This window comes from Adiantum capillus-veneris, chromosome 2 (assembly GCF_014529385.1).
Source record: "Adiantum capillus-veneris isolate H3 chromosome 2, ASM1452938v2, whole genome shotgun sequence".
In the NCBI taxonomy this organism is placed as follows: Eukaryota; Viridiplantae; Streptophyta; class Polypodiopsida; order Polypodiales; family Pteridaceae; genus Adiantum; species Adiantum capillus-veneris.
In genome coordinates, this window is record NC_140932.1 from 170,742,693 (window position 1) to 170,886,871 (window position 144,179).

A 144,179-nucleotide genomic window follows, 5' to 3' on the forward strand; every position below is an offset into this window, starting at 1 on the left:
GATCAGCCCGCTATGTAGGCAAAAGCATTCCAAGACACTCATAAGCTTTTGTGCATCTTCTAAGGTATGTGCCAAGAGCACTACATCATCGGAATAAAGCAAAAGCATGATCACCGCATTTTCGATCTTGATCTCTTCTATGCCTTCTTGCTGCATAAAATCAAGAACCATGCATTTCAATTCATTAACAAAATGAGTAGCCCAAAGAGGGTTGGGGAAAGTGGGCATCCTTGTTTGACACCAATGGTGCTTGCAAAAAATTTTGAAATTCCATCTCCCATACGTAATCGACATATCACTTTTTGGTAGATGCAAAAGACTGTATGCATAAATTCTCTCGGCACTTGAAGGCTTTGCATACGTCTCCAAAGATTTCCTCGCGGTACCATGTCAAAAGCTTTCTTGAAATCCACAAAGCAACAATACAACTTTTTTCCTTTCAATCGAGACGCCTTCCATAAGAACTCGAAGAGTGACAAGGTGATCAATAGTGCTATGATGCTTCCAAAAACTTGCTTGGCCAAGCGCACGTTTTCCATTTTTTTTCAGACCATTCACTTATCTTCATCTCCATGATATATCCAAATAACTTTGTCATCAAAGAACCAACCATTATAGTGCGATAGTTGTTCACATTGTTTACATCTCCTCCTTTGTGCAAAGGTTTGATCCAATTTGCACTCCAATCATGAGGCATGCCATACTGAAGTGCAAGGTTAAACATATCGCATATCCAATATCGTGTTTTCTTGATTGTCCATTTAATCATTTCAGCCTTGACAACTTGAAGGTCACTTGCCTTGCGAGTAGCAAGTTTCTCAAGGGCGCGGCATACATCTTCAATGGTAAAGAAGGGAGACATAAACGGAAGGGAGCTACAACACTCCATCTTATCAACATTGGGTTTCTCATAGAGGTTCTTGCAATGCATATACATATCCTCAAGAGTCAAGTCACCAAAGCTCTCAACGCGCTTGCCTTTTAGATTTTTCCAAAACTTGCCACATGCATGTGCTTTCTCTTGAGCTAAAAGAATTTGTTTTTTGACTTCCCACCTTCTCCTCTTCTTTTGAACAAGTGCTTTGTATGTGTGTGAACATTCCAAGTAAACTTCCTTGTCTTTGATTGCATCTAATCTTAGCAAGTGTTTTCGGGCTTGACTACATTCCATGTCAAACCATTTCTTCTTGGTGCTACCCTTCTTAGACCTTTTGCAAGACATGTGTTTCACCGAAAAACATTCCTTCGCACAAGAGAAAATTACTTCTTTGAAAACTTTCCACTTGCATTCTAATGTTGGGCTCTCTTGAGGCACTATCATGCTTAACATTTGGTCCACCATATCAGCATATATAAGTGCTCGTTTGGTACAAATGATTCGCATCATGATGGGAGGCTACATGCTCCGGCCATTTACCACACTTGAGGTCAATACATAACATCCTATGATCAGATTCCGGATTCCATTCACCAAGTGTAAAGCTTTGTATGCATTCTAGAGTGACTTCCGAGAACAACATATAGTCAATCACGCTATCACCATTGTGCTTTCTACATGTAAAGTCATTGGTGCCTTGCCATAGAGATACACCATTTGCAATGAGCATTCCGGTACTATTGCACATATGTAGAAGTGACTTTCCATAGTGGTCCACTTATTTTGCATCATTAGAACTTCGATTATACATGTATGAGTCATCCATTCTTCTTGAGACATGCGGCATGTCGACTTGTTGTGTGTCGTGTTGTAACATATTTGTGCGATCATTCATGTCTCCGAAAACAATGACTTCACCTTGATCCTTGTAATGAGCAATGTCTTCGTCTAGCTCAACAAAGGGCTGATCTCTATCCATATTCAAGCGAGCATAAAAGTTGGAGTCATAGTGAGGAATGTAGCAACCAGTCACAAATATGACTTGACCATTTGGTGGGCTGATTTTCAGCCATAAGTAGCGTTTATACTTATCTTCTTTGACAATGGAAACATCTTTCAAACCCTTTTTCGTCATACATGCTACGCCTCCTTGGCCTCTTCATTGCTTTGCATTTTTGGCCCACATCAACGAATGCACATCGTATTTGTCAAATCCAAGAATTCGTTGCGCATCATGCTCCCATTTTTTGATAAGAAGTATCACATCGGAGTCATTGGTAAGCTCATCAATGCCAATTCTCGCATTCCATGGATACTCGTTACAATTCCAAAAGCTTATTCGCAAGCATGAGTTGGTCTCATAGATCATGTGTCCCTATTTGTTGGGTGGACTTGCATCCTCGTCAAGTGGCTTTTCTTCTTGAGATGATGCCTTAACCTTCTTGCTTCTTTCCTCATATGCTTTGCAACCTAAATTTTGTTGCATAAGAGTGCGATCCTCATATACATTACAAACCGTTCCTTGAGGTAGATCCAACCATTGTCAAGAATGATCTTTCTCTTTACCTCATTAGCCATGGTACATACAATAGGTCTTTCTCCCGAGCGAGGGACTCCTTGTTTTCCAACTCGATGTGCACCATAAGCCATGATTCCTGACATGCCAAAGTGTGTAACAAAAAACTCTTCAATAGCAACCGCAAGAGATTGGGGTGTTTCCATGCTTTCCTCCTTGATTCCACGAATGACGATGTTCTTTGAGAGATTTTTTTGTTCTTGCAATTCTTGAGTGTCCACATTCTCTACATTCTTTGCTTGGACAATGGCTTGTGTGATAGCAGATGTAGAAACCACATTATCCTTACATATATCAGCCCATGATTTGGATGCATTTCTCATCTCACATACATCATGTCGTATTGTACCTATCGTTTTCTCTTTCAATACATGATCACTCTCAACTTTGCTCAAGCGCTGTTTCAATACATTCATGTCAACAAGAGAGCGTTTACATTCTTGAACTTCATTCTCAAGATACATCAAGCATGTTGTTTGCATTTGAAGAACCTTCTTGAGGTGCTCATCCTCCACAACAAGAACTCTTAAAGTGTCATTCTCCATTGCAAGTGCGCACAACTCTTCACCTTGCTTGTTGATGGTTTCTTGTAACGAGATCAAGTAAGCCATGATCATTGCTTCCGTTGTTGTAGACGATGTGGTTGGATTATCATCCAAATTCCTTTGAGATTTTGCATCATTCTCCATGGCGATTGTGGCTTTTCCACCTTTGCGAGTTTTGTCTGACATTGCCTTCAAGTTGGCAACAAAAATGAAAAGTTTTGACAGTTTTTCAGTTTTGAGATGCTATTACAACAAAGCCTTCCATTACACATAAAAATTCTGTCTTTACATCTATGCGTATAGGGCTTTTTGCTCTTCGATTGAGGCTATAGATCACCTAAATCGGAGTTCGGATGAGAAAGTTATGGTCAAAAGAGTGAACTGTTGTCTACTAGGTCAAAAAATGGCTGTGTGTGAAAGAGAGAGAAATACTAGCTACAAGTATTAATAAGATGTGTTACCACTTATATGAATACCTTGGCACTGTTTGTACAAGCTATCATTGTTAGTCTTTCTGGCATTAATACAATACTACACTCACTATTGTGAGAAAAAAAAGGACTTCTTCTTTATGGAGAATTTATCTAAGTTTTGTCAAATTCACAATAATGAGTGAACCTATTAAAATCACCATAAAATTTACATTGCCTCAAGCTCATGAGTCGAGCCTTGAGGGATTGCTTAAACATAAAGAAACTACTATAGGGTGCTTGGCAAAGAACATTCCTTTAAATATCATTTTAGTAGTCAGATAACAGTAAGGATTACATTATTCCACTCATCCGAGCTCTTCCTTTTCCGATTGGCCACAATCATTTCTCTACTTTCTTGGATAATCTCCAAGAAGCTGGCCTTTGAGAGGTACTTATTAAAAATCTGATAGTTCCTTGCCTTCGAGGCTTGCCTAGAGTAGTAGAACGTAACAACTTGTGTACATACCAGTAGTTCATGGATTTTAAACAGCTTCCCTTTTGAAAACGGATCATTCTTGTAGAACCCAACCTTCCAGGTCCTTTGAACCCATTTCCATACCAACCTCCATATCTGGGACATAATACAGTGCGTGTAAAGTACATGCATCCAGAGGGAGTCATAGATGAGCAAGCACTACATGTTGCACCCTATGCTGAGCCTACTCCATCTACAGTAATGGTAGAAGGAGATTGGTATAATTCATATCCACCACCAATGGAAGAACATGTGAATTATACTCCACCAAAGCTTGCACCAATGTATTATGTGGCTAATCAAGGTGCTAGACCTCCTATGATAAGACCCATGATTAAGCTAAGAATTGGAAATTGTCATAACTGTGGTGTAGATGATCATTGGAAAAATGAATGCCCAGAGCTTGACAAAAACCTCAAGCCATTTGAAGCTTATTGCATACAATGTTGCAAAAAGGGAGGACACTTTCCAAAGGTTTGTCCTAAAAATCCTTTAAACAAGAGTAAAACAATAGTGAACGTAGTCCAAGTGATACCTAGTAGCTCATCTGAGAGCGAATCAATTATTCCAATCAAGGTAATCACCAGAGCCCACGCTAAGAAAAAGAAACATAACTCCTCTGATGATTCGGAGAATACAAAAATTTCCTTTCAAAAGACCAAAAGAAGCAGAAACAAAAGGTATATATGAGATGAGAAAATAGAAACAATGGGCTGAAATACAGGAGAAAGTAGAAAAGCTATTCCAAGAAAAGGTGAAAGAAACTGGAAGTGAAATCAAAGAAACCACCGTGAAATATGGAGGATCAATTTTGGTTGATAAAACTTTTGAGCCTATTAATGTAGCCTTAGAAGCTTACCAGGTAGGACTTAAAGCAAGCCAAAACATGGAAAACACATGGAAAAACTATCCTTCTCCAGACATGGAAGTAGCTAAGCTTGAAGCTTATTAAAATTTGGTAAGAATCACGCAAGAGTTTCTAGAAAAACAAAAACCCAAGCTTGAAAGTATGGCAAAACCTAAAGAGCTTGTGGTAAGAGCCAATAAAGAAAAATCCAAAGTGGTGGTACCCCACCTTGAAACAAAAGATTGAGAACTTATAGTGCTAGACTGTGAAGATGCCTTATATGGAATTCTATTCGTAGAAGAAGACTGACCAGGACACTTATGGAAAAAAGTTAGAGAGATTAATGATGGGAGCTTAACTCTAAAGTCAGCTCCTATAGAGGAAGTTTGGTTAGACAAGTTATCTCCTGATATGGACATGGATGTACAATCCTTGTGTGGGGATTGCAGATCTAAAGCTTCAGGAATGTCTAAACCATTGACCTTGAAAACATTACCCTCTCACTTGGGAGATAACAAAGATGAATCCATAGTGTCTACAACCACTCAAATAAACAGAGCGAAACAGACCCTAAAAGTCAACAATATTCTTTCAATCATGTCTACACCCATCCAATGCACTCTTACCTTAGGAGAACTGTTAAAAATCAAACCATATTTATGGAATGATCTACAAGAAACTCTAGAGAAGGTAGGAATAACAGGGCTAATAACAAAAAAATTGGGAAAATTGAAATACAAATGGATAACAAAGAGATTCGGTATGTTCCAATGAACAAAGTCGGAGAATACTACGAAGGGGAAGAAGGAAACACGACCCTTCTGGTGAGGTATAATGATATAGAAACCATGGAAATACTGGATAGTGAGGAAGGCATAGCCATAGCCATGAAAGCAGTATGGGAATCCTAGGGACAACCAACCATTAGACAAACTCAAATGAAGTTGCAATTGGCTGATAAACACATCGAAAGACCTTTAGGACTACTTGAAAAAGCGATAGTTAATTCTTGTGGGATTGAATATCAACACACTTTTGCCATAGTAGACTTTGGGAAGAAACTCAATTACAAAATCATATTGGGAAGACCTTTCATGCCACAAGTAAAACTCATCCAAGATTGGGGAAACAATTATTTGTACTTGAAGCAAGTGGGATCAATAACAAGGGTTAATCTAAAATATCACACTTATAGATATGTCATGAAAACACCCATACAAGAGTTTGATTCAGTCTCTTCGACTGAAACTAAGCTTCCATCTTGGTTGAACAAAGACACTCCTATTTGGATGTGTGGAGTTTCAGAAAACGAAAGCTTAAAATGAGAAGAATGTATCTTACTAAAAGGGATTACATAGATGAAGCCTATGTACTTGAACCCTTTCCCGAGCATTTGTTTGAGCCATTTGAGTGGACTCAAATTTTAGCAACAATGGATGTATGTGTAAATACGTCTATGCCTACTCAATTTTGCAATGAGGATGGCTATGACATAATTCCCATACAAATGATCTCAACCCTCCACATTGAAGACAAAATTTTGGAATCCAAGGACTTAATGAAAGCTCCACAAGTATTTTCAGACCTCTACTATGATGCAATAGATGAGTTAGAAGAGCATTCAGCTACCTCAGATGATTCGGGGTCAGAAAAAAAACATGTAAGAGATAAACTGCTCATGAAAGGAGGAGAGTAAAAGTTTTTGACTTTCCAAACCAAAAACCAAGAAGAAAAAAATGGTATAGACAAAAAAGGGACACCAGAAACGTGAAAGCGAGACCTATGCCATCAATCTCCAGAAGAACGCAGTTCCTGATGTAAATAGATACACATGATTGTGTCAAAGGACAAAATCACTGGTAGATATCCTTTAAATGAAGAACATGAAATGAAAAAAACATTGGGAAAAATGAGAAAGAAAACTCAAATAAAACCTAAAAACTAGGACAAGGGTTCAACCATGACACAAGTTGAACGGAAAAAGAAGTATCGAGTTGAAAAAAGCTCTAAAGGAGATATATACCACGGAAATGGAAACCACTAAAGAGGATGGTAAAGAGGTAATGAGTGTTCCATCTCATTGCAAGAAATATACTCTCTAGAACCAAAAAATCATAGTCGAACAACGTTGCAGAGAACTACAAAAACAGGGTGAGTCCTACGAGGGGCCTAAAAATGCAAAAAAGATAGATCTAGTGGAGCTAGGAGAAGAGCATAGACCAGCCTACATTGCAAATGAGCTTACAAAAGAAGAAGAAGATATTTTTCTAAGCTTTATTGAGAGAATACCAAGATATCCTTGCTTGGTCATGTAAGGATCTCAAGGGTGTTGATCGAGAAGTCTGTTAGCATACTATACCCATGAGAGAGGATGCAAAACCAATCAGACAAAGTCCATATACATATAATGAAACATTTTCCAAAAAGATCAAAGAAGAGATTGAAAAGTTGAAGGAAGCCAAATTCATTTATGAAATTGAACACACAGATTGGGTGTCTCCAACTCTGGTAGTATCCAAGAAAAATGGAAAACTATGGGTGTGTGTCAATCTTAAGAAAGTAATGCAGCTACCATTAGAGACAACTTTCCTCTTCCAATCATTGATGAGTTGTAGGTAAAGAAGCTTACAGCCTTTTAGATGGATTTTTGAGATACAATCAACTTTTGGTTGATCCCAAAGACTAGCATAAAACTACCTTTGCAACGGAATGGGGTATTTTTGCTTATTGGGTTATGCCTTTTGGGTTAACTAATGCTCCTGCCACCTTTCAAAAATTAATGAGCCATGATTTTAAAGAATATCTTAGGAATTTCTTAGAAGTATATATGGATGATCTATACGTACATTCATCAATCCGGGATGATCATTTTGAACACCTCAAAAAGGTATTCAAAAAGTGTAGACTTTATAGGATTTGCTTAAATCCAAGAAAGTGCACATTCATGGGTAGACACGGAAAAATTCTTGGACATATAGTGTCTAAAAATGGCATAGCTACTGATATAGATAAAATTCATGTTATTGCTGATTTACGTAGACCAACAACAGTCAAGGGGGTTCAAGCCTTCATGGGACATTGTGGATATTACAGACAATTCATTTACATATACGCTATAATTGCAAAACCCGTGTATAGCTTGATTATAGACTTTGAATGACTAATGAGTGTGAAGAATGCTTCATGAAGCTTAATCAAGCTCTCACCTCAACTCCAATATTAAAAGCACCAGATTGAAATAAGATATTCCACATACATGTAGATGCTTTCAATTTTGCCATCGGATGTATACTAGCTCAACCAAGAGACGGGAAAATCGATTTTCCTATTTCTTATGCTAGCCAACAGCTGAACATGGCGGAAAATAATTATACCACCGCCAAAAGGGAAGGATTAGGAATGATCTATGCTAGAAAAAAGCATAGACATTACCTATTAGCAAACAAATTTGTATTCTTTGTGGACCACCAAGCCTTATTGTACTTCATCAACAAGCCATGCAACACAGAAAGAATATTGAGATGGTTCATCATTCTTCTGGAATTTGATTTCACTCTAGTTGTAAAAAAGGGCACTACTCATCAAAGAGAAGATCATTTGTGAAGGATTGTTTCAGGAGAACTACCTAAAGGAGTAGACGATGATCTACCAGATGCATGTCTGTTCTTCGTTGAAATTGATACCTCAATGGTTGGAAAATATGGTATCATTGATGACCATAGCTCAAGTGAATTTGCAAATACCACTTCCTATTACAATCGGATTAATTGAGCAATTGGCTATGTATCAGTTACTAGCAAGAAGATTATACAAAAGAAATCGGGATGGAATATTTCTTTTATGCATTAAGCCTGAGGAGAAAACCCAATCCCTACGTCAAGCACATATTATAGTAGTAGGGCTTCACTTTGTGGAAGACCAAACTATGCAACGAATCTTGAGACTTGGAGTATTTTGGCCAGCTATGAGGAGAGATGTTTATTACTTTGTGAAAGATTGTCCTCAATGTCAAAAACAAACACCCATACCTCATGTAACATTGTTCCAAATGTCACATGTTCCTAAGTGGAGTAACTATCTAGTAACTTACTTATCGAGCCGAACATTTCTTGAGGATATGAGTAAACATCGCCAAAGAGCAATTGAGATAGAAGCAAGAGACTATTATCTTATCGGAAACCAATTATATCAAAGAGGTAAGGATCAACATTTGCATCTTTGTGCAAATGAAGACAAATATATTCCCATTACAGAACAAGAACATGCTGGATTAGCTGGAGTTCACTTTTCTAGTGAGACCACTGCAAGAGCAATCTTAATGGCAGGCATATGGTGGCCATTACTCTTTGCAAATGCCAAGGAATATGTCCAGAAGTGTGATGCAGCTTGTCAACGAGCAAAAATGCCAACCCGGGTAGATAGCATGCCCTTAAGACCAATGATGGGGACTAGAACTTTCGCAAAATGGGGATAGACTTTGTTGGGCCAATACAACCACCTGCTTATAGAACCCAATCTCAATATATCATTGTAGCTATGGACTATTTGACCAAGTGGGTTGAGGCTAAAGCAACTCAAAAGAATGATGCCAAAACCATTGCCGCATTCTTATATGAGTATGTGTTCACAAGATTTGGACTACCAATAGAAATTGTCAGTGATAGGGAACTCATTTCCTCAATGAGATAATCGTGTATCTACTTAACAAATTTATGGTCATCCATAACAAATCGGGTCCCTATCACCCACAAGAAAATGGACAAGTTGAGCATATGAATAAAATTCTTAGCTCAGTATTGACTAACGTGGTTAGTTCAGGAAGATAGACTGGGAGATGAATCTCCATGTTGCTCTATGGGCTTATCAAGTTTCATTCAAAATAGCTTTAAATGCTACACCCTTTAATCTTGTTTATGGTCTTGATGTCATACTGCCAATAGAATTTCTATTGCCATTAAGGGTAGCTAAGGATCTTGACTGGACTAGACATGAATTGTTAGAGAGACTAGAAGATTTGGAAAATCTAGATGAGCAAAGGCTAACTGCTGTAGCTCACATCTATGCACAAAAGCAAAAACAAAAACAAATTTTTGATTCCCATCTAATTACAAAAATATTCAAAAAAGGGAACTTGGTTTTAGTCTATTCCCTTAAGCAACACATTCCCAAGTTTAAGAAAAAGGAAAATGGGTTGTTTTCATTGAAGATGTATCTCCAAGTGGAGCTGTCAAGTTGTCCACCCTAGATGGTGAACCAATGGCTAATTGGATTAGTGGATGTCATTTAAAGAAGTACAATTTGCCACTAACCAATGAATTGCTAGCAAGAATGCATGCAACTAAGCAATGAAAGATAAAACGACAACAGGTTATTGATGATGCCCAAGAGGAAGCTCGGTTTGAGTACTTAAAAGGAAATTTTCTCTCAAGAATTCGCAAATACCTATTCCCATCAATACTCTGGAAATAGATGACCGACAATGGAAATTACAGAAAGATGCAATGTCAACAAATGATGAATGGTTGGATGGAATAGACCTTCGCATCAAAGTACAGCTCAACAATCATAGCCCAAATGTATTAATAGATACATGAGCTCGAGTAAATGCAGTCAATTATTCCACATACAAGAAAGCAACAAGTGAGTCATTGATAGCAGCAATAGTGACTATCAAGGGATGCAACAAGAACCCAGCACCAACATTGGGAGTATTCAACTTGAATGTGATAGTACATGGATGCTCATGTCCTCATCAGTTTGTATGCTTACTAGATGAACACATGAATGAGACAATGATTCTTGGAATCCCCTGGATGTGGACTTCCAAGGCAGTATCAGATTGGGATACCAATCAGCTCTAAGCTATCACCTAGAGGCGGTCAACTCATTGTTCCAATTGCACCAAGCCATGAGGAATGGAAAGGAGGTTACCAGCAGAGAAGACCACAAAGCAAACAATCTTCTCCATCATATCGACAAGCAAATGCTACAAATAGCATGCAAGGAGTCAGGCAAATTTGGGTACCAAAAGCACAGCTTAAGGATAAGCCGGTTCAAATTTGGGTGCCTAGAGATTGGGATACCAATCAGCTCTAAGCTATCACCTAGAGGCGGTCAACTCATTGTTCCAATTGCACCAAGCCAGGAGGAATGGAAAGGAGGTTACCAGCAGACAAAACCACAAAGCAAACAATCTTCTCCATCATATCGACAAGCAAATGCTACAAATAGTATGCAAGGAGTCAGGCAAATTTGGGTACCAAAAGCACAGCTTAAGGATAAGCCGGTTCAAATTTGGGTGCCTAGAACATCATTGGCAGTACCAAAGATGATTCCAAGGTTGAAAACACAGAGATGAGCATCTCTGAGCAAGGAACCTAACATGAAATGGATTTGGAAGAAAAAAGAGCATTTATCTTCTCCGCAAACTGTAAAACCGATCCAACAATGGAGAGTTAAGTCTCAAAAGACTCCACCTCACCATTCTGACCAAGACAAACCAAGATATCAATGGCGGATAAAAGCTCGACAACAGTTATCATTGAGACCAACAGCTTAGAAAATCAGCATGCCAACGCATCCTGACGATACAATCAAGAAAAGAGCACACAAGATGCAAGATTTGCTCTTTGGAAGAAAGCATCAAAAACCTCGACATCAGAAACTCTTGAGTCAATTACTCAAGACCCAACTCTTGCACAACATAATGGTTTTAATTGCATTGATCTTCAAATCATGGTAGATCCAACCAAGGCTATGCATAGACACACTTGTTTAACCCATGCACATTGTCGTCCCGGAGTACGCCATCTAGGAGGATCGGAAAGGAACTAATTAAGGGTAATGTTTGAAGAGAAAGAGGTTTGATGTTAACGTGTGATTTTTTGTAAAATTACCTAATAATACCCTTACAGATTATCAACAAGGGAACTTTAACTGATAATATCTCCCCGATGAGTATAGATACTATCAAAAAATCATAAAATAGTCGTTTTTTGTTATTTTTCATCGTTTTCTTGATATTGGGACTTAAAAATAGAGAAATCCAACAAAAAATAATATAGCTGTGTTTTTCAATGGATTTTCTATACGGTCGATAGCTAGTCTAAACCCCTGGAAAAAACCCTAGAATCCCTGCAGCGCACGAAGACCTACGACCAAAAATTGACCATAGCGGCCTCTCAGCTCAACCAAATCAGACGAGACTTGAACTGTAGCATGCCCCTAGATGGTAGAACACTTCTATATTAATAGATGACCATTCGGCAGGGGTCGAGGGGGGTCCCATATAAAAAAGCTAGGTTTTTGGCAGATGCCAATGGGATTCTAACTCCACAAACAGATAATAAACTGGGTCTGTATATGGTTGGTTTCATAAAAGCAATCGAGCCAAGCCCTCAAAAAGCAGAAAAAAGCTCGAAGGCTACAAAGCATCAAATTTGACATACGAGGTCAAACTGACTCCAAATGGGCCAAATCTGGATGAGTTGCTTCATGACTATGTAGCGGACAAGTCCATAGCCTCAAAAGTGACTAACCAACTCTAGATGCCATGTAGTCACAAAAATCGGTGATTCCAGAGCTGACAAAGCACGAAGTGATGCTAACAACACAAACCTTTACCAAATTCAATTTAGGACTTGTTATAGGTGTATAGAATATGTTTAGGTCAAAATTCTCAAGTTTTGCAAGGAAAAGTTGACTGCTGTAAATAATCGCAATTATTTACTTTTTCAATATTTTGGCTTGAGAATGATAATATCACTTCACCTATCACTTGTGCACACCTATTACATGTCACAATTCAAGTATGAGCCAAATTGATCATTGATAACTTGGAAAATTGCCAAAAAACACAAAGAAGTCCTTTCAAACCAATTTTTGAGTTATCTGTCACATTTTTTTGTCCAAATCACCTCAAATCTCATACACACAGTCTACATCATGCCTAGAACCAAGCTGCTTCAAGAAATGTCCATTTCGATGAAAACGTTAATAATCGCAATTATTTACTTTTTTGTAAGAATGGGAGGAAATTGCAATTTTGCTTTCATGGTATAAAAGCACATGATGTCCTAAGTCCACTAACCAAGTTTGAACAAATTTAGAGCTCAAAATCTAAAAATTCCTTTATATCTACAGCTTCAAAGATAGAAAGCCTAAACTTGGCACTATTCTCACCATGTGCACTCAAATGAGCCCATATTTCACTCAGAGTATCTAATTGATTTCTACTTCAAGCCCATGATGCCCAAATTGCAAAAAGTTGAAAAAAATAATCAGCTGTAAATAATCGCGATTATTTACTTTTGTTGCAAAGTTTTGCTCGGACTTCAAGAATTTGATATTTACATGTTTTTATACATCTATGCATGTTCAAAAATTGATTTGAAGCAAATTGGACTCAATTTGTTGGCAATTCAGATTGAAGGATATTTCAAAGCGGAATCTGTAAAATTTTCTAACTTTGGCACTCTATGCACTTAACAGGAGCCATGCAAGGTGCGGAGAAGGCCAAGAAGAGGGTCACTCAAAGGAGAAGTTGCAAGAGATGCCACCATACCAACTGGACCCTTGTTCAGTAAAGATAGCCAAAGCAACCTATCTGTCAAAATAGTAGCTAGAGGAGAACAAGAAAATTGTTTTCACAGGTAGATTTAAAAGTGAAGAAGGACATTAGATAGAACTACAGCTTCTGCCAAAACAGGTCTTTGATGTTGCGGAAAATCTCAAAACAAAAGAAGCTAACAAAATGCTTGGACTCAGAGAATTCTACGAACAAAAGCCATGTGATATAGATTTTTAGAAAGCCTATGAGCTTTTGTCCACAATCCAAGAAGATGGATCACCCCAAATTACTTACCAACAAAAGCACAAGGTAGAAGTGGAATTACAAAAGAAATAGTGGTTGAAGCTCTCAAGTTGCGGACAGAAGGGATGACCATGAGAGATAGAGACAAAAAGATAGCAGGTACCTTCACCAAGGAGATTGTTGTGACAACATTTGATGATCTCATCTAGAAACAAGTGGAAGAGCCAGTACGATTGAATCACCAACACTTCCACTTTCTAGCAAAGAGACCGCCAAGGTACACAACACTCAATCATGCAGTTGCGACTACATCTACACGTGTTAAAGTCGACAACCAGGCAACCTATCGATCACGCACAGTATATGTGCTATCCACATCGAAGGGAACAAAGAAAGAGGGCAAGATAATCTATCTGGAAGCACCTGAGGTACTTACAAGAATAGCATACCATGCTATCGGCCTAGCAGTCAATTTTCCACCTACCCCAGATCAGAACACATGGATTGTGTCTGCACAGCCATCTCCTTGAGCCACAAGGTCCACAAAATGAGTTTACAAATCTGATGAAGAATCTTCAGAGAGCTCTCATGAAGCACATATCAGTAAAATGCTCAGACAACAAGGAAAGAAGAGCCCGCATTGAAGAGATGAAAAGAAAAACAATGGCCGCACATCAAGAAGAGCCTCAACAGAAAAAGCGAGATTTGAAAGGGAAAAAGAAACCTATGAAAGAAGCCGCCAAGTTGCAGGTGAGGACCCAAAAAATGGGTGACAAAGGAGATAAAGGGACCGAGAACAAAAAAACCTTGCAAGGAAAGAGGCAGAGGTCCCCATTGATTTTCTTGTACACATGTACGCGGAGGTAGAAGCATTAAGACTAAAAGAATCTCAAGAAGCTGAAAGAAAAGCCTAGAAGGATACGACAGAGCAGTAGAGATAAGCTGAAGTGGCCCAACAAAGTGAGGCCCAACACGAACAAAGTGAGATGTCTCCCAGACCATCGTCACCTGGTACTGAACAACAAGACCACCCCAGGACAAGCCGTCCCCCATCACCAACAGTTAGACACATTGAAGAAGAACAAACCAAGGAAAAAGAGCTTGGACCACAAGAAGCAGCACAACCAACAACCGAACAAACCAAACCAAAGGAGCCAGAGCGGGAAAGGGCGGAAAGTCTTGAACCAGAGGAGGCAACAAGGTTTGAGAAAACAAAGGAACAAGAACCAAAAACCACACCATCTCTACCATCACCCAACAAGAAACGTCAAAGGCATCCATGAAGCCTCAAGAAGACAAAGTAGTAGAGACAAAAGCAAAGCCTCAAGGGGAGGAACAAACCCGGCTGCTACCACAAACAGCTGCCACAACCCCACCAAAAGAATCACAAGAGCCTATTGAAACATCTAGGCAGCCCATAGAGCATGACAATTGGCAGACAAATGATGAGTTAATTCTCCAAGTTAATGAATATACAAAGCAGATACAGGAAATGACAAAAAAAATGTGATCAATAGCACTTAGTCGTAGTGCTAAGGCTAGAGAGTTGGAAATGGTGATAGACGCTCTTCAAGGAGAGCTAGAGGATAGATTAAATGTCATCATCGATCTACAAAAACAAGTCCAAGAGTTGAAAATTGAAATTGAACAACACCAACTAGCTAGGGAAAAGCAGCAAAAGAAAATGAAAGAGCTAGGAAAACATCCCATGAAGTTAGCAGATGCCTGCAAGACCAAAGACGAACAGATGATAGAAGTTACCAACAAACTCTTAACTACAACTCTGTCAGTTTTAAAAATCCAAGTACAGCTAGACGTAGCAAACGCTTCATTACAATACTCAAAGCAGAGCATCAATGATCAGGAAACCTTCTTGCGATAGATAAGAGAAAATCCCACAGTTGCCTCGATCAAAGGTACAAAAAAAGTGTATAAAGCATTGGAGAAAAAGAATAAAGATCTTGAGCTAGAGCTAAAGCTAGAGCAGTCACAATGTAGAGACCTTGCATTAATGAGGGTACAAAGAGAAGAAGAGCTGCTCAAGGAGATAGTAGAGCAGAAGAGAGTTAGTCACTACTGTGAGATGAACAACAAGAGATGCAGGTACATCCCAACAACCCCACATTGATATTCCCTTAGTCTCTTTTGTTGAGATGGAAACAAAGCCGAAAGAGGGGGTAAGTGGAGAAGAAGAGTTTCAAGTACCAATAACAGATGCCGATCAAGTCCCAATGGTGCAACTGTCAAAAGCTGAAGAAGATGCACTTAAGGAAAAGGTTGCTAAGGAGACAGATGAGCCGTGGAAAGCAGCAATGGATTGGGAGTTGCGAATTCTTGATTCCGTCAATGTTACTCAACTCACTCCCAACCAAATCAATGCACAATGGCATCAACAATCACTACCATATCCCTTGATCAAGTTCGAGCTGCTACAGGTCAAGGAACGACTATATAAAGGTCAAGGTCGAGCTGCTACAGGTCAAGGAACGACTATATAAAGGTCAAGGTCGAGCTGCTACAGGTCAAGGAACGACTATATAAAGACATGCAAGCAGAAGGCGCATATGAAGTCCACCCCAAAACGAGCAAGAGCTGGCTGAACAAGAATCCTAGATACTTGATTCTGCTCACAAGAGCACCTGTGGCACTTCAAAAAGACCCAACTCTTTGTCTTGTACCAAGAGTAAGGACGTGGCAAGCACATGAGGCAATGACAAAGAAGTAGCCTACATGGTTGAATTATCCAAGATTGCCAGCTCTAGAGCAGAGAACACTGACAGAGGAATACATGGTGAAAAGCCTAACAGGTGCCATGTCATTCTGCAAAAGTCTCCCTGATCTCCCATGTGCTATGCTCTACAAAATTTGCCGAATGCTGCTCACATGCATTGAAGCCTTTCATGAGCGAGAGCAAGCAGGAGCACCGTGGATGTCCTTCCTCAAGGGCAATAAGCGTTTATGCTATGACCTTAGTGGCCAACATTCAGAAGAATTCCTTTATGGCTTTTACGCCCGCTGCATGTTCTTGCCATCTGATAATATGTTGGCGTTTAAGGAAACATTCTACACGGGGTTTTTCACTTGGTGAACGAAGATTTTTGGGCCAGTTGATCACAGTAACCTGACTTCCAGATTTGTAGGCTACTCTGCTGTCGTCAAGCTAAATAATAGAGTCACTATGCAATTTTTGTAGGTTCCAGACAAAGAAAGAAAGATCAAATATGAAAAAGCTTTAAATGCACTTAAAGAACGCCTTGCCACCCATCAACCCAAAGATTATTTCAGCCCATAAAGCTGTGTCAAGGGACGACACATGCAAGCAGGGGGGAATGTTTGCAACAAGCTAGCTCGGATATCATTTTTTGGAGCTCTCATTGTAAAAACATTTACTATTTTAATGAATCGAAAATATTGTAACTCCTATTTTTCGGATAAACTTTGTAATTGATGAGCCATGGCTACAAGCTTCCACATTGTATCAACATGTCTTTACCTATCTTTAGTTAGAGCTCCCAGATTATTAGTTTTGACCATCAAAAACCTTGGCTAAGGTATAAAAGCCAATTTTTGTAAGTTATTTTTAAGTTTTTTGGATAATAAAATACACAGTGTGAGCTAACGGTGCTCACTTCTCTCCTTCTTACGCTTCCTACTCCCTCCTCGGTTGTCACATTACAATCATGTCTATTGCATTGCAACCGCAATTAAGAGCTCTACGCATTGATGTAAGCATTTCACGATATTCTGCAGTTGTTGGCGTCGCTGACCCACAGCCTAATTTCATGATAAGTAGGAGTTTACACTTCAAAATCAAAAACTAAGTATAGGCAGGGTATTGGGGCACCATTGCTAAGCCTTTAGATGCATTCTGGGATAAAAACTGACTAGGTAAAAAATCCACTGCTCTTAATAAATGCAAATTTTTCACTTGACCTAAAGTGGAATTTGAGACCATAGGCATGTGTTCTTAGGTCTTATAAACATGTCCTAGAAGTTTCGTTATGTTTGGATATCATTTGATGCTGTAACGGATGTGATTTTTTTGCCAATAAGTGATTGCCTTTTGGTGATTTCAGTCACTTGAGTGTAGCTTGAGTTAGATGCGAGTTGTTTGTGGTTTTCCAAGAGATTGACAACCTCTTGTAGCCTCTATGCACTAGTCAAGTCATCTTCATCCCATGGATTGACAATTTAATCGAGGTTTTTGCTACGTTTGCAACAATAAGATAGGAGTAAGGTTAGACACCCATCCCACAACTCCCATTGTTGAAGCTCCAAAAGAGGATACTCAATGCAAAGGCTCATCCCTCTCCTATTCTTGGAGAAAACTAAGGGAGCATGATGCTTTCATCTTGTTTGACCCTGGCTCTACTCAGAACTTCATATCAACAAAGTTGGCCACCTAGTTGGGCATTCGAGATTTTGAGATGGGAGATACTGTAACAGTTGACACAACTTTCAAGGGACAGCAAGCCTTTGTTACTCCCTTGATTGGGAAGTTGAGGCTTCATGTCCAAAGCTACATCGACAAAGAAGATGTTTTTATCTCTCCTCTTCAACATGAGGATGTTATCCTAGGAGCACCATGGTTCAACTACATGGCTGCCAACATGAAGTTCCTTGAAAGGAGAATCTATTTCACCTATAGGGAAAAGAGCATATACATAGATGCTAACGAGTCGGGGAACACCAGATCCCTAATAAATATGCTTTCTTTTTATAATTCAATGAGACGCTCTATTTTTGCGTATATGGTTTTTGTTAGAGAATCTGTATATGATTTTAATGTTTTTACAAGTAGTAATAAAGGAAATCAAGAGGAATTAGAGTTGTCTAATTTCCTAAAAGGGTTTTAAGATGTTTTCATTGATGATATCCCTAGTGAGCTACCTCCAAAACGAGGGGATGATGACCATGCAATAGAGATTCTACTAGGAAGCTCACTGCCTAATAAACCTCCTTATTGAGTTTCACAAGCTCAACAAGAGGAGATCATGAGGCAAGTGCATGAATTGGTGGAGAAAGGGATGGTGAGGCATAGCTCCTCTCCATTCTGCTCGCCAGTACTTTTAGTGCAAAAGAAAGATGGCACATATCGCATGTGTGTCCACTATAGAGCACTAAATAGGATCACTATAAAAAAAATATTTTCCATTCCACGTGTAGAAGATCTATTTGATAAGTTTTTGACCTGACAAATGCTCCAACCGCATTCAAACTCACGATGGACAAAAATCTTCATGCCACTCAAATTCTCTTGAGGAGTACAAGTGACAACTCCAGGTCACATTATCTCTCAAGATGGTATCCATATGGATCCATCAAAGTTGGAGGTAGTAAAAGCATGCCAAAATACAAGGAATCTACATGATCTAAGAAGATTTATTGGTACGTGTGCATACTATATATGCTTCATAGAAAAATTTTCTCAAATAGCAGGACCATCACATGTCTTAACAAAGAAGAATGTTAAGTATTCATGGACTGCTAAGGAGAAAAATGCTTTTGACAAGCTCAAAGAGAAGCTTACCTCCCAACCAATCCTTATGCTTCTAGATCTCTCAAAGCCATTTGAGGTCCAAATTGATGCTTGTGGTCATTGCCTTGGAGCATTTTTGCTTTAAGAAGGGCATGCCATAGCATATGAGAGCCGAAGGCTCAATGCTGATGAACGCGTCTTGGCCATATACGAAAAAGAGCTTTAGCTATTCTACATGCCCTAGACACATCGAAGCGCTATCTCTTGGGGGATCCATTCATCCTATGAATGGATCACAAAGCCTCAAGAACTTCATGACACAAACCAATCTTTTCGACAAATAAATGAGGTGGGCAAATTTTCCTTCGCAATTTAAATTTCATATTGCTTACATTGCTGGCAAGCACAACGAAGTGGTCGATGCATTTTTATGATGGCCAAGGGTAAATGTGGTGTCTATAGAAACTCACATAATCTCTCTTTTATGATAGATGAGTATGCTATTGACCAAGACTTTAAGTACGTACCTACAACCTTTGCATTAGGGAATAAAAAAAAGAACCATTCACCTTGGAGGATGGTTATCTTCCAAACGACAATAGGCTATGTGTTACTTACCCATACAATAAGAAAGTCATGTATGAATCTCATGCTTCTCCTTATGCCAGGAAAAGAGGGATTCCATAATCTACTCTTCAAGGAGTAGAAATGTATTTTTGTTGGTCTAACATGAAAAGTAAACATACAAGAGTATGTTTCAAAATGAGTGGTATTCCAAAAATTAAAAACACACCCTATAGCTGTCAAAAAGACTATTAAGACACATCAAACGGAAACCCTCTTTAGATCTCAAATTTGCAAGTATCATGGTTTGAAAACATCCATAGTTTCGGACAAAGATCCCAGAATGACCAGTAGTTTCTAAAAGGGTCTCTTTGAGAATCTAGGAAGTAGATTAGTCTTGGGAGTTTAAGTAGCATATTTTATGGTTGTGGCAAAAAGTAAACCACTTTCTCTTAGCCATATGTTAATAAATCTTACAAATACGCAAGGGTAGATTTTAAATTTTTTAAAGAGACAGATTTCGAAAGATAGATTCTCTTTATCTCATCCAAAATCTTCATTTGGGGAATAATCAAGGGAAGCACTTCTTTAGCATTTTGTAAATGCTAAGTTCTTCACTTTCATGTTTTTGAGAGGAATTCCCTTAAAATCCTAGGGTTAACAGTAATGAAAAATACAATATTATAGACTTGGACACTAATTGACTTGCAAGACTATATAGAAATTTGCCAATTTGTTTCCAAGGGGTATGCCTAACGAGTACATCAAGCACATTCGTTTGTGGTTAAATAACAATTATTTCATAGGGAAGATTGGTTATTAATATTTGAAGGTTTCATTCATAGGTATGGTCATAAGACCTGACAATATAGTTTCACTTGATATCTAGTCCCAAAATTTTTTTTAATCACCATAGCTCATGAAGATTATCCAAATCATAGTCATGACCCCTAAGGTGTTATTCAAGTTATATTGTGTTGCGTCTCCCGTATTTATAGATTGACAATTATTGCTTTAATAAAAAAGATGAAGTAGACAAAGTGCTTCATAATGGCTTCTTCTTTTTCTTTTCTACAATTGCCATCCCTTTTGTTCTTGCATAATTTTGAGAACTTCCTCTTCTTGAGATTTCCAAGCCATTGTTGGGAGGACCTCATTCTCTTCCTAAAAAATTTCATACTAAAAATATTTATATAGCCAAGGATAGAAACTACACTCTGCCACTTGTGAGCGCCATATTGTCAAGGACGGCCCGCTACAATGCTCTCACACAACTACACCACGATTCTTGACATCCCTTCATGCCAAGGACCGTTGGCTGCAATGTTCTAACACAACTACACCGTGATTCTTGAAATCCCTTCCATTTGATATTGACACCAAGATAGGACTCCTCCTACTCTTTGATGCGAGCACCAACATTCATTTTTGCCATACGAATCGCTGAACCCCTGTCATAATAATCAATATCTAATTCTCCTAAATGATTTTCTCATATTAAACTGATCATTTAATGTGGGGAAGTGCCAAGGGAGAAAAAGCTAGAATATTGGTTAAGTTAGCAGACCGGCCACAGTAGGGATCCAAAGGAGGGAAAATAGGGATCCAAAGGGGGGGGCCATCTGCAAAAGAGCCATGTGAAACAATGGGCTAAAAAGACCCTAAGGTTCAGCCCATTAAGACTTCCAAAATGCTAAGGTTCCAAAATTCAAAGGTTGTGTCCAAAGGTCAACCTTAGGGAAAATTGGATGCTTAGTGTGTGCCCAAAAAGTCTTTCTACATCCCTACATGGGAGGGGGCGAGCCCCAAAGCTAGGGGATGAGAGAGAAAGCCACACACACACACATAGGCTTCCTTTACACAAAGGGAATGAGGGACACATGTCAGCTCCCTAGGCCAGATGCCCACAAGGTGTGCCCAATTCCTATTGGAAGACCCTTGAAGTGGACCAATGAGAATTAAGCTAGAGTAAATCTAGTTTAATTAATTTAAAAACATTTAATAAAAGAAACCAATAAGAATTAAGTGTCCTAGAAGACTATTGGGCAGTCTCCCAAGGGGTCCAATGAGCATTCAGGAGCCCCATGGCTTGCCTGATTCCTATTGGCCAGGAGGCAAAGAGGTCCAATGAGAGTTTAGTTTAATTATTTAATTACCTAAAGCTCTCACAAAAGGGGAAAGGGGGACACATGTCAGAAGGCTATCACTTATGCTGCTTAATCCCTATTGGCTTGACCTGGGGAGGTCCAATGAGGCAAAAGCCAGACTTATTTAGCAGCTAGGGCTCGCCCAAGAGAGGGGGGGGGCTGATTTTTGCTTGGCATTGACACACACACTCTCACACTTGACCATGTGTGAAGGGAAAATACTCTATCTCCTCCCAAGCTTTAATGGAGAGCTCATCACCTACTCCAAGCTTGTGAGATAGAAGCCTACATCAACACTCTCTTGGCATGTGGATGCAAATCCAACCAAGAGCCAAGCTTCAATGCATGCTCATCTTCTCTACCAAGCTAATTACTAAGCTAAGCTATGCTAATATGAGTGATTATGTGAGGAGATGTACTTCTTTCTCGTAAGATACTTCTTTTTCCTCTCAATCTACTCTCATACCCTGCTAGCTCTCACCATCTTCGAAGGTGTGTGAGGTCTTGGGTCTGAGAACGGGGATAATTCAAGTTGTGTTTGATTAAGTGTTTTGCTTGGTGTATGAAGCTTCCATCTTCATTGCACTAGCTAGTCTTGAAGGAACACAAAGAATTGTATTGTACAATGTCTCTCTTGATGGGAGAAACCATAATACAAAGCCTTTTGGAGGGGGGACCGGCTCCATGCAAATCCGGTCCTCAACTGTTGTCAATAGCTTAATTGCTCTCTCTTTTGAAAGTATTGTCGATGCTATCTAACTAGGTGTTATGCTTTTTGTTGCTCTCTCCACCCAAGCACTCTTGTAATTCTCATTAGGAATCTATTCTAATGAAATGCCCACTATGTTCATGCTAATTTCCGCTACAAAAAAGATTTTAGGCCATTAAATGTTACATTGGTATCAGAGCTCAAGGTTTCTCTTTTCTTGCTCAAGAAGGGAGGTCCTCAAGCTAGCTACAAATGGTTGGTATTATTAATTGCCTGTGAGTAAGTAGAATAGGGATTTTTCAGCCTTTCAGTGCGCCTGCCTTTGTGCAGTTAACGGGGCATCACCGTCGAGAGCTATGGTCTTAATAGTGGAGTCCTACGGGGATTGCCTACGGCTTAACCACTATTGAGCTATTAGAAGCTTGACAGGAGCCGGTGTTGTTTTGGTGTCGAAAGACCCTCTCTTCTATTCCTTGCAATTAATGGTATTCGAGCCGCGGGTACAGTAGCTTGAGTGCTTTTTCTAAAGGGGTAAAGAGGAGTAGCAACTAGGGCTTGAAGTGCCAAAGTACACCTAAAAAGTTTACACCTAAAAGTTGTTAGAATGGCTGACAATATTAAAGAGAGTGAAATTAATGTTGATAACTTTGATTTTGCTCATGAGCAAGCTACTAATGATGCTTCAATGCTTGTTAATTATCTTGTTTCTAGGCTTCAACAAGCCATGGGCAATCCATCTCTCCAAAGTGAAGTGCAACGGCAGCTCCGTGCTCACGGGATTCTCCAAGCTCATCACCATGACGAGAGAACACCTAGGAAGCCTCCTTGTGAGACTACCAAAAGAGGTCTCTCTCCGATTCGGGAAGAAGAAGAGAATCCATATGAAGGGCTCAAGAACTTACTTCTTGATGATGCATCTCCTTCCCAAAGGAGAACTCAAGAGCCTCCACCGAAGGAACGAGAAAGAAGCGATTCTCCCGCCACCTCGGCGGAGATGGCTCCACGAAGACGGCGGGCTAAACGCTCTCCATCACCACCAAAGCGAAGAAGACCATCACACTCTTCTCCACGCCATAATTCAAAGAGGGATGATAAAAAGCAAGAGAAGAAAAAGGCAAGGAAGAGGACACCCTCTTCTCCATCTTCTTCATCCTCTTCCTCTTATGAAAGCTATGGTGAGGACGAGAAAGATCAAGACAAGAAAAAGGCGACAAAGAGGTCACCCTCTTCTCCACCTCCTTCAAATTCTTCATCTTCTGAAGAAAGTGATGGTGCAACTTTTGAACCATCAAAAAGAAGAGGCCATAGGAAATCCTATGCCGCATGGAAGAGGTCGTCCAAGCTGAAGAAATTCAAAGAGGGAGGGAAGAGCATCTCTTTCCTCACCTATGATGGCACCTTCGGTGCTACAGACAAAGTTTTGGCCTTTATCCAGCAATTCGATGCGGCGTTTGGAGATGAGGGCTTCACGGAGTCCTCTAAGCTACGCCATGTAGCTATGCACTTTCAAAAGTCCGCTAGACAATGGTGGTCTAGCCTACGAGCCAACGGTGAAGCTCCACGAACATGGAAGGCTTTAAGAGCTTCCATTATGAAGCAGTTTTTGGCCACCGATGCCAAAGACAAAGTACTCACCGAATGGCGAAGCTTAAAGCTCTCTCCCAATGAATCCATCCACAAATATGTAGACAAGTTTTGGGACCTACAACTCAAAGCCACTGTCTTCAAAAAGTTGGATTTTGGAGAGCAAAAGCAACAATTTTGTGCGGGCTTAACCGAAGAAATGGCGGAGTATGTCAACTCCCAAAGGCCACGTACCATATCGGCGGTAATACACCATACTATGGTGGCCTCGCGAATCAATTTCCAAACGGGGGGTAAAAGAAATAATAAGCCCCCGGAAAACAAAGGTTCCAATGAGCCTAAGGGGAAGGACAATGTCCAAAAGTCTCCTAAGGGCAATTCCAACAAAGCTAAAGAGAAGGGAGTTTACAAAGGAAAGAATAAACTCTCTCCTGAAGAGCTTGAGCGTTATCGTAAAGATAACCGGTGTTTCAAGTGCGGCGAACAAGGGCATGCGTACCGCGCTTGTCCCCAAAAGAACAACCGCCAAGATCCTCCTAGAGCTTCTTTGGTTGAAATCCAAGAGGAGGAGATTCACCAAACTCACCACAAAGGATCTCCTCTATGCCATGCTTGGGGAAAGGTAAGAGAACATGATGCTTTTATTCTCTTTGACCCTGGTTCTACTCACAATTTCATATCTATGGAGTTAGCCACCAAGCTAGGCATACAATCCTACGAGATGGGAGATATCCTACGCGCAGACAGTGCCTTCAAGGGGCAAGAAGCTTCAGTCACTCCCTTAATCGGGAAATTGAGGCTTCATGTCCAAGGCTATGTGGACAAAGAGGATTTCTTTATCTCTCCTCTCAAGCATGAGGATGTAATCCTAGGGGCACCATGGTTTGACCGTCTGGCTGCCCATGTTAAATTTCCTGAAAGGAGAATCTCCTTTAAGTTCAGGGAAAAGGACATGTATATAGATGCTAGGGAGATGGGTAACACCATCCCCATTGTACATACACCAGCTTTCAACAAGTCAATAAAGAGCTCTATTTCCGTGTACATGATTTTTGTTAAAGATTCTCAAAATGAACCTAATGCTTTAGCAAAAGAAAATAAAAGCAACCAAAAGGAATTAGAGTTATCCAATTTTCTCAAGGGGTTTCAAGATGTCTTTATTGACGACATCCCTTGTGAGCTACCTCCTAAACGAGGTAATGACGACCATGCAATTGAACTTCTTCCAGGAAGTTCACCGCCTAACAAACCTCCTTATAGAGTTTCTCAAGCTCAACAAGAGGAGATTATGCGGCAAGTGCATGAGTTAATTGAGAAGGGCATGGTTAGGCCTAGCTCATCTCCATTTTGCTCACCTGTGCTATTAGTGCAAAAGAAAGACGGCACATATCGTATGTGTGTCGACTATAGAGCACTAAATAGGATCACTATCAAGAATAGGTTTCCCGTTCCACGGGTAGAAGACCTATTTGATAAGCTACAAGGATCGACCTACTTCAGTAGGATTGACTTAAAAAGTGGCTATCATCAAATAAGGATAGTTGATCAAGACATTGTAAAGACCGCATTTCGTACTACATTTGGTCTTTACGAATACATTGTCATGCCTTTTGGCTTGACTAATGCACCAGCCACATTTAACCGCTTGATGGAGAAGCTGTTCAGACCTCATCGAACCTTCACTGGAGTGTTCTTCGATGATATTATCATCTACTCTAATTCATTAGAAGAACACAAGCAACACCTCCAGGTAATATTTCAAGTTTTAAGAGAGAGTAAACTTTATGTTAATCGAAAGAAATGTGAATTTTTCTTGCAAGAGATTCAATATTTAGGTCACATTATCTCTCAAGATGGAATCCAAATGGATCCATCCAAGTTAGAGGTAATAAAAGGATGGCCTAAACCAAGGAATCTTCATGAACTAAGAAGCTTTATAGGTATGTGTGCATACTATAGACGCTTCATAGAAAAGTTCTCACAAATTGCGGGACCATTACATGACCTAACAAAGAAAAATGTTAGGTATACGTGGTCTGCTAAGGAAAACAATGCTTTCGAAAAGCTTAAAGAAAAGCTTATCTCTCAACCTGTGCTTACACTACCGGATCTCTCAAAACCATTTGAGGTCCAATGTGATGCTTGTGGTGATTGCCTTGGGGCTGTTTTGCTCCAAGAAGGGCACGCCATAGGCTATGAGAGTCGAAGGCTCGACCCTGTTGAGCAAGCTCTAGGCATATACGAAAAAGAACTCCTTGCAGTTCTACATGCCTTAGACTCATGGAAGCACTATTTATTGGGGACTCCTTTCATTCTGCGAACGGATCACCAAAGTCTTAAGTACTTCATGACGCAGACCAAGCTCTCCGACAAACAAATGAGGTGGGCAAATTTCCTTTCGCAATTTCATTTTCATATTGCTCACATTGCTGGCAAGCATAATCAAGTAGCCGATGCACTCTCAAGACGACCGAGAGTGAATGCGGTTTCCATAGCAACTCACAATGATCTATCTTCAATGATAGATGAGTATGCTATAGATCCCGATTTTAGAGATGTGATTTCAGCCCTTGCATTAGGGAAGAAAGAAGAACCATTTACTTTACAAGATGGTTATCTTCTCTATGGCAATAGACTATGCGTTACTAACTCACTACGTGAGAAAGTAATGTATGAATCTCATGCTCCCCCATATGCGGGGCATAGAGGGATTCAGTCTACCCTAAAGGGAATTGAAACATATTTCTATTGGCCTACCATGAAAGTGAACATACATGAGTATGTTTCCAAATGTGTGGTATGTCAAAAGACAAAATTTGATAGAGGGAAGCAACTTGGATTGCTTCAACCCTTGCCAATCCCTAATTCACCGTGGGAGAGCATATCCATGGATTTTATCTTTGGATTGCCTAAGTCTATCCATGGGAATACGGGAATATGGTCGATAGTAGACAGGTTCAGTAAACAAGCTCATTTTATACCTGTCAAAAAGACTATCAAAGCCCATCAAATGGCAACCCTCTTCATTTCACAAATTTTCAAGTACCATGGCTTGCCAATGTCCATAGTGTCGGATAGAGATCCTAGAATGACCAGTAATTTCTGGAAGGGTCTCTTTGAGAATTTAGGAACAAGGCTAAACTTCTCTTCGGCCTATCATCCACAAACTGATGGCCAAAGTGAAATAGCTAACCTAACTATTCTCGATCTACTAAAAGCCTATGTAACGGAAGTAGATCAAAGATCCCAATGGGAGAAGTACTTACCCTTAGTAGAATATGCTTACAATAACACTGTACATACTTCTACAGGAAAAGCACCTTTCGAGGTAATTGAGGGAAGATCAAAAAGTCCCTTGCTACTTAAAGTACATGGGAAGATCTTCGCTGCAGATGAGTATAGCCGAGACCTACAAGAATCTTTCCAAAAGATTAAGGATGCTATCTCTATCTCACAGCAAAGGCAAAAGGCTGCTGCTGACAAGCACAGAAGAGCCCAAGACTTTAAAGAAAACGATTGGGTCTTGTTAAAGTTTCCCAAAGCTCGATTAAGGCACACGACGGGCAAGAATCCTACGGGCCACCAAAAGTACTATGCTAAACTAGCAAAAAGGTACTATGGTCCCTTCCAGATTCTTAGGCCAATGAATGAGATGGCCTATCAACTTAAGTTGCCCAATCATTGGCTCATACACAATGCTTTTCATGTGAGCCTCTTAAAGCCTTACAAAGGAGAGCCACCTCAAGAACCAACTATTGAAGACCCACCGGAGATCGAGGACCACGAGGAGGTGCTGCAGCCCGAGTCCATTCTCCGACATGAAGACAAGGTATTAAGAGGCGGTAAGACTATCAGACGATATCTTATTAAGTTTAAGAATTATCCTTTTGAAGATGCTAGATGGATGCAAGGCATACAATTAAAGGATAACCTAAACCTTGTCAATGCTTACAATGTTTCCCAAGAGTAAGCAAATGTATAAAATGTTAAAAATGAACAAAAATTTTTGTCTTATAAGACTCTCTTTTTCTTTATTTGTGCACAAAAATGAAGTAGTATGCATGCTTAGATCAAGTTTGCGGAGACGACGTCTCCCGAACACCAAGTAGAGCTTGTCACTCTACTATGGAAGACTGATAGGACTAATGTGCAGACATGCTTGCGGCAGCCTCAGGCTCTCAAGCACCAAATGGACTAGTCATCCATTATGGAATGATGTCGTAGGGTAACATAGGGATCCTCTACCCGCTAAGAAAAGGACTCATGCATATGCTTTATCTTCTCTACACCATAGTCGAGGACGACTATGATTTCAAGAGAGAGGTAATGTCATAATAATCAATATCTAATTCTCCTAAATGATTTTCTCATATTAAACTGATCATTTAATGTGGGGAAGTGCCAAGAGAGAAAAAGCTAGAATATTGGTTAAGTTAGCAGACCGGCCACAGTAGGGATCCAAAGGAGGGAAAATAGGGATCCAAAGGGGGGGGCCATCTGCAAAAGAGCCATGTGAAACAATGGGCTAAAAAGACCCTAAGGTTCAGCCCATTAAGACTTCCAAAATGCTAAGGTTCCAAAATTCAAAGGTTGTGTCCAAAGGTCAACCTTAGGGAAAATTGGATGCTTAGTGTGTGCCCAAAAAGTCTTTCTACATCCCTATATGGGAGGGGGCGAGCCCCAAAGCTAGGGGATGAGAGAGAAAGCCACACACACACACACAGGCTTCCTTTACACAAAGGGAATGAGGGACACATGTCAGCTCCCTAGGCCAGATGCCCACAAGGTGTGCCCAATTCCTATTGGAAGACCCTTGAAGTGGACCAATGAGAATTAAGCTAGAGTAAATCTAGTTTAATTAATTTAAAAACATTTAATAAAAGAAACCAATAAGAATTAAGTGTCCTAGAAGACTATTGGGCAGTCTCCCAAGGGGTCCAATGAGCATTCAGGAGCCCCATGGCTTGCCTGATTCCTATTGGCCAGGAGGCAAAGAGGTCCAATGAGAGTTTAGTTTAATTATTTAATTACCTAAAGCTCTCACAAAAGGGGAAAGGGGGACACATGTCAGAAGGCTATCACTTATGCTGCTTAATCCCTATTGGCTTGACCTGGGGAGGTCCAATGAGGCAAAAGCCAGACTTATTTAGCAGCTAGGGCTCGCCCAAGAGAGGGGGGGGGCTGATTTTTGCTTGGCATTGACACACACACTCTCACACTTGACCATGTGTGAAGGGAAAATACTCTATCTCCTCCCAAGCTTTAATGGAGAGCTCATCACCTACTCCAAGCTTGTGAGATAGAAGCCTACATCAACACTCTCTTGGCATGTGGATGCAAATCCAACCAAGAGCCAAGCTTCAATGCATGCTCATCTTCTCTACCAAGCTAATTACTAAGCTAAGCTATGCTAATATGAGTGATTATGTGAGGAGATGTACTTCTTTCTCGTAAGATACTTCTTTTTCCTCTCAATCTACTCTCATACCCTGCTAGCTCTCACCATCTTCGAAGGTGTGTGAGGTCTTGGGTCTGAGAACGGGGATAATTCAAGTTGTGTTTGATTAAGTGTTTTGCTTGGTGTATGAAGCTTCCATCTTCATTGCACTAGCTAGTCTTGAAGGAACACAAAGAATTGTATTGTACAATGTCTCTCTTGATGGGAGAAACCATAATACAAAGACTTTTGGAGGGGGGACCGGCTCCATGCAAATCCGGTCCTCAACTGTTGTCAATAGCTTAATTGCTCTCTCTTTTGAAAGTATTGTCGATGCTATCTAACTAGGTGTTATGCTTTTTGTTGCTCTCTCCACCCAAGCACTCTTGTAATTCTCATTAGGAATCTATTCTAATGAAATGCCCACTATGTTCATGCTAATTTCCGCTACAAAAAAGATTTTAGGCCATTAAATGTTACAACCCCAAAACATCTTTCATTATATTATCAATTCAAACTTAAGTATTAGAATAAATTTGAACTCAACCTTATATGTCAAATGGTGAGATTTCTCTAATTCACCTTTGGTTCAAGGTCACTGGAACTTTTTTCTTGGTTATGATCAAGCACAACCATTGGTGCATTCCCCTAAGATGAGTGTTGTTACTAACCACATGAATCCCTTGTTCCCAAGTTTGATCCATTCTTTGTAGATTGGAATTCCTTTCCCCATTATTAACTTAATGTACAACATAAAATTGGGTTCAAATTTTTGGCCAACAACTTAACCCTCTGGAATCCTCCCTTTTGTAAATGCACTTTCCCAACGTAGTACTATGATACTAGGAAAACATGATTCCAATCAAGTCAATCAGAGAATACATTTTAAGTAATTAAAAGCAACATGCAAAATGTTGCATACCCTTATGAGTGTGCATTTATCAGGTCATTTTCAACTTTTCTCATTTTAGAATATTTTAATTCCTTTTTTCTTTGGTATTATTAAAGTTATCTACCTATGTCTCAAGAAATCACATATACTTATCTAGGTATATCCCTATCCTCATCCCAGGACTCGGGTATCATGTCTCCTCCGCCACGTGTGGATGCGATGCCTTTACACAATTTTCAATTCTTATTTTCTTTATCTTGTTTGGGAAAGGTTTACAAAATTAATTTACCTTAAGTTCCTTTTAGATAAATAATCCAAGAAGCAAAGCAAATGTCCAATTGTTGAGAACAAATTGCACGATAGCCCATTTAGATTCCTAGCCTTTCCAAGGTTCCTTTTTACCAAACAATTAGAATAATTATTTAATTTTTTCACATATTCCTCCCATATTTTATTCCTTCCTACATCCATTTTTCTTCTTCATTTTCGATTGGCATCATGCCTACTCAAACTAGGCTGATTTCCAAATGAATTCGTGGATCCTCCACCTGGTCAAGACTCACTCTTATTCAATCTAACTCTAGGGCATTGAATGAACCCGAGCTCAAAATAGACCAACGGTTATCATTCCTAGCATGAAAGGACCATCCCCGATTGCATCCCACAGGTAAACCCCTACACCGGTCTTTTTTCAAACATTTAAGATAAATTTTACACTTAATCACATTAAGGAAACCAACACGCTTATGCTAATAGCTAGAAGGCTATATAACGAAGGAAACAATAGAATATTAAGGCTACATATAGATCCCAACAAGAGACACATGTATTTGATCCAGGCTCATGTACAAAACATTGGGACTCACAATGGGAATACACAGACATATTAGAGATTGAGGAGACTAGGTGTATACTAGCCTAAAATATAAAAAATTGTTCATGACTATATTAGTTTCTGTAACATTTGTGCAACCAAAGCACCTGTAGAGCATGTGAGACTATTCATCATCATTGTAGCACCTAAATGGAGCTCTTATATTGTGGATTACCTAGTGATAGGAACCTTGTCAGAAGAGTTGAGCAAAGCAAGGATTAAATCCATTCAGATTGAAGCAAAGAATTATGTCTTGATTGAAGATCACCTCTATAGGAGAGGAAAAGACTATCAACTACAATGTGTGCCACAAATATCTATTCTAGAGCAAGCTCATGCTGGACATGCATATGGATATTTTTATGTCAAGAAAGTTGAAAAAGCAGTCCTTGTTGTGGAAATTTTGTGGCCCACCTTTTTCATGCATGTTGAAGCTTACATGAAAAGATCTGATGGGCTACTAATGAAGAAAGGTACTTATGCAAAGAGATGAGATGCCTCTATAGCCAATGATGGGGACAAGAGCATTTTACAATGGGACATAGATTTTGTAGGACCTATAACACCTCTAGCACATCATACACATGCTCAATACATCTTAATGGGCCACAAAATATTTGACCAAATGTGTAGAAGCAAATGCAACACAAAAGTATGATGCAAGGATGACAAAACAATTCTTGTATGAGAATACATTTACAAGATATGGGTTGCCAATTGAGATAGTTAGCGATCTTCGACAAAGGGACTCATTTAATAAATGAAGTGATAGAACTTTTGTTAGATGAATTCATGGTAGCTCATTGCAAGTCAAAACCCTATCACACTCAAGCTAATGAATAAGTTGAGAGCACAAACAAAATATTATGCACAATGCTTACAATGATAGTAAGTGGAACCAGAAGAAGCTACATTCAGCTTTATGGGCATGTAGAGTGTCTTACAAAACATCAATTGGAATATCTTTTATTATGGTGTTTGGTCTTAATGTGATATTGTCCATATATTTCTTGATTTCAGCACTCAAAGTAACCAAAGACTTAGATTGAATTTGTCATGAGCTATGTGAGATGTTAGATATTCTTGAGAAGCTAGATGAGACACGCTTATGAGATGTCACTGAAATTTATGCTAAAAAAAGATGCATGAAACAATTTCATGATCCACATGTGATTTATAAGGAGTTCAAAAGAAGAGACTAAGTGCTAGTCTAAATCTTGAAACAACACTCCAAGAAATTAAATAAGCAAGGTAACGGCCAATTTGTGATTCATGACATATCACCTAGTGGAGCCATAAAGCTTGCCTATCAGAGGGAGAATAGATGCTCAATTGGATTAGTGGATGTAGGTTAAAGAGACATCATTTGCCACTAACCACCAAAATGTTGGAGATGATCCACAAAAATGCTAAAAGAAAGAAATGAACCAAGGCTCGTGAGGAAGCTAAGTTGAGAATTTTAAAGTGCCACAAATGAAGAACCAACTTGAAAATTCAGTCACAAAATAAAATGGAGCCTCCTCAAATAAAAGCAGTTCATATGGAGCATAATTAGCTTGGAGGCATGGACATACACATCAAAATACAACTTCCAGATGGATCAACAAAACGTGCACTTGTGGACATAGGAGCAAGAGCCAATGTCATCAATTACTCTACATACAAGAAGATGCCAAATGCACCATTATTGACAGTTCAGGTAGAAAGGCTACAAATTGAGGGAAGATTGTGAGCTTAGGCCAAATCAATCTACCAATCACAATTGACAACCATCAATGCCCTATCAATTTCATGCCTTTGGCGCTTAGAAATCCTAGTTTTCCCATAGCTTAGAGTTCAAATGATCATTTGACCCAGATCAAGCAAAAAGGGTGCAAAAACCCAAAATGTTGATACCCAATAATTGTAGAAACATGTCACAAAGTTTCCTTACAAATTCCATGTCAATTGGATTTAGATCACGGATCGTGATCCATGTCTCCCAAATGCCAATTTGGCCCATATTTGGTCCACAATTAGCTTAGTGCACCTAGGGTCTAGGGTCATCAAGAGTGTTAGAGAAATGATTATCAACTTGAATGAATATAATCTTGCACAATTTTTTGAAGTTTTTAAGTCAGGGTATGGTTTATTTGAAATAATGTGAGAGTGCAATGTGAAAAATACAAACTCGTGTCTTGTGGTTTCCAAACACTATGCTAAAATATTTTTGGTTTTTAACCTGTACTATTTGGTCTATATGATTTTCTTGAAACTTACTTTTTTCAGCATTTTACATGAGTAAACATAGCATGTTAAAATGAAAATGATTTTCAATCTGTATCAATATTATCGTGCACATTTTTTGAAGTCTTCAAGTCACGGTTATAGTTTGTTTGAACTAGTGTGAGAGTGCCAGTGCACCCATGAAACTGTATTTGAAATGTTTTTTTAATTGTCGAGTGCAAAAATGATGCCAAATTAAATTTTTATTATCATGCATGCCATTCAAAAAGAATGTATTTTGGCAATATCATCATGTAAAGATGGTCGCATACAACAGATTAGTGAAAGTCATTTAAATCGATGCTAGAAGAGCAAGAACCACAGACATAATATGATTGTAAGAAGATATCTTTGGTGAAGCGGATGTTGTAATCGTATTTGGTGACTCCTGCTTTGTCGATTGGAAATCATCGAGAGCTTCTTTCCAATCTTCCTTGATGTATGCAAATGGCACCTTAATCTTTCCTAATTTACATGTAAGCTCCATAATTTTAGCATCCTAATCTTAGATTTCTTTTATAGGTTCACATCCATGGAACTCCCAAGATTAATTCCTCATTTATGAACAATGATATTTGAGTTGATTTTCCCTAAAGTTGGAGTGAATTTTTTTTTGCATCCCTTTTCTTCGACCCCCTTTTGTAATTTGTCACTTGAGTTCGTACCATTTGGTTCATTCTGATCCACTTGTATTTTTCTATTAATTCCCTTTGGCATGTGCCCTTGTAACTACTCGAACTGGAATTGTGGGTTCTCCTTCTAATGAACTACTGGGCACTACTTGAACTATGTTTATGGTGGTTTTTCCTTTTTTTGTTGGATTCCTAGGACACTCTTCAAGAAAGTGTCCACCCTTACAACCACACGCTCCACAATACACCTCTAGAGGTCTCACATTCTTATCTCATTCATCACAATCATTTTTCCAATAGTCATCCTCCCCACAGTTATGGAAATTTTTGGTTTTTGGTTTGGTCATTGGTTTGATCATAGGTGTTCTAGCTCCCTAGTTTGCAATGAAGTAAATAGGAGTAGTGTCCATAGGTGTTTGGTACATTGTTTCTACAGAGATCAAATAAGGTTGATTATACCACTCTTCTTCTACCCCCATTGTTACTGAATTTTTTTTAGGGTATGGTAAAATAGGTACTAGATCATGTTTATACACTTGTCCCTCAATAAACATATACTTGATTGGTATAGCACTATTCCCTAGGAGTGGTGGTTGTTGGTATAATACTCGTTGCGGTTTCTCCATACTCATGGGTGATCTTTGCATTGATGTCACATCTGGTGCGTATTTAAACACGGGTTGTCCTTGTGGCCTCATTGTATTTGGGCTTGTAATAGCACTTGTTTGTCAAGCCTAGGGTAAGACCAAGTGGTAGGCCAAGGGCCAGGATGGGCATGCAATCAAGGGAGCCCTATTATTATCAAGCAAGGACTATACAGGGCATGGTTGGGTGGAGAGTTACATGGTCTAGTACCCAATCTCTTATACTGGGTATTATATATTAATAAGAGCACTAATGTTTACCACAGTGGTATCATTCATGGATCAAACTGTTTGTTTGACCAGAATAAAGTTTAGAAGGAGGTTCAATGAAACCAAGACTAACATCTTGATTGTTCACATTGTTGTCCTTTTGCAACCATATTGACATGACTCATCAGCAAACTTTAAGTCCTTATCTTATCGCCTCAGTAAACAACCCCACCATAACTAGTGTCAAAGTTGAGAACCTGACTTAAATAGGAAGAGACTAAACCTAGTTGTAAACGTGCTTTAACTTATGGTAAGAAAACTCCAACCAGAGAAATAAATGCTTTCTAAATGGATTTCTTGGTACTAACACACACACTTTGCATATTCTTTAGCACAAGATAAAATGTATAATTTCTCTATCCTCTATTGAGGTATGTTTTCACCACCATTTACAAACAGTCTTTCAAAATGACTGTTAAATAGGGATCGTTGTTCCTTACAGCAGTGTTAAGAAATCAACAATGTTATGAATAACTATCTTGGTTAACTTGAAAGATCCACAAGCACTCAAACCAAGTCATGACCTCTATTGGTAATTAGTAGAACTATGTCATGAATGTGCATGCCATTCCAAATCAGTCTTTACTAAACACTAGGGCCCATAACACCTAGTGTGCATGCATTTAGCAAAAACAAATCCAACCTGCATATCCATGTATTTTGTAGACCTTGGCCTGACATTGGACCATAATAGAATGTAAAAATCAATCACACCTAGGTATTAATGTGATACCTAGGAGACTGAGATTCCAGATCCATTGCCCTACCACCCTATATATAGGCCGGCTCCTACCGGCTCCTAGCCCTAGCTATAGTTAGGATCCCCAATCCACACTTGTCCAGTCCAAGCCCTTGGCTTAGATCCTGACCCCCTAGGTTGAGCCTTTCTCCTTAGGATCCTTGTCCTAACATTATTGCCCCCTTGGAGAAGTGTTTTTTCCCTAAAAAAAGAGAGTGGTGATACACTAATGTGTTTTACAATGGAATCCTTCATGGTTCCATTTGTTCATTCGATTGGGACATGGTTCAATGGTAGGTTCATTGAAATCATGAATATCATTCTGATTTTTCAATCATAGTACACATGAAAGAGGAGTGTAAATAGTTCAAGAAATAACTAAATACTTGAACGGCAATTGTTTGCAAGTCTTATTGAAACGTTTGAGCCATAATAGAAGGTGAAACATAGATCACTTCTAGGTACAAACAATGAAACTTTTTCATTAACAACATGTAGACTTGCTATAAGCATAAACAACCATCCATTAGAGATGTTTAACAACACTTGTAACTTAATAAGTGGTTCTGTGTATCCAATAAGTTCTAGCCATTGAAAGTGTTCCTGATTTTCCGAGCTGAAAAATGGTCTAGAAAGCGGATTTGACCAGTACTTGAGGACTTTGTCATGACACATAATTGAAATAGTAGGCACTAGTGCTATTCCCAAAGACTCATATTCTGCACATGTGGAATATGTCTCATGTAAGAATGCCTAAAAAAAGAGCATCCTTTAAGTACGAGATGTACTTGTGTGTGGAGGTAACTGCAAACACTCCACGACATGAGTGAGAGGGACCCTCATTATCCTTACTCCACACTAGCTAAACTAAATTCGTTAAGATTTTGTATCCCATGCGACAAGTGCCAAAACAAACCCTACAAGTGGGTCCATAACTACATAATGCAAAAATGTATCTTGGACAATATGACCCAAAATTCTTGGATCTTACATGACCTTGTCATCTCCCTGAAGAGAAACATTGGATGAAAGCATTCAAGCATACTCACTTGACTTGAAAAAGCACAACATATTAAAAAATTAATCAAAACCAAATGAAATTTGTACCTCGAGGTTGAATATAGTGTTCTGTAATGTACCCAGCTCTTTTCAATAAAGTTATTTTATATACTTTGCAAAAGTGCTTAAGGTTTGAATTTTGTTAATTCATAAAGCATTCCAATGAAACAAAAAATTGAACTCTGCAACTATTAATTATGGCATTTATTCACTTGGAAACTATAGTTGATATGGGAAACTTAGGCCTCAAGACTATAACTAAAGATAAAAGTTGACCATTCAAAAAGAAGGAGTATTTTTAGGAAAGAGAGATTAATTTTATGAAAGGAAGAATATTTTTAGAAGAGAAGGAGTATTTTTACAAAAAGAGGAGTAATTTTAGAAGAGAAGGAGTAGAGGGAGTATTTTTAGGAAAGCATGAGTAATTTTTAGAGAAGAAAGAGCAGTGATTAAAGCTTAGAGCTTCTTTTCTTGGAAACCAAACCTCTCCTAAAATAATAGACTCAAAATCATGCATCAAAATTTGTGTCCGCATACAAAGAAAAAAAGCCACGAATGAGCACGAACTTATCTCTCTACTTTTTGCTATTCTTATCTTGTATGTTTGGCTCTTGAGAGCCTATATAAATTCCCCTCTTCCCTCACTTCTAGGACACACATATACAAAAGTTCTCAAAAGCAAAAGCTCTCTTGCCATAATGCCGGAGTTACCTTCTCTCCCTCAACCTCTCACCCTCAATCCGTCTCCATCTCTACCACCATCGTGTTGTCCCTCCGATTGTTGAGTTCTCTCTCTCTCTCTCTCTCTCTCTCTCTCTCTCACACACACACACACACACACACACACACACACACACACACACACACAAACACACAATCTTATCAGCAAACAAGGAAACCATAACTTTTCTTTTCACGGAAAATATTTCCTTTTCCCTTTTGTGATATGATGGTCCCAAAGAAAGTGACTCAAAGATCCAAGTATGCTCCTATCTTTCTACCTCCAAGAAAGGTGAAAAAGAAGGTATCATCTACTCCAATTGTAGCTCAAGAGGATGTATCCATTGCGGAAGAAGTTGAAGCCACTTAACCTTCAACATGGGAGGTAATCAAACATGTCTCTAATCCGGTAAGTTAACTTTATAATTTTGCATTGCTATTCATGTTGATCTAGGAAGCCAAGCATAGGGGATCCCTTAAACCATCTAAGAAGCGTGATTCTATCACAAAAAGCAAGCATATGTTTTCATAGAATTGTTGGAATTAGGGTTGCAGAGAAACGCACACAGCTTGGAGAAGACAAAGGAAGATCAAGGCACACAATAGAGAGTATATTACTTAGTGTCCAATGGAAATATAGATAGCCCTAGAGTGATGGGCATATATACAATGATCGGGGGGAAAACCTCCTAAAGAGGGGAAAAATGCCCCAACGGTCCTAGTGTGTTCACACATATCACTGCCACATGTATATGGTAAGAAATCCCCCCTGGGAGTGATGCGGTGAACGAGAGCTGGCACATGAGTAAAGGGAAGTGCCATGCCCTGAGGACATGACCAGTCCACAAAGGGGAGTAAGCCCAAAGCTTTGCGGAAAGCTTCAAGCTTCTCACAAGACAATGCCTTTGTGAAAAGATCTGCAAGGTTTTCCTATGTTGGCACATAAGCCAAGGTAATATCTCCTGCTGAGAGCCTCTCCCTGACATAGTGGTAATGCACCTCAATGTGCTTTGTGTGAGCATGAAAAATTGGGTTCCTCACAACTGCCAATGCGCTCTTACTCTCAATGTAGATAGTGTTGGCAATGTCTTTTCGAACAGCCAAATTAGCTATAAGACGTCCGAGCCATACACACTCAACCGTAGCTGTGAAGACTGCCCTGTACTCAGCCCCACAACTCAAAGTGGTCATAGTAGGTTGCTTCTTGCTCAACCATGATATACATGAACTACAAAGTATGAAACAAAAACCACTTGGACACTTCCGTGTCAAAACAACCAGCCCAATTTGAGTCCAAAAAAGCATGTAAGTTTGGCGGCAATGATCCCCCCTTGGGATAAAGCAATCCAAGATGTAAAGTGCCACTAAGGTAGCAAAAAATCCTCTTGATAGCCTACCAATGCTTAGACCCTGGGCTATGCATAAATCTGCTGACCTGTCAGACTGAAAACTGAATATCTGGCCTCGTGTTGCATACATAAATGAGGCATCCAACAACAGTTTAGTAAAGAGTGACATCAGTAGCATCACCTGCATCATGAAGACTCAATTTCAAACTTGTTTCCATGGGAGTGGAAATAGGTTTGCAATCCTTAAGTCCAAACTTACACAGCAATGTCCCTATGTAACGTTTCTGACATAAGGCAATACGACCATCACAGTGCTTAAACTGTATGCCCAAATAATTATACAACAATCCCAAATCTTTCATCTTGAAAGTAGCATTTAGATAATCCTTAAATTCAGTGATATGTCTCTCATTTGGTCCAGTGATCAGAAAATCATCTACATAAAGAACCACAATGAGAAGTACATCGCCCTCATGCTTTACATACAATGTGCTTTCTGCTGGATTGTTACGAAAGCCTTGTTTGACCAAATGAGTGTCAAATTTCTCATACCAAGCACAAGGAGATGGATTCACCCCATACAAAGCCTTGTTACAATTTCTGATTGATGTACATCCCAACCAGAATGAGCTGCCAATGCACATAGAAAATGCACAGTAGTCATAGAACAAGTGGAAGCAAAAGTCTCTTCATACTCTATACCTTTTTGCTGTGCATAACCCTTTGCAACAACTCGAGCCTTATGGCAATCGATCTCACCATCCGTCTTGCGTTCAACTTGTAAACACACTTCATACTAATGGCCTTTTTGCCAGGAGGCAAATCACATAAAGTCCATGTGTCATTTTCTATAAGTGCATCATGTTTTGATTGCATGGCAGCCATCCAATTTTTTGAATTGTGTGCTTCATCAAAAGACAGAGGCTCCTCAACATCATGTAAGCTAGACACAGCCAAAGCATAACAATCTGATGCATAAGATGCATGGCAAGAGCCTGAACGAGTACCACTAGACAAAGGTGCATCCAATTTACTGTCACGCAATATATGCACAACTATTTTGGCATATCTCTACCCTGCTCATTTTCAGCCCTTTCCTCATCAAGTACATCATGTACATCTGCATCAATAATAGGCTGATCTATAACATTTTTGAAAACCCCCATAGGCTATACATTTGCCTCATTTGAATTTACATTCGAACTTCCACCACTAAAAAGAGGCAACAAAGTGTCATAAATGTCCTGTGAGCTTACATTACTGTCTCTAGTACATGACAGCAAGGGCTGAACAAAATCTTCCACAAACACTACATCCCGTGAGACCAAAATACGCTTTGTTTGCGGATTATACAACTTGTAACATTTCTTTCAGCACTATAACCAACAAAAATATATTTGATATCCTTATCATCCAATTTTCTGTGCTGCATTTGTGGCACTAAACCATAAGCCAAACAACCAAAAACAAGTAGGTGCTCAATAGATGGTTTTCTATTATGCCATGCTTCATATGGAGTCATAGACTGTAACGCTTTCGTAGGACACTTGTTGAGTACATAAGTGGCACACATGACAGCCTCGAGCCAAAACAAATGTGGTAAAGCTTGACTCTTGACTAGCTCTTTATATAGCAAAGCAATTTTAGCCTCATTGCGAATTGCATAAATACCACCCAAAATATCCCAAGCCTGTTTTGCAGATTTTGCTAAACAAATGCAAGGAACAATGGTGCACTTCACAGATAACGCAATCAATGCCTGAGCTTGCGCATCCTTTACATCCCAACGAGATTGTTATGCCATAGGAAAAACAACTCTAATAGCAGCAAGACTTGCAACATCCTCAACATCACCTGCATACTCAAAACCATGACATAAATCAATGCCCGACACAATATTCTAGACACCCTTTGACACAGAACATGTTGCATCATGTAAGCCCACATAGGGTAATTGTCCCCATCCAATCTGTCCTCAACAACAAACATCTTCAACACATTTGTGTTGTTGTCGGCCATGGTAAATGTTGCACCTGATGTGAAAACTGCCCGAAAAGAGGAGAAATAAAGTGGGAACAGCACGTGCTATATAGCACAAGTGGTAATAGACTGTAAGACACCTGTTATGCAAAAAACGGCCCTGACACAAATTCTGCACAAAATGACAAAATAGCATGTGCAATACTGCCTGTAGTGGAAACGGAGGCCGAAATGACCTACAAACGCTTGTCAAAGCTCATTGTAATCGGAGAAAATGAGGAGGCATGTGCTCGAGCTGCTGGCGATTGAGCGCGGGAGGATGCAACCTACTCTGATACCAATTGTTAGAATTAGGGTTATAGAGAAACGCACACAGCTTGGAGAAGATGAAGGAAGCTCAAGGCACACAATAGAGAGTATATTACTTAGTGTGCAATGGAAAGATAGATAGCCCTAGAGTGATGGGTGTATATACATTGCTCGGGGGAAAAACCTCCTAAAGAGGGAAAAAATGCCCCAGCAGTCCTAGTGTGTTCACACACAATACTACCACATCATATATATGGTAGCAAGAATAGTGGAAGAATTATTTGATAAGGACTCCAAATGTACAACCTTCGACAAATTTTGATATAATTTGTAAAAATTTTACCAAACGCACAAATATTTTAAGATATTCTAATCTGAAAATTCTAACTCTAGCACAAAAAGCTTGTCACGTTAACATGCTTTCACCTGCATACTAGAGGCTCACATGGTTGAGACTGTCATTGAAGAAAAGTCCTTGTTATTATATTTTTTCCTATGTATGCATGGCTTACTAGTACAATGTACGTACTACACCCATCATTGCATATGATTCCTACATATGCTTTGGCTATAGCACTAGCTACTTTGTCAAGGACAAGCTCAGTTATGGATGTTATAAAACATTTTGTGTTTATGATTATTTATAAGCAAAGTTCCATACAGATGCACCCTGATACAGTTAATCACATACAGGGTAAGTGGTCAAGATATGACTTATGATACATCTCTCCTACGAGAGTGTTATACAAGCACAGTGTTGTCGCTTATAGTATAAGCTACCACATAGCCATTGTTTGCACAAAGGAATATGTAGGGGGCATCCAATACAGTAGAGTGCATGATTTTCCTTATCCCAGCATTCTCTCTCTCTCTCTCTCTCTCTCTCTCTCTCTCTCTCTCTCTCTCTCTCTCTCTCTCTCTCTCTCTCTCTCTCCCCTTCCTAATTCTCTCCGGGACTGGTGACACTAGGAATGATTTTACTAAAATCTTTCTATGTCGATATGGTAACAGGAAGGGCTAAGAGCCATTTTTTTTAATAGGAAGAGCTAAGAGACATCTATTTTTGAAGGGCTAAGAGCCACCTCTTTTGGAATGACTAAGAACCATCTATATGTAATCCATCAGTGATTGCCTTTAGGATCAAATAATTTTATCCAGTTGAGGACCCATCGACTCTAATGGACAAGCAAGAGTCTTTCCATTATTGGTTTTTTGGGTTTTATTTTAGCACTACATATTGTAAGTGTGACGATCAAGTTGATTTTTTGAACATCTTCAACTCGTAAGGGCTTATCTCTACCAAGGTGTATAGATGAAGCCAGCATTTTAGACAACATGGTTGTTCACAAAAAACCCAAAATTATGGATTTTTGGGTCTAGAGAAGATCCAATTGTGAATATGGTTCAAACTTGAGTGGATCTCCTATTTTAGCTACAGCATTGGGAGTGTTTATACAAGTATATTTTTTGGGTAAGACCCCTCTTGTGATTACTAAATCACTTATTAAGTGTTGATAGTCAATTCTTAGAACCTTCACACTTGCACTTTCAAGGAAATAAGTCCACAAGATGCCAAGGGGTAGTGGACAAATTTTAACTTTTCAAGTTGATTTCGAACATTTTATACACGGTCGAGTGTGTTGGTCACCGTTATGTACTAGTTGAGCAGTTTCTATGTAGGGTGTCTCCAAGGGGTTTGACAATGTAGGTTTTAACCAAGGGGTTTAAATTGCAAAGGCAACACCCAAGGTTACATGGGCAATACTACTTGCATTTCACTAATTTTCAAGAGTGTTCCTAGGCCTTTGCCTGCAGGAGATTTGGACAGGTGCCTTGGATTACAAGTGAACTTATGTTCAACTTCCAAGTACGTATCTAATTTGGTTTAGTTACATTTTTCAATATGCTTTGCTTGACTTTTTCAAGCCGGATGACTAGTCTTGAATGCTTTCATCATTTTTTCTCTTTAGAGAGATGACAAGGTCATGTAAGAGCAAAGAGTTTTGAATTACTATCCAATATATATTTTTGCACTGCACATTTATGGACCCATTTGTAGGGTTTTATTTTTCTGGGAACTCAAGGATTTAGGTTTATACAATGCGGAGTAAAGACAATGAGGGTCCCTCTTGCTCACGTTGCGGAGTGTTTGCAGTTATCTCCACACACAAGTACATCTTGTACTTGAAGGATGTTGTTTTTTTTTACATCCTTACCTGAGACATATTCCACATGTGGAGAATATGAGCTTGCTTATGTGTCACAAAAAGGTCCCTAGGTGTTGGTCAAATCCATTTATAAGACCATTTACGCACGTTGTATCATGAAAAATTTCAGTCACAAAAAATTATTAGATACCTAGTCAGATTTGTTAAGGTACAAGAAAAACAACTTTAACGGATAGTCATTTATACATGTAGCAAGGCTATGTTTTGTTAATGAAATTGTTTCATTGTTTGTACCAAGAAGTGATTTATGTTTCACATTCTATTATGGTTCAAAAGTTTTAGCATGGATTGCAAATGATTGTTGTAGAAAGTATTTAGTTTCTTTTCAGAAATATTTACACTCCTCTTTCATGTGTGCTAGGAGCATCACATTTGCCATAATTATTGGCAAATATGATCATGTATATGCACGCTTGGATTTGTTTTTGCTAAGTGCATGCATACTAGGTGTTATGGGTCCTAGTGTTTAGCAAAGGCTGATTTGGAGTGGCATGCATATTCATCACGTTAGTTGCTTATGAATCATTTTACACTCTATGTGCAGTATCTCTATGATATTACTTTCGATCTAAACATACCTCAATATTGTCAATTTCCAAAGAGGATAGACAAATTACAAAGTGTAATATTGTCCTGAAGGATGTGCAAAGTGCGTACGTTAGCACCAATAAATTCAAATAGAAAGCATAAGACCATATTAGGTAAAGTGGGAAAATCCCAATTCCCAGGTTGGACAACTTTCAATATATCATGTATAAAATATAGAGATTTTGTCAAAAATTTGAGTTTTCTTAAGGTCTCATTCCACTTTATGCACATACAATACACAATGAAAACAACTAAAATATCATGGTTTCAATCAATTGGATTATTAGGAGAGGAGTATATTGCATCCATTATCGTTGTCTATGTTCTACTGTCCTACCTACAACTTATCTCAAGATGGAGAGCTTGGTTTCTAGGTCCACCACTTGTCCAAGTTAATGTAAAAGTGACTCAAGGTTCACAACTTGTGAAAGCAAGGATCCATTGAGGAATACAATCCACTTGGCTATTTTTCCTTAATTTATTGCATGTGACATTTAAGCAAGGTCCACTTCTAATCTATAACTTCTTAATTTGAGGCATGGGGCATACATAAAATATGTAGCATATGCTCTATTGCCTCATAGGAAGGTTGGTTTCAAGGTGCACTTATCCATGCTAGCCTATCTTGGAGAAATGATGGAGCTTGCTTCTCTCCTTGTTTCAATGGAGACTAGCTTGGACAAGTGGTGGACCTTTGCTTCTCTCTATGTTTCAATAGAGTTAGCTTGGACAAGTGGTGATCTTGGAACAAAACCCCCATGTAAAACATATCATGGGTATTCCAAGTGATTAGAAAGATTACCATTTAAGATATAACCTTATAGGTTGGACAACTAGATCTTGGCTTGGAGAAATGGTGGACCTTTGATTCTCTCCATGTTTCAATGGAGTCTATCTTGGAGAAATGGTGGAGCTTGCTTCTGTCCATGTTTCAATGGAGCCTAGCTTGAACAGTTGGTGGACCTTTGCTTCTCTCTATGTTTCAATAGAGTTAGCTTAGACACGTGGTGGATCTTCAAAATAAACCAACCTTAAAACAAAAACCCCATGTACAACATAGAATGGATTTTCTAGATTTCAATGGAGTCTAGCTTTAACAAATGGCGGAGCTTGTCTTCATCCATGTTTCAATGAAACTAGCTTGGACAAGTGGTGGACCTTGTAACAAACCCCCCCATGTACAACATATCATTGGTTTTCTAAATGATGGGAAGGAATACCATTCAAGATATAAACTTATAGCTTGGATAAGTAGTTGACTTTAAAACCAAATTCATCATAATACAATGAAATACAGGTCAGCCAATTCCTAAATCTTGAGACCAAACCTCCCATGCTATTAGAGATAATATATTGGATAAGTGGTGGACCTTCTATTATTTTCCCATGCCTAGTTTCGACAACCGGTACACTTCGCAGCTATAAAGGTTGGACGAGTTGTGGAGCCTTGTTTCTATCCATGTTTTAATGGATCCTAGCTTGGACAAGTGGTGGACCTTGGAACAAAGCTTCCATGTACAACATATATGAGGTTTTCCATGTTTTAATGGAACCTATCTTGGACAAATGGTGAAGCTTTCTTCTCTCCATGTTGATTTTGGAACTACCTTAGACAAGTGGTGGAGCTTTTCTTTTCTACTCTTCATAATACAATGAAGTATATGTTGGTTACATGGTGAATCTTAAGGCCAAACCTCCCATTTTACTAGAGATGATAGGTTGGACAAGTGGATCAACCTTCTATCATTTCTCCATGACTATATTGGACAATTAGTAGACATAACATCTCTCTATGTTGTCTAGAGATGAGCTTGGACAAGTGATGGACCCTGCTTCTCTGTTCCCTTGGTTTACTAGTTTGAAGACTCAGTATATATACTTTCTTAGATCTAGCTTGAACAAGTGGTGGACCTTGCATCCACAATCTTAATTCAGTACAAAAAAGTATATGAAAAAATAACATAGGAATCTTGGTTTGAAGGTCAAGCAATTAGGTTCCAAATGCACATAATAATATATTTTCCACCCATATTAAAAGAAAGTTAAATATGTTATTACCAAATTGACAAAGGTAACGTCCAAGAATTATATCTTTCCATCTTGTCAGATCTAAATCTTCATCAAGGCGACATGCATGTATACATCAACTTTCAAGCCATTCAAGAATACATGCACTTAGATTCCATAGTTTTGTTTTCAAAGTCTTTTAGGTTCTAAAACTCTTAAACTCATTTTGTATGTAATGACAAAATTCTTGAAGCAAACATTTGTACCCAAGAAAAAGATCCCTCTCACATATTTAAAGTCCATGAATTCTCTGATCCACACTTACAAGTTTTATTTTGACATCAAACATCAATTCTTTCATAGTTCCAAATAAATGCAACCTCGATATGAATTGACAAAAAATGAATTTCTTTTACTATATGACCCAACATAGGCCCCAATCAAATAAAAAATGAGTCCCCAAAAATTTGGGTGCACTCTAGCAATACATCAGAGTCCCCTTACAATAGGATGCACTCCAATAGTACATTGAAGTCCCCTTAGAGTAGGGTGCACTCCATTCAAGTGTTCATAAAATTGACACACCTTTAAAAAAAAAAAAAAGACTATATCAAATTATACAAATGTTGAAAGATACACACTAGAATAAAAAAAGCATCTTATAGCCATATTTATTCAATGCTTTCGTGTTGACAAGTACACACCAAGGACATAATTTGTCTCAGAATCACTATACTGATTTACAATTGTGTTGTATGTATAGACTCTCTTATCTCTTGCATACAACCATCCTACCAACCATGGAATTATGGTTCTCTGCAAGAAGTTTTGAAGTTGCTCGGAAGTTTGCCTCCACATCTTTGGAAATATAAGATATGTCCCTGGCATGTTCCACATCACCCTATATAGAGTGTCATCAAAAATTAAGGTATTGTCTGCATCCAAATCCTCAAATATCTTCCAAATATCACTCAGATTTTTGTGATAAACCCTTGTAAATCCTAACATGATATTTGGATTTTGGCAATTTTTGTTACTCATAAATACCTTGAACTTGGTATACTGCTCAGGAAAACATTTTTGTGTGATGCGTTGCACCCTTGTTAAGTTATAGCAACTCCATATCCATAGCTCAAAGTATTCAGCACAAAAATCCAAAAAACTTTGTGCGTCTGGTCGCACCACATGATAAACTTCATCTTTGTCCTCCACAAGTCGCATGTGTTGAGCCCAAGATGGCATAGAATCTCCATGTTTCATTTCAACTGTCTTGAGAAGTAACCCCTCTAGATCCAAGATAAGTACTCTTTTGATGTCCTTGAAAGCAAGTGGTAGGTGATAAGGAGGTGATTCATTCCTTGGACACGGTCTTGGAGGAGGTTGGATGGGTAATTCAATAGTTTTCTTCAATTTATGCCAGCATATAGCCAATCCATTTTTCTGTAATGGTTCTGAAATTAAATAACAAGAACAATTAATGCAAACACAACAATAGACATGAGTTTTACATTGTCTACCCTAAGGTTTTATTAGATACCAAAATCCATCTATGATCTACTCATTAATAGAAAGAAAGTCAAATTAAAATCCTAACTCTTTTTTATGCTACACTCTCTCTTAGTCTCAATACCATGGAGTTCAACTAGACTTAAGTCAACTAATAACTACTACTTGTTGTTAAAGGTATGCTTGAAGTGTATAAAGCTTAACCAATGCTCTAGTGTAGAATGGGTATTTAGGTCTCAAGGTCTACCACTTATCCAAGCAAAGATCCATTTAGATATGGAAACCCAATTTTTCTTAATATAATGATATAGAGTGGACAAGTGGTGAATCCTGAGACCAAGCCACTCATGCTACTAGGGATAATAGGTTGGACAAGTGGTGGACCTTGAATGTAAACCCCCCATGTACAAAGTATCAGGGGTTTTGGGTATTTCAATGGACTCTAGCATCTTGGAAACACGGTGGAGCTTACTTCTCTCCATGTTTCAATGGAGTCTATCTTGGATAAATGGTGGAGCATCATTCTCTCCATGTTTCAATGGAGCCTATCTTGGACAAGTGGTGCACGTTTGTTTCTCTCTATGTTTGAACAGATTTAGCTTGGACAAGTGGTGGACCTTGGAACAAAATCCCCATGTAAAACATATCATGGACATTACAAGTGGTGAGAAAAAATACCATTCAATATATAACCTTATAGGTTGGAAAAGTGGTGGACCTTAACACCCAATTATTATTAATATAATGACATAGAGTGGACAAGTGGTGAATCTTGCGACCAAACCTACTAGGAAAAGTACGTTGGACAAGTGGTGGACCTTGAATGCAAACCCCCCATGTACAAAATATTACTCATGCTACTAGGAATAATTTGGTATTAAGGTCCATGTTTCAATGGAGCCTAGCTTGGAAAAGTGGTGGACCTTTGTTTCTCTCTATGTTTCAATAGAATTTGCTTGGACAAGTGGTGAACCTTGGAACAAAACCCCCATGTAAAGCATGTCATGGGCATTACAAGTGGTGAGAAAAAATACCATTCAAGGTATAACCTTATAGGCTGGACAAGTGGTGGACCTTAGCACCCAATTCCTCTTATTATAATGACATATAGTGGAAAAGTGGTGAATTGTGAGACCAAACCTACTAGGGATAATAGGTTGGAGAAATGGTTGACCTTGAATGTAAATCACCCATGTACAAAATATCATGGGTTTTGCGTATTTCAATGGAGCCTAGCATCTTGGAGACATGGTGGAACTTACTTCTCTCCATGTTTTGATGGAGCCTATCTAGGAGAAATGGTGGAGGTTCCTTCTCTCCATGTTTCAATGGAGCCTAGCTTGGACAAGTCGTGGACCTTTGTTTCTCTCCATGTTTGAATATGGTTAGCTTGGACAAGTGGTGGATCTTGGAATGAAACTCCCATGTAAAACATATCATGGGCATTTCAAGTGGCGAGAAAGGATACCATTTAAGATATAACCTTATAGGTTGGACAAGTGGTGGACCTTAACACAATATAATGACATAGAGTGTACAAGTGGTGAATCTTGAAACCAAACCACTCATGCTACTAGGGATAATAGGTTAAACAAGTGGTGGGCCTTGAAATAAAATCCCCTAGAGTGTTTCAATGGAGCCTAGATTGAAAACATGGTAAAGCTTGCTTCTCTCCATGTTTCAATGCAGCCTATCTTGGATAAATGGTGCAGCATCGTTCTCTCCATGTTTCAATGGAGCCTAGCTTGGACAAGTGGTGGACCTTTGTTTCTCTCTATGTTTGAATAGAGTTATCTTGGAAAAGTGGTGGACCTTGGAACAAAAACCCCATGTAAAACATATCATGGCCATTACAAGTGGTGAGAAAAAATACCATTCAATATATAACCTTATAGGTTGGACAAGTGGTGGACCTTAACACCCAATTATTCTTAATATAATGACATAGAGTGGATAAGTGGTGAAATTGGGACCAAACCTACTAGGGAAATAGGTTGGACAAGTGGTGGACCTTGAATGTAAACGCCCCATGTACAAAATATCACTCATGCTACTAGAAATAATTTGGTATTAAGGTCCATGTTTCAATGCAGCCTAGCTTGGAAAAGTGGTGGACCTTTGTTTCTCTCTATGTTTCAATAGATTTATCTTGGACAAGTGGTGTACCTTGGAACAAAACCCCCATGTAAATCATGTCATGGGCATTACAAGTGGAGAAAAAATACCATTACAAGTGGAGAAAAAATACCATTACAAGTGGTGGACCTTAACACCTAATTCCTCTTAATATAATGACATAGAGTGGACAAGTGATGAATCATGGTCATTACAAGTGGAGAAAAAATACCATTACAAGTGGTGGACCTTAACACCTAATTCCTCTTAATATAATGACATAGAGTGGACAAGTGGTGAATCATGAGACCAAACCTACTAGGGATAATAGGTTGGACAAGTGGTGAACCTTGAATGTAAACCCCCCATGTACAAAAAATTATGGTTATTGGGTATTTCAATGGAGCTTAGCAACTTGGAGACATGGTGGAGCTTATTTCTCTCCATGTTTCAATGGAACCTATCTAGGAGAAACAGTGGAGGTTCCTTCTCTCCATGTTTCAATGAGCCTAGCTTGGACAAGTGGTGGACCTTTCTTTCTCTATATGTTTTAATAGAGTTATCTTGGACAAGTGGTGGACCTTGGAATGAAACCCCCATGTAAAACATATCATGGGAATTTCAAGTGGTGAGAAAGGATACTATTTAAAATATAACCTTATAGGCTGGACAAGTGGTGGACTTCAACACATATTTCTTCTTAATATAATGACATAGAGTGTACAAGTGGTGAATCTTGAGACCAAACCACTCTTGCTACTAGGGATAATAGGTTGGACAAGTGGTGGACCTTGAATGTAAACCCCTCATGTACAAAATTATGGGTTTAGGGTATTTCAATGGAGCCTAGCTTGGAGACATGGTGGAGATTGCTTCTCTCAATGTTTCAATGGAACCTATCTTGGAGAAATGGTGGATCATCCTTCTCTCCATGTTTCAATGGAGCCTATCTTGGACAAGTGGTGGACCTTTGCTTCTCTCTATGTTTTAATGGAGTTAGCTTGGACAAGTGGTGGGTCTTGGAACAAAACCCCTTTGTAAAACATAGCATGGACATTACAAGTGATGAGGAAAAATATCATTCAAGATATAACCTTATAGGTTGGAAAAGTGGTGATGGACCTTGACAAGTGGTGAAGGATACCATTTAAGATATACCCTTATAGGTTGGACAAGTGGTGGACCTTAACACCCAGTTATTCTTAATATAATGACATAGAGTGGATAAGTGGTGAATCTTAAGACCAAATCACTCATGCTACTAGGTATAATACGTTAGAGAAGTGGTAGACCTTGAATGTAAACACCCCATGTACAAAATATCATGGTTTTAGGGTGTTTCAATGGAGCCTAGAATCTCGGAGACATGGTAGATCTTGATTCTTTCCATGTTTGAATGGCACCTATCTTGGAAAAATGATGGAGGTTACTTCTCTCCATACTTCAACGGAGCCTAGCTTTGACAAGTGGTGAACCTTTGCTTCTCTCTATGTTTGAATAGAGTTAGCTTGGACAAGTGGTGGACCTTTGCTTCTCTCTATGTTTGAATAGAGTTAGCTTGGACAAGTGGTGGACCTTGGAATGAAACCCCCGTGTAAAACATATCATGGGCATTTCAAGTGGTGAGAAAGGATACCATTTAAGATATAACCTTATAGGTTGGACAAGTGGTGGACCTTAATACATAGTTCTTCTTAATATAATGACATAGAGTGTACAAGTGGTGTATCTTGAGACCAAACCACTCGTGCTACTAGGGATCCTAGCTTGGACAAGTGGTGGACCTTGGAAAAAAGTCCCCCTGTACAACATAGCTGAGTTTTTTCATGTTTTAATGGAAGAGAGATTCGACAAATGGTGGAGCTTGCTTATCTCCATGTGGATTTTAGAACTAGCTTGGACAAGTGGTGGAGCTTTGCTTTTTTACTCTTCATAATACAATGATGTATAGGTTGGTTACATGGTGAATCTTAAGGCCAAACCTCCCATCTTACTAGAGATGATAGGTTGGACAAGTGGTCAACCTTCTATCATTTCTCCATGCCTATAATTAGACAATTAGTAGAACTAGCATCTTTCTATGTTGTCTAGAGCTGAGCTTGGACAAGTAGTGGACCTTGCTACTCTCTTCCCTTGGATTATTAGTTTGAAGACTCATTATATATACTTGCTTAGATCTATATAATTACTCATTAGTTAGGTTACAAGTGGGTATGTAATTTGTTAGCCTCAAGGGACTTTGAATATTGAATAGTAAGAAAGTCAAGTGCTGGTTTGAAGATCTTTTGCTTATCTAAACTAGACTCTAACTCAATAATAAGTTTCATAAGTTCCACGAATTGTCCTATCTAGGCTCCAAAAGAGTCTTAATTGGTTTGTGCTAGATTCTAACTTCCTTGATGGGGTAGAATCCTAGAAAAATGAGGCACTATAAGTTTTACCTTAGCTCAAATGGATTTTTCACTTAAACTCGACTGCAATTTGGCTATCTAGTCTTTGTCTCGATGGAGTTTAACACTAGATACATAGTAGTGATATTTAAGCTTCATGTCTCTTCACTTGATCGAGATATGAGACCATACTTTCAAGGTCACCACTTGTCTTACCTAAAGACCAATGTGAGACATGGGAGCAAGAAAGCCATCCGATATTGTTTTAAGGACTATTACATAGGCAATCAATAACTTAAGTAAAGCAAAAAGACTTGGATCTTTCACAATTAATAACTTAAGTAAAGCCAAAAAGACTTGGATCTTTGACAGTTTTTTTCAAACTAAAAAAGCACAATCTCATGCTAACAAAACTATAAATCACAATTGAAAGGTTTGAACAAGAAAAAGATCAACAATCTTAATAAGAAGGATACTTTTCATTTCATTTGATGATTACAAACTAAAATAAAGTCTCTCAAGAAATTGATAAACAAAAAATGTAGGTGACTGCTTCATTATTTTGAGCAAAAATATCAAAATCTCTATTGATTGAGCTCCATCTAGTAGTATCCTTTGTAAGATCCTGCAAGAAGGAATAAAAAGAAAGATTTGTTAGATACCATGCACATGAGTGTTCAAGCATGTGTATCAAGAATATATGACATGTCACTAGTACCTTAGGGTTGCTTTCTATCCAGCCTTAGAAGATTGTTCTCAGCTTTCACCTTATTTATATAAGCCTTTGCTGTGGTTGCCTTCAAAACTCCTTTTGTGTTACAACCCAATTGCCTAGCTAAAGTGGTCAATTGTGACGCCTTCATGCTTTCAATGGGTGTACGCTCCTTTGCCAAGATCTCTTGTATTTGGGCTCTTCTCATTTCATTGCGGTGGCTTGTGTCACTTGCATCTTCAATGATAGTTTCATCTCTGTCACCTTTTGCAGGTGGTATTCTTCTTGTAAAGAACACCTTAGCTGACCAAACATCATTTTTCTGCTTCCAATACTCCATGATTTGTTTGTATTCACTATCATTTGTCACTATAGGTTGTCCATAACGATTAGAAGCAATTAAATCACGCACATCCCTTCTCTCATCAAGCTGAATCAAGTATGGCAGTAGCTCCTCCAAGAGCATATTGTCAACCATCTTCTCAGCATCAAATTGTGGTGGAAAAATGCAATTGTTTGCTGGTGAAATACATCCCTTGTAAGGAGAGTCATCAATAAGCACTGTTCTTTGTGGATCACATTCAAACCCCATGGCAATTTTGGCTAGAGGCTTGAACATTGCCTCAACGTTTGGATTGTCGGGTCTAAATTTTTTTGAGTTTGAGCGGTGTAGCAAACATCTTGCGACCAAATTGCAAAGAAAGGCAATGTATCCTCAGCTAAGTTGTTTAGTGCTGCAAGGATTTGATACACATTATTCCTAGTAGCTGTCGACCAAATTGCAACATTAAACCTTTGTAAAATAGTCTTCAAGAATTGGATGCAACCTGGCCTGAGTATAATATATCTTTTTGAATCCATTTGCACTGAGTTGTGGTGTGAGGATGGTTGAGGGGAACGTTTCAACAATAGACCATTTAAATCCAATATAATTGTAAGCATGGATTTCTCAACATCTACGCTACATGACGTAGTACCAATTGGCAATAGCTCGTGAGTGGACTTTTCAGTCTCTTTTGATGTATGTTGCATTTTTGAAGCATCGATTTCTTGGTTCTCATTATTGGAAGCTTGCTCAAGTTGCACAACACTAGACTCTAGTATAGAAATATCATCCATCTTGGGCACTTTAGAAACCATAGAATCTATGGATTCTATAGTTGTTGACTGAACCATAGGAGCATTATCCATCCCAGTTTGTGAATCTAAGAAAACACACACACAAATGGTATCTCAAAACCACTAGAATTTTATTCACCATATTTATATGTAGAACTCCTAGTAAGAAATTTATTTAAGGTAAAGTCGTTGTTAGAATCCTTGCAACCATTTTCAGCATTCGTACACCAAACACCACTTGTCTAAAATACAATCTACTAACTCAACATTTTCCATCCTACACTTTATTAAAGATGAGTACTTAAAGTGAAAACTAAAAGCCACCCTTGTTGAGGAAACATGGATACAAGGTCCACCAAATGTCCAACCTAGACTACAAGAAAATAATTAGAGATTTGGCTTAGATTTGGATTCAAAGGCCACCACTTATTCAAGTAAGATAACTCCACTTGTTTAAGACAGTAATGTTTGAAGCCCCACCACTTGTCCAACCTAGACATTGATTAAATTTTGGTAAGATTTATCACAAATCTAGAGTAGAATCAAGATTCTATGGCCAAGGTAGTCAAATATGTTAGACAACACACAAAGCATAAGAGCACTCTAGATTCTCGTTGAGCATAAACTAAACAATAATCAAATGTTATATTCACTTGAGATTTCATCCATGAAAAATGAAAATGATGCATGTACTTGAGATTTCCATCCATGTACAATACTTTACAATGTCAAGTAAAGTTATAGTCAGCAAACAACTCTTCTCCTGCTTCAACTTGACAAATAGTCTCAATGCATACATGGCCATATTCTTCTGACTTGATGTGTGAAGAGGTGCATTTATGCCAAGGTGGCAAATTTGGATCAAATGTATAGCGTACGTTGGGACAGACATTTGTACTGTGAGAACTATTTATATAGCCCGACACGTTTCCTTCTTCTACACAACCAATAATGTATGATTGATCTTCCTCTTCTTCTATGTTTGGATCCTCTAGAAGAGAATATTTATAAGCTCTTGGAAATATTTTGCATATCTTTTTCCAGTCTTGAAATCTATACTTATGCCCTCCATAGTTTAGAATAGTCAAACCACTTTCCAGGGTAGTATGCACAAATAGCCCATAACCAGCTCCTTCAATACATGAAAGTCGCACTTCAAAATCCACACCGTTAATATGGAAAATTACATCTTTGGGAATAGGAAAAGTTGGTGTCCCAAAAGGATCTTCATGCCAATCATAGTGTGAAATACATCTAGTTTTTATATCACTTAACTCCTTTGTGTCTGCAAAAAGAAGAAAATATTATGCATAAAATAATGACAATATCAAAGAAAGATATCATTATTTTATAGTCCAATAGGTCCATTGTATGGAAGACTTAGAGTGCCTCTTACATGGTGCCTCCAAGGTTTCCAAAAAATAAAATCATTGGAAAAAAAAGGCCACTGTGTCTCCAATCTATTGCCCATTTGAAGCATAGAGAGAACCAAGGTCCACCACTTGTCCAAGCTAGACATGGAGCATTGACACAAGATCCAACACTTATCCAAGAACCCTATAGTATATGTGGTAACATGGGATGCATTGATGCAACAAAAGTAGTCTAGCCTCCTCATCCATCTCTTTTTTCTTGTAGCCTAGAGGGATTAGTTTCAAGGTCTATCACTAGTCAAAAACTACACATAGAACATTGATACAAGGTTCCACCACATGTGAAACCTATCATCTCTAGTAGCATGGATGGTTTGATATCAAGGTTCATCGCGTGTCCTACCTATACTCTATTGTAGCATATAGATTCTGGTTTGGTGGTACTACACTTGTCCAAACTTGGCTTGTTGTTGATATCTGGAGGTAATCAAGGGTCCTCCACTTGTCCAAGTTAGGCATATAAAACAATTGCAAGGTCCACCATGTGTACAACATATGATTGATTATAGCATGCATGGTCTTATTTCATGGGCAACCATCTTCTCTCCAACATGTGTCCAACCTCGGCTCCATTGAAGCATGGAGAGAAGCAAGGTCCACCACTTATCAAAGCTATTATTTTCTCCCAGTGCTTTCAAAACCCATAATACGTTGTACATGGGGGGGGGATTCTTGTTTCAAGGTCCACCCCTTGGCTAAGATTGGATCCATTGAAACATAAAGAGAAGCAAGCTCTACCATTTGTCCAAGCTAGGAGCCATTGAAACATGAAAACCCCATAATATGTTGTATACGGGGGGTGTTTTTCAAGGTCTACCACTTGTCTAAGCTATGGTCCATTGGAACATGGAGAGAAGCAAAGCTCCACCACTTTTCTAAGCTAGGATCCATTGAAACATGGAGAGAAGCAAGCTCCATTGTTTGTCTAAGCTAGGCTCCATTGGAACATGGAGAAAACAAGCTCCACCACTTGCCTATTATTGCATAGAGATTCTGGTTTGAAGGTCCACCACTTGTCCAACCTTGCCTTCATGTATGGAGATAATCAAGAGTGCAATGCTTCTCTAAGCTAGGGACATAAAAGAGTTTCAAGGTCCACTACATATACGATCTATGATGGGTTGTAGCATGGGAGGTTTCATTTTAAGGTTGACCACTTCTCCAGCTCCGCTTGTCCAACCTCAGATCCATTGAAGAATGGAGAATAAAGGTGTACCAACTCTCCAAAATAGGCAAGACAATCTCTATAAAACCCATGAATTGTTAATATATGCTATGCTGTGGAGTTTTGTTTGAAGTTCCACTCCTTATCCAAGCTACAATCCATTGAAGCATGGAACTAAGTAAGATATATCTCTAGTCCAAGATAGGATCCATTGAAACATAGAGAGAATCAAGGTCCACCACTTGTCCAAGCTATGCATGGGTAATTGATATAAGGACCACTACGTTTTCACCTATACTATGCTCTATCATGGATGGTTTCATATCCCACCAATTTTCCAACCTATTTAGTAGGTTGTATTATGGGGGTTTGGTTTCAAGGTACTTCACTTGTCTAAGGTGGGTTCCATTGAACCATGGAGAGAAACAATGTCTACCACTTGTCCGAAATATGCTCCTTTAAAACATAAAAACAAGGTCCACCACTTGTCCAAGCTAAAGTTTCTCTCCATTGAAGCATGGAGAGAAACAAGGTCTACCACCTGTCCAAAATATGCTCCATTGAAACATAAAAGCAAGGTCCACCACTTGTCCAAGCTAATATAACAAATGGGTGTTGGTTACAAGGTGTACCACACTTGTCTAAACTAGTCTTCATGCAAGGTCTACCACATGTCCAAGCTATATGAGCTTGTTTTGAAGGTCTACCACACCTCTTGAAATTAGGATCCATGTAAGGTCCACCTTTTGTCAAGCTATGCATTTAATGAGTACTAAAACTAAGTAAATTGCAGTACTTAAATACCTTTCCAAGCTCATTAAGATTTTGGTCTCTAAGGCCGGCCACCACCACATGTCTAATCTATGCTCTAATTGATTACTTATGCTAGTTCTCAAAGTCCAAACATAAGCTCCCTTCTAGCAAGGTTAGTTTAAATTTAGGCTCCAGCACCTGTCTAAGCTAGGTTCAATTTATGAAGCATCACCATTTAACCATGCTACGATCTAATGTATCATATCAAGGGGGTATTGATAAAAGGTCCAAAACTTATTGAGTTCAAGCTCTTAAGTAATTAAGTCTTTGTGAGTATTAAATGTTATAGTTTTAGTCTACAGATCCACCATTCAAAAACTCAAGTAATTTACTATTTACATTCAAACCTTGAATGCTTGAGATAAAAAATACAAACTCAATCAATACTATATAAAGCAAAATCTAACATTAAGAGTATCAAATCAGTAACAAGAAACACTAACATGCACAAGAAACTCAAAACATACGTGTCTCCATTTCCAAAAAGTCCTCCATTGACAGAGGATGGTGTTGTTGTTGTTCTTCTTCTCTTTGTGGAGAGCACTCCTCTGTAACAGGCACAATGTCGCCTGATTGCGAAGTGGATTGTTGAAGTCCAGCCCATTTTTCTATATCTTCATGAGACTTAACAAAGTCTAGCAGCATGGTCTCCACGCTTTTTGCCTCCTCCACACTATCAATTAAGCAGATAACTTCTTTTTTCTGTTGTATTCCTTCTTGTGCAACCAAGGAGCCATCACCAAAAACATCAACAAGCTTGCGGTCTTCAAAACAATATGTACGAATGTAGTGCTTGACCAAAGCTCTTTTTTTGGCCTCCAAATATTGCAAATCTGACATATCGTTATCTGCTACTTGAAGAAGAGAACAATCAATTGGCATGGGATGTTCCTCTGATCTTCTTCTCAGGTCTTCAAATGCATTGCCTTGTCCCAAGAAGGCAATAACTGTTAGGAATTGAATTGCTCCTTTGCAAGGAGCTGATGGAAAGTGATGCAATGCACCACAACAATGGTAGCTCAGATTATCTCCCATGGCGTGAAAGGCACATTGCAATTTTGTGAAGTTAGTGAAATCCACAAATGCAAGAAAGACAAATCCAGGATCTGTTGACCCTCCAGCAATAGCCAAGATCCCATCCAAAGCATTGTTAAATGTCTCCTCACTCCACTTCAAATTGCCTCCAACGTTTTTTGTCATATCTAAAACACATAAGCCAATAGGCACTTTATTATTGAAGTGGCGCATCAAGTAGAGATTGCCTTCCATTTGTAGGCTCACCACATAGATTGACCATGGCAAATCTCTAGGCTCAGTTTTCTCCTTTTGAAGGTGAATTGCCCATTGCATGTATTTTATTGCTCCATCTGGAAAAGCCATTTTCTTTGTTCCACGCGTCAAACTAGATCTGATCCATTCCTCGCATAGCATTAAAATTGTTTTATAAACAACATCATTGATGTTATACATTTTGACCACCTCCTCCCAGTCTTTACATGGTGAAGACTCATTCAAATTGTTGAAGCCTTCAAGAAGTGCATCTTGAATCAATTTGTCTTGCTTCAACTGCTTGATTCGATCATACATGTCAGTTGCATCACCATCCTTTGCACTCTTTGACAGTAAAATCTTCTCATCTCTAATCTCTTCTTGAATAGTCTTTACCTCTGATTCCTCAAGGCCACAAAGGTATCTAAATACAGTTGTTGGGGGTTTTTATTCTCCTCTTCTAGCTTTTCAATGATTTTATCCAGCAATCATAAACTAAATCAGAGTACGTGACCATGTGTGCCTGTTTAGCAATCCAACTTGCTGCTGCACTCATTCTTGCCAATCGAAGAAAAGCCTAAAAAGAAATAGAGAAATAATTAAACTATTGAGCAAGATTTGTTAATTAAACACTATCAAAAAGACAAAGAAAATAACTTACATCCCATCCGGCACGAGATGCATGTCCCTCTGCAATTCCACTTGCTGCCTTTGGTGGTCGTCCTGAGAAGATCCATTGACTCCGTAAATGTCTCAATATTTGGCTGTAAGGTTGCTTGACATACAATGCCTGAGCCTCCTCATTTGCAATGGCAGATATAGCAGTTGCAACAAATGGAGGAGCATTCACAACAATGCGAGCCTTTCTAAATTTATACACGCTAATCAGTCTTTCAAAGATCTCTTTGTTGTTTTGTTCATTGTGAAGCAAAACTTTTGCAGCATAGATTGAATGCTGCCCATCAAGAATCCAATAATGATAATCTTTAATTTTTTGCTCCTCTACCTCTTCTACTGCCAAAGGAGTCCCCTTCTTTGATTTTGCATTTCGAACAGGCATCAAATATGCACATGCTGCAGGCTTGGTCGTACTCCGTGAAAATCCAAATAACACACTTTCAGCGTGTTTTTTATCCATAATACGTGCATTATAGTGATCAGGAGCAAGCCAACAATTTTGAATAGGGATATCAAATTCCCTATATTGGAAAGGAAAATAATTTATGTACTTATTCATTCCACCTGTATCTTTTTCTTGTCCTTTCATGGCCTCAGCTTCTAAAACATCTGGATCCACAATTCTCATCTTTGACATTGAACCCTCTGTTGATGAGGATGCCAAAGATGCCTTGTCTACATCCAAAATGGAACTAGTTCGCTTAGCTTCTACTTTTTGCACTTTTGCTTGCTTCTTTGTGGATGGTGGTCGTGAAGCTTTCACCTTTTTTCGTTGTAGTGTGGCAATGATGGAGCTTTGAAGTTGATCTGCTGTGATATTTGGATTTGATTCTGCAAACTTCCATCCTCGAGAAAACATTGTCTCTTCTTTGTTTCTAGACATGCGCTCCAATGCATATGCTCCTGAGATAGTTGAAATTCTAGATTCATTGGAACTAGAATGTCAATGCATTCCACCTCTGGATGACTATCAACTACAGAGACAGATGCTTCCACAACTTGTCCAACATCTTCAAACAAGCTGTCATTCTCCTTTTTGGCAATAAATAGATGCACCTTATGAAATTGTGCACCCTCTATACCATGTATGTCCAAATACCATTTCCTAAGATCATTGCAAGTATAGTCAACTGAGACAGCAACCCTTGCAACCTGTTTTTTTGGAGCCATCTTTCCTGAAACAAAAAAAACCAAATGTTATTTTAACATATACTTTTTTGTAATGGATTAAGTTTGTGTGAATACAAGTTCCACCACTTGTTCAAGCTAGATCTAAGCAAGTATACATAGTGATCATTTAAGCTAGTAAACTAAGGGAAGGGAGAAGTAAGGTCCACCACTTGTCCAAGCTCAGCTCTAGACAACATGGAGAGATTCGAGGTCTACTAATTGTCTAATATAGGCTAACTATATTGAAACATAGAGAGAAGCAAAGGTCCACCACTTGTCCAATCTAGGGTCCATTGAAACATGGAGAGAAGGATGCTCCACCATTTGTCCAAAATAGGCTCCATTGAAACATGAAGAGAAGCAAGATGCACCATGTCTTTGAGATGCTAGGCTCCATTGAAATACCTTAAACCCATGATATTTTGTATATGTGGGGTTTAAATTCAAGGTCCACCACTTGTCCAACCTATTATCCCTAGTAGCATGAGTGGTTTGGTCTCAAGATTCACCACTTTTCCACTCTATGTCATTATATTAAGAAGATCTGGGTGTTAAGGTCCACCACTTGGAATGCACATGATGGGTTTTACATAGGGGTATGGTTCCAAGGTCCACCACTTGTCCAAGCTAACTCTATTGAAACATAGAGAGAATCAAAGGTCCACCACTTGTCCAAGCTAAGCTCCATTGAAACATGGAGAGAAGGATGCCCCACCATTTGTCCAAGCCAGGTTTGATTGAAACATGAAGAGAAGCAAGCTGCACCATATCTCCAAAATGCTAGGCTCCATTGAAATATCTTAAACCCATGATATTTCGTACATGGGGGGTTTACATTCAAGGTCCACCACTTGTCCAACCTATTATCACTAGTAGCATGAGTGGTTTGATGTCAAGATTCACCACTTTTCCACTTTATGTCATTATATTAAGAAGATCTGGGTGTTAAGGTCCACCACTTGTCCAACCTATAAGGCTATATCTTAAAGGGTATTCTTTCTCACCACTTGGAATGACCATGATAGGTTTTACATGGGGGTTTGGTTCCAAGTTCCACCACTTGTCCAAGCTAACTCTATTGAAACATAGAGAGAAGAAAAGGTCCACCACTTGTCTAAGCTAGAGTCCATTGAAACATGGAGAGAAGGATGCTCCACCATTTGTCCAAGATAGGCTCCATTGAAACATGAAGAGAAGCAAGCTGCACCATGTATCCAAGATGCTAAGATCCATTGAAATACCTTAAACCCACGATATTTTGTACATGGGGAGTTTACATTCAAGGTCCACCACTTGTCCAACCTATTATCTCTAGTAGCATGAGTGGTTTGGTCTCAAGATTCACCACTTTTCCACTCTATGTCATTACGTTAAGAAGATCTGGGTGTTAAGGTCGACCACTTGTCCAACCTATAAGGGTATATCTTAAAGGGTATTCTTTCTCACCACTTGAAATGTCCATGATATGTTTTACATGGGAGTTTGGCTCCAAGGTCCACCACTTGTCCAAGCTAACTCTATTGAAACATAGAGAGAAACAAAGGTCCACCACTTGTCCAAGCTAGGATCCATTGAAACATGGAGAGAAGGATCCTATACCATTTGTCGAAGCTAACTCTATTGAAACATAGGGGGTTTACATTCAAGGTCCACCACTTGTCCAACCTATTAATGCTAGTAGCATGAGTGGTTTGGTCTCAAGATTCACCACTTTTTCACTCTATGTCATTATATTCAGAATATTTGGGTGTTAAGGTCCACCACTTGTCCAACCTATAAGGCTATATCTTAAGGGTTATTCCTTCTCACCACTTGGAGTGACCAGCATAGGTTTTACATGGGGGTTTTGTTTCAAGGTCCACCACTTGTCCAAGCTAACTCTATTGAAACATAGAGAGAATCAAAGGTCCACCACTTGTCCAAGCTAGGGTCCATTGAAACATGGAGAGAAGGATGCTCCACCATTTGTCCAAGATATGCTCCATTGAAACATGAAGAGAAGCAAGCTATACCATGTCTCCAAGATGCTAGGCTCCATTGAAATACCTCAAACCCATGATATTTTGTACATAGGGGGTTTACATTCAAGGTCCACCACTTGTCCAACCTATTATCTCTAGTAGCATGAGTGGTTTGGTCTCAAGATTCACCATTTTTCCACTCTATGTCATTCTATTAAGAATATCTGGGTGCTAAGGTCCACCACTTGTCCAACCTATAAGGCTATATCTTAAACTTTATTCTGTCTCACCACTTGGAGTTACCAAGATAGGTTTTACATGGGGGTTTGGTTCCAAGGCCCACCACTTGTCCAAGCTAACTCTATTGAAACATAGAGAGAAGCAAAGGTCCACCACTTGTCCAAGCTAGGCTCCATTGAAACATGGAGAGAAGGATGCTCCACCATTTGTCCAAGATAGGCTCCATTGAAACATGAAGAGAAGCAAGCTGCACCATGTCTCCAAGATGCTAAGATCCATTGAAATACCTTAAACCCACGATATTTTGTACATGGGGAGTTTACATTCAAGGTCCACTACTTATCCAACCTATTATGTCTAGTAGCATGAGTGGTTTGGTCTCAAGATTCACCACTTTTCCACTCTATGTCATTACGTTAAGAAGATGTGGGTGTTAAGGTCGACCACTTGTCCAACCTATAAGGGTATATCTTAAAGGGTATTCTTTCTCACCACTTGAAATGTCCATGATATGTTTTACATGGGAGATTGGCTCCAAGGTCCACCACTTGTCCAAGCTAACTCTATTGAAACATAGAGAGAAACAAAGGTCCACCACTTGTCCAAGCTAGGCTCCATTGAAACATGGAGAGAAGGATCCTCTACCATTTGTCGAAGCTAACTCTATTGAAACATAGGGGGTTTACATTCAAGGTCCACCACTTGTCCAACCTATTAACGCTAGTAGCATGAGTGGTTTGGTCTCAAGATTCACCACTTTTTCACTCTATGTCATTATATTAAGAATATTTGGGTGTTAAGGTCCACCACTTGTCCAACCTATAAGGCTATATCTTAAGGGTTATTCCTTCTCACCACTTGGAGTGACCAGCATAGGTTTTACATGGGGGTTTTGTTTCAAGGTCCACCACTTGTCCAAGCTAACTCTATTGAAACATAGAGAGAATCAAAGGTCCACCACTTGTCCAAGGTAGGGTCCATTGAAACATGGAGAGAAGGATGCTCCACCATTTGTCCAAGATACGCTCCATTGAAACATGAAGAGAAGCAAGCTACACCATGTCTCCAAGATGCTAGGCTCCATTGAAATACCTCAAACCCATGATATTTTGTACATGGGGGGTTTACATTCAAGGTCCACCACTTGTCCAACCTATTATCTCTAGTAGCATGAGTGGTTTGGTCTCAAGATTCACCATTTTTCCACTCTATGTCATTCTATTAAGAATATCTGGGTGCTAAGGTCCACCACTTGTCCAGCCTATAAGGCTATATCTTAAACTTTATTCTTTCTCACCACTTGGAGTTACCAAGATAGGTTTTACATGGGAGTTTGGTTCCAAGGCCCACCACTTGTCCAAGCTAACTCTATTGAAACATAGAGAGAAGCAAAGGTCCACCACTTGTCCAAGCTAGGCTCCATTGAAACATGGAGAGAAGGATGCTCCACCATTTGTCCAAGATAGGCTCCATTGAAACATGAAGAGAAGCAATCTGCACCATGTCTCCAAGATGGTAGGCTCCATTGAAATACCTTAAACCCATGATATTTCGTACATGGGGGGTTTACATTCAAGGTCCACCACTTGTCCAACCTATTATTCTTAGTAGCATGAGTGGTTTGGTCTCAAGATTTACCACTTTTCCACTCTATGTTGTTATATTATGAAGATCTAGGTTTTAAGGTCGACCACTTGTCCAACCTATAAGGCTAGATCTTAAAGGGTATTATTTCTCACCACTTGGAATGAACATGATATCTTTTACATGGGGGTTTGGTTTCAAGGTCCACCACTTGTCCAAGCTAACTCTATGAAAACATAGAGAGAAGCAAAGGTCCACCACTTGTCCAAGCTAAGCTCCACTGAGACATTTAGAGAAGGATGATCCCCCATTGGTGGAAGATAGGCTTCATTGAAACATGAAAAGAAGAATGTTGCACCATGTCTCCAAGATTCTAGGATCCATTGAAATACCTTAAACCCACGATATTGTTTACATGTGGGGTTTAACGTCAAGGTCAGTCACTTTTCCAAGCTATTATCCCTAGTAGCATGAGTGGTTTGGTCTCAAGATTCACCACTTTTCCACTCTATGTCATTATATAAAGAAGATCTAGGTGTTAAGGTCGACCACTTGTCCAACCTATAAGGGGTATTCTTTCTCACCACTTGAAATGTTCATGATATGTTTTACATAGGGGTTTGGTTCCAAGGTCCACCACTTATCCAAGCTAACTTTATTCTTCTCATAGAGAGAAGCAAAAGTCCACCACTTGTCCAAGCTAGGCTCCATTGAAACATGGAGAGAAGGATGCTCCACCATTTGTCGAAGCTAACTCTATTGAAACATGGAAGGTTTACATTCAAGGTCCACCAGTTGTCCAACCTATTAACGCTAGTAGCATGAGGGGTTTGGTCTCAAGATACACCACTTTTTCACTCTGTGTCATTTTATTAAGAATATTTGGGTATTAAGGTCCACCACTTGTCCAACCTATAAGACTATATCTTAATGGTTATTCTTTGTGACCACTTGGAGTGACCATGAAAGGTTTTACATGGGGGTTTGGTTCCAAGGTCCACCACTTGTCGAAGCTAACTCTATTGAAACATAGAGAAAAGAAAAGGTCCACCACTTGTCTAAGCTAGGGTCTATTGAAACATGGAGAGAAGGATGCTCCACCATTTGTCCAAGATAGACTCCATTGAAACATGAGGAGAAGCAAGGTGCACCATGTCTCCAAGATGCTAGGCTCCATCGAAAAACATTAAACCCACGATATGTCGTAGATGAGGGGTTTACATTCAAGGTCCAACACTTGTCCAAGCTATTATTGGTAGTAGCCTGAGTGGTTTGGTCTCAAGATTCACCACTTTTCCGCTCTATGTCATTATATTAAGAATATTTGGGTGTTAAGGTCCACCACTTGTCCAACCTATAAGACTATATCTTAATGGTTATTCTTTCTCACCCCTTGAAAGACTATATCTTAATGGTTATCCCTAGCTATTATTGCTAGTAGCCTGAGTGGTTTGGTCTCAAGATTCACCACTTTTATTAAGAATATGTGGGTGTTAAGGTCCACCACTTGTCCAACCTATAAGGCTACATCTTACAGGTTATTCTTTCTTACTACTTGGAGTGACCATGATCGGTTTTACATGGGGGTTTAGTTCGAAGGTCCACCACTTGTCCAAGATAACTCTATTGAAACATAGAGAGAAGCAAAGGTCCACCCCTTGTCTAAGCTAGGGTCCATTGAAACATGGAGAGAAAGATGCTCCACCATTTGTCCAAGGTAGGCTCCATTGAAACATCAGGAGAATCAAGGTGCACCATGTCTCCAAGATGCTAGGCTCCATCGAAAAACATTAAACCCACGATATGTCGTAGATGAGGGGTTTACATTCAAGGTCCAACACTTGTCCAAGCTATTATTGGTAGTAGCCTGAGTGGTTTGGTCTCAAGATTCACCACTTTTCCGCTCTATGTCATTATATTAAGAATATTTGGGTGTTAAGGTCCACCACTTGTCCAACCTATAAGACTATATCTTAATGGTTATTCTTTCTCACCCCTTGAAAGACTATATCTTAATGGTTATCCCTAGCTATTATTGCTAGTAGCCTGAGTGGTTTGGTCTCAAGATTCACCACTTTTATTAAGAATATGTGGGTGTTAAGGTCCACCACTTGTCCAACCTATAAGGCTACATCTTACAGGTTATTCTTTCTTACTACTTGGAGTGACCATGATCGGTTTTACATGGGGGTTTAGTTCGAAGGTCCACCACTTGTCCAAGATAACTCTATTGAAACATAGAGAGAAGCAAAGGTCCACCCCTTGTCTAAGCTAGGGTCCATTGAAACATGGAGAGAAAGATGCTCCACCATTTGTCCAAGGTAGGCTCCATTGAAACATCAGGAGAATCAAGGTGCACCATGTCTCCAAGATGCTAGGCTCCATCGAAAAACATTAAACCCACGATATGTCGTAGATGAGGGGTTTACATTCAAGGTCCAACACTTGTCCAAGCTATTATTGGTAGTAGCCTGAGTGGTTTGGTCTCAAGATTCACCACTTTTCCACTCTATGTCATTATATTAAGAATATGCGCCTGTTAAGGTCCACCACTTGTCCAACCTATAATACTACATCTCAAAAGGTTATTCTTTATTACCACTTGGAGTGACCATGATAGGTTTTACATGGGGGTTTGGTTCCGAGGTCCACCACTTGTCCAAACTAACTCTATTGAAACATAGAGAGAAACAGAGGTCTATCACTTGTCCAAGCTAGGGTCCATTGAAACATGGAGAGAAGGATGCTCCACCATTGGTCAAAGATAGGCTCCATTGAAACATGACGAGAAGCAAGCTGCACCATGTCTCCAAGATGCTAGGCTCCATCGAAATACATTAAACCCACGATATTTCGTAGATGAGGGGTTTACATTCAAGGTCCACCACTTGTCCAAGCTATTATTGCTAGTAGCCTGAGTGGTTTGGTCTCAAGATTCACCACTTTTATTAAGAATATGTGGGTGTTAAGGTCCACCACTTGTCCAACCTACAAGGCTACATCTTAAAGGTTATTCTTTCTTACTACTCGGAGTGACCATGATAGGTTTTACATGGGGGTTTGGTTCCAAGGTCCACCACTTGTCCCAGCTAACTCTATTGAAACATAGAGAGAAGCAAAGGTCCACCCCTTGTCTAAGCTAGGGTCCATTGAAACATGGAGAGAAGGATGCTCCACCATTTGTCCAAGGTACGCTCCATTGAAACATGAGGAGAATCAAGGTGCACCATGTCTCCAAGATGCTAGGCTCCATCGAAAAACATTAAACCCACGATATGTCGTAGGTGAGGGGTTTACATTCAAGGTCCAACACTTGTCCAAGCTATTATTGGTAGTAGTCTGAGTGGTTTGGTCTCAAGACTCACCACTTTTCCACTCTATGTCATTATATTAAGAATATGCGGGTATTAAGGTCCACCACTTGTCCAACCTATAAGGCTACATCTTAAAGGTTATTCTTTATTACCACTTGGAGTGACCATAATAGATTTTACATGGGGGTTTGGTTCCAAGGTCCACCACTTGTCCAAGCTAACTCTATTGAAACATAGAGAGAAACAAAGGTCCACCACTTGTCCAAGCTAGGGTCCATTGAAACATGGAGAGAAGGATGCTCCACCATTTGTCCAAGGTACGCTCCATTGAAACATGAGGAGAAGCAAGGTGCACCATGTCTCCAAGATGCTAGGCTCCATCGAAAAACATTAAACCCACGATATGTCGTAGATGAGGGGTTTACATTCAAGGTCCAACACTTGTCCAAGCTATTATTGGTAGTAGCCTGAGTGGTTTGGTCTCAAGATTCACCACTTTTCCGCTCTATGTCATTCTATTAAGAATATGCGCGTGTTAAGGTCCACCACTTGTCCAATCTATAAGGCTACATCTTAAAGGTTATTCTTTATTACCACTTGGAGTGACCATGATAGGTTTTACATGGGGGTTTGGTTCCAAGTTCCACCACTTGTCCAAGCTAACTCTATTGAAACATAGAGAGAAACAAAGGTCCACCACTTGTCCAAGCTAGGGTCCATTGAAACATGGAGAGAAGGATGCTCCACCATTTGTCCAAGGTAGGCTCCATTGAAACATGAGGAGAAGCAAGGTGCACAATGTCTCCAAGATGCTAGGCTCCATCGAAAAACATTAAACCCACGATATGTCGTAGATGAGGGGTTTACATTCAAGGTCCAACACTTGTCCAAGCTATTATTGGTAGTAGCCTGAGTGGTTTGGTCTCAAGATTCACCACTTTTCCGCTCTATGTCATTATATTAAGAATATGTGCGTGTTAAGGTCCACCACTTGTCCAATCTATAAGGCTACATCTTAAAGGTTATTCTTTATTACCACTTGGAGTGACTATGATAGGTTTTACATGGGGTTTGGTTCCAAGTTCCACCACTTGTCCAAGCTAACTCTATTGAAACATAGAGAGAAACAAAGGTCCACCACTTGTCCAAGCTAGGGTCCATTGAAACATGGAGAGAAGGAAGCTCCACCATTTGTCCAAGATAGGCTCCATTGAAACATGACGAGAAGTAAGCTGCACCATGTCTCCAAGATGCTAGGCTCCATCGAAATACATTAAACCCACGATATTTCGTAGATGAGGGGTTTACATTCAACGTCCACCACTTGTCCAAGATATTATTGGTAGTAGTCTGAGTGGTTTGGTCTCAAGATTCACCACTTTTATTAAGAATATGTGGGTGTTAAGGTCCACCACTTGTCCAACCTATAAGGCTACATCTTAAAGGTTATTCTTTCTTACTACTTGGAGTGACCATGATAGGTTTTACATGGGGGTTTGGTTCCAAGGTCCACCACTTGTCCAAGCTAACTCTATTGAAACATAGAGAGAAGGTAAAGGTCCACCCCTTGTCTAAGCTAGGGTCCATTGAAACATGGAGAGAAGGATGCTCCACCATTTGTCCAAGGTAGGCTCCATTGAAACATGAGGAGAAGCAAGGTGCACCATGTCTCCAAGATGCTAGGCTCCATTGAAAACATTAAACCCACGATATGTCGTAGATGAGGCGTTTACATTCAAGGTCCACCACTTGTACAAGCTATTATCACTAGTAGCATGAGTGGTTTTGTCTCAAGATTCACCGTTTTTCCACTCTATGTCATTATATTAAGAATATGCGCGTGTTAAGGTCCACCACTTGTCCAACCTATAAGGCTAGATCTTAAAGGTTATTCTTTATTACCACTTGGAGTGACCATGATAGGTTTTACATGGGGCTTTGGTTCCAAGGTCCACCACTTGTCCAAGCTAACTCTATTGAATCATAGAGAGAAGCAAAGGTCCACCACTTGTCTAAGCTAGGCTCCATTGAAACATGGAGAGAAGGATGCTCCACCATTTGTCGAAGCTAACTCTATTGAAACATGGGGGGTTTACGTTCAAGGTCCACCACTTGTCCAAGCTATTAGTGCTAGTAGCATGAGTGGTTTTGTCTCAAGATTCACCACTTTTTCACTCTATGTCATTATATTAAGAATATTAGGGTGTTAAGGTCCACCACTTGTCCAACCTATAAGGCTATATCTTAAAGGTTATTCTTTCTCACCACTTGGAGTGACCATGATAGGTTTTACATGGGAGTTTGGTTCCAAGGTCCACCACTTGTCCAAGCTAACTCTATTGAATAATAGAGAGAAGCAAAGGTCCACCACTTGTCCAAGCTAGGGTCCATTGAAACATGGAGAGAAGGATGCTCCACCATTTGTCCAAGATAGGCTCCATTGAAACATGAAGAGAAGCAAGATGCACGATGTCTCCAAGATGCTAGGCTCCATCGAAATACCTTAAACCCACGATATTTCGTAGATGGGGGGTTTACTTTCAAGGTCCACCACTTGTCCAAGCTATTATCACTAGTAGCATGGTTTGGTCTGAAGATTCACCAATTTTCCACTCTATGTCATTATATGAAGAATATCTGGGTGTTAAGGTCCACTACTTGTCCAACCTATAAGGCTATATCTTAAATGATTTTTTTTTTGACCACTTGGAATGTGCATGATATGTTTTACATGGGGTTTTGTTCCAAGGTCCACCACTTGTCCAAGCTAGATCTATTACATATATATTATACATACAATATTCAACTAGATTCCCTACCTATCATGTCCAGTAGCATGGATGCTCTAGCTTGAAGGTCCACCACTTGTCCAACCTATACTCTCTTATGTAAGGGAGATCTCGCTATAAATTCAAAACCTTCCCGCCTAAATTTAAAATATCCCTCCCAAATCTTAAATATCCCGCCTAAATTTTAAAATATCCCGCCCAAATTTTAAAATTCAAACTTTTTTATAAAAATTTAAATTTTACTATTTAAATTTAAAATATTCCACGTGAAATTGATTTTAAATTCAAGTTTACCACAAAAAGATATCATTATACCACCTAAATTCAAATATGCAAACCTCAAATCATTATATTGTACATAAATTCAAACAAATTCAAATTAACAAGCCTAAACTGATATTAGTTTGCATAGATATGAATTTATCACACCTAAATTATGTCACCATGTTAGAGAGAGTGGTTAGAGAATTTGAACAAGGTCCACCACTTGTCCAACCTAGATACCAAGAAGGATTGAGTGTACAAGGTATTGTTTGGAGGTCCTTATAGTCCACTGGTCTCAAGGTCCACCACTTGTGGTAAGGGTCACCAAAAAGTGTATATATTCATCCAAAGAAATACACGTATTTTTGGTCTACATGTCCTAGTTTAAACCATTTATGTCCATTAGGTGTATCACTAAACAACACTACTATTTTTGAGAAACAGAAGTTACAATCATATCTACAAATGGATTAGAGGAAAATCAGCTCAGCATACATCTAGAACTCGCTACAAGAATCGACTTTAACAGATCACGCAAGTAAGTCTTCCATTCAATTTTACTAGTATTACAATGTGTTAGTTATTTGTGATATTTATGTATGTATATATACTATGTGTGCATATCGTAATTAAGTGTAATTGTGTATCTGCATTATGTATGAGTATTACATTGAAATAACACAAATATACATACATACACATAGATAACACAGATGCACACATACATGAGCATGTATTTTCAAGAGAGAGATAGCAAGATACAGAGATAGATAGATAGAGAGAGAGAGCAGCAGAGGATCACACCCGCAGCAGAGGATCACACCCGCATTTTTGCTCACACCCATCATTTTGTAACCATTGATTGTAATAAATGTCTTTCCGACATTAATTTTGATTTGAACCATTCATTAAGTAACGGGACTCAATTGAGTTTCCATCTTGTAATCCCGAAGTAATTTCACCTGTTAATGTAAATAATTAGAGATGTTCTCACCTCCAAGGCTGAGGTATATAAGCCAAAGTTTTGTAACCTAAAAAAGAGGATTCAATTATTAATCAAAGAGAGTTTTTGAGCGCCGTGACTGTGTCTGAGAGAGAGAGAGAGAGAGAGAGAGAGAGAGAGAGAGTCTTATCTCCTTGCTACGCGAGCTACGGGGCTGCCATTGGAGAAGCGACACCGCCATTGTGTTAGCAACGGTGAGAGCTACGCACAGATACCAAGAGTGCGCGCTATCGGCTTCTACGTGTGGTAAGTTCCTACGAGCTTCGGTGTGAGTTTTCTTCCAACTCGTGTGTCGGAATAGAGCGTGCAGCATATCTATAGAACCACAACGAGTAGAGCTACACATTAGTACCATCGGGGTCAAGTTTCGGTCACCTGTATTTTTCGGCCTATCTTCGTACGCGTTTGCCGCACGGAGTGGTTATAGGTTGATTTTGCAGTTCAAGTCTTTAGGGTGTTGTTCTTACCTAGTGTATAGACTTCCCCTTGAGTTTGAGATCGATTCAATGATTCTAAATCCTGTTTCGTATAGCATTCGTTCGTAGTACGGATTTCAGTCACTTGCGTATTTTAGAACTTAGATTTGATTTCCTTAGTAGTGATTGTCATTAGAAGGTCGAGTAGGTGATTTGACACCCACCTAGTTGTTTCCATGCGCCTGCGGGTCAAGCTTCATCTTCGTCTGACAAATTCTGTTGTTGGTTGAGTTCTCGCTATTTAGCTTCCGCTAGCGGCGTAACCGCCTTAACATTTGGCGCCGCTGCCGGGGACGAGAGCCCTAAGTAGGTGACCTTAGACTAATCCTACGAGGTGAGTCGTATAAACTACTTTGTATACTTTAGTTAGAAAAGATCTAGGAGTGGTGGACTCCGAAGGTCTCGAGAGATACTAGGAAGTGGGGTATTCCTGGGTCTTCCGTGTTGACAGTATTTTTAGTTTAGTTTAGATTAGATTGTTTTTGATGGTGTTTAAGGGGTTGTTGACATAAAAAGCATTTGCTACTCCTTGTGTGGTAGTAAATCTCTTTATATTTTCAATTGCAAAAAAATCCATTTTATGATTAGAAGTAGCTTAGGTAGGGCCTGATTTGATCCTGATCTAGAGCTATCAATTGGTGTTCTATTTGCTTGATGTGTTTGATTGCATGTTAGATCACTGAAAAAAGTCTCTTTGGTAGTGAAATATGCAATAAACAAAGTTCAGAAAAATTTTCTGAGTAACTGATTGTTGCTGAGCACTTAAAAGAGCTATTGGAAGAGTTCTGTGCTGAAAAACTAGAAATCTGCAACTTTATGCTTTGTTCACTCACAAAATTCAGTTTGAACTCTGTTTGAGCAAGTTATGGCTAGTTCAGGCTTTTCTTGGCAATTTCCCGCTTTTGACTTGTTTTTTGGGTCAATTGTGATCCAAATGGTATGAAACTTGAAATATAACCTCTAGACAGCTATTACAATGGATCTGTGTTAGCAAAGTATCAAAATATGTCCAAAATTAGGTCAAAGACATCATACGCGTATGATGTCTTTTTCATCAATTTGGGTCCAAACTTGATATTTATGCTTTCAACAGTGTTTGTGACAATCTTGTCAGGTCAGATTTCAAAAATAAGTAGTGGATATGCCAAAAGACATTATACGCATATGATGTCTTTTGTCCCAGATTTTGACTATTTTTGGTTTTAAGCCTTCTCCAATGTTTATAATTGAGTTTCAAGTGTTTTTGTCAGGTTTGAATGTAAAAACAAGATTTGAATCCAAAATTTCCTATTCTTTGCGTTTCTTGGACTCCGACTTGTCTTTTTTGGGTTTCTTTGAGTGTCTAAATCAAGAAATTGAGAAAAACCTTCAAAGTCCTTGAAAATTTTCCAAAATTTGGGCCTTTTTGACTTTTTGGATTCCAAATTCAAAAATAAGTGAAAATCTAACCTCTACAGGGTGTAGGCATATAGATTGCCAAATTTAATGTTCAAATCTTAGCAAACATGGATCTCGATCCATGACCCCCTTGATTATCTGAAGCTGAGATTTGAGAAGTTGTAACTGACAACAATTAGGGAAGCCTTTGTAAAGGGAATCATAGAAAAAAACAAAAAAAAAATTGACCACCAAAGACCCACATAGAGCCACGTACCAGACTGGTAAGATTAGTATCACCTATTATTGGATTAAGACCTCCATTATCACAAGACATGCTTCTCAAAATACATCAAGAAAAGCTGCGTGTCCAAAAAAAGAAAAAGATTGTAGAGGAAGCGCAAGCCGAGGCGAAGGAAAGAATGGAGAAAAGAAGACTACTGCGTCAGAAACAGCGCAATGAAGGAGCAATACGAATAAACGCAGTCAGTATAACAGAAATGGGGAATGACAAAGAAGAACCCATCATTGAATGCAAAGTAGGGACCAACCAAATCAAAGCCAGAGCACTATTGGATTCAGGAGCTCAAGCTAACCTACTTTCACTCAGTTTGTATAGACAATTGACAAATGACACTAAACTACAAACTGCCAAGCACGAGTTAAAGAGTTACTCTGAGAATGCAATCAAAACTGTCGGATGCACAGTTTTACATATACAGATTAACCAGTATGTGTATCCTCATATGTTTTACGTGGTTGAAGACCAAGCTACACAACATCCATTATTGCTAGGACAACCATGGCAGAAGCAATACAATGCAATGATTGACTGGAGTTCTAAATCAGTGCTTATCAAATACGAAGGTGAAAGTCAATCAGTTAAGTTCACCAAAGGAGCAGAGCCAACTCCAAAGGAAGAATCCACGGACAAGGTCAAACAACAAACAGAGAAAAAGAAGAAGCAATGGCAACCAAAAGTTTCTACACAACTGGATTACTCTTCGACGAGGAATTCTCAACAGTGGATAAGGAAGACAAGCAATAATATAACAGCTCAACCTTGGAAAAAAACGGAGTCAACGTTGGTATGGAGACCAAAAAAGGCTGTGCCAGAAAACACAAACAGAGTCTTCAATACCAGACAACAGAGTGATCCCCGACAATCAAGGACAGTGAAACAGATCTGGATTCCAAAGAAGTTCATGACGGCACAAAGCTATAGCAAGCAAATTTGGATCCCAAAGATTTGTAAAAAGGAACTCCCTTCAATACAATCAATGGAAACTCCTAGGTATTTCAAGGCGAGGGAATCAACACACAGAACAAAGCAGGTTTGGATCGCAAAGAGTTTGTGGCAAGCACAAGCAAAGCGGAAGCAGATTTGGATTGTAAAAAAAGACAACAAGGTAACGAAGAATCCATCTACTGATTCAAATACGAAGTGCCAAAACCAACCCAAAACCCGACCACCAATCCTTCAATCAAACAAAGAGCAGCTTTATTGGAAAGAATGTTGTATCGTCGCTCTACAATTGCATTGGGAACTTATGACCAAAACAACTACAATGCTTCACCCACAGACACTTCATAGTCGTCCGGGAGGACTCATACTAGGAGGGGGGGAGGTATACAGGAGCTACAAAGCAGCTACAAGCGGAAAAAACAAAGAAAAACAAAAATTATATTACAAGGGCAGTGTCTTACATGATTTTGCAATTTTTTATGTTTGATTGCGGATATTGATAATATTTATGCCCTTATATACCTTGTTTTGCAACAAGAAGAGATCAAATGATGAATTTGGGTCTCTATATGTGTAAATATCACTAAATAAGAGTGTTTTTGGAGCTAAAAAGTGGAAAAAAGTGGTAATCCAAGTCCAGAAATCACAAAGAAGTGTATATTCATATACACAGGGTTACCAGCTATTTATCATGTATGTTTTGAATTTTTTGGCTTCAATTTGCTATTTTCCTTTATTTTTTATGATTTTCTTAATAAAAATAAAAGAAAAATAAAAAAGCAGTTGAAATGAGATCGGAAAAAAGAAAAGAATAGACGGTGATGATCCTCATGACAAGGGAAACCCAGGATAAAAATTGGGTACAATTCTGAAAAAGTTGCGGAAAGCCCGAAATGACAGAATTTTGGCAAAGTGGACAGATTTCTCAGAAACAGGTCAAACGGAGTCCAAATTGAGAAATTTCAAATCCTAAAGTGCATTTCACGACGAGATAGGAGCACATGTCAAAGTTGGTAACAAGTGATCCGGGAAGCCCGAAGTTAAGTATTTTTCACTTCACTTTCAAGCTCAATTCCACTATTACCTCCTTGGAGAGAGCAAAGAGCACACAGGAGCATCCGACCTTCTACCGCCTTCTACGACTGCTACGAGAGCTCAGAGGACACCAGACATGAGAGGTAGACTCGTTGCCATAAGCTTTTGATGCTTATCGTTAACTTTTGTCGCGAAAACTCACCAAAACCAAGAAACAAGAGCAGACGGGGAATGGGGAAGAACGCTAGGTAGGGGCACAACCGCCTAACCAAACTTTGCAAGAACTTAGAGGTGGGTTACCCTAGTATAGGAGATGAGTTTCCAGCACTCAAAGCTCGAGAAAGAACGACTGGAAAAACCCTAGGTCAACAGAGCCTGCAAGAGGCAAACAGAAAAAAGTTGTCGGAACGACACAAAACTTCTCAAGAAGCTTAACAACATCGAGGGCAATGCAACCATGGAGTATCTCCAGGTTTGTACCACCAAAAGTAGGTCGGAACAACCGATTCGGCTGTGGACACACAAAGCGTCATTTTGGCATAACGGCTAAAATTGACGACCAAATGACATGAAACTTCACGAGCAGTTTCAACTATACATGGATGACTTATGTTTGCAAGCAAAACCCAAAAGAAAGCTGATTCACTTACCGATGGTGAAAAAGACGCTTTCGAGCAACCAAATGGATAAAGATGGAGAACGGGGAGCCAAAGTCAAGTCCAACCAACTGGATGGCTTCGCAACATATCCAATGAGCTGGAAATGCAACTCTCAAGAAGAAAAGTTGAAGAAATTCAACTCCAAGGCAAAAAGACGACTTCGGAGACTGAAATGCCTATAAGGGGGCTTTTTAGCTAAACTGATGACTTTTTTAAGTTGAAAACTAGTTAGCAGGGCTTAGGGCACTAGCACAAAGCATTCTTTGCACAAAAAGACCAACATTTCAAGAAAAGACATCATACGCGTATGATGTCTCACAGCATGATTTTCACATCCATTTCAACATTTGAGTGCATAGCCTCATTCCACATGTTAATCACATCCTATGAACCAAGTATCATGAGAATTGGAGTTAGAAAACCCAAGGAAAACCAAAAAGACACAAAGTAGGCCATAAAATTGATTTTTGGTCCTAATTTTGTCAAAATAACTCCAAACTCATTGAAACTTTGTAGGATTGTTGATTAACACATCTACAAGCTATCTGGAACCAAAAAGCACCATTTTGACACAAAAGACATCATACGCGTATGATGTCTATTTGCACTTACAGAGCCAAAAATGCTCATTTGTCATCATACATCCATTATATATATCTAATACATGCTACATATGAAGTTTAGAACCATTTGGTCAAGTGGATCACCCCATTAGCCCAATTAAGAGAAAATCCTTCATACAAAGCCTATTTTTGTCCCAAATCCAACATATTCAAGTCCAAACCAAGATTTGAGTATAAACAGTCCTTCACTAGCACATGGAGAGTCCACAGAACCAATCCCATGAAAAATTGATGAAAAAGACATCATACGCGTATGATGTCTCCAGAGCCATTTTTAGCCCAAAATCTATCCAAACTTCATAAATCCACTGAATAAGCCTATCTAAAGCCAAATCCAAGCTTATAGAAAAAATTGGTCCAAAAATGCACTAAAAGACATCATACGCGTATGATGTCTCACTATGTGATTTTGGCACCTCAGGGCTTCAACCACCAAACAGAAGTGATCTACATGCCATTCGAAGGTGAACCACCAAGTTTTACCCAATTTGGATCATAAAATCCAATTCCCTTTCAAAATTTTGCCAAGAGCCTGAACCAGACTAAACTGGCCAAAACTTGACCAAATGGGATCCAAACTCAAATCCAAGCATATGATACTCATGTATACACTATCAGCTACAAGCACAACCAATATGAAGTCATTCTGACACAAAAGACATCATACGCGTATGATGTCTCAAGCATGTTTTTGAGCCCAGTTTGCATATTTTTTCACCTACATTGCATCCTTAGGCCCTGAATGGCTCATGTTTCAATTTTCAAGTCATTTGAATAGTTAAAAGCTTCATTTCGGCTTTCAGTACTAAAAAGACGCTAACTTACGAAATTGGAGTTACAGGATCCATGGATTCCGCTAAGTCATCGACAACTAAGAAAAAAAGACCAACCATCAAGGACGCTCTTGCAGAAGCAGAACCTTTTGATATTCCAACAGAAACCCTCAAGCCAACCAAGACTTGGGTGGAGGAAGCAGTACTAGAAAAAGAGGGAATAAAGATCTACCAGGGGACTTTCAGAGATCCTCAAGGGCAATCGGTCGATGTGCCTATGATCCCACGAGAATTAGTGGATTATAGCAGATAAGAGAACATCAGCAGATACCTGGAAAAGGCTGACTTACACAGGTTCTTCACCTCGAGACCATCAGGTGTAGACACAAGAAGAGCGTATGAGTTAGCAACATCCATTCAGAAGGATGGGAAAGCCACGTTGACAGCCATGGATGGAGAAACAGTTGAAGTACAGATCACTCCACAGCTCATTGCAGATGCATTGAAGCTGCACAACAAAGGGAGTTCTGTCAGAGAAAGAAGGGAGGCCATAGAGGTCTATGGATCAAAGAAACAAAATACAACCTACGAAGATATGGCAGATCAACGAGCTGCAACCCTTTGCCGATTATACAACCAGTTTTTCCATGTGTGCAGTAAAAGACCGCAGAAGTATACTACACCACCCCATGCCATTGCGACAACCATCACATGGGCACTGAAGAGCAACGTGCCAAAAGAGGTGAATTATGCTCAATACATCCACGAGCAAGTAATCGCCATGCACAACCAGAAACCAAAGTACATAGGAGGAGGAGAAATCCTAACAAGAATAGCTTATGAAGCTATTGGAGCTAGAGATCAAGGGCCACGGATTCCCTCCCAGAATGAGTGGCTTAGAGAAGCCAACGAGGAGGAAGAACAGCAAGAAGTATCCAAGAGGGCGTCCACAAGAGCACGCCGAAAACTAGAAATAGTTTCAGAACATGAAGAGGCTGTGGACGAGCCGCTCAAGAAGAAAGCGAAGAAGAAGGCCGATCCCAAGCAAACCAAAAGTCAAAAAGCCGCAAGAATGGAAAGGCTGGTAGAGCAATTTAGAGCGGAAAGAGCTCTAAAGGGGGACTTCAAAGAAATGTGGGTGCCGGACCCCAGTAAAGTCGGAACCAGCTCAGCCAGGCCACATGTTGATCAATATGATCAATATATTAGAGCTTATGAGGAGTCGGAGGCCATACTGGAGCAGCAACCTGTCGAGCCTTATACTGAAGAGGAAGTACAGCTTTTAAAAGCTGAGCTGAAAAAGGACGACAAGGGGAAGAAGAAAGTAGATGAGTCTACTGAACCTAAAGAGACAGTAAGGCAAGCAACCAAAGGGAAAGCCAAGGTGACTGAAGACAATCAGCCCTCTTTTACTGTTGTACCAAGCCCGAAGAAGATGGAAATTATTGTGGAGGAAACCACAATAGAAATGGAAACAGAAATTATGGAAAAACCGGAGGCCGGGACCAAGGAAAAGAGGATAGATCCAGTTCAGCAAAAGAAAGATGATTATGAGGATCTGGTCGCGATCGGATACAGTGAAGAAGAGGCCCTGGAGGCAGTTTATGGGATATCCCTACGGAAACAAGATGATTGGAAAGGGACGAAGGAAAAGACGAAGGGTACAATGGAGAGTAAAGAGAAAATGGACGAGCCGAAGCCATTGGAGGTGGTGGCAGAAAGAGCTGTCAAGTTGACAGATGAAGATGAAAAAGACATGCACATGGTGCATGAACTGCTCAGCAAGATTAAAGAAAGATCCAGAGCAAAGGAAGTAGCACTTGAGACAGCAAAACAAAAGGAAGCAGAGTTGCAGAAGAAGTTAGAGAATGCTATGACTGAATCTGAAAGTCATAAAGCATCACTCTACGACGCAAAAAACGAGAGGGACGGCTTGATACTCCAACTAGCCGAAGCTTCAAGAGAGGTAACAAGTTCACAGGAAGCAAAGGAGCGAATAGAAGATGAGCTGGAGGCAGCCAAGGATGAGCTCATTGAGCTAAGGGAAAGAGTCGAACTTCAAGAAAGGACAATCATGAGACTCAGGACCACCCCTAGAGCTAGCAGAGCAGGAACAGAACAAGAGGGAGCCCTCGTACCAGCTCTGGAAGAGCAGGTCAGAAGTTTGCAAAGAGAGCTGAGGTTAGAGCAAGTACAAAGATTGCACATGGCAGAGGGATCATTGGCTGCAGAGGAGAGGCTCACATTAGAAAACCAAACACTAAGGACAGAAAATGAGGCCCTCCGCAAACAGCTCCAAGACCTCCAAGAGCAACAAAGAAGAGAAACAGAGACACCACAAGAAGAAGCAGGGGGAGCAGCCATAGAGCTACCAGAAACTGGAGAGGCAACCATAATTGAAGATCCAGCCCCAGTTCAAGAAGTGGCCTCGACTTTAGGAATCTCTGAAGAAGAAGAACAAAGGCTCCAGGACCAAATAGAAAAGTCAACAGAGGAAAGTGCCAAGGCGGAAATGGAATGGGAAAGGAGACTCCTCATCTCCATTAGACTTCAAGGTTTAGACACAAAAGTGCTCCACGAAGAGTGGATGCAACCCAGCCTGCCTTTCCCTCTGATGAAATTTGAAGTGATAAAGACGAAAAAGAGAATAGAGGAGGAGCAGTATGTCGCTCTTTATGAAGGCGACATCACAAAGGATGAACAATCAAAGAAGATTGTAGATTCTCAACCTAGATGGAGAAAGGGTTGGCTGAACAAATACCCAGCCTACCTCATCTACTTGGTAGAGGCTCCAAAGGAGATTCGGGAGGATGCAACCTTCTGCCCGGTGCCAAAAGTCAGAAGCTGGAAAGAGCATGGCAGGATTGCAGAAAAGAAGCCAAATTGGCTTAATTACCCAAGGATGCCAGGACCAAAGGAAGGAGAGAGAATAGGTAAAGCCTACATGGTGAAAACCCTAACGGGCACCATCAAACTCTTTACTGGCTCTCCTGACCTTTCGTGTCAGATGCTAAAGAAAATCTGCAGGACTCTATTAGCATGCATTGAAGTGTTCGTGCCAGATAAAGCCACGACCTCGAGTCTACTATCGACGGCCGACACAGTGACGGATATGATGTATGATCTTTCATTGCAGCCATCACCAAAGGTGTTACATCTCTTATACCAAAGAATTATGTTTTTGCCTAGCTTCCACATGCAAACATTCGAAGAAGCTTTCTTCACCGGTTTTTTCACTCACGAAAGCAAAATATTCGGCCCAACCTTGACCATCGGCAACCTACGCTACGAATCACATTTGCAGATCCTCAAGACGATAGGACTCTATTGATCAAGCCTAAAAGTCATGTCAGGGACGACATGAACGCGGAGGGGGGGAGTGTTGAGCCAGCAGAGGATCACACCCGCATTTTTGCTCACACCCATCATTTTGTAACCATTGATTGTAATAAATGTCTTTCCGACATTAATTTTGATTTTAACCATTCATTAAGTAACGAGACTCAATTGAGTTTCCAGCTTGTAATCCCGAAGTAATTTCACCTGTTAATGTAAATAATTAGAGATGTTCTCACCTCCAAGGCTGAGGTATATAAGCCAAAGTTTTGTAACCAAAGAAGGATTCAATTATTAATCAAAGAGAGTTTTTGAGCGCCGTGACTGTGTCTGAGAGAGAGAGAGAGAGAGAGAGAGAGAGAGAGAGTCTTATCTCCTTGCTACGCGAGCTACGGGGCTGCCATTGGAGAAGCGACACCGCCATTGTGTTAGCAACGGTGAGATCTACGCACAGATACCAAGAGTGTGCGCTATCGGCTTCTACGTGTGGTAAGTTCCTACGAGCTTCGGTGTGAGTTTTCTTCCAACGCGTGTGTCGGAATAGAGCGTGCAGCATATCTATAGAACCACAACGAGTAGAGCTACACATTAGTACCATCGGGGTCAAGTTTCGGTCACCTGTATTTTTCGGCCTGTCTTCATACGCGTTTGCCGCACGGAGTGGTTATAGGTTGATTTTGCAGTTCAAGTCTTTAGGGTGTTGTTCTTACCTAGTGTATAGACTTCCCCTTGAGTTTGAGATCGATTCAATGATTCTAGATCCTGTTTCGTATAGCATTCGTTCGTAGTACGGATTTCAGTCACTTGCGTATTTTAGAACTTAGATTTGATTTCCTTAGTAGTGATTGTCATTAGAAGGTCGAGTAGGTGATTTGACACCCACCTAGTTGCTTCCATGCGCCTGCGGGTCAAGCTTCATCCTCGTCTGACAAATTCTGTTGTTGGTTGAGTTCTCGCTATTTAGCTTCCGCTAGCGGCGTAACCGCCTTAACATTTTTTAATGTTAAGGCGGTTACGCCGCTAGCGGAAGCTAAATAGCGAGAACTCAACCAACAACAGAATTTGTCAGACGAGGATGAAGCTTGACCCGCAGGCGCATGGAAGCAACTAGGTGGGTGTCAAATCACCTACTCGACCTTCTAATGACAATCACTACTAAGGAAATCAAATCTAAGTTCTAAAATACGCAAGTGACTGAAATCCGTACTACGAACGAATGCTATACGAAACAGGATCTAGAATCATTGAATCGATCTCAAACTCAAGGGGAAGTCTATACACTAGGTAAGAACAACACCCTAAAGACTTGAGCTGCAAAATCAACCTATAACCACTCCGTGCGGCAAACGCGTATGAAGACAGGCCGAAAAATACAGGTGACCGAAACTTGACCCCGATGGTACTAATGTGTAGCTCTACTCGTTGTGGTTCTATAGATATGCTGCACGCTCTATTCCGACACACGAGTTGGAAGAAAACTCACACCGAAGCTCGTAGGAACTTACCACACGTAGAAGCCGATAGCGCGCACTCTTGGTATCTGTGCGTAGATCTCACCGTTGCTAACACAATGGCGGTGTCGCTTCTCCAATGGCAGCCCCGTAGCTCGCGTAGCAAGGAGATAAGACTCTCTCTCTCTCTCTCTCTCTCTCTCAGACACAGTCACGGCGCTCAAAAACTCTCTTTGATTAATAATTGAATCCTTCTTTTAGGTTACAAAACTTTGGCTTATATACCTCAGCCTTGGAGGTGAGAACATCTCTAATTATTTACATTAACAGGTGAAATTACTTCGGGATTACAAGCTGGAAACTCAATTGAGTCCCGTTACTTAATGAATGGTTCAAATCAAAATTAATGTCGGAAAGATATTTATTACAATCAATGGTTACAAAATGATGGGTGTGAGCAAAAATGCGGGTGTGATCCTCTGCTGGCTCAACACTCCCCCCCTCCGCGTTCATGTCGTCCCTGACATGACTTTTAGGCTTGATCAATAGAGTCCTGTCGTCTTGAGCATCTGCAAATGTGATTCGTAGCGTAGGTTGCCGATGGTCAAGGTTGGGCCGAATATTTTGCTTTCGTGAGTGAAAAAACCGGTGTAGAAAGCTTCTTCGAATGTTTGCATGTGGAAGCTAGGCAAAAACATAATTCTTTGGTATAAGAGATGTAACACCTTTGGTGATGGCTGCAATGAAAGATCATACATCATATCCGTCACTGTGTCGGCCGTCAATAGTAGACTCGAGGTCGTGGCTTTATCTGGCGCGAACACTTCAATGCATGCTAATAGAGTCCTGCAGATTTTCTTTAGCATCTGACACGAAAGGTCAGGAGAGCCAGTAAAGAGTTTGATGGTGCCCGTTAGGGTTTTCACCATGTAGGCTTTACCTATTCTCTCTCCTTCCTTTGGTCCTGGCATCCTTGGGTAATTAAGCCAATTTGGCTTCTTTTCTGCAATCCTGCCATGCTCTTTCCAGCTTCTGACTTTTGGCACCGGGCAGAAGGTTGCATCCTCCCGAATCTCCTTTGGAGCCTCTACCAAGTAGATGAGGTAGGCTGGGTATTTGTTCAGCCAACCTTTCCTCCATCTAGGTTGAGAATCTACAATCTTCTTTGATTGTTCATCCTTTGTGATGTCGCCTTCATAAAGAGCGACATACTGCTCCTCCTCTATTCTCTTTTTCGTCTTTATCACTTCAAATTTCATCAGAGGGAAAGGTTGGGTTGCATCCACTCTTCGTGGAGCACTTTTGTGTCTAAACCTTGAAGTCTAATGGAGATGAGGAGTCTCCTTTCCCATTCCATTTCCGCCTTGGCACTTTCCTCTGTTGACTTTTCTATTTGGTCCTGGAGCCTTTGTTCTTCTTCTTCAGAGATTCCTGAAGTCGAGGCCACTTCTTGAACTGGGGCTGGATCTTCAATTGTGGTTGCCTCTCCAGTTTCTGGTAGCTCTATGGCTGCTCCCCCTGCTTCTTCTTGTGGTGTCTCTGTTTCTCTTCTTTGTTGCTCTTGGAGGTCTTGGAGCTGTTTGCGGAGGGCCTCATTTTCTGTCCTTAGTGTTTGGTTTTCTGATGTGAGCCTCTCCTCTGCAGCCAATGATCCCTCTGCCATGTGCAATCTTTGTGCTTGCTCTAACCTCAGCTCTCTTTGCAAACTTCTGACCTGCTCTTCCAGAGCTGGTACGAGGGCTCCCTCTTGTTCTGTTCCTGCTCTGCTAGCTCTAGGGGTGGTCCTGAGTCTCATGATTGTCCTTTCTTGAAGTTCGACTCTTTCCCTTAGCTCAATGAGCTCATCCTTGGCTGCCTCCAGCTCATCTTCTATTCGCTCCTTTGCTTCCTGTGAACTTGTTACCTCTCTTGAAGCTTCGGCTAGTTGGAGTATCAAGCCGTCCCTCTCGTTTTTTGCGTCGTAGAGTGATGCTTTATGACTTTCAGATTCAGTCATAGCATTCTCTAACTTCTTCTGCAACTCTGCTTCCTTTTGTTTTGCTGTCTCAAGTGCTACTTCCTTTGCTCTGGATCTTTCTTTAATCTTGCTGAGCAGTTCATGCACCATGTGCATGTCTTTTTCATCTTCATCTGTCAACTTGACAGCTCTTTCTGCCACCACCTCCAATGGCTTCGGCTCGTCCATTTTCTCTTTACTCTCCATTGTACCCTTCGTCTTTTCCTTCGTCCCTTTCCAATCATCTTGTTTCCGTAGGGATATCCCATAAACTGCCTCCAGGGCCTCTTCTTCACTGTATCCGATCGCGACCAGATCCTCATAATCATCTTTCTTTTGCTGAACTGGATCTATCCTCTTTTCCTTGGTCCCGGCCTCCGGTTTTTCCATAATTTCTGTTTCCATTTCTATTGTGGTTTCCTCCACAATAATTTCCATCTTCTTCGGGCTTGGTACAACAGTAAAAGAGGGCTGATTGTCCTCAGTCACCTTGGCTTTCCCTTTGGTTGCTTGCCTTACTGTCTCTTTAGGTTCAGTAGACTCATCTACTTTCTTCTTCCCCTTGTCGTCCTTTTTCAGCTCAGCTTTTAAAAGCTGTACTTCCTCTTCAGTATAAGGCTCGACAGGTTGCTGCTCCAGTATGGCCTCCGACTCCTCATAAGCTCTAATATATTGATCATATTGATCAACATGTGGCCTGGCTGAGCTGGTTCCGACTTTACTGGGGTCCGGCACCCACATTTCTTCGAAGTCCCCCTTTAGAGCTCTTTCCGCTCTAAATTGCTCTACCAGCCTTTCCATTCTTGCGGCTTTTTGACTTTTGGTTTGCTTGGGATCGGCCTTCTTCTTCGCTTTCTTCTTGAGCGGCTCGTCCACAGCCTCTTCAGGTTCTGAAACTATTTCTAGTTTTCGGCGTGCTCTTGTGGACGCCCTCTTGGATACTTCTTGCTGTTCTTCCTCCTCATGGCTTCTCTAAGCCACTCATTCTGGGAGGGAATCCGTGGCCCTTGATCTCTAGCTCCAATAGCTTCATAAGCTATTCTTGTTAGGATTTCTCCTCCTCCTATGTACTTTGGTTTCTGGTTGTGCATGGCGATTACTTGCTCGTGGATGTATTGAGCATAATTCACCTCTTTTGGCACGTTGCTCTTCAGTGCCCATGTGATGGTTGTCGCAATGGCATGGGGTGGTGTAGTATACTTCTGCGGTCTTTTACTGCACACATGGAAAAACTGGTTGTATAATCGGCAAAGGGTTCAGCTCGTTGATCTGCCATATCTCCGTAGGTTGTATTTTGTTTCTTTGATCCATAGACCTCTATGGCCTCCCTTCTTTCTCTGACAGAACTCCCTTTGTTGTGCAGCTTCAATGCATCTGCAATGAGCTGTGGAGTGATCTGTACTTCAACTGTTTCTCCATCCATGGCTGTCAACGTGGCTTTCCCATCCTTCTGAATGGATGTTGCTAACTCATACACTCTTCTTGTGTCTACACCTGATGGTCTCGAGGTGAAGAACCTGTGTAAGTCAGCCTTTTCCAGGTATCTGCTGATGTTCTCTGATCTGCTATAATCCACTAATTCTCGTGGGATCATAGGCACATCGACCGATTGCCCTTGAGGATCTCTGAAAGTCCCCTGGTAGATCTTTATTCCCTCTTTTTCTAGTACTGCTTCCTCCACCCAAGTCTTGGTTGGCTTGAGGGTTTCTGTTGGAATATCAAAAGGTTCTGCTTCTGCAAGAGCGTCCTTGATGGTTGGTCTTTTTTTCTTAGTTGCCGATGACTTAGCGGAATCCATGGATCCTGTAACTCCAATTTCGTAAGTTAGCGTCTTTTTAGTACTGAAAGCCGAAATGAAGCTTTTAACTATTCAAATGACTTGAAAATTGAAACATGAGCTATTCAGGGCCTAAGGATGCAATGTAGGTGAAAAAATATGCAAACTGGGCTCAAAAACATGCTTGAGACATCATACGCGTATGATGTCTTTTGTGTCAGAATGACTTCATATTGGTTGTGCTTGTAGCTGATAGTGTATACATGAGTATCATATGCTTGGATTTGAGTTTGGATCCCATTTGGTCAAGTTTTGGCCAGTTTAGTCTGGTTCAGGCTCTTGGCAAAATTTTGAAAGGGAATTGGATTTTATGATCCAAATTGGGTAAAACTTGGTGGTTCACCTTCAAATGGCATGTAGATCACTTCTGTTTGGTGGTTGAAGCCCTGAGGTGCCAAAATCACATAGTGAGACATCATACGCATATGATGTCTTTTAGTGCATTTTTGGACCAATTTTTTCTATAAGCTTGGATTTGGCTTGAGATAGGCTTATTCAGTGGATTTATGAAGTTTGGATAGATTTTGGGCTAAAAATGGCTTTGGAGACATCATACGCGTATGATGTCTTTTTCATCAATTTTTCATGGGATTGGTTCTGTGGACTCTCCATGTGCTAGTGAAGGACTGTTTATACTCAAATCTTGGTTTGGACTTGAATATGTTGGATTTGGGACAAAAATAGGCTTTGTATGAAGGATTTTCTCTTAATTGGGATAATGGGGTGATCCACTTGACCAAATGGTTCTAAACTTCATATGTAGCATGTATTAGATATATATAATGGATGTATGATGACAAATGAGCATTTTTGGCTCTGTAAGTGCAAATAGACATCATACGCGTATGATGTCTTTTGTGTCAAAATGGTGCTTTTTGGTTCCAGATAGCTTGTAGATGTGTTAATCAACAATCCTACAAAGTTTCAATGAGTTTGGAGTTATTTTGACAAAATTAGGACCAAAAATCAATTTTATGGCCTACTTTGCGTCTTTTTGGTTTTCCTTGGGTTTTCTAACTCCAATTCTCATGATACTTGGTTCATAGGATGTGATTAACATGTGGAATGAGGCTATGCACTCAAATGTTGAAATGGATGTGAAAATCATGCTGTGAGACATCATACGCGTATGATGTCTTTTCTTGAAATGTTGGTCTTTTTGTGCAAAGAATGCTTTGTGCTAGTGCCCTAAGCCCCTAACTAGTTTTCAACTTAAAAAGTCATCAGTTTAGCTAAAAAGCCCCCTTATAGGCATTTCAGTCTCCGAAGTCGTCTTTTTGCCTTGGAGTTGAATTTCTTCAACTTTTCTTCTTGAGAGTTGCATTTCCAGCTCATTGGATATGTTGCGAAGCCATCCAGTTGGTTGGACTTGACTTTGGCTCCCCGTTCTCCATCTTTATCCATTTGGTTGCTCGAAAGCGTCTTTTTCACCATCGGTAAGTGAATCAGCTTTCTTTTGGGTTTTGCTTGCAAACATAAGTCATCCATGTATAGTTGAAACTGCTCGTGAAGTTTCATGTCATTTGGTCGTCAATTTTAGCCGTTATGCCAAAATGACGCTTTGTGTGTCCACAGCCGAATCGGTTGTTCCGACCTACTTTTGGTGGTACAAACCTGGAGATACTCCATGGTTGCATTGCCCTCGATGTTGTTAAGCTTCTTGAGAAGTTTTGTGTCGTTCCGACAACTTTTTTCTGTTTGCCTCTTGCAGGCTCTGTTGACCTAGGGTTTTTCCAGTCGTTCTTTCTCGAGCTTTGAGTGCTAGAAACTCATCTCCTATACTAGGGTAACCCACCTCTAAGTTCTTGCAAAGTTTGGTTAGGCGGTTGTGCCCCTACCTAGCGTTCTTCCCCATTCCCCGTCTGCTCTTGTTTCTTGGTTTTGGTGAGTTTTCGCGACAAAAGTTAACGATAAGCATCAAAAGCTTATGGCAACGAGTCTACCTCTCATGTCTGGTGTCCTCTGAGCTCTCGTAGCAGTCGTAGAAGGCGGTAGAAGGTCGGATGCTCCTGTGTGCTCTTTGCTCTCTCCAAGAAGGTAATAGTGGAAATGAGCTTGAAAGTGAAGTGAAAAATACTTAACTTCGGGCTTCCCGGATCACTTGTTACCAAATTTGACATGTGCTCCTATCTCGTCGTGAAATGCACTTTAGGATTTGAAATTTCTCAATTTGGACTCCGTTTGACCTGTTTCTGAGAAATCTGTCCACTTTGCCAAAATTCTGTCATTTCGGGCTTTCCGCAACTTTTTCAGAATTGTACCCAATTTTTATCCTGGGTTTCCCTTGTCATGAGGATCATCACCGTCTATTCTTTTCTTTTTTCCGATCTCATTTCAACTGCTTTTTTATTTTTCTTTTATTTTTATTAAGAAAATCATAAAAAATAAAGGAAAATAGCAAATTGAAGCCAAAAAATTCCAAACATACACGATAAATAGCTGGTAACCCTGTGTATATGAATATACACTTCTTTGTGATTTTTGGACTTGGATTACCACTCTTTTCCACTTTTTAGCTCCAAAAACACTCTTATTTGGTGATATTTACACATATAGAGATCCAAATTCATCATTTGATCTCTTCTTGTTGCAAAGCTAGGTATATAAGGGCATAAATATTATCAATATCCGCAATCAAACATAAAAAATTGCAAAATCATGTAAGACACTGCCCTTGTAATATAATTTTTGTTTTTCTTTGTTTTTTCCGCTTGTAGCTGCTTTGTAGCTCCTGTATACCTCCCCCCCTCCGAGTCTGAGTCCTCCCGGACGACTATGAAGTGTCTGTGGGTGAAGCATTGTAGTTGTTTTGGTCATAAGTTCCCAATGCAATTGTAGAGCGACGATACAACATTCTTTCCAATAAAGCTGCTCTTTGTTTGATTGAAGGATTGGTGGTCGGGTTTTGGGTTGGTTTTGGCACTTCGGTATTTGAATCAGTAGATGGATTCTTCGTTACCTTGTTGTCTTTTTTTACAATCCAAATCTGCTTCCGCTTTGCTTGTGCTTGCCACAAACTCTTTGCGACCCAAACCTGCTTTGTTCTGTGTGTTGATTCCCTCGCCTTGAAATACCTAGGAGTTTCCGTTGATTGTATTGAAGGGAGTTCCTTTTTACAAATCTTTGGGATCCAAATTTGTTGGCTGTAGCTTTGTGCCGTCATGAACTTCTTTGGAATCCAGATCTGTTTCACTGTCCTTGATTGTCGGGGATCACTCTGTTGTCTGGTATTGAAGACTCTGTTTGTTTTTTCTGGCACAGCCTTTTTTGGTCTCCATACCAACGTTGACTCCGTTTTTTTCCAAGGTTGAGCTGTTATATTATTGCTTGTCTTCCTTATCCACTGTTGAGAATTCCTCGTCGAAGAGTAATCCAGTTGTGTAGAAACTTTTGGTTGCCATTGCTTCTTCTTTTTCTCTGTTTGTTGTTTGACCTTGTCCGTGGATTCTTCCTTTGGAGTTGGCTCTGCTCCTTTGGTGAACTTAACTGATTGACTTTCACCTTCGTATTTGATAAGCACTGATTTAGAACTCCAGTCAATCATTGCATTGTATTGCTTCTGCCATGGTTGTCCTAGCAATAATGGATGTTGTGTAGCTTGGTCTTCAACCACGTAAAACATATGAGGATACACATACTGGTTAATCTGTATATGTAAAACTGTGCATCCGACAGTTTTGATTGCATTCTCAGAGTAACTCTTTAACTCTTGCTTGGCAGTTTGTAGTTTAGTGTCATTTGTCAATTGTCTATACAAACTGAGTGAAAGTAGGTTAGCTTGAGCTCCTGAATCCAATAGTGCTCTGGCTTTGATTTGGTTGGTCCCTACTTTGCATTCAATGATGGGTTCTTCTTTGTCATTCCCCATTTCTGTTATACTGACTGCGTTTATTCGTATTGCTCCTTCATTGCGCTGTTTCTGACGCAGTAGTCTTCTTTTCTCCATTCTTTCCTTCGCCTCGGCTTGCGCTTCCTCTACAATCTTTTTCTTTTTTTGGACACGCAGCTTTTCTTGATGTATTTTGAGAAGCATGTCTTGTGTTAGCGGCAACAGATACTTTTTCACTCTGCATCCACTAATCCAATTGGGCATTTCTTCTCCGTCTAATGTAGCAAGCTTGACGGCTCCACTTGGTGATAGATCTTTAATCACCAGAGGTCCCATCCCTCGCTTTTTAAGCTTTTTAGCATGCTGTTTCAGAGTGTAAACTAGGACATAGTCCCCAACTTTAAACTCTTTAGTCCGCACATGCTTATCAAAAAATTCCTTTTGTCGCCTTTTTTGAGCGTAGATGGAAGCTACTGCTTTTAGGCGAAGCTCATCTAGTTTTTCCAGGTCATCTATTCTATCAGAGAGCTCGTGCCCTGTCCACTCTAGATCCTTAGCCACCCTTAAGGTTGAAATCAAGAATTCTATTGGCAAGATAGCATTTAGTCCAAAAACCATGTTATATGGGGTCGTTCCTATGGATGTTTTATATGCTACCCTATATGCCCATAATGTTGAATGCAACTTCTGGTCCCAGTCAGTTCTCGACTCAGATACAATCTTCGTGAGGACCGTACATATGGTTTTGTTTGTTGCTTCAGCTTGTCCGTTTGCTTGTGGATGATACGGGGCTGATTTCCTATGGATTACCATGAATTCATCTAGAAGGATCTTTATCACTTCATTTATGAAATGTGTGCCTCGATCACTCACAATTTCTATTGGCAATCCATATCGTACAAAGACGTATTCATATAGAAATTGTGCCGTGGTCCTGGCATCTGCTTTTTGAGTTGCCTTTGCTTCGACCCACTTTGTTAGATAGTCTGTAGCCACAATGATGTATGGTGCATGAGTCTTATATGCAGGAGGTGAAATGGGTCCGACATAATCAATCCCCCATTTTGCAAAAGCTCTTGCCCCCATCATTGGTCTAAGCGGCATATCATCTCTTTTAAGTGGTACTTTGGTCCGCTGACAGTCATCACACCGTTTAACGTATTCCTCAGCGTCCATATGTAATGTTGGCCACCATATTCCTGCGGCTAAGACAAGTTTTGCTGTCTTATCACCTGAAAATGGCCTCCACCTACTCCTCCATGAGCTTGCTCCAGGATTATCACATACTCAGACTCTGATGCGCAAATCCTAAGCTGGTTGTCTTTACCTCTCTTATAGAGTTGATCTCCTATTAAAGCGTAATCTCTAGCTTCTGTCTCTACAGATTTCTGACGAGCTTTTGACGTTCCTTCTGGGAAAGTTCTATTTGTGAGATATTCAACAATATACTGACTCCATTCTGGAGCGATCATTATCTGATATAATGTTGAATACTCGGCTGGCGGTTTTGATGAACATACAATACATACAGTGACATATTCATGTACGCTTTCTTTCATTCCTGGCCAATAGACTCCCAATTGTAACAAATTCCTATATGTGTTCCTTCTTGAACAATGAAATGCACATTCCTGAACATGTGCTTCGCGCAGATATATACTATATTCCTCAGGATTGATGCATAGTCGTAAAACATGATCATTTCCCAATTGATACAACCTTCCTGCAATCAATTGAAGATTCTTGGATTGCTGAATAGCAATATGTTTCAGGTTGTATTCTCTTCTATCGAACTCTCCTCCATAGGTTAATAGGTCAACGACATTTTGAGACCACCTCGGTATCATTTCTATGTTGAACAAGTACGCGTCTGGCATGTCGTCATCTACTCCTATAGGGTCTTCTCCATTCGTCAATCGCGAAAGATGATCAGCTCTAAGATGTGTTTTTCCTTTCTTTACTACTACCGTGAAGTCGAATTCCAGTAAGATAATGAACCATCTCACTATTCTCCCGGTATTGCATGGTTTATTCACTAGGTAGAGCAAGGCTTGGTGATCTGTAAAAAACACAAACTTGTTGGCTAGAAGATAATGCCGAAATTTCTTCACAGCATATATCATTCCTAATCCCTCTCGCTCTGTTGTGGTGTAATTCTTCTCTGCATGGTTGAGCTGTCGACTGGCGTAACAGATAGGAAAATCCATGTTTCCTTCTTCTGGCTGAGCCAGAATGCATCCTATTGCATATGCAGAAGCATCTATGTGCACATGGAATATCTTCTCCCAATCTGGTGATTTCAAGACTGGAGCAGTAATGAGTGCCTCTTTCAATTTCTTGAATGATTCCTCACACTCCTCTGTCCATTCAAATTTCACTATTAGCCTGTAAAGTGGTTGGCCTATTATAGCGTACATGTAAATGAATCGTCTATAATATCCGCAATGTCCCATAAAGCTCTGTACTTGTTTCGCATTGGTTGGTCTAGGCATATCCACTATAACTTTTATCTTCTCTAAATCCGTGGATATTCCGTTTTGTGAGACAATATGTCCCAGAATTCTGCCCTGTCGGACCATAAACACACATTTCTCAGGATTGAGACAAATGCGATATGTCCTACATTTCTCAAATACTTTTCTTAGGTGTTCTAGATGCTCATTCTCAGTAGAGAATGTACACATAAGTCATCCATGTATATTTCGAGAAACAGCCTTAAGTATTCTTTGAAAGCATGCGTCATCAGCCTCTGGAAGGTTGCGGGAGCATTGGTTAGACCAAAAGGCATAACCCGATAAGCATAAATTCCCCACTCCGTTGCAAAAGCTATTTTATGTTGATCTTCCAGTGCTATGGCTAGCTGGTTATATCCTGAAAAACCATCAAGAAAGGAGTATGCTGTTTTCCCTGATACACGCTCTAGAACATGATCAGTTATCGGCAGGGGATAATTGTCCCTGATTGTTGCAGCATTCACTTTCTTTAGGTTGACACACACTCGGAGTTTTCCGTTCTTCATAGGTACTACCACAATCGGAGATACCCAATCAGTGTGTTCAATCTCGTATATGAATTCAGCTTCCATTAGCTTATCTATCTCTTCTTTGATTCGCTTAGCAAACGTATCATTATATGTGTATGGTCTCTGTCTGCTAGGCTTTGCGTCTTGTTTCAGTGGGATTGTGTGTTGGCATATCGATGGGTCAACTCCCTTTAAGTCCTTATAAGACCATGCAAACACATCCCTATACTCTCTGAGAAGACTCAAAAGTCTCTCTTCCTCGCCTGGAGACAAATCTGTGGCTATGTAGACCGGTCTAGGTGGCTCACCTGGAGCTGCTAAATCAACTTTTTTTGCATCCTCCGGTCCGTCATAAGATTCGTTCTCCTTCCTCTCTCGAATAGGTGGGGTTAATATCACCTTCCTATCCTCTATTGTGAATTTCCTATAGTGAGAGGGAACATCCATGTTTTCCTTGATTTTGGCGTTTTTGTCCTCTCCACTCTCAATTTCTGTAGTCCAAACTTCTTTCAGAGTTTTCTTGAGCTCTCTGTACTTGTTTCTACGTTCTAGCTTGGACTCCGTGTATTCTCTGTTGCGCTTGTTCTTTTCTGATTTTTTTGTTTCAGTTTTCGTTCCATTATTTTGAACTTGATTTCTTGAGCCTCTTTTGTCTTTTCGTAAGCTCTTTTGATCACTGCCTCTCATTCTTCCAGAAATCTTATCCTTAACACAATCTTCGGCCTTTACTAGCATTAGGAATTGATTTTTTCCTCTTATTCTAGGCATCGGATTGGTTCTAACCCCTTTTGTTTTTTTCTTTGCTCTATAGTGTTTCTGGCGTTGTTTAGTTTGGTTCGGAAAATCATAAAATCGGACATCCATTATAGTTTCTTCGTTTCCGCTTGAATTGTCCGTTGACTCGTTGTCTGCTTCATTTCCCCACTCTGGATGATTGGGAATGTCGTGAAACACCTCTTCTTCATCTTCCTTTTCCAGTGTATCGTTCTTTTCAGTTTCTTTTTCGAGCACAGTTCTCAACATGAAATACGGAACCACGTCGTACCCGTCCTTGTCGCAAAATTTCGTTGTGGGACCATCCGGAATTGCACAAACATCTAGGGTTGCTAGAATGTGTGTCCACTCTAATGGTTCAAACGTATCCTCTGGAAAGGGTTCTCCTACATAAGTTTCGTCTTCGATAGCCCTTTCTAGAACACATTCTTCTCGTTTCAGACTTCCACATTTCGAAGCTCCACACATCCATAACTCCTTGGGTTTACCTAACCAAGCTGGAAATTCGGATCCCGCCAAAGTAGCTGAATCAAACTCCTCTATCGGTGTTCGGTTCACATCTTTGTAGCTATGGTCTTTCAGGTTCACACGTGTAGTGGTTTCCATATTTCTCAGGTATATGTGATCGTATCCCCAATCCTGGACCATTTTCAATTGTCTCATGAATGGTCTTCCCAGTATGATATCATAGTTATTCTCCTTGCCAAAATCAACAATAGCGAAAGTATGTTCGTATTCAATGCCGCAAGAAGTCACTACAACTTTCTCTAATAACCCCATAGGTTTCTCCATGTGTCCATCTGCTAATTGGAGTTTCAACCTAGTCTTCCTTATTGCTGGTTTCCCCCATTTTTTCCAGATTTCTTTTGTAGCTATGGCTACCCCAGCTCCGCTGTCTAGTATTGCCATTGTGTTCACTCCTTGGAATTCAACTGGTAAGGTTGTATTCCCCTCTTCACCTTCGCAATACTCTCCGACCTTGTTTAAGGGTACAGGCTTAGCGTTCTTTTGTGGCTTGCTCAGCTCCTCAATGCTCTCTTGCAATCTCGATGTTGGATCTTTTATCCCGAATTTCTCCAAGCATTTTCCTACAGTGGTCCACATATGTGGTCTTAGCCTCGAAAGCTCAGCTAGAGTGATAGTGCATGTCACTGGTGTTGACAAAATCTCTATCAATCCTTGCGAGTCCATGACTTTTTCTGATGAGATTTTTCGTGAGGGAAGTGCTCTAATCTCGGATTTTGCTTCATACTCTCCTAAGTATGAAGGTAAAGTTTTCAGTGAATGAGGTTTTCTCTCCATTGTTCTAACAGATCCCCCATCTCCCCAGTAAGATTGCAGATCCAAGTCTACTTGAGATCCTGCCTCAGATTCCAGTATGGGAGGATTCCTGATGTCCTTTTCCCAATTTGTCTGATTAGCTTGGCAACTTAGCTCGTTTGCAAAGTTTGCCTCTCTCACTTGTTTCCAAAATTCATTGTAATCCTCATCTTTTCCGTAAATCCTCTGTATGACTGGATGAAAACTCTCTATCTCCTGATCGGTTGTGTTCAATACTATGCGGTCATCCTTTTGTGTATCTTCAGGCTTTTGTGCACTGGGAGTCTTTTCGGCTACCCGTGAAACGATAGTCTCTTGCTGAATTGGGTTTTCCTTTCCACAATTCATTGTTTCTTTTGGTGGTTCTAATAAGGCTTGTGCAGTCTCGATCATTCTCTGGCACATTTCAAGTCTCTGCTTTTCCAATTCCGCGTTTGGGTATGTCAGCCACCTCTGTTCTTGTGTTTGGTTGTTCCTTAACCTAGCTTCGTAAGCTCTCAGCAGTGTGTCCAATGGTTCGTGTACTTTGTCGACTAGCACTGATCCCCCTGAGCTTAAGCTCGTTGTTTCTTTGATACTCTTTTGTTTCGTTCTTTCCGGGCTCATCTCTCGTTTCCCGTTTTGACTCTCAAGTTTTTCTAATCTAGCTTTAGTTTGCTTTAGTTCCTCAGCTAGAATAGCGTCTTCACGTTCTTTTCTCAACTTCATGCGTGCTTTTCTAGCTTTCCATGTGTTTTTCTGACTCCGCGGTCCTTGACTAACTACGTCAGTCGCTAACTTTCCATTCTCAGGTTCTCTAGTGGTTTTGTTAGCTTGAGCTCTAGTAACAACTTGCGTTGGTATCAGAGTTTCATTTTCAGACCCACTGCTGGTAGGAATAGTTTCTAGCATATTCAATGTCGTCTTTTGCACTTTGTTTGGATTCTTTGAACAATCCTCAATGAAGTGAGTAACCCCACACTCAGTGCAATACGCGATAATTCGAATGATTTCCGTATGTGGGCAAACATTCATCAGATGGTCACCTCCACACTTGTAACAGGGTCCTAGTGCTGGTCTTGGTCCCGCTTGATTCGTCCTTTGTGGATAGGATGGTCTTTGTCCTGTTAACCCTCCATGAGCTATGAACATCAAGGTTCTTGCGTCCATATTGTATCTCTCTTCATCAGAAGCACTTGTAACTGTTGGTGTTCCAACATTCCCCATCATGCCCCATGGTTCTGGTTGTTTTGGTTCTTCTGGTGGGTAATACACTGTCGGAGACATGTGTGCACCCGGTTCTTCATAATAGGCTTGAACAGGCACTAAGGCTTGTTCTTCCTGATTCTCTAAGGTTGGTGCATATCTAATGCCCACTGGTCTTGCTCTTGGTAAAGGTGGTTGTTGTCCCAATACCGGTTGCGGTCTTTCTATCCCCATAGGTCCAGGTACATTTCCCGTTGGGTATCGAGGTACTGGATGTATCTGAGGTGGTGCTAATTGAGCTGGAGGTGCATACTGGCGCTCCCTTACATACCCTTTGTTGTAATAACACTCCTCTGTTGGATGATTTGTCCATTTTTGCTCAATAGCACACCATTTCAGTGTTTTTGGCAATGGTTTTTGGTATGGTGCCATCCTTTTTAGAGCATCTTCTATCATTTGCTCTACATTTGGCATGGTTGTTGTTTGAACATTCTTTTTAGTGGTAGTCTCGCTCGCTACGGAGGAGGAGCTACTGGATGCAAAATCTGTATCCGCTGACACTTCTCCATAAACCGTACAGTTATCCACTAAGTACAATGCCTCTCTCGTTACTTGCTCGAAACTTGTACAAGCTTTCAAGTGCAAGTCCTTCTTGAGAGTGTTGTTCCTCAGTCCCTCAATAAAGAGAACAGATAGTCTGTCATCTTGTGGTCGTTCACGTACTGGACATCTCTCAATGTATTGTTTGAAGCGAAGTGAATCTTCCTTCACTTTTTCGAGTTCTCTCTGTTTAAAAGCATATATTTGTGAGACCGTATTGTGCTTAATCCCTCGTTTTGAGAATTCCTCAGCAAACTCTCTTAGCAAATGGTCAATGTCATGGAATCCCCCAATGTTCATTGGTTGAAACCATGTCAATGCAGTACCTTCTAGAGTAAGACCAAATCCCTCGTATTGTGTATGGAAATCTGTTATCTGCTCAGCTCTTAAAACTTGCTTAAAGAGTGACACATGTGCATACGGATCTCCTGAACCACCATACTTCTTTGGCATACACTTGGCTACTTGAGATGGTCTCATACGTCTATGATCTGCTACCAATCTCATTGCTCCTGTGTCTCGGCTAAAGCTTTCTCTAGCATCATGGACTTCATGGGTTACCCTTGTCGGTTCCCCCGCCCTGAATCTACTACTAGGAGGTAAATGTGATGGTTCCGCTTCAAACCTTGGACCTGGAGTGGTATAGGTGGGGATTGGAACTGCACTACCTCGATTCGTCTCCATTGACTCTCTGGAATATAATGATCCCATTGGTCCGAGCTTCGAGTCCCAAGGTTGACTGAAAGAGTCAGCAACCTGAGTTCTGGTTCCCCTTGTTTTGGTTGATTACTCCGGAGATTCCTGCCCGATCTCAAATTCATCAATTCCCCTAAAGGACTGTAGCTTTTCCGTCTCGGCAATTTGTTTTCCCCAAGTTTTTGTGGTCAGAATTGATCCAAACTGACTGATACTTGGTCAATTGTTTAATCTTGTCAGTTGGACAACTTCTGTTTCATCAAGTGAGAATTTTGTTACTGTTATGCTGAAAAAGACATTATACGCGTATGATGTCTTTTTTCACAGATTTTGACTATTTTGGTTATGCTCACTCTCAGTGGCCCCTTTATGCTCTGTTCACTCACAAAATTCAGTTTGAACTCTGTTTGAGCAAGTTATGGCTAGTTCAGGCTTTTCTTGGCAATTTCCCGCTTTTGACTTGTTTTTTGGGTCAATTGTGATCCAAATGGTATGAAACTTGAAATATAACCTCTAGACAGCTATTACAATGGATCTGTGTTAGCAAAGTATCAAAATATGTCCAAAATTAGGTCAAAGACATCATACGCGTATGATGTCTTTTTCATCAATTTGGGTCCAAACTTGATATTTATGCTTTCAACAGTGTTTGTGACAATCTTGTCAGGTCAGATTTCAAAAATAAGTAGTGGATGTGCCAAAAGACATTATACGCGTATGATGTCTTTTGTCCAAGATTTTGACTATTTTTGGTTTTAAGCCTTCTCCAATGTTTATAATTGAGTTTCAAGTGTTTTTGTCAGGTTTGAATGTAAAAACAAGATTTGAATCCAAAATTTCCTATTCTTTGCGTTTCTTGGACTCCGACTTGTCTTTTTTGGGTTTCTTTGAGTGTTAATGCTCTTGTTTTAAGTTGATCTTAGGGTAAAACCCCCCTTCTAAACACTCTGGCAATGTCAAATTTTCAATTTTAGTCTCTGTTTAGGTCCTAAGACATCATACGCGTATGATGTCTAAAGTTGCAAATTTCCAGTTTTTCAGCACAGAACTCTTCCAATAGCTCTTTTAAGTGCTCAGCAACAATCAGTTACTCAGAATTTTTTTTTGAACTTTGTTTATTGCATATTTCACTACCAAAGAGACTTTTTTCAGTGATCTAACATGCAATCAAACACATCAAGCAAATAGAACACCAATTGATAGCTCTAGATCAGGATCAAATCAGGCCCTACCTAAGCTACTTCTAATCATAAAATGGATTTTTTTGCAATTGAAAATATAAAGAGATTTACTACCACACAAGGAGTAGCAAATGCTTTTTATGTCAACAACCCCTTAAACACCATCAAAAACAATCTAATCTAAACTAAACTAAAAATACTGTCAACACGGAAGACCCAGGAATACCCCACTTCCTAGTATCTCTCGAGACCTTCGGAGTCCACCACTCCTAGATCTTTTCTAACTAAAGTATACAAAGTAGTTTATACGACTCACCTCGTAGGATTAGTTTAAGGTCACCTACTTAGGGCTCTCGTCCCCGGTAGCGGCGCCAAATGTTAAGGCGGTTACGCCGCTAGCGGAAGCTAAATAGCGAGAACTCAACCAACAACAGAATTTGTCAGACGAGGATGAAGCTTGACCCGCAGGCACATGGAAACAACTAGGTGGGTGTCAAATCACCTACTCGACCTTCTAATGACAATCACTACTAAGGAAATCAAATCTAAGTTCTAAAATACGCAAGTGACTGAAATCCGTACTACGAACGAATGCTATACGAAACAGGATCTAGAATCATTGAATCGATCTCAAACTCAAGGGGAAGTCTATACACTAGGTAAGAACAACACCCTAAAGACTTGAACTGCAAAATCAACCTATAACCACTCCGTGCGGCAAACGTGTATGAAGACAGGCCGAAAAATACAGGTGACCGAAACTTGACCCCGATGGTACTAATGTGTAGCTCTACTCGTTGTGGTTCTATAGATATGCTGCACGCTCTATTCCGACACACGAGTTGGAAGAAAACTCACACCGAAGCTCGTAGGAACTTACCACACGTAGAAGCCGATAGCGCGCACTCTTGGTATCTGTGCGTAGCTCTCACCGTTGCTAACACAATGGCGGTGTCGCTTCTCCAATGGCAGCCCCGTAGCTCGCGTAGCAAGGAGATAAGACTCTCTCTCTCTCTCTCTCTCTCTCTCTCTCTCTCTCAGACACAGTCACGGCGCTCAAAAACTCTCTTTGATTAATAATTGAATCCTTCTTTTAGGTTACAAAACTTTGGCTTATATACCTCAGCCTTGGAGGTGAGAACATCTCTAATTATTTACATTAATAGGTGAAATTACTTCGGGATTACAAGCTGGAAACTCAATTGAGTCCCGTTACTTAATGAATGGTTCAAATCAAAATTAATGTCGGAAAGACATTTATTACAATCAATGGTTACAAAATGATGGGTGTGAGCAAAAATGCGGGTGTGATCCTCTGCTGGCTCAACAGAGATAGATAGATAGAGAGAGAGAGAGAGATAAATACCTGTTTTTTAGAGAGAGGAGAGAGAAAGATAACAGATTTCACTGTGTTTATGCATGTGGAAGAGAGGAAGACGATGTATGGGAATATGTGCACGTATTTTCAAGAGAGAGACAACAAGATAACAGATTTCATTGTGGTTATGTATGTGGAAGTGAGGAAGACGATGTGTGGGAATATGTGCATGTATTTTCAAGAGAGAGGCAGCAAGATAACAGATTTCACTGTGGTTATGTATGTGGAAGAGAGGAAGATGATGTGTGGGAATATGTGTATGTGTGCGGGGATACTTTTAAACTATGTATCTCTGTCTTTTGACGAGAGAGTGTGTGTGCAAGAAGAGTTACAGAGAACCATCTTCTCTATATGGAGAAAGACAAAGAGTGAGAGAGAGAGAAATACCTGTTTTTTCCCTATTCGTGAGGTGTGCAATGTCTCCTGAGAAGACTGCCTGATCCTGCCCTTCTGGAAAGCGTTGTGTATGCTGCTGTTTCTTTATCTTGTGCGCGAACTTTCAATCCTGTGCACTCCACCTGTGTGTTGTGTACGATGCCGAGCTTGCTCCTCTACGCGCGCGTATACTCCAACTGTGTGCGATCCGTGTGTGCTTTTTGTGTGTTTGCTGCTCGCCTGCTTTCTCTGTGTGCGTTGCTCATGCGCTCTCTGTGTGCCTAATCTTGATAGGGTTTATTAGAATGCCACGTATGCTACAAGTCCATGTTTTATCATAGGATTAAAAAAAACAAAAGCAATATAAAAAATTAACCAATTCACACGGACAAAATTAAAGAAATCATGGTTGAAAATATGAAAAACATGCGTAACTCTATACTAGGAATTCACTTTAAAAAAAAATAAATCTTTGGGCGCTACCCCTAGCCCCGCGGGGGCGCTGCCCCTCGACCCCGCCCAAAACAATATCCCAAAATCAACCTCCCAAGCCCCGCCATCGAGAGCGCTATATTCCACATCCCCATCAAGAGCACTATCCCCAAACCTGATGTGGAAGCGCTGCCTTGTCACCCCATTGTGGCATTGCCCTAAGACCCCGCATCTGGAGTGCTAAATGGGAACATTATTCATTAGTGAAATTTTGAACATAAATTATATTAACATATACTTAAATATAATACAAATATTAACATATTAGCTATACTACTAATTTACTATAGCAGTTCTAGATTATGTCCCATACTATATTTAAGGTGCCAAAGGTTTGGCCTTATAGTCCTAGATTTAGCCAAGTGGTCAACACATATAGGACCAAGTGCACACTGTGCCACAAAACTTGGCCACCACTTCACTTGCCAAAGTTTAGGCCACATGGTCAATCCTAAGTTTCCAATGTTCTTATTATGTCACCTTTTGCCTCGTGGAAAACCTAGGCTTGTTTTCACATACTCAGGCACTTCAAGCCACAATAAATTGTCATTACTCTTTGGCAACCCTTTTGTTCAAGTCTTTGAAAAAACATTGTTTAAGGCCACCCTAAACCATTTTCATTTAGGAGTGTCTAAAACTAGCTTTTTGGCAATTCGAGAAGAAAATGGTCAAAGTTTTATACTTAGTTTTAACCACTTGACCAATTCAAATATTGGAAAGCAAGGTCTTGTAATACTTTTCTTTGGACATCACACATTAAAACTAGGTCCCTCACTTGTCCAAGCTATGCTCTAATACAATAAAGGGCTTTTGGTTTCAAGATGCACCACTTTCCCAACCTTGATTCCATTAAAGAAGCTAGCTCTACTTAGACATTTAATAGCAAGGTCCTGCAGCAGTTCAGATTGAACATTTTCCATGGCAGCTAGGTCCACCACTTATCTAAGCTATGCTCTAATAGAGTAAGGGGGTTTTGGTTTCAAGATCCACCACTTGTCCAAACTTGATTTGGGAAGCAAGGTCCTATAATAGTTTGCTTTGGACATTCACCATTACAACTAAGTCCACCACTTCTCCAAGCTATGTTCTAATACACTAAGGAGGTTTTGGTTTCAAGGAGAACCACTTGTACGACTTTGTTTTTGGAAGTAAGGTCTTTACATAGTTCACCTTGGACCTTGGACATTGGATACTACAACTAAGCCCACCACTTGTCCAAGATATCCTCTATATATAGCCAAAGGGTTTGGGTTTCAAGATTCACCACTTTTCCAACCTTTCTTCCATTAAAGAAAGGAGGGGCATTATAACTAGGTCCACCGCTTGTCCAAGCTATGCTCTGATATAGAAAGGGGATTTTGGTTTCAAGGTCCACCACGTGGTCAACCTTGCAAGACTCAAGGGATACTTGGACATTGGAAAGCATAGTCCTATAGTAGTTGATAGGTGGCAGTGGGTATTACAACTAGGTCCAACCTATGCTCTCATATAGCAAAGAGGCTTTGCTTTCAAGGTCCACCACTTGTCCAACCTTGCTTCCATTAAAGAAATGAGGGGCTACGTAAACATTGGCAAGCAAGGTAGCAAGGTCCTAAGGTGTTTCACCTTGGATATTGGGCATTATAACTAGGTCCACCACTTGTCCAAGCTATGCTCTGATAAAGAAAGGGGATTTTCGTTTCAAGGTCCACCATGTGTTCAACCTTTCTAATATAGAAAGGGGATTTTCGTTTCAAGGTCCACCACGTGTTCAACCTTGAAAGACTCAAGGGATACTTGGACATTGGAAAGCATAGTCCTATAGTAGTTGATAGGTGGCAGTGGGTATTAAAACTAGGTCCAACCTATGCTCTAATATAGCAAAGAGGATTTGGTTTCAAGGTCCACCACTTGTCCAACCTTACTTCCATTAAAGAAATGAGGGGCTACGTAAACATTGGCAAGCAAGGTAGCAAAGTCCTAAGGTATTTCACCTTGGATATTGGGCATTATAACTAGGTCCACCACTTGTCCAAGCTATGCTCTGATATAGAAAGGGGATTTTTGTTTCAAGGTCCACCACGTGTTCAACCTTGAAAGACTCAAGGGATACTTGGGCATTGGAAAGCATAGTCCTATAGTAGTTGATAGGTGGCAGTGGGTATTACAACTAGGTCCACCACTTGTCCAACCTATGCTCTCATATAGCAAAGAGGCTTTGGTTTCAAGGTCCACCACTTGTCCAACCTTGCTTCCATTAATATAGCAAGGAGGATTTGGTCTCAAGGTTCACCACTTGTCCAACCTATGCAAACCTTTTTCATGTTGTAGCATGATTTTTTGTTTGAAGAGTATTTTTCTATAACTATGGATTTAACAATGTAATCTTTTTACTTACAAGATGGACTTCGAATCTGGGGAGAAAGTACATATGATACTTGACAATGAAATAGTTGGTATTGGTTGTGTGTGTAGAACAAATCCAGATTCCACTTGTGGTGGTACAAAGATAGAGCTGGGAAATGTCTCCATACTAGTGGAGGAATGCTTGAAGGATGTGGTCCTACCTTTTCCTACAATAGATACTTCATCTCTCCAAGGCTCATTATGGAGTGCTGTTCGATGGTCAAAGCTTCTTTTGCAATCTTTTGTATTAAATGGGAACTTAATTAATCCACACGAAAGCTACAATGGTGATGAAGAACATGATCATTCTGATCCTCTAGTTACAGATGCAATACCTATGACAAGCCCAGAATTTGAAGCAATGATTCGAGAGTTTTGGAGTAATCAGAGGGTCCTTTTAAAAGATGACACAATGATGCAAACCATGAATGAAGGGACCATCTTATATGTATTTCCACATGATTATGTCAACTTTCAGGAACTTGGTTTTGATTGTGTGGGTGTGGGTATTGAAAGAGAAAATGCAAGCATTGATGATGTGGTTGAAGTGGGTAGCATCACTTTGCTAAAGTGGCCCATCAAGCAGACAACAATGTTGAATGGGAGCCCATTACAACGCTTTGTTCCTGTTGATGGCATGCATGCTACATATGAGGATGTATCCAACGATGGCAATGTTGGAAAAAAACTTGATGGGAGTAATGTTGTCCAGTTGTCAAGGAAGAGACGATACACTTTCATGAACAGGACTCAAAAATCAAAAGCAGCACCAGCTTTGACTTTTTACCTTTCAAACAAATCAATTCAAAGGGTATCATGCATTGATTGTTGTGCACAAAAATGCTGCCAATTTGCAGATCGTGATATGGTGACAAGGTTACGACAACAATTTTGGGGAGAGTCTCAAAAATCACGCACTAATTATGTTTATGATGTTCTTTCTATATGTTATCAGAAAGATGAGAAGTCACGATACCAATTCAGGCTAAATGGCTCTATTGTTTGTTGTAGAGCATGGTATGAGCTACATGGAATACCAAAGACATCATTTTATTGATACAAGGAGAACTTTGAAAATGGTGTGTGCCAATATGTACATGGGAACACATGTACATTGAGAAGGGGACTTCAACATACTAGTTTAGCAAGAGCACTACTAAATGAGTTTGTGGAAAACAACTCTGAGAAGATGCCACATAGAAGTAGAACACTGCTAGATGGCTCAAGAGAGACTCAATTGGTGATTCCATCAACATACAAACAAGTGGATATTTTATGTGAAATCAACACGACACTTGACCAAATGGGCTATGAGAAGAAGCTATCCCAATCTTCTTTTGGTAGAATTTGGAACAAAGAGTACCCACATGTCACTTTAACAAAGACGAGTGAGTTCTCTAAGTGCAATATTTGTAGCTCAATCAAGGCAAGGTTAGAAGCTAAACCTTCTCTTGAAGAGAGAGCTCTTCTCTTGAGGGAGAGAGAAGTTCACATGGCACAACAAAAGAGTTGCAGAAGCCTATATTATGCATGGCGCACGTATTCAGAAACTCAACCACAAAAATATGTATGCATAATCCATGATAAGATGGATCAAAAGAAGACTGCCATTCCTAGATTACGCATTGTTCCCAAGGGTGTGGATTCAGGATATAATCTGCAGGTGGCATTGATTGGCATGATCACTCATGGACATGGAGAAGTTCATTACGGACACTTTGTCTTGAATGGTTTGTGGCCAGCTGATCCAAATCTTACAATTGGCTCAATTGCTAATTGTTTACATAACCTCGAGAGGATAGATAAGCATCCTCTTGGTGATCTAGTAACAAATGGACTTCCAAGGAGCAATATTTCACTACTACATGCTTTGAACTCAAGGGATGCTTTGGACTACCATAACTTGAGTGATGGAAAAGAGCCCATTGTGCAGTCGTCAGAAATTGCAGAAGAGGAATTGGGGTCAACATTTCGCAGATTGCCAGAGAACTTGTTGCTACAATTGGATAATTGTGCAGGGGAAAACAAAAATCGATACTTATTTTCCTATTTGTCAATGCTTGTTGCAAGGGGTGTTTTCAAAACCATCCAGCTGGGATTTTTAATGGTTGGGCATACACATGAGGACATAGACGCCATGTTTAGTAGGTTTTCAGAGAAGTTGAGAGTTACACAAGCCTATACTTTGCCACATTTGATGGATACATTACGAAACAGCTCATCTTCATCTCCAGCTCCATTTTTTCTCACAAAGATCCCCGATTTCAAGCAATATTGTGATGGCTATCTTTGTGATGGACAAGACATACTTGTTGGACATTCCAAACCGCTTCAGTTCAGGTTCTTTATGCAGGATGAGACACCAATGATGCAATATAAGGCACATGTAGGTGTATCAAGTTGGAGTGGAAGTATTCGCCTTTGGAAAACAGACACAGAAGGCAAGCCAATGTTACCACATGGAGATCCACCTCTAGTACAAATGGCGGAGTATGTCAAGGCCCACGAAGAAGTCATTTTGGGGCTAAAGAACTATATAAAATTTTGGAAAAATTTAGGGAATGGTTCAAGTATTCCGCGATATTATAGACCCGTGATAGATTATTGGAGTAAGGTAATTGAAGAGATTGGAAAAGCAATCATATCAGAGGGAGTCTTGTATGAAATGTTTTGGCCAAAAACTCAAGAATATTCTCACCTACAAAGCACTACAATGAATTTGCAACAAGGAGCAGAAAGATTCCTAGGCCTTGAAGAGTTGAACGATCATTTTTGTGGGCCTCAACGAGATAGGCCAAGGGAAGAGTTTGACCCTATGTCTGATGTGCACCAAGGTGAGTTTCTTATGCTTGTTTCGAGTGACACAGAAATCTATCCAGTGTGGCTTGCAATGGCTTTATCTGACATTGATAATGAGCCTACATCACCAAACTACAGAAAACTCTTGATTCAATATTGGGCACCTTGCGCGAGAAAAAGTGGGATGACAGATACTCAAGCTTACAGTAATTGTTGGAAGGGTTATTGGGCTGTCAACTATAAGGACCCACAAGTGTGGGAAACTATAGATGCAATTGTTTGGTCCTGGAGACCCAACAAAGAAGGACCATTTTCTAGAATAAAGATTCCAGAAAGACATGCTCTAAAAGCCAAAGAAGGCCTCACTCATGCACATCAGACACACTTGGATCAAAGTTCAGATATGGTATCAAATGTGGAGTAGAATTATGTGGAGCTTCTATTGTGACTATACTAGTCAATTTGTAAACAAAATCTTTTTTGTATCTTCCTTTGTTTTATGTAATTTATAGTTATTATTCAAATCCATGTGTTGTACATCCTCTTGACTTTTGGTGTTTATCAACACCACAATCCTATGAGATTTTCACTTTATTTACTAGCCACACACCTCAATTTTTCCCACTTTAAGTGGAAAATTCCCAAATTACATGAATTCGGTCGATTTGGAGATTCCCATAATGTGAGATTTTTACCAAAATACCTAATATGGTCTTGCATGTATTGAGGCTCTAGTTGGAGTTTGTTTACCACAAGGTAAAGCATGTTTGCGACTAGGTTAGTATCTTCATGCATAATTGAGGCTCTCAACCTTGAACACTAGTTACAATGGGGTTGCTTACTGGAGAAGATTGATAACAAGTCAAGGACTTATGTTTTCCTGATGATTTACGTCAACTAATTACTTTCATGGAAAGTGAAAAGAGGTACTCTTTTGGGTACATCTTAGTTGTGATAACTTGTTTAGCATACTCAAATGAGTTCTAAATGGAGTCTACACACTATGTTGTATATGATCGGTTGCAAAGGGACAACATTGTCAAAAATCAAGGTGTTACTCTTGGTTTCATTGAACCTCCTACTGAACCGTTGTCTAGAAATTTACAGTCTTTCCAGGAAAGCACCGGGCTTATGGATGTGAGAGTTTGTGAGAGAACTCCAAAAAAACTATATAAGGGAGTTAAACCATAGATGACATGAAGACTAGGGTTTGGAAGGAAGTGCAATCAAAGAAGTCCCACTTTTTCTCTCTTGCACTCACACACACAAAGAAAGAACACAAAAGAGAATATCAAAACAACACAAAGATGAAAACATCAAGGCTATGGTCATATCGTATCATGGGTAATATGAAAGGGTTAATAGATGAGTTAATGGCATTCAATCTTGGCTGACCGAATAGGCTACAAATTTGTTCTTTGGAATTGTAGTTTTGTGCTTACCATAATATATATATTTTGTCTAGTGATTGGGATTAAATGTGTGTACAAATCCTCTTGGTTCATAGCAAGATAACTACGCTTACATCAAAAGAAAAGTTATAGTCTATGAGAGGTAGTATGATGGGATCCGGTGATAGAAGTATTTCATTGAGCCTTTCTGGGCCAAAGAGAAACACTATACGTTATTGAAAGTGTATTTTACGGCTAATCCATACGTTAATTCTAATAGATCGTATAGAGTGAAAGCGATAGAAATTATCATCAAGTGGATTATTCTCTAGGATAACTCTAGTATGTGAAAAATGTTGATATGAGAGAAGAGAAGGGAAGAGAAGAGAAGAGAGTTTCCCTCCCAATCCCTATTCTTGCCCGTAGGAAATAAGAATACTGCGGGGAGAGATGTACCTATAGCAAGGAGAACCTACAATTTGTAGAGAGGATGAATTACTAAGAGTGAGAGAGATAGGTTTGGTTAAGGAAATGAGATTAGATATATATATATGTTAGATTAGAGATGAAAAAGAAAACAACAAGAAATCAAGAAAACATCAATGTCGAACACATCTTACTTGACAAAGTCTTCGGCACCATTATTGATGGAGAGAGAAGAAGAGGGGAGAATTCAACGTTGATTGATACGCCAAGTCCAAGACCTTCTTTGATTAGAGTTGATCTTCCAAGGATAGTGTGCAAGAATGAATAGTCTTCCTCTAGGAGAAAGTGTAGGTTTAGGCTGATGTTAATGGCTAAGTACAATTTGACATTACTAATCACTCCCACATGAATTCCTCTCATCAATGGCTTGAATGCTTGAGTGGTTTTCAAGGAATAAGAGGTCCTCTTTTATAGGTGAAGTGAACCCCCAAGGGTTTACACAAGAAGAGAAGAGCCAGTGTGAACAAAAACTAGAAAAGTTGGAAATGAGCTGTCCCTGCATAATGTGGACAGACTGGGGTCCAGTATTTTAATCATATCTCCTCAACCGTGGCTCCAAATAAAAACATAAAAATATGGGCAAAAAGTTCAGTTAATTACCTATTACTTCCTTTTTATATGCATTTTCCAAAGTGGATTGGAACCGTGTGTAAAAAAATCATCAAAATAGGGTACAGTTTTGGCAGCAAAAGTCTTCTTGTGGTCCCCTTAGCCTAGACTTTTATTTGATTCCAATGGACACCTTATGTCATATGAAAGCATGACATTGCTCCTGGACAAAGTTTTGTAATCATGCTTCCCATAATGCATTAAAATAAGTGTATCTTTGAAATCATGCCACCTAGTGTCCCACTAGGATTTGATTTCCTCCTAGTAGCTATTTAAAAAGAAATATAAGAAAAATATTAAAAATACATAGAATATATATAGATTGGAAATTACCCTAGATATAGGATCTAGATAGGTTGTGAGATAATAATGAGATGGTAGAAAGAAAGAATCAATGCTTTTGGCCCTAAGTTAAAGAGGCAGAGCTATTGACGCTTTTCCCATAGTACATTTTGATGGTAAAGTAAGAATACGTTACCCTTCAGATAAATAATAGGATGAGATAGAAAGCTTATTGTTATACTTACATATGCATATGTACATTATAGAAAATATAATTATGTACCTAAAAAGTTACAAGATAGATTTTGTAGCATGCGTTGCCACTATGTACGTGTCACAGTACGACATCCACCCCCTCTAAACCTACACATCCTCCGGTATGTGCCACATTTTCTCTTTGTTGTAAGATCAATCCTCTTGTACATCTTCCTTGCTTTCTTCTTCACTGGATGATTCCAAAGATTCATCTTCACATGTGTTTTGCTCTTCCTTCTCGTCAACATTTTCTGGATCATTGTCACCTCTTCTCTTAAACATTTTGATCCTTTTTCTTGCAATGGGAATCTTTAATTTTGTACCATCTAGTTCAGACAAGCTATAAGTAGCATTTTTATGCACATGCTTTACAACATACGGTTCAAAACATCTTTTTGAGAACTTATGCATGACTGTGTGCTGGTTATCAAGGCTACTATCATACACTAAAACCCACTCACCTTTGTCAATTGCTTTGCTCCTGAGCCGATGTCGCTTATCAAAGTAGTCCTTGTTTTTCAATCTTGCATTTTTGAGTCTTTCTTTTGCAGCCTCAATGTCTCCAGGTCTTCTTCCTAGTTGCCTTATGCGCAATGCAAGGAGATCTTCCCTGCTAAGCCCCTCTTGCCAAGGTAGTACATTCCATGTGGGAATTGTATCTTCAATCGGCATCACTGGCTTTTGACCATACATTAGCTCTGCAGGCATGTAGCCAGTTTATTGAGCTATGTGTTGTACGATCAGCCCATAAAGCATATGGTAACAGTTTTGGCCACTCACCAACTCTTCCTTCACAAGCCTTGGCCAAAGCTTTGATGATAGGAGAATGCCCTCTTTCACTCTTTCCATTGCCTCCAGGGTTGTAAGCTGTAGTAAGACAAATCTTGATTCCCAATCTAGAAAAGAAGTCCCTTGCTTCCTCGGCATCCAGTTCACCTCTGTCTGCAGTGATCTTTCCCACACATCCATAACGGCAAATCACCTCATCAAGAATGAATTTGCACACAGCTTTTGTGGTTTTAGCTCTTAATGCTCTTCCTTCAACCTGATTAGTTAGGTCCTCTCATGCAAGAACCAAGTACCTCATCTATGCCAGAGTCCTAAAGGCATTGTGACTAGATCCACAACCCATTTATAGTGCATGGCTAGTGGATATGTAGGGTGAAATCCATCACGATGATGGACATTTGAATACATTTGACAAGTTACACATGACTCTACAAATTGAGATACATCTTTATACGTACCCTTCCACCAGTATTTTTCTTTCAACTTTGAGAAGGTTGCCCACACACCCCTGTGTCCAACCCATAGACTCTCATTAAACTCTTGCATGAGCTTTACTTGAGTCTCTTTTTTACATACAACCCTTTGTGGTGTAGCACCCTTTTGTTTAGGATGCTTCCACAAGTAACCATCCCTCAAAAAGTACCCATATGCTTTCCTACGTATCCTCTTGAATTCATGTTCAGACCAATCATCTTGTTTTGTTAGAGTACTCAAGTAGCTTCCAATAAGAAGCCAATCACCTTCATAAAGCTCTTTCAAGAATGATTCAAGTAGATTAGTCATGCAGACATTGTTACCTTTGACATGAGAGATAGAATAGAACTTTGTGCCTAGATCATCTCCCTCGTCAATCATTTGTGACTCATCTTCATACCTTGCCCTTGTTAGCATATCTGCCACTGTATTGTCTTTACCTACAATGTACTTAAACTCGGTATTTAAGGACTTAATGTAGGAAATCCATCGAAACATAGCAATGTCTGACATTGAGAAGCTTGTAATCATCCCAATAAGTGGTAGACAATCTGTTTCTACAACCACACATGCACCAATTAGGTACTCTTTCCCACTTTTCAAGGCTGTAACCATACCCCATAGCTCTCTCTTTATCTATGGATAGTTTCTTTGGCGAGCACTTAGTATCTTTGATCCAAATCTTACCACATACCTGCGTCCTTCTTCATCATCTTGCCCTATTTCCCATCCAATCCATGTAGGACTGGTGTATACTGTCACAATTACTGGCCTTTGACACTCATAGTCTACCTTCCTCAAAGTTGGTGCTGATTGGAGCAACTCCTTTAGCTTTTTCATGGATTTTACATGTGCTTGTGTCCATTTAAACTTTTGATTCTTTCTAAGCAACTGATAAAGAGGATCATCTACATGTGCATAATGTGGAATCCAAATAACATAGAAGACACATGCTCCCAGAAACCTTCTAACCTGAGTGATGCTCCTAGAAACCTTCTAACCTCAGTGATGCTAGTGCATATTTCTTTCATTCTTTGGATGGCATCTACCTTTGTTGGACAAGGTTTCCTACCATATGGCCCGCACATGTGCCCCACAATGAGCACTTCATTGACACCAAACATAGACTTTTTCCCTGACAATGTAAGATTCACTTCTTCCAACCTAGACAAAATTTTATCACAATCATTTATGTGATTTACCACAAACCTGCGACATCCCTTGAGATCCAAATCTTCATCTTTGTCACTTACTTCACATCCTTTGATAGGCAAATCATCAATGAAAGGCATTGTGATTTGAGGAATAAAGTCACGTAAGTCCTTATTCATCCCATTCATCATATGTGCAACCGAGTTGGTTGCTCCCTGTGGCAAGGTACACATCCTTACCAAACCGAAAGGTGTCCTCGTGGTTGTCAAGTCTCTGCTTTCGATTGCAAGCTGAAATTGATCATACCCTGAGTAGAGATCCCCCATTGAGTAGATTTCCCTCCCTGCAAATGCCTCTATAAACTCATCCACAATTGGACGTGTACCTACATTTCTAATTGTCACCTTGTTTACTGGCTGCATATCTTGGATGAAGCATATAAGAGAACCATTCTTCTTTGGAACTGTGAACCACCTTTTCGAGTATGGAGCACAAGAAGGCTCCAAGATTCCCATTTGATTTTCTCATTCAATAGCTCTACTAACTTTGGCAAATGAGCCTTTGGAACCGAAATAGGCCGCAGATTCCAAGGCACATGAGGTATTGTGAAAATTACCATAGGAGCTAAAAAAGAAGGATCAACACATCCTATCTCATATGGCTCAAATGCAAAATCCTTACCATGCTTTGAAAGCATTTCTTTGAAGCACTTTGTCTCCTCCTGTGTTAGAAACTCTTCGCAACCAATTTGCAACTCTTGAAAAGACTCCTTTGTGAAGGTATGCCAATCTTTTTAGGATCCCTCAAACTTGGTTGTAAAGAAGCCTGCTCAATCTTTTCCCTGTTGTTAGGTGGTAAGGGTGAAGCCTGCTCAATCTTTTCCCTATTGTTAGGTGGTAAGGGTGAAGCTACTGGTTACACCTTCTTTGCTACACTCTTGTATTTAGTTTCAACATGGACTTCTGGGCCAATTGTTTGGATTTCTTTCAAGGCTTCTATTACTTGATACATTTCCTTAGAGCAAACTTCCACAACTTCATTTTAAAGATGCAAACTAGACCCCATTATAGCATCAAGCTCACCCATAATATCTACAAAAGAAACTTGTTCACACAAACCCAAAACATTTTCAGTAGGCTCTAGCAACCCACTCTTTTTCATGCCTATTTGTACATTATGCACATATTGCCTCTCACATCTCTTCAAATCTTCAAGTTTTGTAAAACATACTGATCCATTCCTTGTTACCAAGGAGCTCATTGAGAAAGTTTCACCTATTTTTGGATCAAGAGAGACCCTTTTTCTTTCTGTACCACTGCAATCCCACTTTACAATGGTACTTGGCCAAAACCCATCATTTATCTATGATCATGAAACTCTTTGCTCACCTTTGGTAGAGGATGTTCTTTGAGATTGTCACGATTTCTTTCATGGTTTACACAAACTGTGAGAAATTGGACAGCTCGTTTACCATCTTTGCTACGTATCCTAACATATGCTGAACCATCATCCATTACCTTTGTTTCCATTCGAACTCCCACAATGTAGGGCTGTCCAAGGATGAGATGATATGAAGATGTGTCCTATACAAAGAAGTTTTGGTCAATCTTTACATTACCTACTGTCACCTTCACACCTGGACATGCTGCATATAATTCACCGGATGAATTGTTTTCCACTTTTACCATCTAGCCATGATCTGTGTCCATCGTCCATTTGCACTTGTTGTAAAGACTCTTTGACATTATGTTTATTTCTGAACCATGGTCAATCAAGGCAACAAATGGCTCTTCAAGATCACCTACCTTGACCAAAGTTTCTATAGTAGACATTGCCCAGTGACTTCATGAATAGTAGCTCCTAGGAATAGCTTCAACTTCTTCATCATCATTTGAGAAAACCACTTGCTTCACTCTCCCACTAGATTGGTAGCATCCTACCACAACTCCATCTTCCTCCTTATTTTGTAACTGCATCCCTTGTGTCTTCAAGGTTTCTCCGTCAACCTGTGGATGAGAAACCTCAACAAGAGTTTGCCTCTTTCTCTTGATGATTTCAATGATCTCCTCGTGGAATTCACGCTTTGCAATGCCAAGAACTTCTCCCAAAGTAAACTCAATCTTGCTATTCAAGATCCTTTCCTCCAAGACTTTCTTTAAATCTGTAGCAACCTCAATATCAGATTGTAGTTTATAAGTTGGGCCTTTTGTCTTACCTTTTGTTGGCTCTTTCTTCTTTCCTGTTGTAGACTCCTCCATGAGTACTTCAGGTGAAGATGCTCCTTGTGTTGAGGGTGTTTGAGAAGGCATTGAGTCGCTTCTTCCCCCACTTCTAAAAGCTCTTTTTGATGGTCCTTCATCAGCATTCTCATGTCTACGCTTCTCTTCTACAATTGCCTCATTTTGTTGGCATTTTGTAATGTAGGCATGCACTAACAATGAGTCCACTGGATCATTCCATCCTGTTTCTAGACGTATGCAATCACTTGCTTCATGTAGAATCTCTTCTGTAAGCTTTCCCTTTTTAGCTAATTGCATGACATTTGGCCAAATTTGACCATGATGTTCACTCACCTCTTCATCACTAAGATGCTCAATTTTTACTCCATAAGTAGCTGCCTCAACTGAAGAGGTGGCATGCTTAGTTGCAATATCTTCAACTAAGGTTTGCATTCCCACCTTCCCAAAGTTAGTTCGGGTAGACCTGTCTCTCTTAAGTGGATTTTACCATCCTTCAAAAAGACAACATGTTTTGACAAAGCATCACTAAAATCATCACAAACCCTTCTTACATGGTCTGCACTATCACACCAAATACATCTATTAACAAATCCTTCTTTGGGATGTTGTCTTTGCCTAAAAAGTAGCCCTGACGGTTGGCCTTTTTCTTTAAGCTTTGCAAGCTTCACCTTCAAGTCACACATTAACTTCACAAGCTCATCTAGCATGGACTCATCAAACTTCGGAGCAATAAAACCAGGCTTTACCATTTTTTCAGGAGTTGAGGTGGAAGGACTTGTAGTGTTTACTACCATCTCGTCCCTTCTTCTTCGTCGTTTGGCCAGCAGTGAGACAGCACCTTCAACCTCATTCTAGTTGGTCTTTAGTCCTTGCTTAGCATCTTTATCTTCAAGAAGAAGCTCCAAATTTTCTTGAAAATCTTTACCTGCAGCTTGTAAGAAAAGATCTCTCTTCTCTGCATCTAGTGTGGCCCTTTTTGTCCTGGTGAGTTGTGTATAGCGCCGCTCAAATTCCCTAAGTAGCTTTGTTATTTATAGTCCTTGATTTGGCTTGACTACCCATTCTAAGAATTTCCTTTTGGTCACTCTCTCAGAGGCCTCCATGAAATATTCCTCCTTTAAAGATACTTTGAGTTCTTCCCAATTTCTCCCATGCCCATCTTTAATTCCCCTAACATGTTCTCTAATTTCTGGAGCAACAACTAGCTCAAAGCTTTGAACCATCTCACCTTCAGACATGCGATGCAGCTCCATCTCCTTCACATAGTCGCATAAGTACTTGGTTACATCTTTGCCATTGAATTGATCCATTCTATTGACTACTGCTTGTATGGCCTTCGTTGTTGCTGAAATCTCCCTTCTTTCAGTGGCATGTTGTTGTTGCATGAACATTGCAAATGCTTGAAACATTTGCATTGTTGTTGGGTCAAAATGCATACCCTATTGCTCAACATGATCACCCATGGTTACCCACAAAATCTCACCCATGGTTACCCACAAACTCTCACCCTGGCAGTTTCGCGTCGGGTTCACCAAAAAATGTGTCGTGAATTTGCAGTTTTGCCAGGAAAGCACCGGGCTTATGGCTGTGCGAGGTTGTGAGATAACTCCAAAAAACTATGTAATGAAGTTAAACCATAGATTCCATGAAGACTAGGGTTTGGAAGAAAGTGCAATCAAAGAAGTCCCACTTTTTCTCTCTTGCACTCACACACAAAGAAATAACACAAAAGAGAATATGAAAACAACACAAAGCTGAAAACATCAAGGCTATGGTCATATCGTATCATGGGTAATATGAAAGGGTTAATAGATGAGTTAATGGCATTCAATCTTGGCTGATCGAATAGGCTACGAATTGTTCTTTGGAATTGTAGTTTTGTTCTTACCATAATATATTTATTTTGTCTAGTGATTGGGATTAATTGTGTGTACAAATCCTCTTGGTTCATAGCAAGATAACTACGCTTACATCGAAAGAAAAGTTATAGTCTATGAGAGGTAGTATGATGGGATCTGGTGATAGAAGTATTTCATTGAGCCTTTCTGGGCCAAAGAGAAACACTATACATTGTTGAAAGTATATTTTATGACTAATCCATCCGTTAATTCTAATAGATCGTATAGAGTGAAAGCGATAGAAATTATCATCACGTTGATTATTCATCTAGGATAACTCTAGTATGTGAAAAATGTTGATATGAGAGAAGAGAAGGGAAGAGAAGAGAAGAGAGTTTCCCTCCCAAGCCCTATTCTTGCCCGTAGGCAATAAGGATACTGCGGGGAGAGATGTACCTGTATCAAGGAGAACCTAAAATTTGTAGAGAGGATGAATTACTAAGAGTGAGAGAGATAGGTTTGGTTAAGGAGATGAGATTAGATATATATATATATGCTAGATTAGAGATGAAAAAGAAAAAAACAAGAAATCAAGAAAACATCAATGTCGCAACACATCTTACTTGACAAACCCTTCGGCACCATTATTGATGGAGAGAGAAGAAGAGGGGAGAATTCAATGTTGATTGATACACCAAGTCCAAGACCTTCTTTGATTAGAGTTGATCTTCCAAAGATAGTGTGCAAGAATGGCTAGTCTTCCTCTAGGAGAAAGTGTAGGTTTAGGCTTATGTTAATGGCTAAGTACAATTTGACATTACTACTCACTCCCTCATGAATTCCTCTCATCAATGGCTTGAATTCTTGAGTGGTTTTCAAGGAATAAGAGGTACCATTTTATAGGTGAAGGGAACCCCCAAGGGCTTACACAAGAAGAGAAGAGCGAATGTGAACAGAAACTAGAAAAGTTGGAAATGAGCTGTCCCTGCATGATGTGGAAAGACTGGGGTCCAGTATTTTGATCATATCTCCTCAACGATGGCTCCAAATAAAAACGTAAAAATATGGGTAGAAACTTCAGCTCATTACCTACGACTTCCTTTTATATGCATTTTCCAATTCGGATTGGAACCGTGTGTAAACAAATCATCAAAATAGGATACAATTTTGGCAGCAAAAGTCTTCTTGTGGTCCCCCTAGCCTAGAGTTTTATTTGATTCCAATGGACACCTCATGCCATATGAAATCATGACATTGATCCTTGACAAAGTTTTGTAATCATGCTTGTAATAATGCATGAAAATAAGTGTGTCTTTGAAATCATGCCACCTAGTGTCCCACTAGGATTTGATTCCCTCCTAGTAGCAATTTAAAAAGAAATATAAGAAAAATATGAAAAATACATAGAATATATATAGATTGGAAATTACCCTAGATATAGGATCTAGATAGGGTATGAGATAACAATGAGATGGTAGAAAGAAAGAATCAATGCTTTTTGCCCTAAGTTAAAGAGGCGGAGCTATTGACGCTTTTCCCATAGTACATTTTGATGGTAAAGTAAGAATACGTTACCCTTGAGATAAATAATAGGATGAGATAGAAAGCTTATTGTTATACTTACATATGCATATGTACATTATAGAAAATATAATTATGTATCTAGAAAGTTACAAGATAGATCTTGTAACATGCGTTCCCACTATGTACGTGTCACAGCACGACACCATGTTCCACTCAAAGAAACAGCTGGATCAATGAAGGATTCCACATTGGAAAACATTGGTCTACTTATAAGGATACAATAACTTTTGTTTTCAAGGAAAAAAATGCTTCTCCAAGGGTAGAGTAATGTCAAGCATAGAGGTAAGACTGGGTGACATGCCAAGGTCCAAGACGGACATGTGGTCAAGGGGGCCCTATTATTAGCAAGAAATGCATATATAGGGCATGGCTAGGTGGAGAGTTGCATGGTACAATCTTCAGTCTCTTATGTCATTTGTCTCATAGTTTGTTCATTTTTCTTCAATGGCACATCATTTCAGCAGTTTGTTTGTACCATAGGTTACCCTGGGCCTCTCATAGGCATCCTTTGCATGTTGTTCATCATATTGTTCTTGAGTTTAAGCATGTATTCTAGAGCATTGGTGAGAGATGTAATAATTGGTCCTAATTGTGCTGGCATAGTGGATGTTGTTTTCTCGATCTGTGTATCTTTAGCAATGCTCTCCTCGTTGAAGATTGCACAATTATCACCTCAATCGTGTCTAGATTGTATGCTTCCCAAGTAATGTGTTTTTCTGTTATACAAAATAGTATGCAAGACTTTGTTTATAATAGTCCCAGTAAAAACAGTGAGACAAGTCTTTCCTCGGTTGGGATCTCCAACTTTGGACATCTGTCTATATGTTGTCTCATTCGACTCTAGACATTTTTCTATATGTTGTCTCATCCAACTCACACTATCTCCGACAATTTCTCCTTGTTTTTTTTTGAAATTGTAGATTTGGGCTATCATACTATGTTTGATTCCCATTTTTGAGAAAGAAGCAACAAATTTCATTACCATACTATCGTAGGCTCTATCATTTATGCCTACTGTACAATTCCCATAATCACTTCTAAGATTGAATGCCCCCAGTATTTGATATGTTTAATCTAATTTGGAGTCATCATAACAAAATCATTTGTTATAACACTACAAGAGGTTGTGTGCTCTTGTGACGCTGTTAGCGACGGAAATACACTGGGTTTTTATAACCCCCGGCGTCGCTAATAGCGTCGCTACGAGAGCGTCGCTATATGTGACGCTATAGGCGTCGCTATAAGCGTCGCTATATAGAGACGCTCATAGCGACGATCATAGCGACAGTTATAGCGATGTTTACACAGAAGTCTATAGCGACGCTCCAGAGCCATAAATAGCGACGGTTATAGCGACGCCCGAGAGAAATTGTTTTTGGTGACATGGCATTGAATGCCCTGCCACCCATCAACCATATTGTACTTGATTCACTTTTTAAAAAAAGTGCAAGGGTAGATAATAGACCCAAAATAGTCACCCACAAGACGCATTGTTTGCAAAATTGACAAGCGTAAAATTGACAATTGTACACATCATAGGCAAAATGAATTGATTGGCAAATGTAATAATGACAATTGTACAACATCATAGGCATAAAGAATTGATTGGCAAAATGAACTGCGGTGACAAATGTAATAATATACATGGTTCAAAAAGACGTATAAAATCTGTCTCATGATACATAAGCTATGAGAAACCCTAAACTAATGCTATCTAGCTACGGCTAAACTGACGTCGTCTAGTCAGACATCTCATCGCGTCCAAGCGGCGTATCTGTCGGATTCTGCAAAAAAAGACAATAAGACAGCTTTCAGTAAGTATAAACATATAACGACATTTATAAAACAATACAAAAAATAGAAAAGAGTAAACCCTAATACTAACCATGCCACCGCGAGAGCTGAGAATGTCCATCAGGGCGTTTAAGCCCTTCCTGCCTGCGTACAGCATGCTTGCATTGATTACAAGGACAGAAGACCCTCGTTGAGAGATAGGTGTTTTGGTTGGATGGTCCTACATCCTCGTCACTACTCATAATGAGGATAAAAATCTTATAACCTGGACAAAAAATTTAATATTCTATTGGCATTCTTCGTCTTATCTCTCTCTCTCTACCTCACATTCTCTAGTCATGTCCAATCCCCGCACACCTCGGTCTAGAGGTTCACGGAGATCAGAACCACCGGGTTATAATCTCGTCTTTATTGGTCAATACCTATATTTGTGGGTACAAGAAATCTACAGACCCACGTCTACATGATATTGCATGTAGTGGACAAAACCCCTTTGCCTCTTCTCTAGCTGTAGCACTTCACAGCATCTTAACATCTTTTCACAGTAGATCGTTTCACTGTTTGTCTAACTCTAAACCCTAAACCGTAAGTGATTCTTGCGTGGACTCGATCTAACGTTAATAAGCGTAAATCTAAATAAACGTAAATCTAACTAAAAATAAACCTAAATCTAATTTAACGTAAGTCTACATCTAACCTAATCTTTAACGTCTTTTGGGATAGTTTCCTACGACGTTAAAACTCTCTTCTTCTTGTGTGTGTGTGTGTGTGTGTGGGTAAACCTAAATAAACCTAAGTCTAATCTAATATAACATAAATCTAAATCTAACGTAAATTATGTTATATTAAAAACAAAGAACTAAACTAACAGGGATCATAAGAACCTTAAAACTGATTTAACACATAATTTTTCACATAACTTGGCAAGAGTTGGCATTCTCATCACTAAAGATGTGAGAGTTAACTTCCGGCGGTGACGCTGCCTCATCTCCATCCACATCTGACGACAGCAATTGGCCCTTTGGACCGTTCTTGCTCTTGTTACTAACTTTGAAGTTGCTGTTGAATGACTAGAGGTTGTCTAGATGGTCATTGTCGGGGATGTAGTGACTCTTGCCGCCCTGAAGATCCACCTTCTTCCCTATCTTCTGAAGAAATTTCACCAGTACTTTTGGATCGACGGAGCCCACCATGAGTGAAGGCAACAATACCCTATATTCCATTGAGGGCTTTCTTCACCCGCTTCATGCAGGCATCGCAGTCTATGGAGACCTAAATCTAATCTAATATAACGTAAATCTAAATCTAGCGTAAATAAACGTAAATCTAACTAAAAATAAACCTAAATCTAATCTAATTTAACTTAAATAAACCTAAATCTAATTTAACGTAAGTCTACATCTAACCTAATCTTTAACGTCTTTTAGGATAGTTTCCTACGACGTTATAACTCTCTTCTTCTTGTGTGTGTGCGCGTGTGTGGATGTATGTGCCAATAAAAAGAGATAAATGGTATAACCTTTCTATCACCCATGCCAAGTATGATAGATTGGTTATGCCATTTCCCTCTTGAATAATAGGTCTTGAGTTCAACTCCTCGTCGGCTAGATCTTTAGGTCTTTTAATTTTAATTAGTTTCCTATGACGTTAAATTAGTTTCTCTCTCTTTCTCTCTCAATGTGTGTGTGTTTTTTTGTTTATGCATGTTTTCTCTCTCTTTTCCTCTCTCAATGTGTGCGTTTTTTGTTTATGCATGTTCTCTCTCTCTTTTCCTCTCTCAATGTGTGCGTTTTTTTTTAATGCATGCTCTCTCTCTCTTTTCCTCTCTCAATGTGTAAGTGCATTCTTTGTTTATGTATGTGTGTGTGCGTTTTTGTTTATGTTTGTACTCTCTCTCTCTCTCTCTCTCTCTCTCAAAAACACTATGTGTGTGTGTGTGTGTGTGAGAGAGAGAGAGAGAGGGAGAGAGAAAGAGGGGAAGGGAACATGAGAGTGAGGAAAGGGAAGGAGCATACCTGGCTCTCCTTCCTCTCCTCGTGTGTGTGTGTGTGTGTGTGTGTGTGTGTGGAGAAGAAAGAGAGAGAGAGAGAGAGAGAGAGAGAGAGAGAGAGAGAGAGAAAGGGAGAGCGTTACCTGCTCCTTGCTTGAGGGCGCCGAAAAACTCAGATCTGAGATCTGAGTTTTTGGGCGCTCTTTGTTATTTTTTTTAGCCCAGTCGGCGTCGCTATGAGCGTCGCAAATTTACTTGTAAATTTGCGACGCTCATAGCGACGTCGGGATATTTTTTTTTTTGAGCGTCGCTGTGTGAGCGTCGCTAATATGAATAGCCTCTTGTAGTGTAACAATGCCTAAAGAGATGGATAGGTAGTTCTGCTAAACCCTTCTCCTTGGTCTTGAAAATATACACTATCTTCAAGGGTGTCAATTTCCTTGGTTTGGCATGAGTAGTCCATAGTAGATCGTGACATTGTTGGCTTCCCAACAATTGACTCCAAGCCTAGGGTTTTCCGTGGGTATGCAATTCAGATCTTTGGTATCTATCAAGTCATATCCTTCTAGTTCTAGCATAGATGGTCTTTCTTTCACAATCGTATTAGGAATTAGAGTATGAACCTCCAATACCCATTTCTCTATCGAACCAAGGTCCTTTATCTTGACGTATTGCACCCCATTTTGGTCCATATAGAAGTTGTCTTATTTTTTTCCCCTAACTTCCTCCTCAAAATTGATGGTATGGTCATCAATCCTTATGACAAACTCCTCATTTGAATCCAAGTAAATCTGGGCTTGCTACAAGATGGTTTTGAAGAAGGTCTAGATATGCTTGAACTTGAGAGAGGTTCCAATTTTTTATTGAGTTGAAAAAGAAGAAATCTTAGAGCTTGAGTCACAATAAGTGTCTGGCACTTCTTATGCAATAGTTTCTAATGGTCTTCCTTGGTTTACACTCTCTTTTGTGGATGCTCTACTCATATTCTCTCCTAAGGCACCAAAGTTTTCCAAAACTCTACCAGATCTTACATTCATATATGGGCTCAAACAACTTAATTGAACAAATACTCTAAACCTGGAAAGTTGCCTTTGGGTTTAGACACACTGCTTTCGCTCTTTGTCTAGCCCTTTTCCACAAAGTCGTAGTTCCCTGCACACCAACACTCCAAACCGTATGTGATTCCACAATTGCCAATCTTAAGTCACAAAACATTTAACAACTCCTTTCTCCAAGCACTAGATACACCCAATATGGCCCAGTTCTGAAATTTGTCTTAAGCTATGTTAGGCGTGCTTAAGATGGTTGCACCTATCTGTGGGGGTAAATTCAGTTTTTATCACTTAGATGGGTTCCCCACAGCTTGAAAAATATAACCTTGGTCTCAATTTCACAAAATGACCCTCCTCGGTGAGGAATTTATCTTTGGTGCACCTAAGATAAATCTTCTATGTTTCATCATTTTTTTTCCCGAATGTGACTAGTGTAGGTTTCTTTATGTGAATTCAAGCTTGTACAATGAGTTTCACAAAGTTTGGACAATTTACCAGTGTTTGGTCACCCTTTTTGATCTCGTAGACAAGGTTTCCAATTTTGTTGGTGTTTTTACCCTTGTAGAGCTCCAAACTTGATAAAACTTTCTTAGGAGGTGTATTATGGTCTAATGAAACCCTGTGAGTTGAAAGTTTGGAAAATTACCCAATTTGGATGGACTTCTATCTTCAACGTGCCCAGGATAAAACTCTACCATATTTTGACATTTTGCAATTTTTATTTCACAGATTGATTATCCCGCAAGCTTTAGGATCTATCCACACCCTAGTTTCAAGTTTTAGACAGAATTGACTTTTCCTTTGTAAATTTTCTCTGAAGTTGGCAATTTTTTCCAGATTTGGGCTTGACCAAGCCTTTTAGTGATCCAAGTGTTTCCAAGTTATGGGGGAATAGTCTAATCGCTAGTGTACACCTGACAAGTTCAATTTTTTAGTTTCAGTCCCAGAAACCCCCTGTCTATCTTAGGCACACTTAAGATAGAGTTGATAATTTTTGGTTTTCTTCAATGCATCTTGGATCAGATGCAATCCTATTGGTTTTCTACTTACCCTACTCCTATTGAACATGAAAAAGAGTGCAAAATGTAGGAAATTCAACTTTCAATCTCAAATCTCTACTGTCTACTTAGGTGATACTCTTACTGACTACTAGCCAATATCAAGGACCCTTCACCTAATCCATTCTACTAAGCTAATGCTCCTAAGGTCCTTATCAAGTATCCCTAATCTCAAGCACCTCTCAGCAAATGATAAAGTCAAAAGATGTATTACTCTAGCCAAAGCTAGAAGAAGTAATGGAATTTCAAACGAATGCTTTGGGTTTTTCTCTAGCCATGGTTGTCTCGTCCCCGGCAACAGTGCCAAAATGTCAGCTGACTACCAAGCCTCACCATATGTAGCAAAGCAAGAACCACAGACATAAAATGTCAATCCATGGGACATAGTTGACCCACTAGTGCATGGAGGCTGCAAGAGATGAAACTGAATGCAATGAAACTGAATGTAGTGAAACTTTATATCTGTTACCATATACATGTGGTAGTGATGTGTGTGAACACACTAGGACCACCGGGGCATTTTTTTCCTCTTTAGGAGGTTTTCCCCCAGAGCATTGTATATACGCCCATCACTCTAGGTCTATCTATCTTTCCATTGCATACTAAGTAACACCCTCTCTATTGTGTTCCTTGAGCTTCCTTCATCTTCTCCAAGCTGTGTGCGTTTCTCTGAAACCCTAATTCCAACAATTGGTATCAGACCAGGTTGCACCATCCCGGGCTTAGTTGCGAGCTGCTCCAGCACAAGCCTACTCACTTTTTCCGATTTCAGTGAGCTTTGGAAAGCGTTCGCAGGTTGAAAAACATTTCGGGGATTCTCGTAGAGCTTAGTCTGCTCAAATTTTTTCGGGCTAATTTCGGCCTCCGTTTCCAATATAGACAGTACTGCATAGGCTATTTTTTCATTTTTTGTAGAATTTCTGTAAGTGCCGTTTTCTCCATAAGATGTGCCTCATAGTCTGCTACGGTTTGTGCTAATAGCACGTGTTGTTCCCTCTCCGTTTCTCCTATTTTCGAGTAGTTTTCACATCAGGTGCAACATTTACCATGGCTGACAACAACAAAGATGTGTTCAAGATGTTTGCTACTGAGGACAGGTTGGATGGGGACAACTACGCTATGTGGGATTATATGATGCAACATGTTCTTGTGTCAAAGGGCATCTGGAACATTGTGCAGGGCATTGATGTACGTCCTGGTTCTGAGGATGTAGGCGATGTTGAGGATGTTGCAGGTCTTGCTGCAAGGATTGCACTGCTATTAGAGTTGTTTTGCCTATGGAATAACAAGCTCGTTGGGATGTAAAGGATGCGCAGGCTCATGCATTCATTGAGTTGTCTTTGAAGCGCACCATTGTTCCTCACATTCGTTCAACAAAATCTGTAGGTCTTTATGCAAGCCGCAATGAGGCTCAAATTGCTTTGCTGCGTAAAGAGCTGGAGTCAAAGATTATGCATGAGGAAGATGATATGGAAACTTTCCTTGCTGGTGTCAAGGATATCAATGAGCAACTTATTTCTTCACGTGAAGTCATTTCAGAAAGTTCCGTCGTGCAGACTGTTCTTGCTACCTTACCAGATTCCTACCAGACTTTTGCTAGTACTTGGAGACTGATGACCCAAGGAAATCCTGAAGTTGTCAAGTTTGATGCGTTATGCACATTGCTGTTGCAAGAGTCACTTTCCAGAAAAAATGAAACTAGGCAGTGTGCAGTTGAACAATATTTTATTGCTTCTCAAAGAAAGGGTGGTAACAGCAATGTGGCCACTTCTTGTGGTTCTGCTACGAGTGGAACAAATTTTGTTCCTAATGCTTTTGCTGGCAGCAATTTGTCTGGAAATCTTGGTGATAAGGGCAAAAACAAGATGCGTTGCCATTATTGTAAAGCTAATGATCACTTGATCAAGTCGTGTCCTAAGTTGAAGGCCAAAGAGGCTAAGAAGAAAGAGGGTGGTTCCACTACAAATGCAACCATTGTTGAGTCTTTTGTGAAAGAAGACTGTGTTGCTGATGTTGATGCAGAATGGGATTTTAGCGCAGAATGCACTTACAATCGTGCTCTCCATGATGCATGCTTGTCAGGTGCTGTAGATTCACATGTGTGGTATTTCGATAGTGGTTCTACAAAGCACATTACCTCACATCATGAATCGTTTACCTCTCTCGAGTCTGTCCCTCATGGGAATTGGTTACTTGTGCCAACAATGCCTCTTATCCGGTTCAGGGAGTTGGAAAGATTGTGCTTATCCGCACTTGCTAGACTTCGACTTGTAGTCAAATTTGTGGACGATAGATATACAGTTCATGATCTCAGTTTTGATGATGAAATTGTTGCATCTTGTCTTTTGTGCCGTGGGATATATAAGCTCACTTTGTATGGCAAGTGTGGACAAAATTTTTCAAATGGTGTTGCAGATTCAAGGGCTATTTCAGATGAAAAACTTTGGCATGCATGTTTTGGTCATTCTGAATTTTTGCCAGTTTGCTGCGTTTGCATAAATCTGATATGGTTGCTTCTTTGCTGCCTCTTGAAGAACCTGTCAAACATGTTTGTGAAGGCTGTATTTTGGGTAATATGTAGCGTTCTAAGTTTCCAAAGGATGGTTCAGTTCGGGCCACATGCAGGTTGCAGCTTGTGCATAGTGATGTTTGTGGGCCCATGCAAACTTCGTCCTTGGGCAATTACCTTTACTTCGTGACATTCATTGATGATTACTCTAGGCATGCATGAGTATTTCCACTTAAAGCAAAGTCTGAAGTTTTTATGTGCTTCAAATAATTTTTGCCTATGGCTGAAAATATCTCCAAATGTACTATGGGCACTCTCCGTTCCGATCAAGGGTGGGAGTATATGTCTCATGAATTTAATGCATTTCTGGCTAGTCGTGGGATAAAACACCAATACACAGTGCCTTATAAACCTCAACAAAATGGTGTTGCTGAGAGGAAAAACAGGTCATTGACGGAAATGGCACGATGTATGGTCAAAAGTCAAGCTTTGCTGCATTCTTTTTGGCTTGAGGCCATCATGTGTGCCACTTATGTACTTAATAGGTTTCCTATGAAAGCTTTGCAGTCGATTACTCCATATAAAGCATGGCATGATAGAATGCCTTCTATTGAGCACATGGGTGTTTTTGGCTGTTTGGCATATGCTTTGGTGCCACAAACACAATGCAGAAAATTGGATGATAAGGTTATCAAATGTATTTTTGTTGGTTAAAGTGCTGAAAACAAAATTTATAGGTTATATCATCCGCAAACAAAGCGTATTCTGGTTTCACGGGATGTAGTGTTTGTGGAAGATTCTGTTCAGCCCTTGTTTTCATGTACTAGAGACAGTAATGTAAGCTCACAGGACATTTATGACACTTTGTTGCCTCTTTTCAGTGGTGGAAATATAAATGTAAGTTCCAATGAGGCAAATGTACAGCCTATGGGGGTTTCTAAAAATGTTACAAATCAGCCTATTATTGATGCAGATGTACATGATGTACTTGATGAGGAAAGGGCTGAAAATGAGCAGGCTAGAGGTATGCCAAAATGGTTGGTGCACACTTTGCGTGACAGTAAATTGGATGCACCTTTGTCTAGTCCTACTCGTTCAGGCTCTCGCCATGCATCTTATGCATCAAATTGTTATGCTTTGGCTGTGTCTAGATTACATGATGTTGAGGAGCCTCTATCTTTTGATGAAGCATAGAATTCAGAAAATTGGATGGCTACCATGAAATCAAAATATGATGCACTTATAGAAAATGACACATGGACTTATGTGATTTGCCTCCTGGCAAAAAGGCCACTGGTATGAAGTGGGTTTACAAGTTGAAACGCAAGCTGGATGGTGAGATCGATCACCATAAGGCTGGACTTGTTGCAAAGGGTTATGCACAAAAAAAAGGCATAGATTATGAAGAGACTTTTTCTCCCACTTGTCGTACGACTACTGTGCGTTTTCTATGTGCATTGGAAGCTCATTTTGGTTCGGATGTACATCAATCAGACATTGTTACTGCTTTCTTGAATGGTGACATATTTGAATGGTGACATATTTGAGGAAGTTTATGTAACACAACCTCGTGGTTTTGTCATAAAAGGACAAGAGGACAAAGTGTGTAGATGTAAGAAGGCTTTGTATGGGTTGAAGAAATCTCCTCGTGCTTGGTATGAGAATGTTGACACTCATTTGGTTAAAGGAGGCTTTCGTAATAGTCCAACATAAAGCACATTGTATGTAAAGTGTGAGGGTGATGTACTTCTCATTGTGGTTGCTTATGTCGATGATTTGCTGATCACTGGACCAAATGAGAGACATATTGCTGAATTTAAGTCTGATTTGAATGCTACTTTCAAGTTGAAATATTTGGAGCTGTTGCATCATTACTTGGGTACACAATTTAAGCAATGTGATGGTGGTATTGCCTTGTGTCAGAAAAGTTACATAGAGACATTGCTATGTAAGTTTGGACTTGAGGATTGCAAACATATTTCCACTCCCATGCAAACAAGTTTGAAGTTGAGTCTACATGATGTTGGCAATCCTACTGATGTCACTCTTTACCAAATTGTTGTTGGCTGCCTCATTTATGTATGCAACAAGAGGCCATATATTCAGTTTGCAGTCTCACAGGTCAACAGATTTATGCATAGCCCAGGGTCTAAGCATTGACAGGCTGTCAAGAGTATTTTTCGCTACCTTAGTGGCACTTTACATCTTGGATTGTTTTAATACCAAGGGGGGATCATTTCCGCCAGACTTACATGCTTTTTGGGACTCGGATTGGGCTGGTTTTTTTGACACGCGAGTGTCCACAAGTGGATTTTGTTTCATGCTTGGCAGTTCATGTATATCATGGTTGAGCAAGAAGCAACCTACTATGGCCACTTCGAGTTGTGTGGCTGAGTACAGGGAAGTCTTCACAGCTACGATTGAGTGTGTATGGATCAAACGCCTTATGGCTGATTTGGGTGTTGGACAGGACACTACCAACACTATCTACACTGACAGTCAGAGCGCATTGGTAGTTGTGAGGAACCCATTTTTTCATGCTCACACAAAGCACATTGGGTTGCATTACCACTATGTCAAGGAGAGGCTCTCATGAGGAGAGATCAGCTTGGCTTATGTGCCAACACAAGACAACCTTGTAGATCTTTTCACAAAGGCATTGTCTCATGACAAGCTTGAAGCATTCCACAAAGCTTTGGGCTTAATCCCGTTTGTGGACTGATCGTGTCCTTAGGGCATGTCACTTCCCTTTACTCATGTGCCGGCTCTCGTTCACCGCATCACTCCAGGGGCGATATGTTACCATATACATGTGGTAGTGATGTGTGTGAACACACTAGGACCGTCAGGGAATTTTTTCCCTCTTTAGGAGGTTTTTTCCCCCGAGCATTGTATATACACCCATCACTCTAGGGCTATCTATCTTTCCATTGCATACTAAGTAACAAACTCTCTATTGTGTGCCTTGAGCTTCCTTCGTCTTCTCTGCTCAAAAGTAATTTTTGACACCTATACCAAATTACCCCTAAGATAAATAGCCTATTTTGTGTAGGTCAGTTTTTACCCTGGAAGCACTCTATGGATTCCTCAGAATGTGCTCTATCTATCCCTATGGTAAAAATTTAGTTTAGATGCATGTATTGCGCGTAGGGAGTGAAACTAGCTTGTAGACGGACACACCAAAAAACACAACTTTGTCGTGATAAACTTACGTAGAAAGAGAGAGATTTCACCTGAGAGAACGTTGGTATGCTCGGATACACAATGCAACACCACACAAGGGAGACATGAGCAATCAAAAGAAACAAAGAACTCATCATACTCAACTGTAGCATATGCTCACTTTCATTATCCAAAACTTAGGCTCAAAGTTAGAAAAATTGGCTTTTATACCTTAGCCAAGGTTTAAAGGATGGATTTTTAGCTATTTGGGCTCAATGATAAGGCTCATAAATTGCACATAATTACAAAGTTGGAAGCCCTCAACCCCTTTACATTCTTTGACAATCAATGATAATACAATGGACTTGGACTTTTACGAGATTTCTTGTTAATACATGAAGTTGTGATACAATCAATGAGGGTAAAAATAAACTTGATGTCCTTTTGTTAGCTGAGCAGATAACAATTTATATGACCATGTCATATTTTATGACTGACAGATAAGAAAGAAGATGCTCCTATAGATGGTCACATCCTACCCCCGGGGTGGTCACTTTTTAGAATGTGTATGATATCACATGAGTTAACCAGAGAGGATTATTAAAAGACCAAAATGTATAAAAATGTATACTTTTATGTATACATTAGAGGGGGGTGGGGGGTTTTTTAAATAGGCTCACAGTGTAAGTATAGTATGTATATTGGGGTATTATTAATTACCTCTTGAACGCATGTGTTATAGGGATCTTTTGATAAGTGACTGCCCCGGGATCCTACCATATTTATGACCATTGAGGAATGACCTTAGATGACCCTATAGAAGACCACATATTTCTTTATATATAGATGACCATATATTCAACCATTTAAATGACCATATTAAATCATCTATGGCTAAAGGAAATAAAAGTATATGCACATCTCGCCATATGTCTAGCGTTGAGGGATGACGATACTATCGATGTCTATATTGTCTTCTATGATTGAAGGATAGCAACATAGCCACCCTTCTAGATGAATACAACTAGCATACTAATTGACCACATAGACATCCATATGGATGGAGGACAAGAATGGTTCTCTATACCATCACGTATGGTTGAAGGATAGCAAAGTAGATGATCATATACATAATATAAGGTTGAAGGATATCAATGTAGACATCTTTATAGATGAGCATATGTTAGAATCCTAGTGACCATTGATAATTGACCACATAAATATCCATCTATATGGCCATCAATGGTTCTCCCATACTATCTTTTATGGTTGAATGATAGTAAAGTAGAGGATCATATATTTGAGCACAATCTACCATATGGGTGGCCATTGAAAAATAATGAGTACATGACCATATAGATGGCACCAATTGATTTTCCCAACCATATAGAGGAGCCTAGTACCATCTACATCCTTAGGAGAACAACATACATGTTCAAACTATGGCCAAAGCCAACCATATTATGATGATCTAGACCATGTCCGTTGGAATGAGCTAGTCACTTGATAGCTTTTCCAAGGTTAGAATTCCAGAGTCAGATACCAAATATCAGATCAAATGTGATAAATAGAATCTCTTCAAAAGACCAAATGGAAAAGTTAGACATATAGCTAAATTGAAATGAAAAACTTTAGATGATATGAACTGAGACAACTAAAATTAGAGATTCAGATTCATAAATTGGTTTAGAAGTATAAGTTTGAAAGTACAATGACATAACACTTAGTGCTTAAGGGATAAATAATGCATACAATGACTAGTTAAAAATGATACAAAAGCTCCAATCTACTTATAGACCAAGAACAACAGCCCACAAAATGGAAGTAATGGGTCCTATTTATAGATGCATCTAATGAGTTATGATTGAATGTACACTCTTATGAGAGATGGTAACTATTGGTAATTACACTATAGAATTTACTTCCATGTAGACTACCTCTAGGGGTAGGTTCCCACCGACTACATTCTCCTCCCCTTTCTTGAATTTTGATATAATAATATTCCATGTAACTCATAGAATTTACTTCTATGTAGACTATATCTAGGGGTAGGTTACCACTGACTACATCCTCCTCCCCTTTCTTGAATTTTGATATATTCCAAAATTTTAGACATTTGTTTTGACTTCATCTCTTGTAGTTTGGTTTTCTTTTATTTGGAGCTTTCTTCTAGTTAGACCTCAGCACTTACTGAGCTAGTAGTGGTTGAACAACTCCTCTAGCCATGATTTGGTATATATAGTCTCTTGCTCCATTTACTCCCTTCATTCAATGAGAATCGTCATCCCATAAAGTATGAGAGCAAGCCAGGTCTTTGTGTCAGGATCATATAAGGTTTTCTTGTCTTTAGTCAACCATGCATGTGCTAGCTTATGACATATGGATATTGTGTGTAACTATCCAGCTAGATTTGGATGATTTTCTTTGATTCTAGCTTCAAAAAGGACTTCAAGAATTTTGTTGAATTGGGGTTCAAAGCTGGCATTGCTGACAAGTTCCTTTTCAAGAATCTTTGATGCCTCAATAAAGAGCTGCAACAACTCATTCCTATAATTAGGAAAAAGATGGACCTTGTGTGGTCCATGTAAGGATCCCTAATTTTGAGGGATTAAAGCTAGTGCATTCATGAGGCTATTTTTTAGTAGGCTTTCGTAGGGTTTCTTAAAGGCCTTGGTAGCATGGAAACCTAGGAAGTCATTTTCTCTAACTACCTTTTAGAAAGGAAAGGGCAAAGTTGGTGGGGCCCTAACTAAGGATGGAAGTAGAAAGTTGTGACATGGCTTGTGGCTATCCACTATGCCACATCATTAGCTTATGGATCAAGGGGAATCAAATTTTGACTTTTTTTTGTCAAAAATTTCAACATGATCCTTTTCTCTCCTAAAATGACTTCATGCATATACTTATACCAAAAAATCGTTTTTCACTCTTCTTATATACCAATCATTCTCATTTAAATTAGTACTCTCACTCAAAAAATAATATCCCCACTATAAATTCAAAATTTTAAATCTTTCACTTTTTTCATCTCTCCCCCTCTTCCTTCTCTCTCCCCACTCTCTCTCTCTTGATATCTCTTCTTCTCTCTCCCCTCCTGTCTCTTTTCCCTGTGTGTGTGTGTGTGTGTGTGTGTGTGTGTGTCCTCTCTCCCCCCCCTTCCCCCTACTCCCACTTCCACCCCTCTTTCCTCTCTTCCCTTTCTCCACACTATCTCTCACCTTTTTTATGTCTACTCTATGTTTCTATCTCTTCACCCTCTCATATATGTGTGTGTATGTGTGTGTGTGTGTGAGTGTGAGAAAGAGAGAGAGAGAGAGAGAGAGAGAGAGAGAGAGAGAGAGAGAGAGAGAGAGAGAGAGAGAGAGAGAGAGAGAGAGAGTTCATGTTTCCTTTGATATTTCACATTTTCCTAAAATATGTCTTCTTCTTGATGCTTTGACTACACGTAATGAAGCATTGTCAACCTCATGAAAGTATGCACTATCAATAAGCCTACTCTAAGAACAAATGCGACAACTTCAAATAATTTATTTTTTAATGCACCTCTTTGATCACTTGATTAAAAAAGAGTTTTTTATTTCATAGGTATGGTATTCATGTATTCACCCTAATGTTCAATTGCACATCAGCATTAGTTTGAATTGGATGGAAATACTTGCAAACTAGTACAAAATATACTTAGCAAGCTTATATATGCTAAACTCATGCATGTATTTTTTATTTGGTAGGTATGCTATTCATGTATTTACCATAATGTTCATTTCCACACCCTTTAGTGTGAATTGGATGGAAATACTTTCAAATTACTACAAATATACTTAGCAATCTTATGGTAAACTCATGCATGTTTTTTTTGAGTGGGTTTCTAAAAGCAAGTCATCCTACATGGTGGTCTTATGATGTTGGTGGAGTGGTCTTCATGACAAAGACTGAAGTTTCTCACATAACATGACTCTTCCAATGTGACACAAAACTCTCATAAAGCAATGCCAGTATATAGTGAAAATGTGGCTCCCACTACACCAAGATCCATTATGCTAACATGAGGATATCCCTAGTAGGACAATACAACAAATTTCCATGAGCAAGACATCCTTTCCTAACATTGGAGCACTCCCACCAGAGATATTTTTATGTGATAGGTCATCTCATGACCATACCATGTCATGGAATGGATGCAAAAGCTATGACTGTACTGCCCCTTCTAAGCTCTTCATAATGCATGTTGATCGAAGTCAGTGAGAAGAAATTTGGACTCTATTGTTTTTTGTTGTGTAACAGAACTATAGCCCTACCATATATTGAGATTTTTGGTAAGTTAACATGTTAATTTGTTTTTTTTGTTAGATTGTACATGAAGATATGATCAAGTAGAGGAGACCTACAAATCATATTTAAGAAATAAACCTTAGTGAGATTCCCAGCATGCACTTGTGACATCATAATAAAACATTATGTTTTTGGAAAACTTGTGCTACTTGATCATAGTTCAAGGTTCCATTTTCCACTTTTTAGCATCACACAAAGGTCGAAGAGAGCAATGAGACAAACAAATTGATGTGAGACATGTTCAGGTAGTCCAAAACCTAAATGGGATCTACAAGCAATTGAAAAGCAACCTAAAAATTAAGGACGTATATATCTAGTTATGCCATTTTCTCTATGTAATGCTCCAACAACCTTTCCACGATAATCTTCATGAGTTGTCTCATAAGTTTGGCAATTTTTGTGGATGACTTCACAATCTTCTCATTTGAAAACATGCATTTGATATTTCTAGAGATGGTATTCAAAATATGCAGAGAGAAAAGGATCTGTTTGAGCCCATTCAAGTCATGGTTTTGAAGGGATATCTATTATGGCATATCATGTCTAGATAGGGCATTGATATTGTTGAAGATAAGATCTAAATTCTTCGGCAGACTAGATCACCAATGAATGTATTTGAATTGAGTATTTATTTGGGGATACATTAATTGCTATCAAAGAATTATTCATATGTTCACAACCAAGGCCATTTAATTATCTGAATTAACCCAAAAAAGTGTAAAGTATATCTAGACTCCAGCATGTGAATCCAGTTTCCAGTTTGTAAATCATCAACATAAAATCAACTCTTCGCCAGCCTAACTAGGAGGTCATATTTTATGTTCATCTTGGTATGGCAATGGGAGCTATTTTGGACCAACCCAATGGACAAATTGATTATCCAATATATCTTTCAAATAAAAATTTAGCAAGGCACATGAGGTTATTCAACAATAGAAAGAGAAGCACTGGGAAAGGTATTCAATGCCACAAAATTTAGACATTATGTGTTGGAGAAGCTATTTTATTTTTATGTTGATCATCAAGATTTACTTTATCTCAATAAGGCTTCCATCCAAGGAAGGTTGATTAGATTGATGATGTTGAACAAGCTTTACTTTATCTGATTATAAGGTTGTGGCATCCAAGAAAGGTTGATCAGATAGATGATGTTTCTTCTAAAATTTGATTTCAAGATCTTCCATAAACCTAGAAAGACTTAGTGCGATGCATGTTTTCTATCCAAAAGTACAAAAGCTATCTCATTGACATCCTTGAGAGATGAACTAGTAGATGCTCAATTATTTTAGACAATGACAATTGAGGAACCAGATCTAGAGTGGCAAGACGTGTATGATTTCTTATAGTATGGTGGACTACCAAAAGATTGGTACCACTCTAATCAAAAGGCTCTCAAAAGTATAAAATTTACTATCATAATTGGATCCCTATACATACTAGGCATTGATGGAGTATTGAGAAGATATGTACCTATGTCAATGAGGCACACATTGGTAATTTTTGAGAATGTTTTTCTATTGAAATCACTTATATGAAAAAAATTCACATCCCATGGTGGTAGAGTGTTAGCCAAATTATGTACACATACCCCCACCTAGCTGGACAACATATTTTTTATGAATTTGTGCTCTTTTATTTTTCCAAGCTAGCTTATCTACGTTGTGTGTAAGTTCTAATTCCAAAGTAGCAGGTCGATTCCCTAAGTTGTAATTCATTCATGACATATATATAAAGGCCCATGTGAGTCGAGCACTAACCATTTAGAAAGACATAGATCTAAAACGAAATAGCTTTAATGTGGAAAGGAGCCTCATCTTTTGGGAAAAAAAGAACTCTGGTGTGCGTACACTCAAGAGGCCAAGGTGATTCAACTGTAATCAACTTTTCTAATGATTGGGTAATCATTTTCAATTTTGAAACTTGCATAGTGTTCCTCTTTTCATGCTCTTTCAATTAAGTATAAGCATTGCTAAATTTTTTATGGTTCATGATTACGCATCTATGAGTCTAATCTTCAAATTTAAGTGCTTAAATCACTTTTTTTAACGTTTTGACCTCATGAGAGTCTTATTAGACCTTAGCGCGACGTGTTTGGGTTGTTTTTCTATAGTTATTGTGTGTCTTAGGTCATCATGATGGATCGTGATCCATGCACCTTGTCAAAATGCAAGGAGACTTGGTAGACATGTCCCCCTTAGGCCTAGTGAAGCTTCGTTTAAAGTTTTGTGACAATCCGAGTCCATTTAGTTGACAAAATGGCATGATGAACTAGAGATGTGAGAAAGGACATAGATAAATTTTTTGATCATTTAGTGGTGATTTGCTAGTTGAAATGATGTATTTGCCTGCTAGGCTCACTTCCCGAGGTTGACACCCACAAAGAGTCTCTGTGCCCTATCCGAGTCACTTCCATGAGTATTGACATATTATGTTAATGCTAGATAGCTATGCTACAGAGGTTTGTCATGACATTGGCACTATTGTCAGGGATAATGATCCTCAGATAGTGAGTGACCTAGTGAGTATTTAGAGAGTTCTTCTCCAAATATTTGTCTTTCCATTCCGTTTACACTTTAGCGATGAAGCAGCTAGATACGAGGTTTATTCCTTAATAGAGTCTAGAAACTGAGCACTTGCTAGATCTATTCTCGAGAGGTAAAGAGAGTTGTGAGTGAGATAGTCAAAATCATTTCATTCTTTGATTTTTTCGCTCCTTTCAGAGTGTTGTAACACATTTGTTATGACTTTTATTTTCCTTATCTTATTCATTTTGTTCCTAATTTCTTTTCAGTACATAGGAGTAGGGTAAGTGAGAACCAACACCTTCAAATTGGGCTGAAAAGATCAAGGGAAAAAGGGCTAAAAACCACATTTTGGCCAAAGGACCATCACTTTGGAATTCTAAAACTTTGATGGTAGACACCTCAAAGTTGATCCAACATAAAAATTTTGGAGGTCAAGGGCTTTAGAAAACTCAAAATAAGAATTCTCGCAAGTTTGAGCAGAATCTGTGGAGGAACATGGATCATGATACATGTACCTCAAAGGCCATTTTTGCAAAAAAGTGATCCATGACACTTTGCATCAGTAGGACATTTCTCTGATAAAGTTTGTTTGCAAGAAAAGAAGCAAAAATCACATCAAACTTGGTTGAAAGACCAAAAACAACAAAAACAAGGTTTTAAACACAAAATTGGGAATATCTTGAGATATTGTGATCCAAATTCAAAAAAGGTTAGGCATTAGCATCTACATGCATACACAACCAATTGACCAAATTTCATGCCAAAATGTTATCAACATGGATTGTGACCTTTGTAACTTTTGAGGATTTTGGGAAGAGATTTGAGTAGTAGGTAACTGAGACATAGACAAACACTTTTCTCAAAAGAAGCATTTGCAAAAAAGTTCAAAAAAAGGTGGTTGAAATAGCCAAAAATAGAAGATAGCCAAAAATCACCAAAGTAACCTCAATATTTTACTTTTGGTTGGTAAAAATTGATTCAAATTCGAAAAGGTTTTGGCAGTAGACTGTAAGCATCATTAGCTATCAACTCACCAAATCCCAGGTTCAGAAGTGACCAACCATGGATTGCGATCCATGTACTTCATTTGAGTTTTTGGACAGAAACAATATCATCTTGTAGCAGACACCATTGTGAACAAAACTTCTCAAAGCAAGGTTGCCGAAAATAGCTCAAAAAGTTGATCAGAAAGGCCAAAAACTCTTCAAAGTGAAAAAATGTCAAAGTAGATCTTGAGTTTCACTTTTCGATGACTTTTTCTTGCCCAAATCCAAAAAGATTTTAAGGATCGCCTGGAAGTACCTTCATCTATAGGTGGTTCAAATTTGGGGTCAAAAGCTCTCTAAACATGGATCGTGATCTATGTACCTTTCCCAAATTTTGAACCAAAACTTAGCCATTATGTTGTACATGTTATTTCTAGCATGATCCCAAACTTTCATCACATTTGGACATCAAAGCCCAAGTGAAAATCCCAAAATTATCCAAGTACTCAAAAAGTGCACGAGTTGATATAATTTCCAATTTAGAGGTCCAAACCCAAAAATTTGATACCATAGCATCTACTAGTCATGTTGATCCTGATGGTACCAAGAAAATTCAACTTGGCCTCTAAACATAGATCCTGAACCATATACCTATGGTGAAAAGCTTGACCTAAAACTTTCCCAAACCATAGTGCATACACAAGGAAACATATCTTCAAGTCCAATTTTGAAAAAGAATAGAAACTTTGGATCAAAAAACATCAATGTTAACTAAGTCAACGTCAGTTAACAGGAGCTGTTAAAGACCGAAGATGTACGGATGCACATCGGGGATGGATACAAAGAAGCAGTGAAGATTGGAGTTACACATTTTTCACATTTTCCCAAAAAAGGTGCTCGATAGGAAAATCAAGCCTCAACCTCTGGTTGTCATGTGGGTATTGTGCGGGTAAAAAAGAAAGACGCACACGTGTTGCCAGTAGGCATAAGAGAGAGGGAAGGCTATGCAAGACCAGACCATAGAGGAAATAAATGGAAGGAGAAAGAGGGTGAAGATGCGAAAGCCAAGAGAAAGAGAAAGCCTTGTAGACGATTTGAAGGGGCAGATTTGCCTTTGGGAGAAGGTTAAACAGCTTACAGTTTAAAGGAATACCTGATTGGGAGGAAAGTAGATTGTACTTTTGGACAGTTGATGAATATGGTGACCAAACTTAAAAGGTAGTGGAAGTCATTAGTGAATCCAGAAAAAGAGTTGAACCATGAACAAGTCAGAGTGTTGTCCGTGGGAGAGTTACCCAACATCTGTCCTGTGGTGAACGCTTGGCACAAAGGTCTGGGCATGGGAGAAGCCTACACTCATGGAGGTGCTTAAGTTTGTGTGATCACACACTCATGTGTCGAGAGACTGGGTCTCATTACATGCAGAAGCTCTGGGTTTCGGATTCGGCTAGAAAACCATGCCAAGGTGAAATGTTTGGGGATGATCAAGAATTTGGAAGTTGAAGTCTTTAGCGTGAAGGTTATGGTGAACTTTCATGTTATGCCAGCTAGTATGGGAGACTTTCCTCTCATTTTGGGACGAACTTGGTTGAGAGTTTTTGGTTCCATGCAAGATTGAGACAAGGGCACAATTGGTGTGCATGGCAAGAAGGGTGAAAAGAGGGTTCCATGATATGACTACCAAACAACTATGGCACTTGAAGATGCGAGTGAGAATGATGAGTCCGAAACTATTAGTGATGATAGTTATGAAGACTTAGAAAGTAGCACTAGTGCGAGTTCCAGTGATGAGGGTGAAGTGTCATTCTTGTTGCCGTATGAGGAATAGAGAGAAGTTAGTGAAGTGCTGCAATTATTAGGGAATATAAATGCTTCAAGCCGTTTAAAGCAACTTGAAGAGTTGATACAACCTAAACAGGAACTGCCAGTGAAGAAAGAGTTGATTCAAAATATGATGAGTACTGATTTGACACAAGGAGAAAGAAAGGAATACTTAGCAATGTTGGATAGATTTCCAAATCTTTTCATTACCTCATATCAAGAAATAAGGGGCTTTGTTGGGGATCCTATGAAGATCAAATTGAAGGGGCAAAACCAATCAGACAAAAGTTAAGGAGGATGGGCAAGGAGTAGATGAATGCCTCAAAGGAAGAAATGGATAAGCTATTGGATGCAGGGTTCATTGTGCCAGTTGATAATGCTGAATAGGTGAGCCCTATAGTGGTCACTCGGAAGAAAGATGGGCGTTGGAGAGTTTGTGTTGATTACAAGCCACTAAATGTGGTGACCGAGAAAGATCCTTACCCTTTGCCTTTTATTGATCAATTGCTAGATGCAGTGGCTAGTTTTGAAAGATACAGTGTCTGTGATGGGTATTCAGGATATTTTCAGCTTATCCTCGCTCCTGAAGACAGGAAAAAGAATACTTTTATCACTCCATGGGGTTGTTTCTTCTTTTGTTGCCTTCCTTTTGTGTAGAAAAATGGGCCACGAGCCTTTGAAAGAAAAGTAGATTGGGTCCTTACCCCATTCCTTGGAAAGTTTGTCAAAGGATTCATAGATGATTTCTATGTATACAGTTCAAGGAAAGAGCATGTTCAAAAGCTTGAAATATTGACTTTTGCCAGATATGATGAATGTGAGGGTCAACTCAATCCTAAAAAATGTAATTTGGCACAGCCATGGGTGAAGCTTCTTGGGCATGTTATTTCAGAAAATGGAATTGAAGAAGATCCAAAAAATGTGGAGGCTTTGCTACTACTGTCACCCCCCAAAGATACCAGAAAATTGGCCACTTTCATACAAAAAGTTAAATATCTATCTCGCTTCATACCTTTGGCATCACAACTATTGCATCCATTGCAGTAAACAGTTAAGAATGATCCCTTGGAATGGTCTCATGACTGTGATGAGGTTTTTGACAGAGTTAAAGAGGTTTTGAGTACACTTCCCATTATGCAGGCTCATGATTGGGAAAAGGAGTTTTATGTTAACCCATCAATGGGAGATGATGCTATCGGGGTTATGTTATTGCAAAGGTTAAAGGAATCTCAGTATATGAAGCTTGTTCATTATGCTAGCAGGGTGAAGACTCCAAATAGATTTTTTTGAAATTGAATTGGTGATGACAAGTATGGTTTATGCTTGCCAACAATTCAGACACTACTTGCTACAAAAGTCATTTACTTTTTTCACCAGTTATTCATTACTTCCCCAGTTGTTCAATAACTCAAATGTATCAAAAATAGTGATGAAATGGGTTATTTAACTTCAAGAGTTTTAGTTCACCTTTTTGGTGGAGAAAAGTACTCGGGCTACCCTGGCAGTCCTTCTCACTTATAAGGATACTCTGGCCTTGTCAGAGGATGGGAACGAGAATTTTGAAGCATGCACTGCAAAAAACTATTTTAGCTTTTGATGTGATTGAAAAATGGGGTCTGGATGCTGATAGCCGTTTTTCGGCTCTTTGTAATTGCCATAGTGAGTTATCTCACCCTATCAAATCACTCAAACAGTGTGGTTACCCTCACCCTTTCACTGTATATAGGTGCGTGTGAATTAGGGGACTTTTCCCATATCTCCTTACTGAAATAAAAAACCCTCAATTAGCTAGTCATTGGGCTAGTTGAGCGAAAAAAATAAAAAATATAAAAAATATAAGTATATTATGGCCCATGCGTATGTAAATATTTCTTTGAATATAGGGCCTAAATAAAAGATATTTTCATAATTATTTTGGTATTTATTTAAATATTTCTACCTAGGTGTGTGTTATTTATGCTCTGTACATTGCCTCACCATTACCACAATTTTTTCTTACCATTTTTCATATTCTTTATTCCATATAGAAATATTTTCATGTAAGCTTCTCTTATATTTGGTGTAACTCCACCCCAACAAAAATCGAAAAAAACTAGTTTTATTTATGTGTATATTTTTTCACTATTGTGATTTTTCCCTTCCTACATCTATTTTGTTTTTTTTCCTAAAAAATTAGAACACCAAAAATATTTATCTTTTTATGGTAGCCTCATAATGAGAGAGATTTCTTTTGACCCCTTTATATTTTTTCCACTTATATTATTTATATTTGACATGTACATATTTTTTAGACCCCTCAATATTTGATTTTCTTAGTTGTACTATTCACTTATATCATAATCTCAACAATATCTTCAACTATAGACCTACCAAATAAGGTCAAGGGTAGGTGGCATGCATACATGCACTATGGAGGGCTCACTCTTGGAGGTATTCAAAAGAATCATCCAAAGAAGGACCCCACAAGGACCTTGTGTAGTGGAAAAAAACGGTCGGTTTTGCTGAATTTTATAAGTTCACTTGCTCTCCGAATTTGAAAAGGTGATACAAACAAAAGTTGTAGCTCGTGGGCTGAACTTTTGCCTCAAAGTTTTTCATATTTTTTTGAGCTACGAGCTGTGAGCTATTATTTTATTAGTGGACCCCAGTTTTCCCATGCTATGCAGCCACACTCTCTCTTCCACTTTATCATTTTCCTCTTTCACACACACTTCTCCACTCATCATCCCCACCTCTCTCACCACTCCTCTCTGCACCCTACTCACCTTCTCCTCAACCTTGAAGAATAAGAGAAACCATGGTAAACTCATACCTCCCACACACAATTCCATTCCAAATTTGACCACCTAGCTAGTCTCATTTTTCCTCCTCCAATTTACCCATATCTATCAAAAAAACCACAAAATTCAGCCTCTTCTCTTAAAAGATAGCATCATGGTGGTTGATTACTCAGCTTCAATTACCTTGTCTCTCAAGGAAGGTCAAGAGTGGAGAAAAAATGTACCGTCAAAGATAGTGGACCGTCAACAAGCGTCAAAATTGCCCCTACTCAAGACACTTGGAGCATCAACCTTGTAAGAAATCCACCTTTTCTTACCTCTTAAGAGTTTTTCTTCCTTATTTGTATCCTACATGGATACTCCCATTGTAAATATCCAATTCCATTTGTAAATTAATACTAACTCTACTAACACTAACCCACTATGAAAAGTCCTATCACCTCCATTTCTCTCCTCTCTCTTTCCCCACCAACTTCTTGATAATTCCAAGCAAAAGAAATTAGATAAATTGCTGAAAATCTAACCCAACCATGGTTAGAGGAGTAACCCTAGCCTTCAAAATTGCTATAAAAGGAGGGTGTAGCTAGCACAAAAGGGGGAGCCATAAGCAAGAGCACTATGCTATAGCCTGAGAAGCCGAGCTCAACCTCTCTAGAAGGAGCTTTTGAGTGGAAGCTCATTGTCTTATGCATGTGCATGTGTTGTAATAGGGGATTAGCAAGGGAACTCTATGCCATTGTAAGAGAGAGAGTGATCATTCAATTGAGAGTAGGAAATCTATCATTTCTCCTACTAGTGTAAGCCCAACATTTGCTAAATCAAGGAGGGTGGATTTGGACTAAGCTTGGATACTTTGTCTCCCTTCCAACGTGAAGTAATGGAAAACAATGATGCATAAGTGTCTTGGTGTTTTTTGTTAAGTTCTTGATAGCTTGTCTCTGGTGTTGTCATCAATCTAGCCATAAATCCCACATATTGTAAGAGGGCGACAGGGTGGAGAGGACTCCGCTAGCCTTAAGACAGTGATTGGGGTGGCTTTTCTTGTGATGTGTTGTGGTGAAATTTACGCAAGATATTTTGAACAAATACTAATCTCACTTTGATTTGTCATGACAGATTTGTAAGAAGGTATTAATGCAACAAGCACCCCCTCCCCCTTTCTCTCTCCTTCTTAAATATATAGTTGTGTTTGCTTGATCATTGCCGATACATTTCAAAGCAGCCCGAGCACTATCTCTATCTCTCTCTCTCTCTCTCTCTCTCGTGTTTTAGTGTGTGAGAGTGTTCCATTGGTGTTAGGGTTAGTGTAAATTCCTTGCTTGTTTGTGAGTTGCTCTAACGATTCTCCTCTTTTGCGTCCTAGTTCGCTCTTAAACTAGGTGGTGCCCCTTGTGTAGTTGGGATTTGGCTGTGGGTTTGTTGTTTTGGTTTGTGTTGTGTTGTGCCCCAGCCCCATTGAGCAGCACGGAAGCCTTGAAGGGTGTCTAGAGGTTGCTCTTCTTGTTGCCCGCCCCGGACCGCCTCAAATTGTTGCCCCCACGTAGGAACGGCTTGTGTATTTCTGTGTAGAATCAACCTTTAGCATAGTCAAGTAGTTTGCATGAATCACGAAAATTTGTAGGATCCCTTCATTCCCATTCCAAGGCAAAAGGTACACATAATTGTTAGTACTAAGTTGCAATTTCAACGTGTCATTCGTAGAATTTTGGGTCCTCTTAGGTTGGCCGAGATAAACGCTTCAGTAAATCCTTTTATTTTGCCTCTCATTAGGTACGACCTTAGTTTGGACGTCTATATTTTTGTTTTGTTTTAAGCATTAGGTCATGCATAGACCATGGATAATGTCCCAGGAATAGAGGTTTTCCCCTTCCATTTCACTCCACACATTAGAATAAACATTGCAATTAGTAGGAAAATCCATTTTCAACAACGTATGGTGTTCATGTTTGGTGCCCAAAGAGTAGGAGAAATTCTCGCATCACCAAACCCTGTCATCCTACCTCTTATTGATTATCATAGGTCGTTTGATGTGAATATCTTTATTTTGTTGTAGAATAGATTGCAAGCTAGAAAACATTATTGTGTAAATCTTTTTCAGAAAGAAAAACAAAACGGGTGTCACTTTGAAATCAATTCAATGGAAAGCCAACGCCAAATGTTTGGATATCCTCTTTTCTTTGGAGAGCCTGGAGAGGATGCAGAATTATTTTTAGCAAATTTCAAGATGTCTTGCCGTATCAAGAGGATAGTAACCGATCAAGAACGTGTAGAAATGTTTGAGGTGGTCCTTAGGAAAGATGCTAGTACTTGGTTTGACTCTTTGCCTGAGGAAGTTAAGGGGAATTACACAGAAGTTTTGAATCGTTTTAAGAGATACTTCTTTGATCCCCAAAACACTCAAAAACTATGGCAAGACATTGTTTCTCATAAGCAAAAAGACTTAGATGACTACTACTTGTACAAGCAAGAGTTTCTACGTCTTTGGGCTCTATGGATACGAAATGTTGCTAACCCTGGTGATGGTGCAGAATTTTTAAAGAAGGAGAGGTTCATAGCCGGACTCTTTCCTGACCTTAAGGTAAAAGTTGAGGCGGGTGCACTTGCTACTTTTGATGCAGCGGA